This window comes from Callorhinchus milii, unplaced genomic scaffold, assembly GCF_018977255.1.
Source record: "Callorhinchus milii isolate IMCB2004 unplaced genomic scaffold, IMCB_Cmil_1.0 Scaffold18, whole genome shotgun sequence".
In the NCBI taxonomy this organism is placed as follows: Eukaryota; Metazoa; Chordata; class Chondrichthyes; order Chimaeriformes; family Callorhinchidae; genus Callorhinchus; species Callorhinchus milii.
This window is the reverse complement of record NW_024704759.1, coordinates 14,617,903-14,762,081: the sequence shown is the minus strand read 5'-3', so window position 1 is coordinate 14,762,081 and position 144,179 is coordinate 14,617,903. Positions and strand designations below refer to the sequence as shown.

The 144,179-nt window shown below is 41.8% G+C and overlaps 1 protein-coding gene across 3 annotated transcripts; it reads left to right on the top strand.

Annotated features, from left to right (window-relative positions):
• Positions 1 to 45,899: 45,899 nt before the first annotated feature.
• On the top strand, positions 45,900 to 137,970 carry LOC103186265 (eyes absent homolog 1). Of its 3 annotated transcripts, none has more exons than XM_007905173.2 (17): positions 45,900 to 45,951; positions 85,239 to 85,363; positions 91,342 to 91,407; positions 93,828 to 93,894; positions 95,005 to 95,147; positions 95,914 to 96,036; positions 106,113 to 106,195; positions 106,664 to 106,844; positions 108,783 to 108,925; positions 109,269 to 109,352; positions 124,330 to 124,419; positions 134,608 to 134,666; positions 134,792 to 134,952; positions 135,124 to 135,238; positions 135,622 to 135,743; positions 136,575 to 136,675; positions 137,815 to 137,970. In XM_007905173.2, exons 2-17 carry the CDS (start codon positions 85,243 to 85,245, stop codon positions 137,893 to 137,895), a joined length of 1,740 nt encoding a protein of 579 aa, XP_007903364.1. In that variant the 5' UTR covers positions 45,900 to 45,951; positions 85,239 to 85,242; the 3' UTR covers positions 137,896 to 137,970. The 3 variants fall into 3 exon arrangements, with proteins under 3 accessions (XP_007903364.1, XP_007903363.1, XP_007903362.1); XM_007905172.2 differs by lacking the exon at positions 45,900 to 45,951 and adding an exon at positions 49,570 to 49,730; XM_007905171.2 differs by lacking the exon at positions 45,900 to 45,951 and adding an exon at positions 53,949 to 54,408.
• The last annotated feature ends 6,209 nt before the right edge of the window (positions 137,971 to 144,179 follow it).

The following is a 144,179-nucleotide window of genomic DNA, read 5'->3' as shown; positions in this document are numbered from 1 at the left end:
CGCACTGGACTCGTGTGGGAGCCAGCTTAATAATAATACTTACATTTGATGTAGCACCTTATCACGTTGTTGAGACGTCTCAAAGCGTTTCACAGAACATACTGTAAAGTGGACTGACTATTTTGTGGGCGAAACGTGGCAGCCAATTGTGCACAGCGATGTCCCAAAAATAGTCTTAGATTGAGTGTCCCAATTTTTTTTTGAGGGATTACCCCCGGAAAGCGATCTGCCAGTTGGAGCTGTGATGGGAGGATAGTAGGGTGGGTATTCTGGAGGGATGAGATCAAATGGGTCGAAGGGCCTTCTTCATCCAAACCTATGATTTTATTGTACCTCTGGTGTTGTCATACGATTAACGTCATTCTTCAGTGCAGTTAATTGGAGCCTCAGTTTATTATTCATATGGAAGCTGGCGACACAAACCTGAATGTTGAGCGTGAGTGTGGCAATGCACTATATCATGCACTTGTTCAGAGAGAGTCTCGGACAAGATCCTTCTGTTGCCCTCGCTGTGGTGAAATCCTCGCCTTTTGTTCGACTCTCAGATTCCATCTCTGACCTGAAGTTAAGTAACCACTTGTCAATGTCCCTTTTCAGATGAGCAATGCTGCCAGAGTTCCTTTCCAATGGACTTCAACAAGCTCAATTGACCTCTTACTCCCTTTTTGCTAATGAATTTTAACTTCTGCTTTGTGAGATGAGGAATGCTGAGGGTAGCATTAAACTCTGATGGTGCAAACTGTCTGACATTCCGTCGCTGTTTAAGCACGGCTACATTTTCACTAAAATTAGCACACAGGAACATCAGGATCAGAGACACTGGAAAAGTCAACAAAAATAAGTATTTTTCCATTTTTTAAAACAGATTGTGATGAGTCCAGGTTTCCCTTTAGTAAGCCGAGATCCTGCAGTTTAACACCATTTATGATTATTAATTAGTAATGTGAAACATTTTTAAATGAAATCAAAGTTTGTGGCTCCAAAATGTACGGAGTGCATATTGATCTGTTTATCTTGCTGGCTCCAAAGTCAACACACGTATCTTTTCCAAAAAAACAGAGCGTGTTTATTTTACTTATAGAAAAATTCTGTTTTTCCAAGAGTAAATGTAAGACATTTTTTCCATTAAAAAATGAAAAGATAATTTAATGGAATGTTCCTCCCAGCACATGACCTTGCTGGAATATACACAGAACAAGTAGAAAAATACTGGCAGAACCTAGCGCGCTCGCCTTTGTTGAAACCCCTCGTATAAAAAAAGAAAATATTTTTTAAATTTCCATTTACCGAAATGATATTAAAATTTTACATTGCAGAGGGAGGGAAAAGTGTGCTGGCTGCAGTAAGACAGTTTAGTTCCAATTTACAGCCCATATCAAAGCGGAGCACAAATGAAGAGCATGATGTGCGACAGGGGTGGTTTAATAGACTTTGGTCTCAATGTTGCTTGAGGTTTTCCTACAAGAGAACATGAATAAGAAAGGTCTGGCTCGCAGCCTGTGCAAACACCACCTGCCACGTGACCTAAATTGGTTACATGGGGTGAAAATGCTATTGGAGAGGCAACTTTATTAAGAAAAAATTCTCCTTGAAACAGTGGAGATGTATGCACTGACTTATCACATCAAATTGGTTATGAAATGCCATGTTTCTCACCCCACTATGTGAACTTATTCTGTATCCAGGGAATCCAAGGTATTTTGGATATTTTTCCTAATGCAACAATGCAAATTTGAGATGGCATTACCTTTGGTTCCAGTAAAATACTATATAATAAAGTGAACCTCATAATGTTTCTGTTGTACGTATATGTTGACGTTCAGCGCCAGGAACAACTTTTTGTTCTTTGTAGATAAAAAGACTTCTGATATTTAACATATAGATTTTTATATTGTTATTATGTCCTAACCTCCTAACTCAGATAGACTTGAGCTAAAACACTTATGTCAGATAATATCTGAAATCCTGAATAAATTACCCTCAACATCATTGTTCTATTACAAGGAATTACTTAGACTGTACGACACCGAAATATGCCAGTATTTATACTCCCCATGAGCTTCCACCCTCAATATTTCCCTACTTTTACACACAATGCCTCGAGACATAAAGCCACTTTCCTCATTAAGTAGAATTCTCCTTCCAAAGGGCCATTGCCAAGTTTGTCATTACAACCATTAAGTCCTCCCTTCACATAACATCAAGACCCATTTACATTCTTCTAACTAATCTATTTCCTCTTTTTAGGATCCATAGGAAATGGAGTGAAAATACTTCTACGATGCAATTCATCACATCTTCTCCAGAAATTGACACATTCCATACAGCATCTCCTTTGCTGCCCTTTATATGTTTAAAGGTGAACAGACACAATGATGTATTTAGTCAATGTCGAATACACAGGTTTTCCTATTCTATCAACATCATGTCTCAAGATGAAGGTTTAGCTTTAAAATACACAGTCACCACACTTTACATTTTATCCTGTGAAGCGCTTTGAGACGTCTCAACAACGTGATAAGGCACTATATCAAATGCAAGGATTATTATTGTTAAAACTCCAGATTTCATGAGATAAAACTGTTTATTGTAGTTACTGCTTCCTTTCCTTAATCCTCCTGTGCTTTGAGAACTAATTCAGTTACTGAAGAGGAAGTACCATTGACTCTGTCTCAATGAAGGGGACGTGAAATAAAGAATAACGAAAAAAAGTCTTAAAAGCCATGCAAAGAGATTTGTTTCCTTAAACAATCTAAATTTAAATCATATGTTTGAAAGTGCTCAGAAAGATCATTCTAATCGAATGATGGGGGACATCTGCCACCATTTCAACTCTCAACGGTAATTCTGGGAAACACCCTTTACTTTGAGCCACAAAGATAACAGAGAAGGCCATTTATTCTCAATATGGAAACTTGACTCAACTGTTGAAATGGAGACAAAGAGGAGAGAACTGCAATCATCTGGCAGTGGATCCGTTTCCGTAATTATGTCTGAATATTCAGCAAAAGCACCAATTCCTCGTGACGTGTTGTGGTAAAACATGAGTTGATGCCCATGGGTTCTCATCATTGTGAGTTGCCAATCTTTGTTAAGTGGGAAGAAAAGTGGTGGCCCATTAGTTTTTTCCTTCATCCTTAAAGAGAGGCATCTTGCCAAGATATATATACACATATTTTTCCCCTGGAGTCCTGTAGCTCAGTGGGTAGAGCACTCGCTTTGCAAGCGAGAGACCTGAGTTCAATTCCAGGCAGAGGGCGAAACCTTGGGCACGTTTCCTTACTCCACACAGAGCCTAATAATAATCCCTCCAAAACCAAAAACAATAATAAATTGGTCATTTTCAATCTACGATTGTTTGTGGACATTGCTGTGCGCAATTGGCTGCCGCGTTCGCCCACAAATATACAGTCAATTCACTTTACAGTGTGTTCTGTGAAGCGCTTTGGGACGTCCTCCCGACGTGAAAAGCACTATATCAAATGCAAGGATTATTATTATTGGATGATGTGGAGACTATACTGCTCCGAAAAAATATCTGCACATCAGAATAAGTTAATTCCCTTAGTCCAGTACTCACACTTATAATAGCACCTTTAACATGTGACAGCTCCAACACAACACTGTGTAGAGCACTCTGGTGAGCTACAGCACTCAGCTTTGGCAAGCACCTGAATGGCCAACTCAACACATAATAACTCCACACTAACTTCTTGTGTGTTTACCCACTTTCTACACATAGCGTTAGGACAATAAGGTAAAGAGAGAGAGATCCCACCTCGGTCTAGATTTATTCAATTCCCTTAATAGTTCACACAGAGTAACTAGAATTTGGTTAATTTCATAAACGCAGTCTTAATTCTGAAGCCGATTTTGAGAAGTGCGGAAAGCCAAGTGCAAAATACAGAATGAATTCGATAAATTTGCCCAATTCCACACACTCTGAAATGCTAAGAAAGTAGAGCAAATCCAGACCCGAGTGGAATTTCTCTCCCAAGAGGGAAACTTAAGGGTGGCCAGTCATCACATAAGAGAACAAGAACATAAGAATTGCTAGACGAAAGAAGACCAAGGTCCATCCAGTTTGCCTTCCGCCATTCTGGCAGTCGCTTACACATGTCATGTCCCAAACCACAAACTGTACAGTGATGCAGCACACTGCAATAGGCTTGAATATCCACCTAACGTTAGCTATCCTGCAAGGCGATTTTGGTTTCAAATGTCTAAGGTTGTTGTGTACGTTGTGAAAATTTTTCAAATCCACTCTTAATTTGGGACCCAGTTTTCTTCAGTTCTTACTAAAGAAACAGCTTCCAGATCAAGATCGAGTTGAAGACATTTCTTACATTTTAAGCTAAAAGTGTTTTGGGGCCTCGTAGTCGTGGACGGTTCTGTTTACCTGCGCTCGCAGGTACCTTTTCTAGCCTCCGCTCCTTCCTCTGCGGTGTCTGTGTGCAAAATGTCACTGTGTAACCGGAGACCTGTGGGAGTGCCAACCTCGACAGTAGCTCAGCACTGTGTGCAGGGGATGCTGTGTTGCCATTGGTTTTTAATGATAGAATCTATTGCTGCTACTACTGTATCAAGTAAAAGACAATATATATATATATGTATATACACATACACATCAAAAGGTTACAATTCACTTATTCCTGTAGGCCAGTCAGTGGTGGCCAACCTATTTGGTTGGACAATAAAATAGATTTTCTTGGGTTGAAGATTTCTTGATTTACACCATGAGTCACCACCTGCTGTGGCCATTTGTTACTGTCCACGGCCAGACATACACATAAGAACATAAGAATTAGGAGCAGGAGTAGGCCATTCGGCCCCTCGAGCCTGCTCCGCCATTCAATAAGATCATGGCTGATCTTCTGACCTAACTCTAATTACCTGCCCTATCCCCATATCCCCTAATCCCTCTGTGTTTTAAAAATCTATCAGTCTCAGCCTTGAAGATGTTCAACATGGGGGAAGGGGGGACGACGACGACAACAGAATTATCCATCGTTTAGCTTTGTTCCTCTGGCCGAGCGGGGTGTGCGAGGGGAAAAGAGGGGGAAAAGAGGGTCAAGTTTTCGGTGTCACTGCAATGCCAATGGCCCACCTCGTGTGTTGGAGCAATACCCCACCTAGTGGTGAGGCTGGGAAATGACATGGCTGCTCATATAAATGGTCATTCGGACGAGCTCCACCACTTGCTAATTAATAAGCAATATTAACATAAATACACACGCGTGTACGTGTGTGCGCGTGTGTGTATGTGCGCGTACGTATGCGCGTGTACTGAGATAAGCGCTCTGAGACGCCGTCTGGCGTGGAGGGCGCTATATAAATCCAAATTGTTGTTGTTGTGGTACGTGTGCGTGTATGTGTCCGTACGTGTGGGTATGGGTGTATGTACGTGTATGTATACGTGTGTGTGTTTGTGTGTTTGTAAAAAAAACAAAAAAAATCCATTTCTGCTTCAATTCCTCAAAGACCGTCTATGAAGCGCTGAGCAAGTCCGTGGAGTGTTTAATGCAGTGCGTTCAGCTGTTGATGGGTTAGCAGTCAGAAGGTCAGCCGCTCAGACCTGTATTACAAGGTATCGGTTACAGCCCAAGCTTTTCAGCTCCACAATGGCCTCTGCACCAGCTCCCATTTCCACAGACAATGTTGAGTTCTAGCTGCTAAGCAACACCCTCCACCCCGCCTCCGCCTCCCCCCACACCCACCGCCTCTGTGCCCCCCCACCCCTTTGTTTCTGCTGTAGCCAGGGGGACAGACGGCTTAATAATAATCAGTTTTGGTATTGGAGGGAGTACTGCAGCTCTTCAACGTAAATGGAATGCAACCCAACTTTTAATTGACATCATGCTACTATTCTACGCTCATCCTGGGTTTATTTTTTTAACCACCTTAAACAGACACTGGCTCCTCAACAATAGCACCAGAATCTCTGGACTCGTGCAAAGATCATGGCTTTTTTTTTTGTATTGAGGCTGAAACAAATTTTAAATCGATTTTACCCAGAAAAAAACCCACATGGGCTTTCTTTAGAAAAATCTCCCATGTTGACTTTTTCTTCTCAAAGGAATGACTCGTCTGTGACTGATTCATGTCTGTTCTGTGGATTAGACCATTTTGGACCTTTTTGAAATCGAGCCTAACGTTCACACTAGTTGGTATGTTTAGGTCCCAGGTGGCAGGAAAGTGCCCAGAAGGCAGGCACTGATTGGCATGAGGAATGATGATGGGTAGCGGAGTGACTGGCATCGGGACGGTAGCTGCGGACAACACGCAATGAATATGGAAGCCGGCTGCCAGAGAGAGACTGGCATTAATGCTGGCAAATACTCACTGAGCTCAGGAGGAAAATCGTTGCTTTCAGAAAGGCTGGAAAAAGAAATCGTCTGGCATAACAAGGGCTTTGTCATTACAACTATAAATATCAGCAAACTCAAGCACTTAAATTACAAAATACTTCAACACGATTCATACAGGGCAATCAACTAACATGCATATATAATTAATAGTTATTAAAAGGTCTTTAGCATAAATTTACAGAGGAATTAGCGAGACATCATGACTTATTTCAATTCAGATGAATTGGCTTCTCATCTCCGTTGTTTATGGGTAAGGCTGGTTTGCCTATGCAATACTATTCACTCCCCACTTCTAGAGATATAAGATCTGACATTAAATGAAAGGATTATCAATTACATTGTGTAAAGCGCTTCAGGCTGTTTATGTGAGTGTGACTGAGAGTGTGTGAGTGTGAATGTGTGAGTGAGAGTGCGTGAGTGAGAGTGCGTGAGTGAGAGTGCGTGAGTGAGAGTGCGTGAGTGACACAATTCAATTGCAATGTTATTTTTGCTTAAACTCTAAGAAAAATCACTGTGTTTTGTTCCCCAAATTCTTTTCCTGTAAAACACATCTAGGGACAAATAATGAATCCCGCAGTGATAGTGGCATGAAAAAGAGTTACTGAACCAAAGCCTCGTAATTGTAACGAACAATAACATTGTACAGTAAAATTCACGTAAGTCTGAGGTGTATAAATCGTATAATCGCCTAAGTTGTACATCTGCCCCGAGTCCCGCTGAATTTCCTATTATATATAAGTTTGACGTAACTCGTACATTGCATACATCATATATAATGTATGGTCCCAACTGATACAACTTATGTGAGATTGACTGTAATAATGCTGTGCAGGATCTATAGAAAACATAAGTCCTTGAAAAACATACAAAAGCCACTTGCACACAGACATGATGTATCTAGTGGGTTCTCTCTCTCTCACAAGCTGAGCGTCCTGTGGTCTTGGAGAGAAGGTCAGTTTTTTTTAATGCAACACATTTGGGCGGTCGTGCTAATTACGTGCTGACAGTGTGGTGGGGGGGGGGTTGTTGGTGGAGGGGTTGCTGCAGTGTTTCGAGTCCTCGTACAGATGAAAGCACTTTCTACCTATCATTAGCAGCTCCAAGAATGCAGGGCTGAGATAACACTGATGATGGACCCGAAGGCTATGCTATGCTTTGGGCAGGTTCACAAACCTCTTCCGTTGACAGTGCGTCAGGTCTCAAGCTTTTGTTATGGAAACATAGCCCTGCCTATAGCGAGGGGCAAGCAGAGTGTAGGGTGAAGTAGAAATCGTTTAAGACAAAAAAAAATGCCTGGGTCCATTTCTTTCCTTCCAGTACGGACACAGTCAGTGCCTGCTATAAGCTAAGCTTTGGAGGTGAATCATTTAATTTCAAAGTTATTGATAATAAAATGCACAGAAGTAGGACTACATTATTGAGGCTTCCATTTTAATGCACCAACAACTCCGTATTACTCATGAAATATTAAGTGTTTTACGTAGCACTGAGATAGTAACATCAATGGTTCATGTGAAACGAGTCTGATTAGGTGGAAGCTTTGGGAAAACCATGTGAATTTTCAGATTGCTGAACCAAAATCCTGGCAATACACCACCCAGCTCCCATACCTGCCCCGGGCTCTTACCATGGCTTTCAGGGGGTTATAATCCACCCCAAGAAAGTGTGGTCACTTAATCCACAATTGTTTGTGGGACACTCACTGCTGTGTGCAATTGGCTGCCACATTTCACCCACAAAATACACAGAGAATCCACTTTACAGTATGTTCTGTGAAGTGCTCTGAGACACTGCTCCGTGTGAAGGGAGCTATATAAATGCAAGTTGTTGTTGTTTAAGGGCATGTTTATATTATGCTTACGCTTCAAAAATAACCCCCACACTCCCCCTCCGACAAAATGAATGCACATTTTTCGTGTACATTCCCTTCCCTTTCCTCCACTGCACCCCACTTTTGGGGGCTAGATTAGATTAGATGAAATTTCATATCCTGTAAATGAACAGAACAAGAAACAGATTTCGTTCAACAATTACAGAAGCGTCATTCAAACAACAAGTGAGATGCAAAGGAAACTGGCTAAGCAGCCAGGAGGAAGATCATTTACCCAAACTCCGAAGGAGCTAATAAAGGGGTTAATCTCTCACGGAGAGTATCCATCAACTGGCTTTTAACACGGGAGAGTAGCTTTATAAACAAAAGTTCACGTTCGGAAAAGTACAAAGAATATACGGCATAACTGCTCTGCGGAAAGCGTAGAGGCGTTTTATTCGCGAAGCTTTGCATGCAAGAGTGTTTATTTAACTACTTTCAGAGGTTTGTGTATTTTTCCGGCTGTCCTCCCCTCCCACTCCCTCACCCAACCCCCTTTCTTTTACTATTGCAGGTAGAGTTAATTATTCTGCTGGGGATAAGCCCATATGGTGAACACAGCCCTGGAATTGAAGGTTTGTAATGATGAAGTGGCTAAAGAGATCAGGAACTGCAGCTGTCCTCCAGACAGACATGACCATCGTGATAAATGCTACTGCAAAAAAGACTTTGAAATTGGCAGCGGTGAGTGCGGGGTGATCAGTGAATGTCTCTATCGGGGCTCTCTTTCTCTCTTATCTACAGACTTTTGTTTTGTGGGTGGGGGTGGTTCAACCTGCTCCAACTTCAAATCATATACCTCTGGCGATAACAGAGCACACACCCTGAGCATGTCAGAAGTGTTCTCTGTCAACCCAGCATTCACAAGGCACTCACATAAAGACCATCTCAAAGCTTGACCATCCAATGTGATGGCTACAAGGGCATTGCCTTAAAGAATAGTCCAACACATTGACAATAAGCGTGGCCCCTACAAATAGGATTCCCTCCCACCATTCAATTCCCCCTTCCTCTCCCCATTCTCCTCCCCATTCCCTCCCTCCCAATTCCCCCCACCCCCCACCGATGGGGCTGACTCACATGGGACAGTTCCACAGGCGCTAAACAACAACAACAACAAATTACATCTGTTTAGTGCCTTTTACGTCAGGAGGACGTCCCAAAGACAATATCTGACGCCTCGGTCAAGTGACCATATCCTCACAGATATCGAGTGTCGATGGACATTTCACCCACAGGAATGGTACCCAAGGTTGATTCCGTCAGCACCTAATATTCACGCGTAGCCACTTCCAGCAGAGGTCACTGGATAGCACTGAGGATTGGAAACCTGGCAGATATTCTCTCTGTTGCCCCCATAAAGACTAAGGTCAATTGTAGGGAGCCTACTCTAACCAAGACTTGAAATCAGAATTATTATTGTTATTATTATGATCGTTTTGCGAGGGTAATAATACCTCCTCCAAAAAATGTCGTCACTCAATCCATGACTGTTTGTGGGACACATCTTAAAATGATAGCACGAGCTTCTGTCAATCATTGAAAAAAAATAAGCTGCAAAATATAGTTGGCTGAGGTATTTGGGTTAGTCTGAGTTGAGAATGTAATATTGCAATTATCCTTCGCAAACATCTTTTGATAGCCTCCATAATGCAAATAAACAGAAGGTAGAGAGAGAGATTCACCACACACAGAAACACAGTGAACTTGAAATCCTCACGTACATAAGAGATAGAAACAAAATGGTTTATCCCCTTGTGAATCCGAAAATATTGACTGTAATCAAATAGCTTGTATGTGCTTTGCTTCACAAAATCAGCTTAACATTGACTTCCTCGAAAAAATATTTCCATTTCCTGCAGCTGGATTGCCTCGATGTGGGCTTTACTTTATACAATGGCTGAAACCTTATCTGAAATCTTTTTATTTCAAATGACTGCTCCTGTTGAGGTGGGCAAGTGGGGGAGGGGAGGAAAGAGAAGAGAGAAGATTTTTCATCCATTTGCAAGTGTGTGTGTGTTTAAAATGCTTTTAGTCTAACCCAGAATAATCACATTTCTATTTTCCATCGTCTTGTTTCATGTTACCAGTAATTGATAAATGGCTCATTTGTTCTGAGGTTACATATTGACAATTTGAATTAAATTAGCAGCCTCCTTTGTCTTTAATTTTGGCTCATTAGGGTACATTAAGGTGGATCGCTTGCCTCAGATGGGCCAACCAGGAACGTTAGACTTCACCTGTTTTGTGGTGGTGTGAGTGAGTTAGCAGTTTGGAAAGCACTTTACCTGCTCTCATTTATCTGGAGGCTCGTTGCACTGGTCAACAATCCTCCAGATAAACCAGTCATTCACTTCACAGGTTGCTGTGCGTAAAACGTGCCCCCTGCATATACACAGTCACTACAGCAGCTTACGGCATTCCCCTGTGAGGCTCTTTGAGACATTCACATTCTAAGTGCTAGATCAAACGCAAGGAGTATTATTTATATCTACAGTCATAGTATTTTAATACTAAAGTACGTTTCCTGTGGAGGTAGGTACATACACCTGGACAATGATACCCATTGTGTGTTTTACACAGTTATTCACTTTAAATCTTTCCACGGCCTTGCCTCACCCTGAGCTCCGTGACCTCCAGTGACCCTACTTCCCTGGTTGCTCAGCAATCACCAGTTGGCTTCATGTTCCCCACACAAGTTCCCTACCTCACCATTAGAAGGTGAGATTTCAGCTACAATGTCCCTGCTTTCTCAAAGCCCATCCTGGAGTCCCTTTGCCTTTGCCACTCCCTTCCCACCTTCAAAATCCACCTTAAGACTTATCTTTTCTCCTCTGTGACTGCGCTGTGGACCATCTTTACCCTCCCTCCTTCACTGACCCCTCCCCTTGGCTGTGAGGGGTGGGGGGGTGAAAGTAAAGTAGTGAAGTCCTATGAGATCTCCTGATGGATATAGGGTGCTTTACAAATGTAAATTGTTGTTGTGATCTGCACATGCTCAGAAAGTGTACTGATAATTAATTAAATGCTTTTCTGATACTAAGGGCCTTGAGCAAATGATTCAGATGTAGACCACAACACGTTGTCCTGTGCAGGAACACGTTCAAATCCTTCAACCAGATGTGCAGTGGATTGAACCCTTGGCCAGGTGTAATCTGATGTGAAACAGCACCCAATATAGAGAGGGACCAATATACACATCTCGAGTCCGGCTGCAATGTGGTTTGATGCCCAAGTGATCTGGCAACTTAATGGAAAATGCCCAAACTCTGAACTCAGTGCCCTTCAGACTAACAGCTGCCAAAATAAAAGGGGATATTCCATCCATCCTCATCCGAGCTGGATTCAGGGCCAGGTGGCAAGAGGTGAAAAGGTGAATCAGTTCAGGCCATTGGTCAGCGAGCGAGTCAGTCAATCAACCCTTTGCTGACTTTATGTTTTGTTGTCGAAGGCGATTTAAATCACAGAAGATCAAACACCAGATAACATCTGGCTGCAGGTATGAATTTTTCTCACTTGCAAGTCTCTCTTAAGGGTAACTTCAGGGTGCCAAGCTTTTGTTGGCCCTGTTGGGTAAAGATACCGTCCGAACTGAGAACAAGCCAAACCGACCAGGTTCAATTCCACGTCTGTACTGAATTGGTTGGCCCCTGTCATGGACGCACTAGGGGAGGCTGCTATTAGTCTCAGCGTCCCTGATGATTAACTCCTAATCCTTTATCCTGGATCAAAGCTGTACTGGCTGTGAGAGTAAGAGTGTTTAAATCCCAGCACCACAGGCTGGTAATTCCACCTTGTTTTCACCCGCAAGACCCATTTTGTCTGAGAAGCTATGGCTGCTCAGAATTGTGGGGAAAATAAAAACTTCAAACCTGTCTTCATTTAGAAGCTGGTTTTCTGCAGTTTGTTTTTAAAATAAGAGCCACCTTTCAAATGAAGAATTTAGCACAATTCTATGTGATCTTGCTTTTTAAAGACAAAATTTATTTTGGACTTGGAAGGATTCTGATCTGTGGAACTGGTCAAAAATAATCCTTATTGTAAAACTTGACTACTACTTTAGACTAACTACTAGACTAAAAACATTTGGTCATTCACTCCATGACTGTTTGTGGGACACTGGTGTGTGCAATTGGCTGCTGCGTTTTGCCCAGAAACTATACAATCTATTTCACTTTACAATATATTCCGTGAAGCGCTTTGTGACGTCTCAATGACATGGTAAGATACTATATCAAATGCAAAGATTATTTATTATTATTTATTACTGTAAGATTGATTGTTACTTTTTAATGCCTAAAATGGCTCTGTTGATAAAGAGCCTATTTAGGTGTAAATTCTTAATGATGAATAGAAGAGATAATATCCTCAACAATAAAACCAAACCAACACCATTTGTAGGTGAATGTAAAAAGGAACTTGCTACGGACAGCACAAGTGGGGTGCCAACGAAACACAGTCTTTCTGTCTGTCAACGTGGGATTATATTGCTATTTGACCTGAGCTGAGAAAATAAATTACAGGAAACAGCCAACGTCAGACGAGGGATTAATATCATCACAGATAGAAATGTCCTGATTGTTGGGGTGAAATCTGTTAGTGCACAGCAACTAATTACACAACCTCTTGTCTTCAGACCTCTGAGACCTTGCAGTACTGACAATGTAAACAAAACAAAGCAGAATAGCATTTATTTTGGACAGATTTAACATTGGCAGCTCAGCCCACCTTATTGCCAAAGGGAATAACTTATCCTAACTGAGATGGAACGCTTGTTCACAATACGTGAAATAAATTTATTTTACAAACAGAAAAGAGGTAAGAGGTGACCTGATAGAGGTCTTCAAAATGATGAAAGCTTTTGATGGGGTCAACATAGAGAAGATGTTTCCACTTGTGGGAGAGACCAAAACCAGGGTCCATCACTATAAAATACTCACAAATAGATCAAATAGGGAAGTTAGAAGAAATTTCTTCACACAGAGAGTAGTGGGAATGTGGAACTTGCTACCACAAGGGGTAGTTGAGGCAAATAAGATAGAAGTATTTAAGGGGAAGCTAGAGAGGTACATGAGGGAGAAATCAATAGAAGGTTAGGCTTGAAGGCTTAGTTGAGGAGGCTCATAAACACCGGCATAGACCAGTTGGGCCGAATGGCCTGTTTCTGTGCTGTATATTCTAATGTATTCTAAAACTTTTGGTCCTTAGTGATTTTTTTCTTTCTTTCTGGATTTTACTGGCTTCATATCTGTTTGTGGGATGTAGCTGTGGGTAAATCCGCTATCTTGGTTGCCTACAGAATACACAGTCGCTAACTTTACAATATTTCCTGTGAAGCAAAGGAGTGAATGGTCAAAAAGGAAGGTCTTCAGATAGACCTTTAAGGAGGCAAGGCAAAGGTACTCTGGAATTTTTCTCGGTTTTCTCATCAAGTAAAAAAAATCGCCCCTTCTTGCAGGAAAGACTAACGTTCCTCATAACTCGAGTCATCTCCAACCCAGCATCAAATTATCATCACCGTCTACTATAATAAGCAACAATGTCCTCACTCACCGGAAGGCTGGAAGCCCAAGTGATGGCTTGGGAGATACCAAACCACAGGAACTGAACATCTCACTGATCAGGCAAGACATCTGGCTGACAGGTTCCTGGGATACACCAAGACTCTAGGTATTGAAACAAGCACTAAACCAATTTGACAAAATGCCTTATTGAACTTAAACAGGAGGATATCTGTCAGAGAATTCCTTCTCTCTCCCTCCCCCCACATCACCAGCTCTAAGTAAGTGTGGGACAATCTCTCCTACATGCTGGACTGGTGATCTGTTCCATGTCTACATGATATCTAACAAGACAGGTCTGGCCGCCGTGCTGTGACCTGGGTGTCCTCACAGCTGACAGGAAGCCCAAGACATGTCCAACGGAGGGAGACACGGCTGATTGTTGCTTTGGGCACTTTTGACATTTGAGGTCCTCCCCACCATCCTCTCCGATCAGGAGCCCGAGTATGAAGATCACTTTGTCTGAATCCTTTTTTTAAAAAAAAAGCTTATAATAAACCATTGTAACAGTTTAGGGTGTTCTGCTCTGTTTATGTAATTGTTCTACACCTTTCCACACCAAGAACTTCCCTCCCAGGACAACAATGCTCTTTCACCAAGCACAAATCAAAGCTTACTTTTATCCCACATTATTACTGAGGGTCAAAAGGAACCAGTTTCTTCGATGTTTTCTATCTATTTTTAAAGTAGGTGTCTTCACCAGTGCATGCTGTTCATTGCCACAATTTGATTATTTTAGGATTAACATGCACTGAAAATCCTAATATTCCTTTGATGGCGATTTATGGAGATATTGATTGAAATCACCACAGTTAAGAAACTCAATGTAGAAAGTTTAGTACTTTGTGTAAATCAAAACAGGAAACCAGTGTTGATTGAGGGCATGTAAGTGATGACAGGAATGGATTGATAGTTTGCACATGCTCTTAGTTAGTGAGCATCTGTTTTACAATTTTAGTGACAAATCAAATAAGGCGCAACATCAAAGTGCAAGTTACGTTTCAGACGGGGTGTTTTACAATCAAGAGGATTTGCATTCTGTAAGCGGTGTGGTAAGAATAGTAATCCTTGCATTGATATAGCGCCTTATCACGTCTCAAAGCTGCCGTGTTTCGCCCACAAACTATACAGTCAATGCACTTTAGAGTATATTCTTGAAGAGCTTTGAGACGAATCAAAGATGTGATAAGGCTCTGTATCAAATGCGAGGATTATTATTATATATAATACTTGAGAGAAACGTTATAAGCTCAAACAGTTGGAGGCATTCCATCAGCACTGTTCTCCCTGCTCAGCTTGCCCAGCCCAGGGCAGGGTAGGAAGGTGCCCTGTGGGGGAAGCCTGATTGGCAAGTACCACCATCATCACATCGTTTTAATTTCATTCTCCAATCGCATTACCCAGTTTTAGAAAATTTCATACGATCTTCATCACTGGGCCTGATTGTATTTGTAAGAGCTTCACAACACAATCAAGTCAGCTCACTGCAGATGTTTGGGCGAAATCCAATTAGTGCATTACAAATTTCGTTTTCACCGAACACAATCAATTTTAATTCGCTTTTACAGTAGGCTGCTTGCTCTAATTGTGTGCGTCCTCTCTACTGAGTATAGATTTAAGCAAATTACTCCACTGAGTGGAAGAAAATTGTGCTATTTAGGTTGACAGGCTGCAAAATTAAAGACCGAGAAAGTGCATCTCATTAAATAAAGAGGTACAGAACAGATTTATGGTACAAAGAAAATCACAGCTTGCCAAAAATTAGAGATTGAGAAAATACATTGTCTCATTATGTGGAGAGAAATCCTGTGGAACCAATTTATTGTCACGATTTAGCTCTTCTCCATTAAAGAGTAAATTGTATCTGCTTAAAATCTCAACACATCATAAAATGCTAGTTTGCTTCCCACCCTCTTTATAAAATTCATTGAATTTATAGGAGGATTAACCCTTGCACCACTGTTAGTTTTTTGGCCTTTTTAAAAATATGTCTCATTCATTGTCTTGCCACACAGCAAGATAATCTTCTTGGGAGCTTTATTCACATTTTCATCAAAGGGACATGGGCACAGATTTCACAGAGGTTGTGAATTCCTCCAGACACAGGTTAACAAAGTCTGCTTTTGGATTTCACAAGTAAAAGAGGATCTGTGGTGAATAGAGCATGGTTGATTTCCTACAACATTAACAAACCCATTCCAAATTCCACCAGTTTTGCTGAAACTCCTCAAGCAATTTGTATCTAGAACTTGAGTTGAGACTTGCATTCCAAACAACAAGGAAATATTTGAAAGCTACATAATTCCAATCATGGAATATCCTTGAAATAAGACAGTTACTGCTTACTTACTGAACTCTCCTTTATAAACTCCTAGAACCATTTCTATTCACAGCTGACGTAACTCGATCTCACAAAGCTCCATGACATTCACTTTATAAAAGTTTGGCACAAAAAAAACCTTAACAGTCAGAACCTTGTTCATGATTATAACTTATTAACGTTGCCTATTGGTACTTAGCCAACCAAACGGGGCTCCACCTGCCAGGATTGACCTGAACATGAGCAATTGTATCCCAAGTCACTTGTTGAGCTGTGTTGTAACTGTGTCAGGTTCTGGGCACAACAGAAGATGACCTTGTGGGCGCTGGATTCCAGACCCCAAATGATGGTCACCTTGAGGACAGATTACTTCATCCCCTCGGCATCTGAACCATTTCCCCGCCCACATCAGTCACTCTGCTGATTGAAACGTGTCAACTCACTGCAAAGTTTCAAAACCTTCCTGAAACAGCAACGGCGGTAGCCTCCCAAACTACTCGGCTGTACTACAGCTTTGTGTTGTGTGTGTGTGTTGGGCTGTGGGGGTGGATGTCCAGGCTAAGGATATCTGGTTTGATTGGCAAAGAAAAAAAAATGTTTGCGAGTTTAAAAGGCCAATTGTGCTTTGTTTGTGGGACGGTTGGACACTGCTGAATGCAATTAGCTGCCGCGTTTCTCCCACAAAACACACAGTCTCTGCACTTTACAGTGTAACCTGTGAAGTGCTTTGAGACGTCTCGACGACGAGATAAGGCGCTGAATCAATTGCAAGGATTATTATTATTTACTATTATTGTGTGGTTTGCTACTGAAATAAAATGCACACAAATAAATAAAGGTCACAGATCCATTCATCCTGCACAGGACAAGATTTCAGGTTACAATTTTTTACTATCATTTTATCATTCGCAGATCACGGGGCATTGCATAAACAAGGATGAGTAAGCCTGAAATTATACCCAACGACAGCTCGGCTTGCAATAACCTTTCACTGGTCTGAAAACTATTTTACAAGTAAACTAATCTCATTGTTTCATGTTAATGGACCCTCTCAAGCTCAAGTGTATTGGCTGCAACTGTCTTGAGATGTTTCCCAGATTTCCAAACTCAATCTTTATAGCTGTACAAAGATCCCGTTCTATAGCTGTGACCCAGATACTTTGCAGTTGGCTCCTCTCACTCTGGTACATATTGTCGTGTTTAAAGTGCCGCCTGCAAGAGATATAAAAAAATCCACATAATGCACACTTCAGTATTTGAGATTTTAAGACAATATAATTGGCCTCCCTCCAAACAGAAACAGAAGGCTTAGTCAATAATACTTGGATATGTTGTCAAGGGTTTGGGAATTATTGCTCCATCTGCTACATGTTATGTTTCAGAATAAGTTTTCATTTGGAAAAAGTCTTTATAAAAATCCAGCCAAAACCTGTAAAGGTGAGATGCCTTTACAGTTTTTACGTACCTCGGACAATTTATCTCCCCACAAAAAAATTAGTTGAAACTATAAATCTATTGGGTTTCCTTCTCAGTGAAATTTATGCGTTAATAACGACACGAGGAATTGGTGCTTCGGTGGTGTGGAGATTTGGTTTGAAAAATGAAAGTTGCTTTTTAATGTCCGTTTCCAAACACATTGCACAATGCAATTTCTATATTTAGATGATCCTGGAAGCCACTTTCGACATCAAATCTATGATTTTCTGCCGCTCCTTGGGCTCATTATAAACAGGCAAGAATTTAATCAGGGCCTGAGTAGGCGTAAAGTCCACAAACAATGTGCAGAGAGCTGTAGCTTTTGCAGAGTGTCTGTGAATTTTATACGAGGCAATGGTATGTTCTTCACTTGTAGCTGCTATTGTATTAGCTCAACACGGGAGGGATGAAAGACAGGCTCGGGCACAAATGCAAGGCTCTCATCGCAAGACTACACAGTGGGGGTGGAGGGTGGAAAGACAACAGGACATCTCAGAGCTACATTGTCTAAAGTCATCTTCACTCAGTCTTGGCAGCTCTCATCCTGGCAGTGATCTTGTGATTAATTTTGGATCTGTTGATGTAAGAATCCTACAGCACAGCATTTACAAGGGCCACTGCCAAAATGCAGACTTAATGGTAACATAAAAATATTATGAATAAGCCCCGAAGATTGAAAGAACCTTTTCAGAATATTCCACATGTACATCTCAGGAAATGTTTATTTTTGTAAGTTTCTTCACTAAACAGGGAAAGAAAAGTCCAAAGCCACAAACCTGGCTTTGATGTCTCGCATGTCTATAGTTTTTGTTTTGTTTAATGGAATTATGCAAGATAATTGACATAGCAGACGGTTAAAAGAATGAAAGAAAAATAAGTTATTTTCTGACTTTTTGTTTTAAACTTGATATTCATTTTTTGATGTTAATTTTTGTGTTTGTTTCAATTTGTCCACAAAGTACAAAGTCAATTCACTTTACATCATATTCTGTCGAGACGTCTCAAAGCGCTTCCCAGAATATACTGTAATATAAGCGTCAGTATTTAAGCTGGAATTTTTTTTAAAAATTTAATCCTTGCATTTGATATAGCGCTTTTCACGTCAGGAGGACGTGAAAGCGCTTCACAGAACACACTGTAAAGTGAATTGACTGTATATTTGTGGGCGAACGCGGCAGCCAATTGCGCACAGCAATGTCCCACAAACAGTCGTAGATTGAAAATGACCAATTTAATTATTGTTTTTTTTGGTTTTTTGGAGGGATTATTATTAGGCTCTGTGTGGAGTAAGGAAACTTGCCCAAGGTTTCGCCCTCTGCCTGGAATTGAACTCAGGTCTCTCACTTGCAAAGCGAGTATTTAAGCTGGAAATTTTAAGGCAAAAATGGCACTGCCGGCTGAGACTAGCACACAAACAGTTAAAAGCAAAAAGTTTCTTCAGTAAGAATTCCATCGCGCACAGCTTCCATGCGCACATCTGTTTTGGGATCAGGCAGGATTGTCACACTGCTGACAACCTGCATTTCAGTCAAACCAAATCCGAGGGTTTGAGCCAAAACCTTGGTTATGGCCCGACATGTCAACATCAGCCAACTTTACATCGAGTTCTTCATTCCACTTTACATCGTATTTATATTTGTGCACCAGGGTTTGGGCTTTTGGCAATAGAAAACAGAAACCAATGTTCCTCCCCACTAAACTGCTGAGCTTTTCTCATGGCTATCTTGTAGTTGATGCAAACACAATAGAAACGTCTCTTTAAGTGATCGCATTTCTTTTACTTGAATCCTTTTCCTTCTGGTATTAATGCTGGGTCGTGGAGATACTCTCTGTATCCCGCCATTTCCCTTCCCTGAGCTCCGAGACACTCCCCCGTGCGAAGGGTGCTATATAAATGCAAGTCGTTGTTGGAGTAGACAGTAAGGTGAAGGGAAGGATTTTGGAATGTACTGTAATTTGAAAACAAAAATGACACTAAACAGACAGATCGGTTTTCACACTTTTTTTCCATCAAATGGCGGCTTTGCCAAAACATTGCAGGAAACATGGAGTTGTGAATATTATAACATTATAAAATATGTGTCACGTCATCGCTGGATCACACTGTGCTTGCTCAATCTGGCTGAATGAACCCGGGTTGAGATGAAACTCTGCAAAATCATTGGCCAACACGATGTCTTGACCCACCGTGTCTTGTGTTGCTATAATAATGGAAAGTACCTCCAGTGGCAAGTCTAAAATAAATGTTTTGCCACAACGATTGCGCAGGAGCAAATTAAAAATAAAATAAAACTAGTTGGGAAGATAAGTTCCTAGGAGAAGGGAATCGGATCATAAACACGCATTACGGCTGAGAGATTCCAAGCGTTGGTTATAGTGTTTCTGGCTTCCCTGTTGTCTTGCCACAAGGACGCGCTATTTACAGAGACAACGCGCATGTCTTAGCTGAGGCCTGTGTGGAGCGAGGCCTGCATTGCCTCCTGAGGTGCCGGAACTTTATAAACAAAGCAAATGCTAAATGCTTCTCCATGATGCCATCATTCCCTATGAGAATACAAGTTGAAGGTCCTGCAAGTTCTGTTTCTGCAGACGTTTCAGCCTCGAGAGGAGAGGAAACGCCACTCAGACGGGAGGATGACTGATATCAGCGCAGCTTTCTCCCCAAGTGCACGCCTACAGCTTTCAGAGGATACAGACTTCTCTAGCCGTCTCTCCTGCAAAGTCAGAAGAGCACAGTGCAGCTAGTACTTATACAAGCACGAGTCTGTAATCCAATGTACTTAGCGAAATATGCATGGGATCATATTGTAAAGTCTGCATATTGCAGCAAACCTACTTTGGTCAATACATTGTACCTGAACAGCCTGAAATGATCACTGTTTATGTTCACACACACACACACCACACACACACACACGTAATGAACAAACACTGTATCAAAGGAATGCTCACCATCAACAACTTGGAGCACGATGTGAGAGCCAGGGAGGGAGAGGGAGGTGACTGTAGGCACTGGTCGAAAAGGAAGGTCTTCAGGCACGACCTGAAGATGGGGAAGGAAGGGGCAAGGCGGAGGGTCAGAGGAAGAGAGTACCATCAATGTGAACCATTCCCAGCATCCGGAAGTTACATCTTCAGGACGTGAGGTGCAATGGGAGAAATTCGAACAAAAGTTTTAGACTTATTATAGATATCAATCTGTCTGCAGGTTCCAAAAGAGATGCACAGACCAGCAAGGATTGTACTTACAGTGGTGGCATGAGATCTCAGTGGAGTTTAGCAGCAATTAAACTGGAAGATTATTAAACTAGAGGAAGGCAGTGCGTGGGTTGAAAGCGGCGCACAGGATGAATGAAGGGATTTTGGTACATCTGCAAATTCACTGAAAACTTATTGATGGCCAGAAAACTGCGATAAAATTGCTTAAACACTCATTTTCAAATCAAAATTATTCTCCATTCAGTTTCTCCTGCTTTAAACTAGCCTCCGCCAGCAACCTCCAGATAAATTGGTCATTCCATCTCCAGGCCATTTGTGGGACCTCTCTGGATAAGAAAATGACTGTGGTGTTTGTCTAGGCTTGATAATAATTGCTGGGTACATTTCATAGAGATAAGAAGTGATAAATACTAGAGTTAATATGCATCTCTTCACAGCATAGCACAAGAATGCGCCACTGCCCAATACTATAATCAAACTATTTCCTGCAAGAGAGTCCATGTACTGAACATCTGTGTCCATTATCAGAATTAATAACGGTTGATCATCAATTCCAGAATCTTTTTCCAGCTTGTTTCTAACAGATGCGAACTCCAGGATCAGCGCCAGTCTGTGACGAGCACCAAATGCATCATTACCAGCATATGCTCTAGTCCACAACCAACACCAGAGCACAAGTCTGTGCTATTTGCTCAAACCACTCCGTGGTGGCCAATGTAATACCAATACGGAATCTAGTGCTAGTGATACAGTGATCTCATGATGTTAATGTCTTTATCAGCAGCACCACCCCCACTACCTTCACAATGTGGGGGCGAAGTTGGAATACTTGATTTAAATCTCATTTGTTATTCAACAACCGGCTACTATAAAGTACAAAAAGTCCCCAAGAATAGTCAGTCAAAACATCGTAGACTGGACCTCAAATGAAAACCAGATGTTATTTGTTAAGTTTGGTTTAACCGTTCCCCTGCAGAGCTTGCTGCGTAACTGCTCGCCTGAGACTAAATCTCCAGAACCGAGCGAGATATCTGGATCACTTGCGATGGACGTGAAGAAGTCGGGGTAACATCTGAACATTTCAAAGAAGTCAACTTATCTTTGTTTGTTATGTGTGTGTGCGCAGCAAAGCATAACCATTTGTGAAGAGGTGAAAGGTCCCAGGTTCATTGCGACTCAGCACATTAAAAATGGCAAAGTTAAACAGAAGGGTTAATTGAAGTAAATGACATAATCCTTCTCTATCCTGACATAATCCTTAAAACAGAAAGAAGCTGTCAATCAAGGGGCTCGGGTCTTTTCCTCATTTACTCCAATGTGCATTTCATTTGGGCCACTCTGGACAAGCTGACTTCTTAAGGTAACGTTAATTCAGCTTGCTGATGTGCCAAAATAATCAAATTCAAACTTAAAAATTAACTGTACTCAGCACATACTGAGCAACTGTTCTCAACAGCCGTCAACTCTTCTAAATATGAAAACCAAATGTTTAAGTGATGTATTAACACTCCAATTCATAGAAATTATTGCAAGAAATCCACTGATTAATGGTTCCGAGCTTGTATGGTCCTCCTCGCGTACAGACTGTCAGTCCATAGCACAATGCCTCCACTTGTCCTCATGTCCATACACAGATTATTTCATCCATACCTGTCTGCAGCTCATTTTCACTCCAAATCACAGACTGTTCAATCCATCGTCTCACCCTACCTGTATACCTACTGAGTGTTCATTCAGTTTCCATCTGTAGCTGGTTTAAGATCTTTCTCTCTCTCGCTATGATCTTGCTTTCAACAATAATAAACAAACAAAAACAACAACTTGTATTTGTCTAGCACCTTTCACAAGGGGTAGTGTCTCGGAGCCATGAAAGCCACCTTTCCCCTCCCCACCTCAGTCTGGGCTTTCAATCAGTTGTGAAGACCTTTGAGACATCCTCTTGACGTGTAAGGAGTTATATTAATATAAATTGTTATTGAATAGCCCCAATTCCAATACCTGCATTATAATCAGTCAGAAACAGTTTGGAACACATGCAGGCTTTATTTGCGAACACAGTTTAGTGCATTTCTGAACAGGTCCTATTCCCAACTCTTATTATCCTATGTGATCATCCATCCTCCAGAGCAGTAAGCTGAACAGAGAAAGCCACAATTAATTACTGCATAGAAATTAACCAATCACTATCACCAAGTGCTTTACGGCACAAGGCAAATTAAGAAGAGGATAATGCAAACAATATAAACTGTATACAAATGAAACAAGTAGAGCCTCAGCATCATTAAGGACATAACATTCCCAAACCTTAGCATGTGGCAGGTGGTGTCAGTGAGGTGCGAGGATGAAACCTGTCCTACCTGAGCTGCTTGTTGTACTGTGAGACTTATCCTTCTCTTCTCCTTCAGGATTGATTGTGGCTTGGCCTCACACCTCGCTCCGGCCTGGACTCCCCTTCCGCCACCACCATGTTTCAGAGCATAATGAAAGCTACGTTTACAATTATCCTCCACTTTCTGTTGCAGGTTGTCAATCACGCTCACCCAGGATCATTTCCTATCTTGGGTTACTCAGCCACATGTTCCTCACTGTAAGAATGGCACTGGGGGACAACCATCACTCCAATTAGTTACTTAGTCCCTAACTATGGATTCCAGGCCCCTTTGCTTTAACCGTGTATCCATCCAATTTGCTAGCCAATTTACCATCTCATTCCTGCCAATCCTCTATTGGTGAATGAACTAATTGGTACCTACTTATTCCAGAGAGTAAGTTAGAAGTGCTTCTCCTGTCATTGAGACATTAAAGGTCTATTTTCTTAGCCTCAGCATTTTCTTCTACACCATTTTTTGCAATATTGTCTTTCTTGGTTCCATTGATAGTCCAGTTTAATCTGAACAGCCTGTTTGGGGGCATGTGTGGATAGCACCTGCTGAGGCTTTCTGCTGTAAAACACACTGCCAAATCTGACCCAGTCTTGGAGGTAGTATTGCATTCAGAAACATGCAGGGAATTGTTTTACAAGTCTCCATAGTCAACCAGGTAATAATAATAATCCTTGCATTTGATATAGTGCCTTATCACGTCATCGAGATGTCTCAAAGCGCTTCACAGAATATACTGTAAAATGAATTGACTGTATGTTTTGTGGGTGAAATGCAGCAGCCAATTGTGCACAGCAGCGTCCCAGCCGTGGACTAAAGTAACCAATTTATTATTATTGTTTTCTTGAAGGAATTATTACCCTAGAAACTCCTGAAGAACAACATGATGACTCAGCATGTCCCACATAGGACTTGGGTTAGCAATGCCCAAGTGTGCGTGTTCTTGATCACAATCTAAATTCTTCCCATGTGGTAGATTCAATGCCCCTAAGATATTATAGTCTTAGACACCATCAATGATGGGACATAGACCAAAACCGGTGGATGTCAGGAAGCAGAGTCACATTCATGGATAGAGACATTCTGTGGCATGGAGAAAGACAAAGAGAGAACAATGAACTTAACAAAATAAATTATTTTAAGAAAAGTAGGACACTTAAGAGATATTTATTTTATGAATAAATATACTTCACTATGATCTGAATCTGCTGTTCTTTCTCTTTCATAATCTTGAAGCCAAACATACTTTTATTGGAAAACCCCAAATATGTGTTGGCAGGTCCGTTCAATTAAATATTACCCTGTCAGAATGTCTGGAGGCACATCTGTGGAAATACTGCCGAGAAGTATTGTAGGTTCAAGGTTTAAAAAGTATATCAATGTATACTCTCATCTATCGTATTTGCTTTTCTCTATTGTAAAATGTTTGCTCTATCCTGTTCTCCATCTTGAATTATGTTTTTCTCTCTATCTCTCATCCTTCACTGAGTCTCTCCCTTCATCTCCAATTGTTCAGTGTGTTTTTCCCCTCAAAATGTGAGTCTTCATTGCTTACTTCTGCTTCTAGCAACAACAACCTGCATTTATACAAAGTCCTTCACAAAGGAGCACATTTTGCAGCACTTAAAACAATGACAGGAACAGATGCTGAACATCCGTTTGAGGGGAGGGGTGGGTGGGGGAGGGATAGGAGTTAAGTGGGAAATAGCTGTAGGTGCGGTTGAAGAGGTAGGTTTTAAGTAGTGATTTTAAGATGGTAGAGAGGAAGAGGGGTTGAGATGGAGAGGTAGAGAGGAGTTACGCGTACAGGGACGTAGAAGTTTAGGTTCGATCACCGAGTGGGATAGGAGAAGATCACAGAGATAGGGAGGCACTAGTAGTGCTGGAATCTCTTATCATTCTCTTGTCCAATTTTAGAGCTGTGCTCTTCTCCCTGTGCGTACATTTCTTTTCAGGATTACTTTTACTCTGGAGTAAAGTTCAGGTCAAGCTATTACAGTATTTTGTTCTTCATCTTCATCCTCGACATTGAACGTTAAACCCAAAATAATATCAAGCAGTGTTGAAGATGTTCTTTCAAAGACATCTTAAAAAAGGTGTACTTTGAAAATGGTGTATTTCTCTTACAGTGAAACACACAACAAAAGAGTTACTATGCACCAAGTAGGAGTTAACTTCAGAAAAAATTCATAAGCGACTGTCATACAGGTGACAAGTTCAGCCATTTGTCTTTGCTTTGGTGAGCCTAAGTTACGAGTGTATTAGTTACAAATCAAAGAGGTGGCTGCTGTAGAAATTCCTATTGAAAGTCTAATTTTTCATGGTCAGCTTGAACTGGTTACAAATTCCTTTAAAAAATCCAGAAGTTTTAATCACTTTAACTGCCTTGATCTGTCTTCTTAATATCAAACGAGTGTCTCAAAGGATTTAATTTCTAACAGTGTTGAGTAAAAGTCTTGTTGTTAATTTAAAAAAAATTAAATTCAAGCAATTTTACTCAATACAAAATCCCCTCAATCAGCTTCGAAGCACCAGAGCTAAAACACCCCCCCTTCTCCCTCTCCCCCTCTCCCAGTATCTAGAATGTCCCCCAGGAAATACTCTAAACATGGTCTCAGTATCCTCAGGCAAGTACCAATGGGTAGAGACTTCTTGCTCAACTGTGAACCAAATAAATACAATGTAATCACACAGGTAATTCTGCATTAATCGCACAACAGTGCTTACTTTTATTTTAATTAGTTGCAAATGTGGAAGGATAGAATGATCAGCCTTGGGAAGTGCAACGAGGAAAACACACTAAACCACTAAGCCCTGGAAGGACGTACAATATTTAAATATGTTTGTTTCCACATCTGCTTGCTTACCATACAGACAGAGGCAGGACGGGCATGATTCGTTCTTCACAATGTTGCATTCACCAGATAGAAGCTAATGCCAGGTTAATGGGTTTTAAGTGTAAGCGGCCAAAAGTACTGTAAATATTTTAGTGGCAGATTGACAGACTCGAGGTTAATGCATTAATCCTGCCTGCAGGCTCAGTTACTACCAAGTGGCTTTGCTAAAACACTGGATAATGTTAATTTATTTTAAAATGTTATAGTTAGAAACTCAAAGAACAGAAGGAACCAGTAACTGATTGAAAAATTACACTCAGTTTTAGCTTCTCTCTAAACCACCATTTGTACCATTTATTACTACCCGAAACATGCAAAAACTATGATAGAAACAGTCACAGTGCTTATTCACTTCTGTTTTGTGTTTGACTGTAGGCAGGAGCAGAATGCAAGTATAAATAATAGCGTACGTTTAAGATGCTGAATAGAGAAACAAATACAAATGCTGAAAGCTGGAGCTGCACAAATATGGAATTTATTTAACAACTTAAACCTAACCCTAACCCTAACCCTTTCAAAGAGTATAATTTTAACAAAAGTTGCATTAAAATGTTATTGCACAAAATGTAAGAATGCAACTCATCGGAGCAGTGATACATGGTGAACACTGAGTGTTGAGTATTGGATTTGTGCCTGAGTTCTCCCAATACCCAACTGCTGAGTGCAAACCAGGCTTGTTACTGAAGGGAGAGTCAACCCAACTCTTCACTCAGCGCATCTCAAAGCAATCGGCAGAGACTGACACAGCACCTGAGAGCAGCTCACCTGCTCACCTTGACTAGAGAAGGTGTGGAGGCCCAGGACAACTGAAACAGGGATAAAATAATATACAGTAAGACGGAGATGGACATTCCTGGAAGAAAATATCTCAGAGGGGAACTTGTAGAGATTTTTTTAAAAATCAGATTGAAAAAGCAAGCCCAGAACAATAGTTTTGGATGTACTGAGGCAGGACAACGAGAGGACAAGGGTTTAGAGTTGCAAAGGACAATTTCAGGAAGCACTCCAGAAAATAATTAACAGATCACCAGGAAGGATGGTTGAGGCCACGACACTGGACTCATTTTTTTTTAAAAAAAGCTAGATGCTGTGATGGGTTAATGGTATGGTTGATATTCTGGAATGTGTAGAGTATAATAACATATAATCAGCAATAATTGTATAATACAGTCCCTATATTAAAGTGCTTAGTTATCAGCGATCTGATTAAGTACATAGTTATTAGCAATCTAATTAAGTTTTATTCCTGGAACATTTTCTGCAAGAATGTCACAGCCACACTGGGTTTGGAGGGGATAAGATCAAATGGGCTGAAGGGCCTTCTTCGTCCGAACCAAACTTGTGATCTTGTGACTCTTACACAAAACTGTTGATTTGATTTGGATATTTACCTTAAAGACAGCTGTGAGCGGAATTATCTAAATGCTAGAATGGATTTTTTGTAGGGAATCGATGAGGAACGTTCCACAAGGCTGATGTGGAGTTAGGGCAGATATCTTCCTTGTGCTAATCTCTTGATGTGATACTGGCATCAGACTGCTTCCTGATACAGAACAGACTGGTATTGGGGTGAGCTGCCACCTAATTCTGGCCACTGAAGCTGTGTGGAGGCAAATCCCCAAATACAGAGCACAACACGGTCTTTAAGGATAGATTGCAACAGATGTTATCCTTTCACTGACCCGCCCTTCCCAACCCAACCAGGCTGTGAAATTCTTGCAGAAAATGTTCCAGGAGTAAAACTTAATTGGATCGCTAATATCTATGCACTTTAACAAACGGATAGTCTGTATTATACAACTATCAACTGCTTGCATATTAGAAGGACAAACTGCAGTGTGTCTGCATTGGTATCAATGCTAACAAATTAAATATCAAAGTCTGAAGCTCTGTTGTCTGCAGAAGTCCGGTAAAGACTGTATTAATGTCCGTCTGCCTTTATGGGTCATGCTTGTGTCAAGTCCAAGACTTCCATTGCTGCTGTCTATAAAAAGGCGCATTGGAACCTGATCTCCTCACACTAAATGACTAATTTAGAGTAAAAATAGAGCTTACAATAAACAAAACCGCTAGATAGATATTGTTGGTTTAAAAAAAATCGTCAACATTACATTTTCATCTGTGTTGTAAAATATCGCTTGTTTTTGCGGCAACTTTGACTTAAATGCTCAGAATATCCAATTAATAAGCAGCCACTTAAACGAAAATAAGCAAGCCGGTGTCATTTGTGTGGGAATGTGATCTAAAAGGAGAATGCCATCAGACACAACATGTCTTTCCTCAACTTGATCCTCTAAGGATTTACTCACTCATTCTTTCCCTGAATTGATTGTGGTGTGGTTACTGCTCGCTGGGCTGTAGGGAAGACGTTTTTGACAATAATGGAAAGAAAGAAAATTGTGGTCACAGCACATAATTGCTTAATAGCCTTGTCCTGAGAGAGAGCAAATAGGAACTCTATCATAAACATGTGTACCAAGTAACCAGGCAAATGTACAGCCCTCCTATATAGATAATGCAAGGAATATATATGTATATATATCACCTCAGCACATTTTTATTTTATTCCAATCGTGATATGTGAGGTTCCAAACCTGTACTAGTTCCTATGAAATATATTCTGTTCTCCAGCAGAGTCTTTTATGTTGCCTGTTCAATTTGCTGCTGTACATCCGACATGTTTAAACCGGTATTCGATGGCACTATTTAATTTAATTTCCGGGACATGAGTGACAGAGCATCCGAAGAGTAGCTTAGTCAAAAAATATTTCACTGATCAAGTTCTAATTATAAATATTCACAGAGAGAGGGGAATGGGCAGGTCACTGATTGCCTTATCATTATGGCTTGAGGGGATTTCAACACATTTTTCATCATTGGCCCGTTCTCTGTTTCCAAAATGAATCATCAATTGTCATACGAATTGATCAATGTGCTCATTTCTTCGGGACTCAGCTACCGGCAGTAACTGGTCAATAGGAGGCGCACAAGAGCAGAATCATCTCCATATCCAGCCCATAAACCCACCCTGACCCTCACTCATTCCCCACCCTCACCCCCAACTCCACCCCCACCCCTCACCCATCCTTACAGCCCAGTTCAGATTATCAGACAACTTTTAATTAAACCAGATGTAGTAGTTGCAATGGCTGCAAAGTCTGTGGGCTACTTGCATGTACTGGAGTGTACGTTTTAACCGAATACTGTGCCTGTGGGGGTCTTGTTCACGGCACAAAGGAAAGGAGTGGAATAATCTTGTGCCATATTCTGCCACAGCTGCAGAGCATTCCTGAACGCTGCACGGAATTCATTGCGAATTAAACAATTGTTTTTTTTTCCACCCTGAAAAAAACTTTTCCTATTGCATTGTGCCACAGTCAGCAATGTTTCACACATTCTTTCACTCGTGAAGTATACGATTGAGGGGTTTGCTGGTCCCTGAAATCCACTGGATCACCCTCAAAATCCTTAAATAGTTAACACTGTGTATGGTCACACAGCACTGAGCTAGTGTAACACACTCACCTCCACAAGAGTGCACTTTTAACGTTTTATGTCATACTCAGTGCCAGCCACGTTATATGCACTTATTATAAAAGCTTTATAAGATACATATGCAATAAAATTTGTGAGGCTCAATAAAAATAGCTTGCCATGAAACTGCTAATATAGTCTTACGGCATTAAGCCAGCAGAGTTATTATGACCTAATTAAGTGCCCTCACTGCAGAAGAGGATGAAGGAGTTTTGCTAGCTTTGAGGGTTTGCCTAATGGATCCTGCATGACAGTACAATCAATTTCTGGGTGTCCAATTTCCAGGCCACAAACCAGTATAAATCATAATGCCAAGAGGTTGCCTGAGTGAGCGATATAGCCACCGAGGCTTTGACTGAAGTAGCAGAGCGAAGGCTAATAGATTAATCCTCAGCACGCAGAAACCCTGGAAACGTGTTTAACTTACTGTTACACTCATATTGTGTTGAGGAGGAGGGAGGGGAAGGAATTAAGACGGTGGAGATTTACATGAGCGTAAATTATATCACTATAAATCCTGGGCAGAGAGTTAGTTCTCTGCGAGCATTTCTGCAGTGTAGCTGCTAACCTATGACACACATTAAACATGAAACATTATGCAGCTAAATAGTGGTTGAAATACCTGTAAACATGCTTCTTTGTGTTAAGATTGCGCTACAACAATAATAATCCTTGCATTTGATATAGCGCCTTATCATGTCTTCGAGATGTCTCAAAGCGCTTTACAGAATATACTGTAAAGTGGATTGACTGTATGTATATTTGTGGGCGAAACATGGCAGCCAATTGTGCAAGGTAGCGAGTGTCCCACAAACATTCGTGGATTGAAGTGATCAATTTATTATTTTTTTTTGAAGGCATTATTACCCCTAGAAAAGCGATCTGCCAATCAATAAACAACCGGGATCCTACTTACTGCTGGGTAAACAGAGGCGTGTGGAGTAAAGAAACTTGGCCAGCGTTGTGCCCTACCCGGGAATCGAACCCGGGTCCCCTCACTTGCGAGACGAGTGCTCTAAGCACTGAGCTACAGCTGTCCATTGTGGGTTTGTTTTCAAAGTAGTCAGTTGTCCAGTTCACTTGCCATACGTGGCCCAGAGATTGCATGTGTTCTATTGGATTCTGAAACTCCCTTCGTCGTATGTAATGATAACATGCATTGAGCAAAGATTTACATTCACTGCCCAAGAGGAAAGGTATCTGTACTTACTCCAAGCCACCCTGGCTCGGATCTGCATTTTGTCAATAATGTCAACGCCAAACGAAACCTGCGTATTTCAACAAATCTTACAATGATGCCGCAGTTATAGCTCTCAACCCACAAAAACACAATTACTCTAGGTTCAAAGAATCAAGACTTTATAAAAAGTAAATATTGGGATGGATTTCTGCGCTGTGCCGAGCCTGTCTGAATGCAGAAATGCACCAATTTATGTGGACACATATCTAAGCGCTCCAGGACACCAACCTGTGTGAAGGATGCTATATAAATACAATTTATTGTTGTTATTGTTATGTGGACAGAAGTAATGCCGAGGTTGAAAATAATATGATCTGTGATGTGATAACTATCACTGACAAAGTGTTAATTAGCACTAGGAAGATAATGAGCACATCACAAGCACAAGTTGCATTTTTCATCTTTATAAAACTGTGGATTAAACTCCAGAATATAACCCTTCGGGGCACATTCACGTGCTCAATAACCTTACTTTTAAAACAAGATTGAAGTCAAAATTGAGAAGCATTTACGTTGAAGAGATTTATGGAGTTTTTGTATTAAAACAAGTAAATATTTAAGACACAGCTGGCAGTGACTAACTTGATGGGATGCCTTAAGAACCACAACAAATTACATTTTGTACAGGGCCTTTTAAGTTAGCAGGATGTTTCTCTAAGACATTTTTTCTGCAAGATCTGCTAACACCAATACTGGAAAAAAAAGGAAAGGCGACATGAAAAGAAAGGGCTACATCTGACAGAGCCATTGAACGAGGAGAAACAGAGACTTGGACAGGGAATGATGGGAAGGTACAGATCATTTCTGGAGCATTCCCTTGTAAGAACCAGGCGAGGGAAAGCTGAGGAGGTTCATATTTCTGAGAACTAAACTCCTACTCTTTCCGATTATTCTAGTAAACCACAAAAGAGTTTTAGATCACAGGTAAATCCAAGCACTGTTGAAGGAAGTAGAGAGAGAGTTTAGAGCGGGATCATTATCTAAGAGAGCCTTTATCGGGTGAATGAGAGAGAATCTGTATCCCGCTGCATCAGTCCGGAGTTGTCACAGTAAGAGAAGTAAGAGAGTGACGCTTAAACAAGTGTGGACAGCCGTCACAGGGAAGGAAGCCATAGAGATAAGAGATGACCACCATGGTAGTCACAAGCTACAGTACTGCTCTGCAATCAAAGCTTGCACTCACAGAGGGCACTCGGCTATCTTACAATAACACGTAAGGACGGGAATTCAAACGGCATTTTCACATAAGAAGTGAGAGTGGGCCCTGCCGGTCTTGGGGGGGAAGTTCTAAAAGCAACGGTAAAAAAACAAACCCTGCTCAGCTTCCAGCGCAGTCATAAAGCTGCCTCCTCCCTGAACAAACTAGGGCTGATAGCTGCATTGTTGGCCAATTCTATGTCACCCGGCAGTTCAGGGGTCCTATTAAAAGAAACTCAGAATGATCTTGGACTGGACGGTACACTTGCCAGACCATGCGAGTCCTCGCTGGGGAGTTCCATAGCACAGACATTCGGTTGTAGATGACCGTTTGTACTTGTTCAGTTCACTTACTTGAGAGTGCTTAAAACATCTGGGATATTTAAGCAGAATAAATATTGACAAAGCATCTAGCAGCTCAATTGGCAGCAATTCTTTATCACAGCAGCTCCTTGTAACTATGTGCTTATTGTCCCTTCAGAAGCCTAGAAACTGGTGACAGATACTTTCTAACTTGTTACTTTGTCAGTAACATTAGACATGCTATGAAAGAATGGTGAGCTTAGGGTGAGGGTACCAGTGAGGGTGGGGACAGGGCTGGATGGCTATTAATGTGCCAAAAAGCACAAGAGTCCAGGGCTGATTTGGATCAGCTGTTTCTTTAGTTTCTGGTAACTTTCGCAAGATCATCGGAAAAAAACCCGCAAATTATCCATTGCTATCGTCATATTTAACATTTTTCATAAAAAAACGTTGGATATCCATTTGTAAATATTGTTGGTTTGCTGAACCCCATACATAGTAAAGTTATATTAATTGTTTTTGTGATCTGATTCACAAAGAATGTGTAGGACATACTCTCCGCCTGTGTAAGGCCTTTCAGTTGAGGGAAGTGTCTGCACTCTCAAATTCCATTAATAATTTATAGATTTTTAGTCCATTAACATTCTGTCTGATCCCCAAACCCATCAATAGATAGCGAGGCCAAAAGAGGTCCCAGCCCCTAAAATCCTTTTACCTGTCATTTAATTAAATTATCCCATAATGAAATCTTCCCTAATGAGCTTGATTTTAATAATTTATTAGCTACTAAAGCTTCGCTCAGGATTTCATCAATTATGCATGTGCCAGGCGGACTTTTAGATTTTTCAATCCATCTTCTTTTCATCTGTGGTACAATTCATTACGAGCACCATCACTGATACTCAGGGCTCTCTGGTGATTGACATGAAGCTAGAGGTCAGGTTATCGATATACACTGCCTCGAGCTTCTCAACAGAAATGTGTAAAACTGAAACATATTAAGCCTGCCCTGAAAATGTTTTCTCTCTTCTTCTTCTTCCTCCGCTTTTGTGCTCCACAGAACAATAGAAAGAGCTTCAGGGAACCGAGGAAAGAAACATTTTTTTAATTAATATATAATTAAAATATATATATATATATATATTTTAATAATTATTCATATTGTTGACACACCTTGTGTAAATTATTTAACTTTAAACGACTGGGATGAAGCGAGTTCCACAGCTGAATGATACCATGTACAGTATGCTGTGTATATATATATATAAATAAATATAAAGTGAAGATAATTATGCAAATATTAGTCCAATTTCTTACTGTTGACCTCCTCCTCCAACCTACATAGTGTGAGGTGTGGAGTTGAGCATGATTGCAGGGGATTTCAAGCCAAACATATGTAGTTGACCTGCGGGGATGTGACTCACGTGACACAGTTGGACATAGTACGTGAGGTAAACATGCGGCTTGTAAAGTTGATGGCGGGTAAACATGAATCATGGACTCAAAGGCAAATATGTGAACTGCAGAACTGAAGGGAGGTACATGAGATGTGTCGTCAATCTCTGACTGTAAGTGAGACACGTCAGGTGGGAACTGAGGGCAGATATTATGCAATGTGTTGCGCAATGAGTACGCTATCGATGGCATGCACATGAGGTGCAGAACAGTGCGTGCATGTTTGATCTCTTTTGCGGAGTGTGCCAATTGACTGCGTGTTCGCCTGCAAAACACACAGTCACTTCACTTTGAAATATATCCTGTGAATCGCTTTGAGACGTCCTCCTGACGTGAAAGGCGCCCTATCAGATGTAAGGATTATTCTTATTATTACAGAGGCAGGTACGTACATATTGGAAATATGGAGAAAGAACTCATCTACCCATCTGATTCCTTCATGTTCTCTGCTTCAAATCTCTCTGTACCCTCCCTACTGTATCTACTCCAATCCCCTCCTCCCACCACCCTTAAGATGAAACTTACCACAACCCATCTTGCTTGTCTGAGGCTTTGATTCCCTGGAGTATTCCATTTCCCAAGGAGGTAAATTGGTCTTGCCTGCCTTCTCCTGACTCCTGCTCACTGACCTGCAAGGAGGCACTTATGTGCTGCCTCTTACAAACACAAGAAAAGACAATAAAATAATTAAAACATTAGAATATTCACTGATGGCCATGGCTACTTAGCCCTCATCAGTCACTGATGTGGCATCACTTATAATTTATCGTTTGTTATCAGTCATGAAATAATTTAACGAACAGCTACTATGACTGGTAATATCCTGTGTTTTCCCATGTGTGGTGTAAATGTCTCCTCATGACATCCACTTGTATTTAGCTGTGGGGGAAGAAAAAGAAGGAAAGTAGTGTATGACCAATGGATTTCTTCTCAAAAGCTCCAATTCTGGGAATATGTGCACCTTTCTCCTAAATATTGAATCGCAGCTGCATTTTACTTACTGCGTTAGAAATCAATCTCACTAAAGAGAGGGCAGACCTTTATAGAACTCTCTCCATATCCCTGATATTGGAGTAGTATGCAATCCATCAATATATACTCTCCATCAATATGTTATTAATTATTAACTTCAGCTCCGTGCAGCTGAGGACAGTATTTCAACAAGCTTGTTATTTTACAGATTGCATAGTCATCATTTTATTGATTCACTTACACTTACACATTACTACAGTATATGGAAACAGCGAAGAGTTGAGGGGAGAGCTGCATTCTGTAGGCAAAAGACCTTCAAGACCTTGAAAAGACTGCAGTAGAAAAACACCACTACAGAATGAAGGTCGAAACAAATAAAAGTGAATACATTTACAGCCAGAGTCTTAATTGCTTCAAATATACCAGAATGTGTCAGATGCAAGGATCATTATTATTAACGTACAGACGAGTCTCTCTTTGTTTAACTCTGTGCTTTTTGTGACTTGTTCACATCCATATGTAATTGACAATCATTGTGGACAGGGTTTCGAATGAAACATTTTTTAAAAATTGAATAGGATTGAATAAGTTAATTCCCCCACTCTTTTGAAGTCCGGCGATATTATCGACCATAGCATGACTCTGAGATGAAACAGGTCATATAAAGGTTATATTTTAGCAGAAGGCTTTGGCAGGGAGTAAACTAAATAGCTTATCTGTCTTTTCCCCACATTTTCCTTCATATTGGCCTCCTGCTACTTGCCATTGCTAATGCCACCAGAGCCTTGGGGAGTAAGGGAGCGTGTTACAGTTTGTACAACAGCAAACAGTAAAACACATCATTTTAATAAAGCTTCAAGGACTGGGTGGCCGAGTGGGTTGGAACTTTGTCTCTTCACCTCTGGGCCATGGGTTCAAATTGAGTCCAGATGCAAATCTCCTCTCTTTCTAATGAGGGATCTTTGTGACATTGTGTTGGAACACTAACTTTTCACCTCTGCCACTTGGACTTGAATCCAGCTGGTGCAGGAGAAATGATGGCCACCACTTTTAGATAAGCATTGAGATCCTCCAACCAGACTTCCATCCTGTGCTCAATGGCATTTCTTTTCAGAATTGGTGTCATTGCTAAAATATGGTAGCTTGGTGCAAACTGTGACTATGGCTCACGAGAATCAGAGAGAGAGAGGTACACATGACAGTCAGTCCGCAGTGTGAGTGAGGGCTGCTGCTGAATTAACCACAACAATCAGGTCTCGTCTGAGATGGAACATCATTTCAATAGTATAGCGAGGTCTCAGAGAAGGAAATCAAAGAGAAATATAAATGCTTATGTTTATAAAGTCAGAATAGCGGCTGGGACCAAATGCCGTTATGGATGCTGGAAAAAAAATGAAATAAAAAAGAAATGTTCAGGGCAAGGTAAGAGAATATAAAGTCTGAAATGTTCAGAGGTGGGACTAATGGGCCTATTTTCATGTCTGAGTAATCATCGGGGCCTGATATTAGATAGCAATTCCTCACCATCATCTAGGATAACATTTAATGATGGGTTCCCACAAGAGTGCTAATGGCCTGTTTACTTCTGTGGGCATTTTATGTTACACCAGGGAGTTTGTACTTTACACACACTAGTCTCAGTATGTGCATCACACATCAGGTGCGCCTGTTACAGTTATCTAAGAGGGAGAAAGGTTGGTCAGTACTTTTCATACTTTGTGTGTCAGCCTGGCTTAACTGAGAGCAGGCGAGCTGAATGGTTAAACACCAGCAGTTAGCCCCATGCACATTCTGGCATTTCCCAAGCCTTGGCACTTGCCAATCTGCACATTATACTCTCTGGAATTAGATAAGCAGGAGATGATCCTCTGAGGAGAGAGTGTGTATTCTATTCCAAACATGGGAATACCTATGTGTAGGTGGCCTCCATGGTTTGGTTTGGAGACTCATAAGCACGGTGATGGGTTTCCGCATGTGTCAGACACCTGGCAGCCAAAACAAAAATATCAATGGATAGCATTCTCACCTTTGAGTCAGAAAATTGTGGGTTCAAGATCTATGTTGGGATTTGGAACTTAGCCCTGGACACTATTTGGGTTGAAAAATCTAAATTGCTCAATGAAACTTTTTCAAATTGTAATTTAAAACGTCTTTAATTTTGGAGAAATCATGCTATTTGGTAGAAATGGTTTCTTTACACGGCATAAAGTTCAAGTGGAAACTAATCCCAATGGACGTACCATTCACACTCTTACATGAAGCCTCATTTCAAACATGAAAATGGTTATTTTATGGAAAATGGTATATGGATAGCAAATTTGCGACTTGTGTGTATGAAACCTTGTGAAATAGTAAAAGGCCTTAACCCGAACTGAAATAAATTCCAATGCGATTTAGGCCTGAGAAAATCGACACTGTTATTTCCGAGGAGTTTACATATATTTTTGTTAAAATGGGCATTTTGATGACAAAATGAAAGGCAGTATTCTCATCAAAAATACATCAGTTTTTCAACAGTCATTTATTTCCATTTATTGACGATGATGGCTTTATTGATTTTGCACTTGGCAGTTGAGGTTGGATAAATCATTGAAAATGATGCAAACATATCCACAGTTATGTAACCCAATTAGTTATTCTTTGGAAGAAGATAATCTCCAGGTCTATCCAGGTCTAACTAATTGTGTTACATAATCTTGGGATGCCTTTGTTTCATTTTCAATGTCACATTAACCGTGAAAACCCAAGACCCCAAGACAGGAGCCCTCCCTCCCTCCACACCTGCATTTACTTTATCAAAACCTCAGCTACGATGGGAGACATCACCAGGTTTTTCACATGCAATTTTTCTCAGTGTTTTCAGTTGAACGCAAGCATCGCATGGACGCATTCCGACTATTCAATACAGAAGTAGTTGAGGAGCACAATTGCACCTCTTCTTCCCTAAGGAATGGCAAGTGACCTTGCCGATCAAAGCCTTGCCGCAGAAAAGTAGTTCGTAAGATGGTACCCAGAGAGCTCACTTAATCAAGTCGTTGGAGACACGAGTGCAAACTCAGTCAGGGTATTGGCACTGAGCTTTCTCTATCATCATCAGATCTGTTGAAGATTCCCAATTGAATCCAAATAACAAAAAACCTCAAGTCCCTCCTCTTCTACTACGCCTTCTATCACTCTCCTACCCCCACCTTCCCTGTCCTCCACATCCTCCTTGACTGTCCAGTGCTGTGTAAATATCATTTAGTGTTGTTGTTGGAGCGCAAAAGGCACAGCTGATGTTGGGTAAGTTTTGTTCAGAATTTCATTGTGTACGATGACTTAATTTATTAAACTATTTGGGGGCAAGTTAAGGTCATGTGAATAGGCAGCTATGTATCCCTGGTGGCCTTTGGCAGGTGTACTTCATTTCCACCGCTAATGGCTCCTCAAGGCTGTCCTGTTGTATTGGCTTTTTGTGGTCATTACACAGCGACTGCTCTTTTGATTTCCTGGTCACAGCAGGTAGCCGCTCGGTGAAAGACGATACTAACCACTGTGGCCACATTTGCACTGGACTTTCTTAATATAGTTGGGTTGAATGGCAAGCCGACCACAGCCTGTGTTTTACTGTTGTTGTCTGTGCGGCTCTGGATGAACGGCGGAGCCTGTGAGCAGCTGTGCAGTGAATTAGCAGTGAGCAGGTAGAACAATAGGTGCAGTGTGTGTGGTGAAGCTTTCCAGCTGAGCAAAACCTCAGAACAGTGCATTACACTTGTGCTGTACAGATGGTGAATGCTTGCCTCTACACACTGAGCCCAGCAGCTTTTATCTCTCGTGTACACTGGCCATTTACAGACGAATAATACTTGATGGCGAATGACACACAGACAAAGGGAGGAATACCAATGATGGGAAAAGAACAGATTAAAGAAAAGGATATTTCTCGTTGCAGAACTCCTTGCATTTTACTCTTCGTGACTTTGTGGGACTTTGCACCCACTGTTGAAAGATGATGTTAAGAGTTGCCTCACAAAAGCTGCATGGCTATATGTAGAGTGAGCTGTGTCAGCTCAACACCTCTTCCCATCAGAGACATGATGCTCTGCAGTTACAATTCAGTGAAAGGAAAATCAAATCGCGAATCATTGGCTTCAGTTGAATGCTCATGGTATAGAAGAGTTCTGCAGGGCATGTTGAGTTGTATTAATGGCATCATCTGACTCAAGCAACGATACATTTCATCTGAGATATCTAATACATCGATGATAAAAGGATGGGAAAGTAGAAATTTAGTCCATTTCCTGAATCCAACCTGACTAATACCTGACGCTTCTCTTCTAAGATTTTCCAGGATTCCAGGTTCCCTCTCCATGTTTCTCTTCTGGCCAGTTCTATTGACAAGGTAATTATTCACATGACTAAAAGCATAACAAAATTTCCAGCACAGAAGAAGGCCATTCGACCCATTGTATCTGGGCTGGCTTTTTGAAGAGCAATGCTTTCATTTTCATTGACTTGTCCTTTCCCGAAACGCCTGTAGTTTACTCATTTTTAGGTGTTTATCCAGTTCTCCTTTGAAGACTAGAGGAAGATCATTGCAGATGAGATTCAGTGCTCGCACAGCTTTTGTGCTCTCAATCCTATAATCTTTCAGCTACTACATCATCACATGCTTCTGTGAGTCGGATGACATCTTTAACCTAACTCAGTGTACGTTTGTTGAAGAACTCTTTTATCCCACATGTGATTTTGTTGTTGTTGTGTTGATGACTGGGGAATGAATGACAATGGGTATCAATCATCAATAGCATTTATTACTGGCTCAACACCAACGAAGCCTGCCCAAAGCAATAGGATTATGGGAGGCACCAATACATATGGGCTACAAAACAGTTCCAGGAACTAGTTTACTTGCCACATAGTTTATGTGTTCAATGGTAGGATAGTAAATCGGCCACGGGGCTACCTTATAGCAGAGGAATTCAACACAAGCCAAGTGAAGAATTCACACTGTAATTTGGCCTTTTACATTGAGCTGAGGCAGTGAGTGTCCTGGAAACAGCAGCGTCCAGCAGCCACTTACAACCTGAGCTGGAGGTTTGGGATCAGGTGATGCTGTATAAACCACAAAAGTGGCTCTTTCACTTTGTGATGCTTCTTGGATCCAGTGATTAGGTTACAGCCTCGATGCCAGAACAATCCCTGGTGTGTGAACATTCACAATAAACGTAAGCGGCTCGCTCATCAGTGCGGAATTAATAAAGCTGAAAAGAACAGCTAGTAATTGGACCAGTCTGTTGGGTATCTTCTGACAAATTCCTTCCCATTGAGTCCTTGGCTTAGAGGTTCTGCCTAACAACCCAGCTCTCTCTCTCTCTTGCCCTCTCTCTCTCCCTCTTTCATTACTATTTTATAGGACTTCTTTAACTGGACTCATTTTGCTTACCAGGATTTAGTGATTGGTTTAATTTCCCATCATCTCTTGCTCTCCCTTTCTGCCTTCATCACTTATGCTTCATGTTCTGTTTTTTTTCCTCTGTCCCTCCCTCCCTCCCCTTTGCATCATTTCTGCTATAATTTTGCATCTCATGCATCACCATCTTTTTTTAAACATAAGTATAAAAACGTGAATGTTCCGAAGAGTAAGCAAGGAGAGAAGTCTTGTGATGTGATGACAATAGGTTCTGATCATCGGTAGCGTTTAAAACCGCCTCAACACAATCAAAACCTGCCCAAAGCAATAGGGTTATTTGGGAGGTCCAAATACTTGTGGTGTATAAAACATTTCCAGGAACCAGTTTGCTGGTTGACTTGTTCCATTGTAGGATAGTAGACTGGCAACAACGCTACCTTATAGCAGAGGAGAACGAGTGTTGGCATCAGATTCTCTCTCAATATCAGCCGTGCGTCACCTCTACAGACCACTCCAGAGACCATGGAGCTTACTAATGCAGGCTCATTGTACCACAGTGGAGTGGCATTAAAGTACCACTTCACTGGCAATTGGAGCAAATATTTACTTAAACCTTTTTAAATACCATACAGATCCCATACTCAGAGAGTGCTGTTTCCCTTTATTGTGAGTGTGAGTGTGTGTGTGAAACCCACTCGACAAAAAAAAGGAAGGAAATGTTCCTCTTAACCTCCAGCCTTGGTAACTGACATCATTCCAATGCCCCAATGCAGAGGAATGCCCGGAAACACATTAAAACACGCTTATTAATTTCCAATTACTCCACTGTCGTTCAAATACTGTCAGCAGCCTGTTGCAATCTCTGTCTAATCCCGGCCTAACATTCAGTGTTTCTATCTACACTTTAAGACGGCTGCAGCTGTTCTCAGTCTCCTGTTGCCCCTCCCCCGTGTTTGATTATTTTAGAAGTCTGTGTCATGCCTTAAGTCACAGTACGTGACAGCTCTGAGGAAGGAGCCCAGTAAAACCGTTCTAGGACAGCGCAGAGAGAAGCCATGCAGGGAGCCCTCATCTATCAAGACGCAGGAACCCAGAGAGATCAGCATTGCGGAGCAGATTTTGGATGTCTTTGTGCATTCACTAAATTCCTTGTAAACACGAGGCACACATAGGGATGCAAATGGACTTTTTGAAAGTGTTGAACTTTACAGAAGGAAGTCATTAACGTGAAAACATACTGCACAGAGAGAGAGAGAGAGAGAGTAAATCAGAGGGGTGGACCTTCCCAATCTAGTTTGTTTTCTTTCTGTTAAAGAGCTGAACTGAATGTCTCGGCTGCAGTAAAAAAATTTACTGTTTCAATATTATGACTGCATCAGTGAAATTCACTGATTTACTAATGCCACAATTTATAATCCAGCACATGTCCCTCTGCGCGCGCTTTTGCAAGTTTAGCAGGAAAGGAGCTGCTATAAACTCCCCACCAAAGCAGCCCAGACAGGATATAGTGCTGGTGAAGGCGCTCCAGAAAGAGTATAGTATAACCAAAGGCGTCTCAATGGGTTATAACTAAACTAAAGGAGCCTCAGACGGAGTCTGTACAGTAGTACAGTGACTCCCAATAAATATTTTCTAATATAATCGCAAATCTCTAAAATGTAATTTTCTGTCAAGAGCTGATGAGCGCTGGCCAAAAGGCAACTCAATGCCTGTCGAGGGGACAGAATATCCTCTGATCCTCTACCTGTTGCTCAAATAATAATAATAATAATCATAAACAATAATAACCCTTGCATTTGATATAGCGCCTTAGCACGTCATGCACTCTTTGATCGACAGCGATTGGAAGCAGCCTATTTACTGACGAGGTAACCAAAGCCTCACAACCACCATTCCCCACACAGGCTGGCTGCTCATTAGGCCTTTGCCAGTTTCACATTGACACCGCATATTGGCAAAGACAGTGACTTAGTCTCCAAAACCACTTTAACTGATCACTTGCTAACAATCTTGCTGAGAATGGAATCAACTGATAGGTTTCCTAAGTAAAGCTTTTGTAATGCAGGGTTACCATAGGATTATATAGAGAGTTCCATGGAGTGGTATGGCAAGGAAACTGGCCAATCGGTTCAACTAGTCCATGCCAGTGTTTATACTCCACAGCAGCCTTCGCCATCCTATATCCCTCTGTCCTCAACTCCCTCATGTATTACAAGAAGTTTATGTTAAATACATTGATGCTTAAGTACATTATTATTATATTATTTTATATTCTTGCTTCAACCAGAACAAAAAATATGAATAAAGCTTATACAAATAGATTGATTTTTTCTGAACCTGCTGTGTCAGAAACATAATGTTAACCTGGAGGTTTTTAGCAATTCTCCATTCTGTTAAGCGACGTACAGAGAGGGCAGGTAGCTGGGATGGAAAACTATCAAAAGAGTGGCTTTATTGGGCAAGATAGATTTTCTGGTACTTTATATACAAATATATGTTTAGCGTCTGCCTGTTCAGTAGAACCTAAAGATTGCATGGCGCTATTTGAAAAAAAGAAGAGAGTTTCTCCGTGTGTCCTGGCCAACAATATCCTGGGCAAGATTGGCCATTTACTTCCTGGCTGTTTGTGAAACATTGCTAACGACAAAAGTGGCTGCCTCGTTGACCCTAAAAAAAGTCACTACACTTTACAGTATATCTGGCGAAGCGCTTTGAGATGTCTTCCTAACGTGAATGGCACAAGATCAAATGCAAGTTATTATATTTATGATTCCCCACTTAGTCTGTTACCAGCTTGGTAATAGAGTACCATATTAATGAGTAGGTAAATAAACATTAAGGCACCTGTGAATGTGTGTTACCGCGGTTCATTGCGCACCTATGAGAGAATTCAAAGATGCATTAGCACATCTGTAGGTGACAAGGTTCACCATTATATCTGCGTGTATCATGTCTGAAGATCTCCACAGTGCTGAGTAATTCAGTGTTGTATTGTTACGTTGGGCAGTGGTTTGGCAGTGCAGTGACACATTGGTAAGTGGTTCTATAGTGCGGCAAACCACACGCCTGTGAATTCACAGACAAAGAGTCCCTAGAAATGGTGCTGTTGTCTGTAGGCATTATGACCAAGATTGGCAGTGATCAGCAAAGGGAGGCTTGTCACTCCTGCCTGACCAGGAACAAATAACAGCTCAGCAGAGATGCTCTGCTTTGTAATTTACAATGCTGCAAATATCAGGAGTAGTGTTGCATTTAAGTGGTAGTCTTCATGGAGGCAGCGGTGCTCAAGCGAGTGTGACTGTGTGTCAGGAGCTTGTGGCTTTGGGAGAAGTATAGAGACTAGCTGGTGTGCAGCTTATGTCACTGGGCTCTGAGGGAGGTTAAACCAGGGACTACAGAAACAAAAAGTCCTTTGAGGCTGTGCAATGCCACTGCTAAAATATCAGAAAGACTTTTTTTTCTATAGAGACTTTCCATCAGGGAGTCAAGCTGTGATTTTGAAAGTACCGAGAGAAAAAAAGGTTAATGGATAAGCACACACCATGATCTAGTGAGGATAAGCTATCAGAGCCCAATGTACTCACCAAACGCAGCTTAAGCTTTTCCAAAGATCTCACTCGCTGGAACACCCATGCAACACTCAGCAATGTTTCCATTAGAAGTCTAAATTTGGAGCTCACCAGAGGATGGTAATACACAGTGCTCATTGCTGATAGCCAGTTACAGGCACTTCTGACAGTGTTGGTGTAACTCTGCTGGGCCAAAGGCCATGGTACAAATGGCCCCAATTTGTGGCCCAAATCTCCTGTGCATCCCAACAGCTGCACGGACATTGGAAAGCGGCCAAACTAATATTCCTTAGTCACTGAACACTTAAACATTTGGGGAATGTGAAGTGACGTTTTTCATATAAAATGTGAAGGTTTCTAATTTTATTAATATTTCAAACAAAGCTGGTCTGGAATTGCCATCATTCTCTTTTATGATGCAGCCTCCAGTGCAGGGAAATATACAGATGTTCTTGCACTGAGAACTCCTCTGGGTTCTGCTCCAGGGCTGGATATGACAAGAGAGGCCCTGTGTAGCGTCCCAGAGCTCTTGACAGTGGCAGAGCATGTCGCCGAGCCACGGGGAAGTGGAGGTGACCGTAAGCATGGTTAATTCTGTTCCCCTCCCCCCTTATGGGTCAGGGCAAATATTGACTGGTATGAAACTCAGGCAATGCCAGTTTAGGTCTTGTGATTTGCATGCCAGACCCCTGATTGCCCAAACAGCTGCCAGCTGCCTCTTAGCTGGGCGCAGGAGCTAAGCGTCCTTGACATGGCCTGGGAACAGGTGGGTGGATGTGGCTCGGGAGTGGGGCTGACTGTTGACTGGTTACAGAACTGTCAGGACCAACAGCTCCAGAGGCAGCTGGTGGACATTTGCCAGCTGCTGTGCTCCCCAAACAGCAGGAGACGGAAGAGATGGACTTTGGACGGCATGAAGGACAGGCCCGATATGACAAACAGAAATGTAATTGTATGTGTAGGGTTGTCTGTGTGTACATATGTAGGAATACGTGTAAGCATGTGTTATGCAGATAAGTACAATAAACTTGTGCACACGCTCAATACATGTCGATATTAGTACAAATTTGGGATATGAAGAAACTCTTCTCATGTTATTACAGATACGGACTGGATCTTATCCAACCATTTCTACTGATGTGCACTATCTCAAGCGCTCCGGGACACTACCCCGTGTGAAGGACGATATATAAATGCAAGTTGTTGTTGATGTGTTCTAAAAACGTTACATAGATTGCCACTTTAGTAAGAAAGACAATTTGCAACACTGAAAACTCATTCTGGAAATACAATGACAAGATCAAACTCCAATCTTAACATTTGTCACAAGAACAAATCAAATACTTTTCTGTGCCGTACAGTTTCTGTTTGTCCTAAGTGTTTGTGCACTTGGGGAAAATATATGGACAGAATCCCAATGTGAAAGCTAATAGAAAATAGGAATTTGACGGTATTGGTGGACGTGGAGCAAAGAAATGCCAAGTAGCATTCAAAGGCTTGATCAACTCACTCACATTATACACCTATGTGTATGTTTGCACACGCATTTGCATTTGTGGATGTGTGGGTGCGCATGTATGTGTGTGAGAGTGTGTGTATTTGTGTGTGCGACCACCCATGTCTGTCCACCATTGGTAGCTCAGCTTTCCAATTATAATGCCCCTAAACTCTCGAACTCCCTCCCTTGATGCCTCTTTCTCGTCCCCTCTCTATCTGACTTCATATCCCGCCTGTATGACCGAATATATAGTGACCTCCCCTCTTCCTCCCACTCCTTGCCGTCTGCCTCTGCCACTGTGAAGTGTTCTGAGATGTCATTCTACCTGAAGGGTGCTGTATAAATGCAAGTTGTTGTTTGTTTGTGTGTGTGTGTGTACACGTATATATGTGAGTGCTTGTATGCACCAATATATGTTTGCGTGAGAGGGAGGGAAAGCGAAAAAGGGATGGAATAGATAGGTCAATCCATGGAAAAGCAATTTACAGGTTCAGCTGTTGCCACTTGACAGTGGCTGCGTACAGGGGCTATCTGCCATCTAAGTACCAGACCCAATCAGATCATTATAGATCATGACGTCCTAATGACAAGAATTTCACACCATAGAAATGTTTTGTACAGGAGTTTTTCTTTAAGCCAGCAGCTCCAATTGCCTCGGGCCCCACAATATTGCCGTCTCCCATCACCATAGAGATGCGGGTGAGTAATTAACTGCAGTCACACACAACGTAAGGTAACTCCTGTCACAAGAGCTCGGGCAGAGGTTGCCTGAGTAATGAATGCTCAGCCCAGAGGATTCTGAGCAGCAACAACAAGAAGCAAGATATTACTCGCTGGATCAATCACGTCAAGTGCTCGTTTCTAATGCTGTACTCGGAATATTACTGGCTAATCTGATCGAGCTAGTTTTGCGTAGAGTATGTCAGTGTAGCTTTATCCAGTGCTGTGTACACTGCGAGTATTCGGGGCTACAACATGGTATATCAGAGGTGCTGCATACACTCCTCTCCCCACCCACGGGAACTCCCACAAAGGTGGTGGCGGTAATGTTTAGTGACGTCGCAACCGCCAACCTGACACGTCACATTGTAAGCAAATGGCTATCATTACTCTGATTGACTTGCTGCACATTACCACCTGTAACCGGGTCACATTCATTCACCTATAAAACACACAGTCACTGCACTTTACAGTAAATCCTGTGGGGCACTTTGAGACCTCCTGCCCAACGTGAAAGGTAGCATATCAATGGCGAGGATTATTCTTGTAGGATATCGCCAAACCAACCTGACAATGCTACACCCTGTTCACTAACCTGCATTAGTGCTTGTCCCAGTGCTGAAACTCAGTGTGTGACTTGCCAACCTGTCTGACTGTTCTGCTATCAGGTTACACATCCTCCTGTGTGTGAGTGCCTGGTGTCCTCAGCACATCACATGGCTCACAAATCTGCTTGTTGTTCAGTACTCGGTTTTATTACTCTCTAACCCATCTGTGAGCTGCTGGGCCCAACAACAACAACAAATTGCATTTACACAGCGCCTTTCACATCAGGAGGACGTCCCGAGGAGCAGGACAGTCCAGGGTTTACACCCGAGCTAGGGTCTGGAGTCTTTATTTTCTAACCATTTGACTTGCCCTGTTATTCCCTCGCTTCCGATTGGAGATTCCCCATGTAACAGACCTGACAGTTTCCCCATTTGCTAAAATATTTGGCCAAATTCTCTTGGGGTGCTCTCACTCTCGAGTCCCCAATAAGTGGTCACACAGCAATGTTACTGGCAGGGTTAGGGCCAGTCTCACTGCATTAACATGGGAATGTCACTGCTGATTCTGTTTCTTGTGTGAAGATCCCACATACCCTTAGCTGTAAGAACTGCAGCCCTGCACAGCTCAGGTTACAGCTCCTTTAAATAGTAAACACTTTGACCTTCAGTCAGAAGAAGCCTGAAGGATGGCTGAGCTCCTTTCCTTTCCCCTTCCTTACCCAACACTTCTAGGTATTGTTTAATTGCAAGTTCCCCGTCAGCTGAAAGGCAGTAGTTATTGCGTGGGCCAAACATCATTCAGTTGGAATCATTACTGTGGGAGACTTTCAATTGAAATTCTTACTGTTGGCACTGTAGGGATTATCATTCAATTGCATTTGTTACTGTAGGGACCATCATTCAATTGAAATTGTCACATGAGGAGCTGTCACTGACTTGAAATAGTTACTATCATGGTCATCGTTTAACTGAAACGATTACTGTCGGGATTGCCTCACATCCAACATCATTGTTTATGGACAAAGTTTGGTTGATACAATGATCCTTGTGATTAATCATTCTTAGTGTGTAACTGCAAACCTTTTCTGAACTCTCATCTCTATCGTGCTTTTTTTGGGTGAAACAGTCAATCGTGATCCGGTAGTTTTCTACAAGACACCCAAGAAAAGGCTGTGGAGTCCTGTAGCTCAGTGGTTAGAGCACTCGCTTTGCAACTGAGAGACCTGAGTTCAATTCCAGGCAGGGCGAAAACCTTGGGCAAGTTTCCTTACTCCACACGCCTAATAATAATCCCTCCAAAACCAAAAACAATAATTAAATTGGTCATTTTCAATCTACGACTGTTTGTGGGACATTGCTGTGCGCAATTGGCTGCCGCGTTCGCCCACAAATATACAGTCAATTCACTTTACAGTGTGTTCTGTGAAGCGCTTTGGGACGTCCTCCTGACGTGAAAAGCGCTATATCAAATGCAAGGATTATTATTATTATTATTATTATTATAGTTTTTGACCCTAGAGGCTGAAGATTTTATTCCATTAGTCAGATCTCAATTGCTGAGCAGGACGTACATGTATTCATGTTGCAATTCTAAAGCCACAGGATTCACTCAGTGGGGAAACGTTCCAAATAATAATAATCGTTGCATTTGAAACAGCGCCTTTCACATGAAGAGGACGACTCAAAGCGCTTCACAGGATTTGCTGTGAAGTAAAGTGACTTTGTATTTTGTAGGCAAACCTTGAGGTCTTACACATCTTACCCAGACATGAAAGGAGGATGTGTCCAGACTAAACTCCAGCCTCAAGCAACAGCTGTGGGATGTCAATGGCACTGTTAGATTCAGCTACAAATGCACAGTCACTACACTTCACAGTGAACCCTGTGAAACTCTTTGAGCCATTCTCTTGAAGATAGTGTCTTGACCACATGATAAATGCAAGTATTTGTGACATTATTATTGTTGTTATAGATTGACCTACAATTATGATTCACTGAGAAATCATGAGTAATTTCACGAAATGCTACAACATATTGCAGAGTATTATATCTGGGAAAATAAAGTCATTTAGGATCATGCAATCTGCCTGTGTAGGTCAGTGATGCAGTGCTTCTGCACTCAAACGTACTTGGAAGCAGGGAAAGCTAGCGGGAAATAGATGCTGACATTAAAATGTTGCTTGAAAAGAATAATATCAGGGCGAAAATAATGACCGAACAGGGTGTGATCTTATTTTATTGGTTAATACGCACTCTTCATCTTCGGATTGCTCCTGAAAACCTTGCTCGACGATAGTGCGTGTGGTCACTTCCCCTTGCGATCCAGCTCGGAGTTGCTCTAGGCCTTTGTTAAGTGTTCCGAGACGCAAAGGGGTCTACAAAATGCAAAGCTGTTGTTGTTTAGTTGTCGTGTTGATAGATTCCGCTTTAGGACTTCCAGAAGACCGAGATCAGGTAGAATTTGTTTAGAAATCACATTTCCACCGAATTTACAATGAAGGATTAGTGTGCAATAAGTGCTGTTGCTTTTCTCAGACAAAAGTTTACCCACGATTTTGAAAACAATCTTCTCTCCTCTGTTTCCCTATGTACGTTTTTGCCCTTTGCTCTCTGTGCTGCCCACCAGCTATCTAATCCATCTCTACCTTTATGTTAAAATGCCAACAGATGTTTTTAACCTGCTCCACGGTGTTCTGTTGGAAACAATATTAATCAGAACAAAAACAACAATAAAACCCCAATTGAGTTTGAAAAAAAATCAACTTAACCTCGGAAGAACAACAGCAGTAGTAAATAGACAGAGGAGACGTTAAAAAAATGTTTTCCTAATCTAGAGGTACTAACATTAAACTTATGGGGTTATTGCATATTAAATATTCAGTGTGATTTAGTTGTAATCTTATCTATATCATTTTCGGTAATGCTTGGTTTATTTGAAAACAGAGGATTATTTCCTCTTGTGTTGTTCAGAGAAGAAGCCCTGAAGGGCTGATCATTTTACCCTGATTTCCCTTATATGGGAGGTAACTGCTTCAGTGCTCGTAGCCTGTCTGCGAGTCAAGTTAAAATCTAGGTGTGTGCAGTTTGTGTCTGAGCTGGTTTCTGGCTGTTCTCTGCCTGGTTTGGATCATACTGAGCGTTCGTTCATCATGGAGCTATTTCTGATGATCAACAGCCCATTTTCAGTTGTACTTTTGAACTCCGAGCAAGGTGAGTGGAGAGAGGTTTAATGGACAGTTGTTGGATTAAATACTTGGGCTGGTCGGTGGATGTGGAGTTGCCTGGTTGAACTTGACCCAGCAGCAACACAGAGTGTTGAAAGCATTCGGAGTTTCATTGCCGGGTTTGGGAAGAATCGAGTTTCATAACGGGCAGCAAATTGCTACAAGGTTTTCAAGTGTGCCGTGTCTCTCGTCTGTACTCGCTTTGTCAATTACAGTCCACTTACTAAAAAGACTTGTTTTTCAAGATTACTTAAATCTGGTCAGTCGCTAATGCAATTAGCGGAATAACATGTCAATACGGGGCGAAACCACGGTGCTCTTCCTCTTCGTTCAATATATTTGATGTTTGTTTTATTCAAAAGTTCGCTCGAGTAACAAGTAACATTGAACTGATTATCACAGTCAGTAATTTGCTTTTCCTAACAATGGTGCGATTGTGAATCACAATTCTTATTGAGAGAGGAACACAGAGATCCTCAAGTTCCTATTATAATAATAATAGTAATCCTTGCATTTGATATAGCGCTTTTCACCGTCTTTGAGAAGTCTCAAAGCGCTTCACAGAATATACTGTAAAGTGAATTGATTGCATATTTGTGGGCGAAACATGGCAGCCAATTGCGCACAGCAGCGTCCCACAAACAGTCGTGGATTGAGTGACCAAATTATTATTGTTTTTTTTTGAAGGATTATTATCCCCGGAAAAGTGACTCGTCAATTGACTAACAACCAAGTTCCTACTTATTGCTAAGTAAACAGAGGCGCGTGGAGTGAGGAAACTTGCCCAACATTTTGCCGTGCCCGGGAATAAAATCCAGGTCACTCGCTTGCGAGGCGAGTGCTCTAACCACTGAGCTACAGGACTCCTCATGTTATTCGCTAGAAGGTGAATTAGTGTTGAACTAGGAAAGATCTTCAGATTTGGGAACGGCCAGTGTGGCAAGCGTCTGTTACACAAGATGACTATAAACACAGGCAGAGGACGTTCACTGTAAGAGACACATACTTTGCTGGTAGATTTGGTCCTCATCCCCTGGCTAATGATCTCAAACGCCGCACACTATCTGCAGCACAGAGTGTGGGTGGGTGACCTGCTCTCTGGCCTCTGCAGTTCTGCTGTGAAACCAGACACTGAGAGGTACGGGGGGACTCTACCTCCGAGATTCTCCTCTCCTCTCCTCCTGGGGGTTTGGTCTGTACTCAGCACGCCCAAAGGAGTTGAGCCCCCCTCCCACCAACTCTACCACCCAACCCTAGCTCCCCCATCCCCCTCTGGCCCCCCCCTTCCCTCTCCCCACACACCCCCTGAGATTGGGAGCTCAATGTGCTGGAGGATCACAGGCATTCACACATAAAATACAGTGTCTTGGCCAACTGTCCCCCGAATAAAATAAAATTGCTCATTAGCTCTGTGGGGGACATGGCTGTGTGTGTGTGGGGGACATGGCTGTGTGTGGGGGGGGAACATGGCTGTGTGTGGGGGGGACATGGCTGTGTGGGGGGGGACATGGCTGTGTGTGGGGGGGACGTGGCTGTGTGTGGGGGGGACGTGGCTGTGTGTGGGGGGACATGGCTGTGTGTGGGGGGGACATGGCTGTGTGGGGGGGGACATGGCTGTGTGTGGGGGGGGACATGGCTGTGTGGGGGGGGACATGGCTGTGTGTGGGGGGGACGTGGCTGTGTGTGTGGGGACATGGCTGTCTGGGGGGGGACAAGGCTGTGTGGGGGGGGAACATGGCTGTGTGCAAACCCACTGCCGCCTTTTACCAACAGAATATACAGTCACTGCACTTTACAGTGTATCCTGTTCCAGACATATTACGTGTGAGGGTTCTTATTATTGTAGCTTGCACCAGCACAGCGCCCAGCAATGGGCACAATTACCCCAACCCCTTTATGTGTGAAAGTGTTTAAAGTGGCTATTTTGTTTGCCCTCCCCTCTCTGTCTGTGTAGCTGGCAGGGGTGACTGAAGCCCCCATGAAGTGGCTCTATCTGCCCTCAGTGCTTCCTGTGGCTTCCTTCTGCATTGTTTCTTTCCCCTCCGCCACAGAGCAGTGATGAGCTTTCCATGTTGTATTAATAATAATAATTCTTGCATTTGATACAGCGCCTTTCATATCTGAAGGATATCTCAAAGCGCTTCACAGTATTTACTGTGAAGTGTGTGACTGTGTGTGCTCACAATATGTGCCATGTTTAGAGAGGTAACAGTAACACGCTGAAAGAGATATTACTCTACGCAAAAACTCATTCATACTGGTGGAAGAACCTCATTACAATCTAATGGAAATCTACTTGTTACCAAATTACTGCTTAAGAGCAAACAAAACCTCTCAAGCAGGACTATCTGATGGGAGATTTCACATCTGAGCAGCACCTGATCAGTAAACTGCACAAAGCCTTTCATTTCGGTTATTTGCAAAGGCTCGTGGCTCGATGGTCTTCTCTTCCCGATACTAAACATTGTAGCTCAGTAGCTCGAGCCGGGGCTCGGACATTATGCTCCACTTAATGTTCAATAGGTGTGCAGTTGTTTGTTAGTTTACAGCTTACAAAGGGTAGGTCGCATTGAAATGGAGCTCACACACCGATTATTTAAGAGAGGGAAAAAAATCTTCAACAATTGATAGGTGATCAATAAGAATCGCCGTTCATGTGCAAGTAGGAGGCACTTTGTCCCTTTATGTGACCGGTGATTTTTAAGAAGTTTGCAATTATCCTGAAGTGTGCGACTTGGGCCGTCGTGAACCTAGTTTAAAAACTCAGAAGCGTCTCTGTGGACGAGCTCACAGCTCTGTATGTTCGAGGCTACTCTTTTCACTCCGCTTTAAACAACCGGAGGGACACTAAAGGTTAAAGATACTGCAAAAGCAGTAGGCTCCACTGAACAGCATTCATTTTTAAATCTGCTTCTGCTTTGTTAGTCAGATCTTTTGCTCATTAGCTTTAAAACATTTTTCAGGACTGTCACCTTCCCAAACACGCAGCAAAATCAAAATCATCAAGGGGAGATTGGCAAATTGATCAGTGTTACGAACATGTCTGTGGACAGGAGACATCATGAAATAGCAGCAAGTGCACTCCTTTGCAACAATGGTGGATCCAATTTAGAAAAAAGACTTTTAATACATGTGCCAAAAAATGCATTAAATATAAAATATTACGTTTTTTTAAAAAAACAAAAATCATTCACGTTATTTTTGTGTTGGACGATCTAATGGACACTAAGATTGTGACATTTATGCAGCAAAACACCATCCTCTTTCAGACACTGACAACAATGTACCTACTCCATTCTATCAATCACGCACAATATAGTCACTCGGCTTTATAGTATATCCTGTGAAGCACTTTGAAATGTCTCAACAATGTGACAAGGTGCTATATCAAATGCAAGGATTATTATTATTATTATTACTATTCATCCAACTCAAGTTTTTGGCGTCTTGGTAATTGTAAAGTAATTATTATAAACTGTTTTCTAGAATAATAAATCTATTGACATAAAATCACTGGCAATGCTTCAGGATGCGGTGGTGGGTGTGTGTTTGCTTTTTGCAAATCACAGGCTTTAGCTGGCTGGTAAAATGTCTCTTTTCAAAGTCAGCCCTCTCCTCACTTTGCTGATAATAACCAACGTTTCTTCCCTAAACAATTCAGCTGGGTTTATGCTGCAGATTTAAAATTCACTGCGCTTTACCCTGCTTAGTCTCACCGTCTGCGTTTGGCTCCCGATAAGCGCAGAGAGCCGAGAAATCAGAAGTGAAAAAACCCCACAGACCGTCAGGCGACAGTAAAATAAGATTCAGATCTTAAGAAACAGGACTACGGGGGTGGGGAGGGGGTCGTGGCGGGTGGTGGAGTTGGGGGGGGGGGTGGAAAGGGGAAGAAAAGGTCGCTGTAAAGAAAATATTTCAACGGAGTGCGGAAAAAAATAAGACATTCGATTGGAGAAAATGAAAACTTAAAAACCTAATGACACTTGGGACAGACCCAGAGGCGCAGATTAGACAAAGAAAACAGAAGGTGAGGTTTTGCCTCTTGGCTCTCGCCTGTGCCTTTGTCTAAAGGCTACAGATAATATCTAATTGTTGTGCTATATCCAAAGTCTGACCAGGGGATTGATCAAGAGGAAGGGGGGGGGGGGTTGGGGTGGGATTGCAGTGGAATTTATCAGTGCCTTCTGTTCCTAGTCACTTCAAGCTTTGCTGAGATTCAGGTTGGATCCCTTGGGTAGAGAGAGTTGTGCTGGTCTCGTTTGGGACTGTTCCTTGTAGACTGGAGTAACATTTAACAACAGGAGCAGTCAGTCAGTCAGTCAGTCAGTGTGTGAACACTTCGCTACCAGGGAAGCTTCTAAATGCACTTTGGATAGCCTGCAGCATAAATGAGATGTCATGGAAATATAGACCTTCATCTTCATTAAGAGAATAGGCCAGTAGGCACGGTGCTGCCAAGCCCATTAGAAGTCAGGGGAAACCCAAAAGGATCCATCAACACAAGAAGCGTTGCTCGAATCGTATGAGTGTGTTCCTGCTGCTGTTAAATTGTGTGGAACAGCAAAGCTCCACTCAGACTGTCGACAGTTCTGCAGAATACCAACAGCTGCAGGGTTAGCCTTTCTGCATCGGAGCCACACAGAGAAGCACTGGTCTGGACAGCGGTGAGTAAGCTGGCTCGCTATCTCTCGCCGCAAGCCGTGTCTTGTTTATTGGCCGAAATGAAGTGGTTTTAACCCTCAGAAAATCTTTGTGAAATGGCTGTGGTGATTTTTATGTTTAAGATGAGGTGCTTTACTGCAGCTTTTGTGAAAAATGTGTGCGTTTCCTCGGACGTGTGACTGTTCTTAAGGTTTATTAAGTACTATTGTTTTGAAATACTTTTGGAATCAGAGGACTTAAAATGTGCATGCTCATGAAAAGGGAAGCCAGCGACTTGGCTCCTCAGGAACAAAAATAAGAAAACCTTTGAGTTGTTATTCATGGAACAGTTAATGACGGAAGGAAAGTACAAAGGGGGCAAATTGGCAAATCTAAATATCTAGAAAACAGAGCAAAGAGCCTTCTGTATTTGTCCAATTATTCCAAAAGGCACCAAATTATATTAAAATAAATGCTATTTGGAGAAAGGCCGTGAGCTGCTAGTAGGTTTTGGTAACCTTATTTTACTGTTGCAAATCATCCACAAAGAGGTTTTTGTTTGAGAAAAAAAATACAGAAGAAAGCGCAGCGTAACAAAGGTGTGACACCGGCAGATTATTAATTCTGGGAGGATACAATCCACATATAAGCAGGAGCATTTATGTCAGCATTTATGTGCTGGGAAAGAGAAGGGTATAGATAAAGTCCAAGGATATGTGCTATGTACGAGGAGAGCATACATGCAGGGTGTGAGGGATTGCGCACTAGACATTAAAGGAGTGTAGCGTGTCTTACTGCATATAAGTAAATATTGGAATTTTTCAAAAAAGGGTCAGAGTAAAAAGATTAGAAATTAGAGTGTAACAGACATCTGTGTGTGAGGTTAAAAGATCTTATGTTGCTTCTATATGCTCCTGTAAAATGTCTTATGTTACTCCTATAGCATTAATACTAATGTTCTTCAGGTCTTTTGTCAAAGCTGGAATAAACTAAATAACTCAGTTCATTGCCTCCTAATAAGTTATCCATGGCCGGCGCATGTTCTTCAAGAACATTTAAATGCTGCAAAAAAAATCTACCCGACCACTTAAAAAGTGATCACTTGAACAATCACGAAGATGTGAAACACTTCTTAGACATGAATAATTGCAAGGCGTCTGCTGCCCTGTGTGTTAAGGTTGCCCCCGGCTTTACTTTACAATTAAATCTTTCTTAATTTCAGGGTGAAAATAATTTTGCAAATTAGGATTGGGATCGTGTTTCGTTGCTCAAATTGAATGAACGTAGGTTTTTGTAGCACACGCACAGGTTGTTCAGTGATAGGAATGTATTGGGAAAAAACTCTATTTGATTGTCAATAATAATGATCCAGGAGGCAAGGTTTACTCATGCGCTCAAGCAATATCCAAATCTATGAAAAGCCTTGTTTTTTTAATATTAAATAAGGAATCAATTTATATTCTTAACTAAACTGTCTGCAAAATTTAAATAGCTTCTATGCCGAAATGAATAATAATAGTAGTCCTTGCATTTTATATAGTGCCTTATCTCGTCTTCTAGATGTCTCAAAGCACTTCACAGAATATACTGTAAAGTGAATTGACTGTATATTTTGTGGGCAAAACGCGCAGCCAATTGCACACAGCAGCGTCTCACAAACAGTTATGGATTGAAGTGACCAATTTATTATTATTATTTAATTATTTTTTGAAGTGATTATTATCTCCTTATGAACTCTTATTATTTCAAAAGCGAGAAACATTATCAGTGTTAAACTTGAATTTAAAACTACTTATGATTTTGGAACAGAGACGCCTCATGTTTAAACCACCAGAAATGCTACGGCAAAATCGTCACCATATCTGACTGATACATTTTAATTTCGAGTAAGAACTGAGATTTTTTTTCTTGTACAGCACAAATGTTAAATAGGGGGTTGGGAAATTATTGATTACATTTTTTTTCCCCCCCCTCCAGTGTGAAAACAAAACTTCATAGTTAGATTTAAATTTATTAGGAAGCTATGTCTGAGATATCCTGAGTTTCTGAGGCAAAGGTGAACGGACCTATATTTTAGACACTGTGTGACTGATTGTTTGAATTTCCTGTAGAACGACTGATGATGATAATGATTGTTTAATGTGGTCCTTTAGTGCCAAGAGCCCGTGGAAGTGACTGGACTATTTATTACTCATAGTTGGGTGCAAGTGCTTATTGGGAAAGTAATAAATGGTCTTTTTTTCTTAACAAGAAGAAGAAATGAAATCCAAAGTGTAATCTACGCCCAGATGTTAGGAAAATACATTGTGAATTATTCAAAGAACTGTTTACCGGTGGATACTCCTTATGCTAAAAGAGGTTTGTGTTTGAAATGTGAGTACGCAGAGGGTAGAAAAAAAATCACATAAACATTTACATTTCAGAAAGAAAAGCTACTGAAAATAATTCAATCATTTCACTGGGTTTTAAATAAACAAAAACCCAATTTCTACAGATTTTTATATTAATCCAGCCTGTTACAGGGCACTGTGCAAGCCTATCTGTGCTGTGTAAGAGAAAGCTAGAGATAAAGTAAGAGCACAAAGTTGCACGTATAATAATATAATAGTAATCCTTGCATTTGATATGGCGCTTTATCATGTCGTCGAGACGTCTCAAAGCGCTTCACAGAATAGACCGTATAGTGGATTGACTGTGTATTTTGTGAGTAAAACAGTGATGTGCAACAACAATTTTTTTGGGGGTGGAGGGCAGGGGAACCGATTGAGGGGCTTTACAGAATTCAGTGACCAGTCTAACGTCATGGTCATTGCACACCATTTAATGAGTCTCATTTTAAAGCACAAACATGTCATTCAACAGGACATCAGGTTTTTTAAAACTGGAATTTGAAGCAGCAAATCCCCCCACTCACCTCTCCCTACACACACACATACACACACAGACACAAGAAAAAGTCCGAGGGAACTTAACTTAATTTAAATACAAATTAAAACAGCAAACCACAAAGCAAAAGATGGAAAATGTGTTTAATGTGTTTAAAATAATAGACGCTGCCGCTTCTCCCAGGCTGATGTACACGCAGGAGACGGGCGTGAGAAATTGGGGTCTTTTCTTTAAAAAACACAAGGAACAAGGGGTTAAGCTGCGTGAGGCGATCAGTGTGTGGGAGATGCAGGAGGTTTATAAGAAAAGGCTTTAAATGATCAGCAAACACAGAGCTGCTGACAGAGGAGGAAGCGGAGAAACAAGGGCTTGAGCCTCTCGGCTTCTCCTCGGTTTGTTTGCTGCTCTCCTGAGCTGAAAGATTCAGTTAGAAAACAATCAAAGTTACAGATAATTCGGCAAAGACAAAAAGGCTCTTATTTCTTTCTTTCTTTCCTTCCTGCCTGACTGCCTGACTGACTGATCAACACAGGTACTAATGGGTTCTCAGCAACACCCTGTTCTAATCAGGTGAAATGCAGATAAACCGGGTCCAAAGAGACAAATAATGACAAATGAAAAGCCTCTCGAACAGGCGGTGAGTTGCCTGGGAGAGAGAAAGAGAGAGGGGGAATGAGAGAGAGGGGGGGAGTGAGAGAGAGAGTGAGGAGTGAGAGAGAGGGGGGTAGTGAGTGAGAGAGAGAGAGAGAGAGAGAGGGAGGGAGTGAGTGCCAGTGTAAACCCTCTTGGCTCCTGGTCCCAGCCTGTGCTGGATGTCAGTGTTTTGGCTGCTCAGGGCTCGGAGTCAAGGAGGAGAAATTAGAAACAGAACCTTACCCTCACTGGGGTCGCGATGCTCATTTGCTTGTCAAAAAAGGCAACACACACACACACTCTCTCTCTCTGGCTGTTACAGACCTGATACCCTCTCATTACACCCAACCTAAATGATGGTCCTGAATTGATTCTGAATCTGAATGACACCAGGACCTTCTCTTGTGTCCGCAATAGCTGTGGAATATTAAAGTGTTTTTTTTTACGAGAGTTGGTGGAATAGCTTTGTGACTGGTTCAGCTTCCCACCCCCACCCCCCCTCAGTATTCTGGCCAGCAAGTTGGAAATCCCCGAAGCCGGGAATGAGATGAAAAATGTGCTCAGTGGCAGCCCAGGTTTACGAGTTTTTAGGTCTGGTTACGGAGATAGGGTAAACCTCTCGGTTTTGGGACTCACAAGCCACTGACATGGAATAAAACCCACCGCTTAAGAGTCTTTCATCTCAAGATGCTGTAATATTGATGACGTCTCTGTTTTAAACCATCTGCCTTTTTTTTGAGTCAAACATTGGAACTTGTGTTTGAAGCAGCGCCGGGCTCAGCAGATGGATTTTGTTAATTCATCTGTTGTGGGATTAAAAAAAAGTCTTCCGATACAACTGGTTTAATTCACTAGCTATGCAGTACGTACATAGCGTTTGGCTCACAAAACACACAGTTACCACATTTTACAGTATATCCTGTGGAGCGCTTTGAGACGTCTCGAAGACGTGATAAGGCACTGTATCAAATGGAAGGATTGTTATTGTTAATTATCATTATTTTGCAGACCCTTTTGATTTCATCGTTGCAAAAACACAAGAGTTAGCCCACCTGCTTCCCATTGCAGCATCAAACTCTTCCTTAAATGATTCCAGTGGCTTTTTACCACCTTTCCTGGTTTCCATTTCCAGGATTGGGATAAGGTTGGACTGGCTTGTTGGGGGGGCAAGCAGTGACATCAATAGAACGGCCTTCGGTCATGGATTTCTAGGGTTTTATGGTGCTTTGCTGACTCGGCAAAACTGGGCCAAATAACATAGTGAAGTGAAGCCTCAAGCACCTTGTGGTGTCAGGTCCAATTGTTTGGTACAAATCATATCTGACTTCAGTGTTTTTCTGGTTATATTGCGCTGAAGAAAAGAGCAGAAATTCATAACAGCAGCAACAACAACTTTCATTTATATAGTGCCCTTCACGTCGCCCTTCGTACATTAGAAAGTTACAAAATGTGAATTAAACTGAAGACGGATTTACTGTTATGTAACGTAATGTCAAAGAAGATGGGGTTACCTGAGAATCATTCACGCTAGTTGTCCTTCTGACGAGAAAGGCATTTTGTCAAATGCAAGGAATATTATTTTTATGATTTCCTCCTCATTGTAAAATCTGGTGAGGCAGGAATAGTCACAGGTGACAGAGCTCTGCTATGTATTGGGATTGTTTTTGATCATTACTCTTCCCGTGGCTATAAAGGCCACTGGAATCATGGACTTCCTTGCAACTGGCTTCTTTCAAGCTTTCACTGGGGATTCAATGGGCATCCACCAATGGTCCATGTCAACATCAATCCAGCAGGTGACGGAAACATGACTCAAGTGAGCGAGGAATGTCATTCACCTCTATAGAGAGAGAGGGAGGAATAGGTGGAAAATCAGCAACAGTGTCATGCCAATGGAGGCTACCCAATGTTTGGCACTACAGATTACACAGCTACAGAATTGAGAGTTCTCCCGGAATAAAGGACATGGCCTGTGACTTTGCTTACTGACCGGCAGTGATGCTCAGTCAAAAGCAGAAAAGAGATCAAAGATGGGCGTCATGTAGCATCCTAGGGTTTGGTTGTGGCAACATTGAAAGCCTGGGCCTCCACCAACTGAGCCATACCCAGGGTCCAAGATTGTGCTGGAGCCTGCTGCAACCTGCACAGGGTCCTCATGAGCAGAGCGAGGCGTCCGCCAGTGACAATGGTGGAACATGATGCTCTTGCCATCCAGATGGATGACAAAGGCCTAGAGCAAGGACGGACCGAGCTGATGCCAGGAATATCAGGCCCCAACTGATTGCATTTCACTTTCAATAACATTCTTTCACCATCTGGATCTTGACATGTCTCATGGTAACATGGCTTGTTTAATCTCCAGAGCGCAGTAATGTATAAATCACTCGCAGCGCAACAATCGCGGGTGAGGCTTGCTGTCTCTCCTGTGTGGAGAGCAGGTGCGGCTATGTTTCTTCTCTGTCGATCTTCGATGGGAAATAAAAAAGGAGTGATGTCTATGTTATTGATACCCATCCTGTGCCGTGGTCTTTTCATGTGTTAAGATGGAGACACTGTAATGCACGTTAGAAAATCCACAGCATCAGAGTGGACAACACTTAGGAGTAACTGTTTAGCGAGGTGTCTCTCCACTTTACAGCAAATCCTGTGAAGCGCTTTCAGACGTGATAATGTGTTTCAGTATTTAAAGCTTCTTTCTTTCTCATTTTGTGGACAAGGGATAGACACAGAATTCCTGTTCCTGGATTTCTCCTTTCAGACTTGGATGGATTGCGGTGTGCGGTGGTTGGGGGGACGACACGAGAGAAAGGACACTTGCATGAAGCATAATTATTTGGATACATCTATAACTGTTCATTTTCGTTAGCACCAACAATTTTCAAAGTTTTTGCTACATGTAAATAACCAGTTGCCATGAACATAAACACAAAAGGTACTTTGTGAGTAGTTGCAAATACACACAGAGCACCAAATATGCTTTAAATACATATGTAGATGTAACTAATAAAGTTATATTGTTCATAGAAGTATACAAATAATTTAGTTGCTATTCAGTAACCGATTTACTAAAACATCAAGGACATTATTATCTGTGTTGCCCTTGGTGTCTTGCACGGTAAACAGAGAAATTACTCTTGAACGGTCAGTTGTTGACAGGAAATGTGTTTTTTTTGCAAAGTGTAAAAAGTGACTGCTGACAGACATCAGGAAGTCGAGGTCCTGGCGACTGTGAATAAGGGCTGCAAGAGCAAACATGTTGGATCGTATCAAAAATGGCTGCATGATGGTCATAATGGTCCACCATTGCATTTTTGTGAAAGCTTCAACACTGAAACACTCCAGCTCCTGAAGCCTCATTCACTAAATGTGTAAGAATGTGTGATAGGCTGTTGCTACAACCATTGCATTTAAACATGCCCTTCATGTGGGCTGGTGGGTCTCGGAGTGCTTAAACAACAGACAGGTAATAATAATAATAATAATAGAGAAGTAAGTGGTCCCCTTTGACGGAGAACACACAACTGAGCAGTGAGTGTGTATAGACATGTATATGATCAGCAAGTAGAAGTGGATGGAGAGTGGATGCTGGTCATTGCTGAGTGTTGGTGAGTGGGTGACAGGTATCTGACATTTACTATCTGTACAGGAATGAGTGATGACACATCGAGTTAGTACATGTAGAAAAGCAGGTGGAATATTGTACCTATTGTTCAGAACTTGGGCTCCTATTTCTTTTCTGCTCACGAAATAGTTGCACGTTTGACATTATTTTAAGAAGACCCAGCAATTGGGTTGATTATCAATTGCATAATCAATTGCAATTGATTATCTGCACCGTTTGGCCAAAGTGTAATTTCTAGCCATCTATCAGGCTATCTGCGCTATACATAATAAATAGATCTTTGAGTGAGCGCGTGTATGTGCTTGCATGTGTGAGTGCTTTTGTTTGCTTGTGTGTGAGCGTGTGCATGTTTGTACTTGTGTGTGAGTGAATCTCTAAATGATTTCTTTGGCTATCACAATGAGCATTGATTTAGTTACAGAGGCAAAGATATTACTAAATAAAAGTTTTTGCTGAAATGATAAGACATTTTGTACACCTTGTTCTGGTGCTGGATAAAGTGCAATGAGAGACGATCCCTGTATATTGTGTACAAATTTAAACTCTCAAACAGTGATCACGGATTGAATTACATCAAGGGAATGTTTTCTACAGTAAGGAGTTTTGCTAAGTTAAACCTGGCCTCACTCTTACTCCATTTACCAGATGTACAGATGCAGAAGTCAAAATGGAAACAGAACTATTAACCCATTGAAGATAATTAGACTTTTTAAACTGAAAAAAAATTTGCATTGGCTGACAGAATATTCCCATTGCTATTGTAGATGCTGAGGACAGCCTCCTTCTTAAAACAAAGTTGTAAAAGTCCCATCGTTAAGAAACTGGCAGGAATTATTCCATTCGAAACTTATTTGGCAGAAAATAAATGGGGATCGGAAGGTTGGGAACATAAGGCAGGGCACGGCTGAAGCAGGGGTAGCCAGATTGGGATGTACTCATCAATTTGGATTACGAATTGAATGATATATTTAGACAGATGACAGCTGAACCATTAGGCTGGCCTCTGGCTCAGTCACCAGAGCAGGACTGGGCTCCGTGCACTGTCGGGACTTGAATGAGAGCCACTAGCAATCATACACACCTCGTTGTTGTGAAAATATCAGGCCCAAAATAACAACCCTCGCTGCGTCTGTAAGGCCATTTTGATTTAGGATTTGAGGACCTGGGATTTAACCACGTTTTGGCCATTCTTCACTTCTCACCCTCCAACTCCAGTTTCAGGTGCGAACCTTAGACTGTCCAGCACATTGGGATGCCCTCCTGATGTGAAAGGCGCTGTGTAAATGCCAATCTGTATTGTATTGAAGTGTAAGATCTCGCAGAATTGCGGGAAACTCTTACGTTCAGTCTTCATTTCGAAGCTGATTCCTGTTAAGTCCAGAGGAAACCTGTTTACTCAATCAAGAGTGAAATTTGTTGCAATTCTGAGCAACTCTTCATTTTTAAGACTGGGTGGTGGGGAGAAAGTCTGCCTGGGTTCTGTTACTCTGGATTAATTTACTCTTGTTTTCTTAGCTTTTCATAGTGTCCAGAGTTTGGCAAATTATTGAATTTAGTACTAGCTTTTTGTAGTTATTAACATAATGGCGTGTTTTGTTCAGAAGGGAAAACAGTCAAGATTTCCATGTTATTCTTATCGTGACAATGCACCCCCACACACCCTCTCACCCACCATTCTAGACATCACTGGATAGAAATTTTACAATATTACTAAAAAGGGAATTCCATGCAAAATGGCTGCTCCCAAGCTATTCACTGACAAGGAGTTTTAAAGCATAAAACATAGAATCAGAGGATGATAGAAAGACCCACGTATGTGCATGCTTATTTCCTTTTATAATGTTTAAGATTTCATAAATGCAATTCTGGGTGTAAAAATCCATCATTAAAAACAACAAATATCAAAAACAATACTACCAATACATTGGAGGGAGTTACATTTCTATTCACAGTCCCTTAACTCATTGCAATCCCACTGTAAATCACTGCACACACAACTAATCGACTACAAGAAAAATAATAGCCAAATAGTTATGATATGAATCCCCATGAAAAGCCACAGTGAGACCAAAACCCAGACTAAACATCCATTTACACAAAAACCTGCTACTAACTAAATGCTATCAATCGCTTTGGACATCCTTCTCTGTAACGCTGTCTGAGATCTCCAGAGGAAGCGGTGTGTGTTTCATAGCAACAGTAAATCACAAAGGAAATGGATTTCAAAAAGGGAGAAAGCTTTAGATGTGAGTAGATGCATACATACCACAGGTAATTCAACTCAGAATGTCATTTTTAGCAAAAGACTGGGCTCCTGGAGGTCAATATCCACAAGTTTCTTCTGAACCTTTAGGGCAAAAAGAATTAGAGGAGAATTAAGAATATTTCCTCCGTGGATGAGTTTAGAAGAATGAACAGGAATAATCCTTACATTTGAATATGGCACCTTTCACTCCAGGAGGACGCCTCAAAGCGCTTCACATGATATACTGTGAAGTGTAGTGACTGCCTTTTGTAGCTGAATGTCTAGCTGCTAACCAGCGGCAATTAGGGATCCAGCTCAAACAAGGAAGTCGGGAACAAGTGAATGAATTGGAATCAGATGGCTTTCCTTTTGTAAGTAAAAGGTCTTCCTCAGGAGCTATCTGTTACCCTGACATGTCAAATCTTTCTCCCGAGACTCAGAACTAAAGGAGAGTATGGCTGCTTCAGTGTTCCTTCTGACTACCAGGTGCATAGGATTTATATTGGACATGATGAACATCTGAAGCAACGAATGAGGAACTCATTGGGCTTTTAGGCACTGCCAACAGATGTAGATATACTTGGTTCAGTCATAGTTAAACAGATGCTCATTACAATCATTTACTTTCTAATTGACCAGTAGCCCCCTTTGGACTGATGAAGATGGTATGGGGAGAGAAATAAAAGGTATGGGGCGAAAACACAGAATTCAAAATACTTCCAATGGAAGAGTGAACACCCAGAGAAAGCTCCATGGATTGAATAGCTTCCTAATGTCCTGTCATTTCACGGACTGATTCTCACAGTATGCCTTCTGCCAGTAACGTGATCAGTCTGTTTGATCTTAGTATTGCTTATTTCTCCGCCGTGTTGATTACCAATGATGAGAGGTAATTACCATCTAAAGGCAACACAACTCATTTACACAGACAAAGTACAGGGAATTGGGAGCAATTTAATTCTAATTATCTTCAGTCTCATCTGTTTCAATTTCAGTTTGCTGCCATTTTCATACAAGTGATCTTAAAATTACCCACTTATGGTATGTTATATAACCTTACCTTGTGCATGAAAATCACAGCCAGCAGGAATCTATTACACAAACTATTATTGACACAGACTCACAGGACAGAGAGAATTACTGGCCACTTTGTTGGTCTGATGATCTGGGTTAGAGACAACAATGACAAATAAACTGGTTCCTGGATCCTAGATCGGCAGGCCAACAGCCATAGACTTCTCATACATTGCTTGGTATTGACTCCAACACAGAATATTACTGTGGAGTCCTGTAGCTCAGTGGTTAGAGCACTCGCTTTGCAAGCGAGAGACCTGAGTTCAATTCCAGGCAGGGCGAAACCTTGGGCAAGTTTCCTTACTCCACACGCCTAATAATAATCCCTCCAAAAAAACAAAAACAATAATAAATTGGTCATTTTCAATCTACGACTGTTTGTGGGACATTGCTGTGCGCAATTGGCTGCCGCGTTCGCCCACAAATATACAGTCAATTCACTTTACAGTGTGTTCTGTGAAGCGCTTTGGGACGTCCTCCCGACGTGAAAAGCGCTATATCAAATGCAAGGATTATTATTTATTATTACTGATTGGGTGAGTCCTATGTATTAATGTATTAATAATGTATTAATGGGTATAGTCCCATCCACTGTCACATGTTGGTTTCCACCATTCTGTATACCAAAAGGTACATTCCCTTAACACGTGAAAAGCGCTATATCAAATGCAAGGATTATTATTATTATTATTATTCCTGTACTGTATATTGTCCAGGCTAATCAGCATGAGCAGCAAAATGGAGCCACTAACCAACAACGTCCCACGATGCTTTTCAAATGTCACTACAGTATCACTCCCACATTCCCTCCCATTATACAATCCTGAGAACTTTGAATCCTGCCCAGGGTGTTGGAATGAAAGCTGCTTCTCGCTGCCAGCTGAGTGACTCCTACACAAAATGGGCTTCGTGTGCGATCCCTTCAGTCGTCCCAGTTTCCAGTGGGCATCAACACACAACAGAAAGCTGCTCATAATTTGGCACAAATTGGTAATCTCATTCTGAGACATAGAATGCTGATTAGGAAATGGAAAAAAAAACTTGCATTGGTACAGAAGAGGATTTGAGTAGAGGGGGAAAGAGAGATTTAACTTGCATCGGTTTCATAAGAAAATGCAAAATAAACAAACAGGAGAAGGCCATTCAGCCCATCATGCCTGTTCCAGAAGATTATTAGATTGTGGCAGAACCATGTTCCCCACACTCCTAAATACTACTCCCAGGTATGTGTCTATTTCTTTTTGAAACATCCCGACTGATCCCACCACCGCAGTGTGATGGGGCAGAACATTCCACTCTCCATTCCACCAAGTGACTTGCTCTTGCTATGCAAGCCTCCAGATGATAAGAGTGGATGAAAGAAGCAGTAAAGTCTTCTGTTCTCTGGCACTGAGATCTCTCGCATTCATGAACACAATGGTATTCTCGGAAGAAGATCAACTTCTTAAAAAAAACAAAAAACTTAGGTTTTGTCCGGTGTGACGGCCACTATATAAATGGTGTTGCAGTTGTCCTGTGGTGCTTCTCCAGGCAGACTCTGGGAATCGCTATATTTGGTGGTCTGTCTCGGGCACTTTGTTTCTAAACAGGAGTTTTGACATCAATTCTGACACAGTCTTCAATCTGTTTCCATTTCTTCCTGCTTTTAGCCGTTTCCTGTTACTGTCTTCTTATACTCTTCAATTGTTTCAAAACTCACAATAGGGCTTGTGGGATTTCTGTTTGAATCAAAATATTATCCAAAGAATTAAGCAAGTGCAAAAGTATTGATCATCTACGCTTATCAATAAATAATTCTGAATACCATATATCAAGAATTCCTTGTGGGGAAATCATCTGTTAGCTCAAAGATTGGGATCCTTTTCTCTAAAATCACACAGTATTTAAGCAGTCACTATCTTTTGGTGAGGGAATGGTTTGATCAGTTGCCATACTTTTTTTTTTGCCTATGCTGCACAATTTATTTTGAGTTGGCAAATAGCTACAAAGTCAATGTGAACAAAAGCAAGAGTGTGGTAAATGCAAAGACTTTTACAGGCAGGAAGATTGCACATTATATGTTAGTGTGGGTTGGTACATGGTGTTGCTGGGTGTATGAAAATTATAGTCTTTGAGGTTGAGCCTTGTCTTTTGTGCTGCTGAAGTTACTCAAACACAACTCCTTTGGGGGAATCTCCAAACACATCCCTGTTCCCAAGCTGTTAACTCCTAAAATAGCGAACTTCTTTAACACGGCAGTTGCAAACATTTTGCTTTTGTTAGCAAAATGGCTAACCTTTTTTTAGATTTTTTTAAAAAAAAGATCAATTATATATTAGAATAGTAATAATAATCCTTGCTGCCACATTTTGCTCACAAAATATACAGTCAATTCACTTGCCAGTATATTCTGTGATGCGCTCTGAGATGTGTTGAAAATGGGATACGGTGCTATATCAAATGCAAGGATTATTATTATTATTATTCAAGTCAAGAGGACACCTCATTGGGATTGTAGCCCATCTCACTGTATGGAGGAGCTGAGGAGGGGATGAGGAAAGGGGAAAGCTAAGATGATACCCAGGCTCTGAACGCCTACTGACACTTACTGTCTAAGGGGAGATCTGAAGAATAGCCACTTGGATGAAGAGCTGAAGGGCAGCCAGTATTCCTGGAGTATCACCACATGAGTCATTGCCTTCAGATTATGACAATAATAATAATAATAATAATCCTTGCATTTGATATAGCGCTTTTCACGTCGGGAGGACGTCCCAAAGCGCTTCACAGAACACACTGTAAAGTGAATTGACTGTATATTTGTGGGCGAACGCGGCAGCCAATTGCGCACAGCAATGTCCCACAGACAGTCGTAGATTGAAAATGACCAATTTATTATTGTTTTTGGTTTTGGAGGGATTATTATTAGGCTCTGTGTGGAGTAAGGAAACTTGCCCAAGGTTTCGCCCTCTGCCTGGAATTGAACTCAGGTCTCTCGCTTGCAAAGTGAGTGCTCTAACCACTGAGCTACAGGACTCCACAATGAAGCAGAAGGAAAATTAGATGAGGAAAATGAAGAATATTAAAACGGCCTGACATTTAAAGTGTATGCAAGAGGCCATCAGTTAATGGTCAAATAGCCAAAGTTACAGAATAGCTTCAATTAGTTCCACTTCCATTGCATTTCAAATAAACTGCCAACTCAACGGATGGAAACAGAGATTCTTTGCTGATTTAAGTTAAGCTGTAAAATGACTTGCTCTTAGCTTTTAGTTGCAGATGGCATCACGTTGCTCCAATGAATTGTTCCATTGCCACATGTTGGCCCTAATTTGTGATATTCAACATTATAATTAATTGGTGCTTTGGCTTTGCGTCTCTGGCTCACAAAATTTGCTGCCAGTGAACTATGAAGCCCAAGTCGCTAAACCTGATAAAGCCACTTGTGTAAGACAGTTTGCGTGATTGGCAATTCCTAAATCTTCCTAAAGCTGTTAATATCACTACAACTCTCACAGCATGAAATTCACAAAGTGCAATTAACCCAATGAATTGTGCTTGTGAATGCGCCTATAATAACAACTCAAAGTGTATCTCGCTTTTAAACTCAAATCTCATACTCTCATACCTTTAAGCTGTTTTGAGTAAGACGACATGGTCTAATTCTACGACTAGATGTTTGTGTCAGTAAAAATTTTTTTGGTGGGAGGAGGTGGGGGGTGGAGTTAGCTGGGTACTTGACACATGCAGAAACCCATCCACTGTCTGGCAAGATTCCCGCCTTCCTTAAAAGTATCCAAACCAGATTGGAGTTCCACATGGGCACGTCACTTATGTGTGGAAAGTCCCCTGTGTCTGGAATAGAATGTGCACTTTTTAGGGCGAGGGATGCACCCTGTTTACCTAATCCTGCATAATATTCAGCTCAGGTTGGCAAGAGGCAAAGTTTGGGGACCTCAGTGTGTTCCGCTGGGTACTGCTGAGGTTTAACCAGCTAAAACCACATAGCTTACTGCTGTGAGCACTGTCTGGCAAGCTTCCCGCTGCTTGTTCAGCTAGGACCACCCTACTCATTAAGGCTGTGCCTTGTAGGTTAACAGGAGCTGAGTGAGAAGACACAGTGTAATTAGTAAATGGGCAGATAGAAGCAGAGCTAATGGGAAAAAATCAGCAATGACGAATCCATCCTATAAAGCATTCTCCCCACCCCCCGGCATACACAGTGACCAGGGTCACCCACAGACCACCCATAATTGTACGCAGATTGTCAGAAGCCTGCTTGCATTCTCGGAACATCGAAGGGATAATATAATGGTTTGCGTTATCTGCATCTTTGTCAGGCAAATTTTTTTTAATTTAAAAAAGGCCTGGAATAGCGAGAAAATTACTTAATTGTTGAATTACTGACTTATTGACCCTGTGGTTATTGCTCGAAGGAAGTTTTGTTAGTTTTCAAGTCAGACTCTCTGAATTCTCCAGGGTCTCAAACAAAAGGCATTGCGAAGAGGAGATAAAAGAAAGTTGTGTATTTTTTCATACTTTTGTTGTTTAAGCAGAGTTTATGCTTACTAGCTAGCGCCAGCACAAGGAATTTCCAGTCCAAAAACCACCTCGGAAAGATGCAAAGGCTCAGTTTCCATTAGTCAAATTCAAAACAACTTCTTATGCATGTATCATTTTGGCCTTTGAGCTCACATCATTCCAGATTAAATCCATCAAAAGGCAAATTTAGGTTTTATGGACGGCATTCAATCAAGGGTCCGCATTTGCATTCATGCGGCTGAAAAATGTTAACAGAATATTCAAATCCCATTTTTATGGAAATTAATTTTCTGATGTGCTGGCTAAGTTGATCAAAGCTTTCCTTCATCTAAAATGGCAGAGATCTAAAATGATTAAAAGCATCAGTTATAAAATTTAAGCAAACTGAATGATCGGAAATTCACATAGTCATTTTCTTTACTAAGATTCTCTCCCCAACACCCCCCTCCAGTGATAGACAAGTCAGTATTTGTCTTTGCTGTTCAGTTTCTTGGTTTTTTTCATCATCTAAAAAACAGCTTTTGTGCAGTATCTATTTCAGAGATCATTAAATGATAGACTTTTGTGCCTTAAATCTACAGTCTCGCGAAGCGAAACACGGGGTAATATTTCTTTAAAACTTGGAGCGAGACAGCTAGATTATTGTGTCTTCAAACCTAACCAATGGGGCGTTGTCTGTGTACATTTATGGGCATTACCTTAACCTCCGAGACCCACTGCTGGGGATTAAAGTGATTTGTAATTTTACTCTGACAGAAAGGCTCTCAGACCAACAACGTTCAGGAAACAATAATAGCTGAGTAAAGGGCAGAGGGTAGGAGGGTCAAAGAGAAAAGTAATTAAAAATGGTTTAGCGACATACATGCCCTAAACCTATGCAAAAGCCAGCATCAGTAATAGCACTAATTTACTTTATATTGTATGATAAATCCCCAATGTTTGGCAAAACAGTACCCACCGTGCCTCAGGTTTTTCTTGGCTTAGAATCAATAGCTAAGTCTAGCAGAACCCGATTTAAAAAAAGTAACCTACACAAGAGTGTGGCAATGTCATAAAACTCTACTCTGATTCTTACTGCTTGACTTAATCTTCACCTTATTGCTAGCTGTATCTTGGAATCCCTTACATTCTACTTCACTTCAATTCTTCAGGCAATGTTAGATTTAATATAAATACTGTACAGTCTAAAAAAAGGATGGAATAACAGAACATTGGACTATTGTAAACAAATGGAGAGATGTGGATTGGATGTCATTTTAGCTGAATTCCTAAAAAACACTGCACATAAGCACTCAATGGGATCCTAGTCTCACCACAAAAGAGGATGGAAATCTACATGAACATCTGCACAAGTCCACATCTGAGCAGCTCTGTGCAAGACTCACCTGGTTGATAAATAGCACTATTTGAAGAGAAAGGAGTTTCTCTCTCCCAATGTCCTGGATAACAATCCCCCAAATAAAAATTGGTCAACTCACTCCATGGTATTTTGTGGGACATTACTGTCTGCAAATTGTCGGTTATGTTCATCTCCAAAAAGTCGCTGCATTTTACAATAAAATCCTGTGAAGCGATTTGTGAAGCCCAATGACGTGAAAGGAGCTATATCAGATGTAAGGATTATTTTATTATTGAGGGTGATATAGATGGTGGTTTGTGACCAGTTTATAGCTTTGTGACAGCACAAAACTCAAGTAGAATGCTTTGGAAGTGGAAACTGGAGTAAATTAGAAAATGGGTACCCTCAAATAAAGATTTAAAGATAGTACGGAATGAGGAGAGGCCACTGGGCCCATGGAATGAAGTCTAGGTAATGTACCTGTGTTGGTCTTTGGAAGATTTGCCTCTGCATCATTCTCTCACTGAGCACAGTTGAAGCCGAGAAGAGTGACAGGATATTTTTCTGTGTTCCACTTCACCAGTGTCAGCCGTTAGCTTGCTCCCTGTCACTTGCTGTGTCTAGGAGTCTGTTTTACACAACCACGATCCTGTGGGAAAACACATTTTGTCTGATCTCTAATCTTGCTGGAGGCTTGCGAATGTTGTACCTGTGTCTAGTCCCATACTCAAAAATCACGTCAAGCAGCCGGCTCAGGTCTACCTCATGTACATCTCTCGGCAGCAACTTAAAGACTTGCTTTCCACGTTTCAGGTTGCAATCAATCTGCCATTCCTTAGCCCAAAAGGCCTAGATCCCTCTGAATCCTATCAATCAATTATGTGTATGTCAGTGCACACATGCAGGGCAACCACTGAGTTCTCTACCATGAATATTATATGCAATATGTTTCTATTTGCTTTGTTCTCAATGAGATGAGTGAGTCTGGCATATGAAAATGCAAACCTTTTTCACTCTAGGGTCAATATCAACCATATTTAGGTTACATGTACCACAGCCGGTTGGTTTTGTGGCTAATCAATTCTGCCCTAACAAACCTCTCAAGATCACTACACTCTTCTTCAGTCTCCCCCTTTCTCCCACGGGACCACTGTGGCATGTTACACCCTCAAAATTTAATGTTGGATCTGGGATAGATTTGTGCTCACTGGCCTTGTAACAGGAACTCGGACGAGTTTGTTCAAAAATATTTCATATGAGCTCCCTTATTGCCAATAGAATCTTTCACCCCACTGGCCTGGGCTAGATTTGAATCAGGAACTTTGAGTCGAAAGGATAGGCCATCCAATGCCTGCTGCACTGTGTGTAATTATAGATGTAAACAGGGTGTAATTGTAGAAGCTTCACAGCATTGTGCATTTGTTATTTTCTCACCTAGAACTATGTCTGTTCCCTTCAGCCAAGCAATTGGATCATTTTTGTGAAGCAGATGGGAAATGATCTTGTGGTTTTTTTGGAGCAAGTTGCCTGATCCAGAACAGGGAGTCTTAGCAGAATGCAAATGTCTTGTTGCGTGATCTTAATGACTCTACGAGTTCTCTGTGAACCTCTAGACGTACTCATTTAATTCCTTGAACCAAGGGTTACCCAATTCACCTGGCTGAATATAACCAATGGTGATACATCCTTGTAATGCTAATTAAAGTTGAGTTTGTGTGAGGCTGTGAGCTTTACATCTGCACAGAGAGGTTCTGATCTTCAATTGAGCTCAGTGAGAGAATGCTGTTAAAGCAGTTGTTATCAGACTAGACTGTGGGATGGCATTGCTCAGCCACAGCAGCTACAACTTGCACTTATATAGCGTCCTCCTCGCAGGGTAGCGTCTCATAGCGCCACACACCCTTTGTCACAACTGATTCAAACGTTTAAATCCATATCATCATAACTTATGTTCTCGAGCCACGAGTTGAACCTACAGCTTTGTTAATCAGGTCTATGGTGGATCACTCCGTCAATTGAGGTGACAAAGCACTCTGGAAAACACTCGTTCCTCCTTGTGGGGCAGTAAAAAGTCATGACGAAACCAGGTCGAATTCATCACAGAATATTACAGGGAACACTTCCCTGGGAGTCCACATGGGCCCTAATAATGCACGTCGCAAACATCTGATGTTTTTTTCCTCGCTGTTTTGATTTACAGCCGAGCTGGGCCTGGGGGAAAAGGTAACGGTTTTACATGCAATAAAACAAACCAAAATTTTGGTTCAAAGTGAAGTCACACCAGATGGAGAAAGTGCAAAGGTTTTATTTGACCATAAAGATCTCAGGGCTTGTTTCAATTTTTTTCGGGAGGAGTTTGGGAGGGGGAAGGAAGGGAGGGGAGAGGGCGTTAAAGAGGGAGTGTAGGGGGAGGGGGGCGGAGAAAAAGACCAGAGAACTGTTTTTACAAAATGGTCCATTTTACTGCTGATTGTGCAATGTATGCAATGTGTGCTTATTTTTTACCGCAGAATTTGACAAATCATGCCATGAAAGTTGAACCAGATGTTTAATTAATGCGCTCCTTCTGNTTTTTTTTGTAATGGCTTTCTAATAGTTAATAGGATTTAATGTCATTTTAATTCAATAGTTTTACTTTTTTTTCTCTCCCCCTCAAACATTTGGAACAAAATATACTCCAAGCCATTTTTTAAAAAATAATCTGAAGCAAAAGATGAGAGAAGAATTGAAATAATGAAATCAGGAGAGCGAATGTTCTTTCACTTTCCAATGAACCGCGAGGCTCCTACTTTAGATAAGTTTCACCCGCAAAATACACAGTCAATTCACTTTACAGTCTATTCAGTGAAGTGCTTTGAGACATCTAGAAGACGCGATAAGGTTCTATATCAAGTGCAAGGATTGTTATTATTTTTTATAATTAAGTTTAGCTTCATCTTAACCCAGTTCTTTGTGGTAGGTGTGCATGGCACGCAACTACCTATAATTCAGAAAACGTTGAGCATGAAGGTGACAGACAATCACACTCAAAAAAGCAAAGGATTGCTGGTTTGGGCAGTGTATTTGGGAATGTTTGATGCAGAGTTTAAAAAGTGTGTAAAAAAAAATTCCTTCACTGCTCCTACCCTTACCTTGGTTGTACAAAAATACATTTTTTTAAAAAAATATTATTTTATGCTCAGCCCGGTCATAGCATTTACTTCCTGGCCTGACTCCAGTTTGGTGTCTCCATTTCCCATCTGGCACAACAGGGCGTTAGGGACAGAGAGCTGGGACTGGCTTCCAAATTCAATCTGCAGTCAATCTGGATTCAGTTTGGAAGTCGATTTCCCGAATGATTACTTGAGCCATTTTGTTCTCCAGCAGAGAACCTCTTCAGAATAAAAACAGTTTTTATGCACAATGGGAGTGGAGGGTAGTTTGTGAAATAAAAAAAAAATTATTTCCTGTCTCCTGTCCCCTTTTCCATACATGCAATCTCACGTCTTCAGGTTCACTCTCACCCCCACCCCCCATCCCTGTCCTTCCGCAGGCGAGACATTGGACAGTAGGGAACCTTCTTCCCGAACCTCGTAAGAATCCCAAGAAACTTTATGCTTTTATGTGCTTTGGTTCCGAGATTTTTTGGAAGCGAAAATGCGAGATGTGCAAAATAGCCTTTTCTGAAAGATGAGGTCATCTCACATCTGTGTTTAATTGACATGGAAGTTTTACTTTCATTTTTGTGCAGGGCTGTGGTGTGGTATTAAATTACTATCAGTTGTTGATTCAGGATTAACTAGATTTAACTAATTTTTACTGGAATTTTGGAATTTATGAAATCTTTCCCTGTGTTTGTTGTGTGCGGCAAGCTCTGGTTGAAATCCATGTTACTTTCTCTGTAATACAAGCGTGTGGGTATTTACACCGATAATCCCCCTAAAATCATATCAAGGCTCAACCCATTCTCCAGCACACTATGTGCACTAAAAACATCTTCAAACCACAACAGTATGAGGCTGGGCTCATTGGAAATCTCTCTTGTAGCTCAGTAAAACCACATAGTGTTGCATAGTTACTACACTTTCTGGATCCTTTAAAACGACTTGAGACGTTTCAACAAGTGTAATCATGGCGCTATTTTAAATGCAGGGAGTATTATTGTCATTATGATCGTTTTGTGACAACCCTGACTAGTAAAAACATCACTCTGGAGATGGGAGCCATAACACCATAGAAAACGTGAAGCCAATGTTCAATTGTAAAGATGAGGTGACACATGCTCTGCAATTGAGAAGAAGATTCATCCATTTACCCAAACCTTGAGGGGTACTATTTGCCACTCAGTGATATTTTTATGGTTTTATTGGATTCCTAGAGTGGTAGACGCTTTTGGTCACCTCCTGCACCTTACATGGGGTCCACCTCGCCCATGGCTGAGCACACTGAGATAATCGTGCATGTGAAAAGTGTTAGGTGGATTGAAGTTGCTAATGCCGTCATTCTAATAGCCACGATCTATCAGCCAGTAAAGGATTCCATTCCCTAGATGCCCAGATCATCTCAAATGCCAAAAATGAAATGTTGCAGGTGTTGCCAAACTCCAATGGCTTGATTTATGATTTATGATGCCTCTATTTGTAATCAGATGATATTGCCTTGGGTGTTTGAAAAAAGCAACCAAATTAATGGGCTGCTTGGGATCCAAGATTATGGCTTCACACCATAGCTGTGAACTGGAGATGACAGATGGGACAGTGCTTTAGGGACACCAATCTCACTGTTGCATCATCTGACTGGAAAACAGAGATGTTTAAGGAAATTGCTGGATTTCAAAGTATTTTCACTAATAGATATTGAAGATATCCATGCATTAGACTGTTATGTTTCAGCGGCTAACAGACTGATCCACTGTAGATGTACTTCATGTTTCCTGAACCTTTGTAAATTACTTTCGAACCACAAAAAAGTTTGCCATCCCCAACTAATCTATAATAATAACACTTGCATTTGACACAGTGCCCATAACATTGAAATGTCTTGAAGCTCTTCACATGTAATTGCTGTCGAGTTAAATAATTGTGCATTTGAAAGCAAAACTGGCAGGCAATTTGTGAACAGCAATGTTAGAACAAATGGTTACAAAGTCAATGGCCAATTAATCTGGAGGACCGTTGGCCAGGATAGGACACGGGGAGAAATCCCATCCCTATTCTTATCGCGTCATTGAATCTTTAAAGTCCAGATGGAACCTCGGCTTTCACATCTTCAGAGCTCCCCCAGCACTGAACCGGAGTCTCAGCTTAGTCTGTGAGCTAACTTTGTCCTTTCAGTGCTATCAGCATCCTGGGCCCATGTTACCTGTCTAGCGTTCCACACCATATTGTATATGCTCTTACAAGTCACTCCAAAAGGCTCCACTGCATGAAGGGCACAGTATGTATAATAATAATAATCCTTGCATTTGATATGAGCCTTATCATGTCATCGAAACGTCTCAAAGCGCTTCACAGGATAAACTGTCAAGTGTAGTGTCTGTGTGTTTGGTGTATATATGCAAGCTGTTGCAGACATAGCCTCTAGATCAAAGATTACGAGGGTAATTGCAAATGATCAGAGACACTGTGGATTCCCATGGTTCTGTAGGAAGGACATCTGTGGCACCTAATTGATAAAGACTGTGTCATGTCAATTGTGATACTCCACTGGGCTGGCTTAGGTGCTGCCATTTTCACTTGATTACCTCCACAGAAATTTATCGACTTAAATGTTTTACAATAAGGAGGTTTCTGGAGATTCCAACGGAGCCATCTTCATCTAATATGTGGGCAAGTATGATCGGGGATCTTCCAAAAAATAATAATCAACATGTGAAAGAAAAGTGGGGAAGATTTACAGTTTTCATGAGGTTTGGTTTTGTGACTCCTCCCATTTTGTTCAGCTCTAAAAACTGTGGCATTTTGTTCTTCTGTCCGGTCTCTCCTTAAAATAATAAATAAAATGCTCTTGTAATATCATTGAAACAAAAGTGGGAAATGCATTTAAAACAAACATATAACTGACAGGGATAGACTCTGAATAAAAGCATGCAAAGGGGATTGGCTGAATTTGCATCTGAAGAATGCTCCTAATAATAAAAAAGTTTTTATTTTTCTTTTAATGTTGTTGTGCGTACAAATTCCCTTAGCATAAGGCGTCTTTTCAACGCCTCGGAATGCCCCAACGGTTTCCTCCAATACCCTGACATAAATCAGATTTAAACGCAATGTCTGGCTTGTTGTTGATGTGACTTACGACTGAAAATGTCATAACATGGCGCTTTTGTGGAGAAGGACACATTAATAGGAACAGCAAATGTGACAATGACATTTCTGCACTGTGCTCCTGTACTAATCTCCTCAAAGCTGCAGTCTATCTGAGTTTAGTTTATTAGATTAGTGCATTGGAAATCTGATGCTGGTGTCTCGCAGTTATGGTTCCACAACAGAAGAATAAGTCGTTTAAAAAATAAAAACTAGACTTGTGAATAAAAACTCTGAACATCGCTTCAGATCTGTCTGCCTCGCGCACAACTGTTGTGCAAACTGCTGTATCCCCAAATCGTCACATGTTTCGTCATGTCTTGTATTTCAGTTTCCTCGATGGCCAGAAGGTACTTTATTAAGCTGATAATTCAGTCAGGCATTCGCAAAATAAATGGATAAGAACCAGATCTTTTACGTGTACACTATCAATGATAAGGCACTATACCAAATGCAGGGATTATTATTATTAAATAGATTTCCCCCAAAAAATACTGTAGGATTTTAGGAAGATCACAGTGCAGGGGAAAACCTGAGTCCAAGGTTTTTTTTCTGGGTGATTTTTTAACATGACATGAGTGTTTCGCAGTTCTCTGAAGCCAACAAGAGTGTTCAGCAATGGCATTAACCGCTCCTTGCGAGTTGGCTTCAGAAATCTAAATGAGCGAGATGAGTTTGTGAGTGAAAATGGAGGGACACTGGCCCAGACCCCGGTAAGGCATGTAACATGTCTAAGCCACTGGTCCGATAGCAAGCGCTGCTCATTGTATAAGATGAATTTCCAGCTGAGACACACAGGTGGGTGGTCAGTCTGCCCTCGGACCCTGGTCACTGAATTAGCCCACTGACTGGGGGGAGGGTCTGTAGATAAACTCTCACAGCAGAAGTCACATCTGATCCACATTAATCAATAAAGTATGAACATGCATTCACAATGGGGCAGACTGTGAACACGCTGAGATAAGGCTGTGAAGCTCTTAGCGCATTTGAGAAAGGAGAGGGAAGAGAAGGTGGGGGGGGGAGAGTAAGGAGGTGAAGGGGAGGAGGGGCTAAGGGGGGTAGGGCAAGGGGGTAAGGGGGGGGAGGAGGGGGTAGGTGGGGAAGGGGAGAGGATAGGTGCGGTAGGTGGGGAAAAGGGGGAGGTTAGATGGGCAAGGGGGGAGCGTGGGGGGCAAGGGGGGAGCGTGGGGGGCAAGGGGGGAGTGTGGGGGGCAAGGGGGGGGGGGCAAGGGGGTGAAGTCACTGCTGAGTGCAGAGCCTTTGGAGTCACTGGGGACTGAATGCATGGCTTGTCTCCTGTGAGCAGTTTGCTGGCAGTTACCTTCTGCTTACCTTGACTAAGCTGTTTTGCCTGATGAGTGGAGGAGTTTCGGGGAGGTCTGTTTCCCAGCTGTTGCTTCCAATAATGAATGACCTTCAGTCATTCTGCTGCCTTCTGTGGGTGGGGGAGGAGCAGGAATCCTCTGAGGCAGAAGAAAAGACCAAAGTAAATACTAACCTGAGCACAATCACAATCTCTGAAAGAGAGAAGGCAATTGCTCCCAATCTGGGCGGATGGAGGAAATTTGTGCCCGTCATGTATGGCTCCCTCTTCACCATCATAAAGTGGGCTGAGTGACAGATGGACCAGTAATAATGAGAAGTTTTGTTTCCCTTTTTAATCAGATTTTAGCTCAGTGTGTGATGTGCTTTTAAATTCTGTTCACCATCAGGTGAGTGCAGCTCATTGCGAGTTGCCTTGGGAGTTTGTGAGGAAATAACCCAAACAAGTTTTTTTTATATATCAATAAAGGAATAAAGGATAGTAAAGGAACTAGGAAAAAAATATGGTTTTAGGCATGAAAGCGTTATGAGGAAGATGATCGTGTGGTTAGTAAATATCTTTCAGCAAACACCAGGTCCTGTTAGATGGACAGGGGCTGGCCTTTAGGTGGACCTGCCTGTGGGAAGGAGGACAATTGTTCAAAGCCCAGTTGATCTACAGATGACCTGTTAATTATATTCAAGCACAGACATGGATTTGGGATGTGTAACAGACGGTGTCACTTTACTGAAAAGTGTACGTACAGGTTTTTTGTTTGTATTACATTTGTCCTGTAAGGAACTGAGTGTTTACCCATAGCGATTTGGGCACAGCATTGGCTTGTGCAAAACTGTACCCAGTCTCTGAATCTTCCACAGAGTAATGGTGTCTCTATGCAACTGCACGCAATTCCTGTTTGGTCTCTTCATCAGGGGTAAGTGCTGCTTGCTCTGGTCCTACAGAGCTCCTGTTTATTCGGCAATGTCTTATTAATAATAATAATAATCCTTGCATTTGATTTAGCCCCTTATCACGTCATTGAAACGACTCAAAGTGCTTCACAGGACACACTGTAAAGTGAATTGACTGTATATTTCGTGGGTGAAATACCTTCTGTACAGAATTCAGCAGAGTAAAAATTATTAATTGTGTAGGATCCTATTTATTCAGAAGCAGGAGGAGTGAAAGGTTACTTTTCCGTCCTCAAGTTAATTATTTTAGAGACTGCAATGAGGAAAAACAAATGCTGCCCCTTTTCTCAGCCACGCACTGCAGAGCGGGAATCCAAAGCTTTGTTTTTTTTCCAAGAAATAATAATAATCTTTGCACTTGATAGAGCGCCTTATCACATTGTTAAGACATCTCAAAGCGCTTCACGGGGTATACTGTAAAGTGTATTTTGTGGGCAAAATATATTTATGGTACTCTCGAGTATCTCCTTAAGGGGGTTGCTGTGATGGTGAGGTACATTAACGCAAATTCAGATTGCCCATAATATGTTTCACAAAATAATTAGGAGTGTATTTTTGTTGTGGACTTTGAAAATGAGGAGTTTGTGCAGCTTTTATCAATGAGTCCTTTAGACGTTGTGTTACTTCATTCTGGGAAGCGCACAATATCTAGGGGGAACGGTTGAACCGTGGACCTCTTTAAGTGAGATTGTGGAAATGTAATAAAATGTCATCCGTCAGAAGATCACTCGACTCAAGCCAGGGAGAATGTTTTTCTTGCTCGAGCAAGATAGACTGTGGGATGTTTTCCTTTATGCTTTATGATTATAAATTTAACAAAAAGGATTGACAGTTTTCATGGATAAACATGACGAGACTTTTCCAAATAGCCTATCTCTTTGGGCATGTCTTTATTGACAGCATGTGTTTTAACAGAGATGTGGGGGGGAACTGTTCTGTCATATCTTTTGAGTGTAGGTGAACAATAAATAGCTATTAATAGTCTCATCATTATTAATATTAATTTAAGTAGCTGCTGATGAATCATCACTGGATGTATAAGATATAAAAATACCTTTAAATAATAATAACATTATTAATAATGTTCTGACGAAGGGAAGGGTCGTGGACCCGAAACGTTGACTCACTTTCCTTTCTCCATAGATGCTGCCTGACTTGTTGAGTGTTCCCAGCCACCTCTGCTTTTGTTTCAGATTTCCAACATCTGTAGTATTTTGTGTTTTGTTTAAATAATAATAATTCATTTTCCTCACAGTTATAGGAGTTGCTCCTTCAAGATAATAATCAGAGTGAAGCTATAGGTCACTCAATCATATTAAACATTGACTGAAATGGATGACACAAAACAATTATGAACATGAACTATAACCTTTGCATCTCTTTGATTTTGTTCTTGATAAAGAGAGTCCCTCTTTGATTTACACCATATTCCATCCTTGCTTTTCCCAACACAGCTTCCCGTTACTGAGCCTTTGCCTTTGTGGAAAAGATCTTCCACAAAAGATTATGTTCTTTTAATGATCCTATTAATAATGTGATTAACTATCCTATTAATAATGCCATGCTTTGTGTGTTCTTTAAATTGACCACCTCATAAGTGTGTTAGACCCTCAGTGAAACACTTTCTTTGGGAGTGTTTATGTGTGACCATCAAAAAGAAAACAATAACCATAATTGATATAATCAGGAGAAAATACCTGAAAGTACAGTAACACAATAAGTTAACGTGTGAAGTGAATTTACTGAATAACTTGTTATTTGGGCAAACGTAGCAACTAATCTGAGACAACAATAAATAGCCCACCACCAACTGAGACCAATCACTGACTGGTCTGTTTTTTGGTGAATGAAAAGAACTGGACATCAATTACATAATTTAACATGTTATTGCTTGTCAGTTGCAATAAATCAGGGCGTCTGTAATTCCCTCTGTACATCTGTGTTTCTATATGACTTACGCATGGTGCATAATCACCCCTAAATCGTGTGTTAACAGGTAAAATGGGAATGTTTTTGCAGGGTCTGAGAAGGGACGTAGAAAGTGCATTAGAGAAGGGTGTAGGATATGTCAGACAGTTCTATAGAGAGTGGTACTGTGGTGTAGGATATAAGAGGAGATTGTGCATTTCATTTGCATCCTAGTACAGAGATTTAGTCGATGGCAGAGCAGAGGGTAAGACATCTCCACAAGCCAATAGCTGGCGGCTTGAATACTCTGTGCTCAGACATATGTTACATGAAGAATTAATAATCAGCAGAAGATTGGCAGCTGAATGTGTTAAGATAATAATTTCTACGAATGTGTGTTTACTTAAGAGTGTCAGTTTGTTGAAACTCCCCTTGTATAGTTTATTTACTTAATGAGGAAAGCAGAAATATAGANTTTTTTTACCAGTTTTCATGCTCTTAACTTCTTTATACATTCAGATTGTACTTCAGTTGTGTTGTCGAGGACTCTGTAGCCCTGTCTCTCCCTTCCTCGCACGCTGCAGAATTCTGAGGTGTTAATGTTCTTAGTGTGCAAAGAAATTGAGAGCCTAAAAACTCACACAATAGATATTCCCAAATTGGTTCCAATCCTTTTCCTTCCAAAGGAGCTTTGACTGCCTGTCCAGCAATTCTTTTTTACAATCTCCCTTTGCCACTGCCAGCTCCGTCCAGTTAGAAAGGTGCAAAAAAACCCCACAGGAATTATTATTAATCCAATAATAATAATAATAATCCTTGCATTTGATATAGCGCTTTTCATGTCTTTGAGACGTCTCAAAGCGCTTCACAGAATATAATGCAAAGTGAACTTATCTGCATTTGCTAACATTGCCAAGGGCTGTGCAATGCAAGGCTTGTGACCTCGAGCCAGCTTCAGCAAAAAAATACCCTGAAGATTGGTCATTGTTCTATTCCAGACAATCATTAAGAACTTAGTGCAGAGATGTAGGTGTTAGAACCCGATGTGCAACACAATGTCCTGACTGCAGTTCCCCACATGGTGAGTTAGGATTGTGGCTTTGTTATCAGGAGGCATCGTGTGAAGACTGACCACACAAGGAACGAGAGAAATCAGGGGGAGAAGTAACCACAGTCACAACTCTTTCCTGATAGTTTGTTTCGAGGTTGGCAAAAGGTCGCATTATCACCCACATGTCCTTGCAACCAGGGTTTAACCCAGTGTTGAGGAGCCCGACTTAAGATCAAGGGAACGGAGAAGATACTTTATAAAGAGGGAGACTTGCTCTACAACTCTCCTGTCCAAGGTCCTTGAACGAGTTGTCGCCTCCCAGCTGCGCTCTTTCCTCTCCACCCACTCATTATTCGAATCCCTTCAGTCGGGTTTCCGTGCTGCCCATAGCACAGAAACTGCCCTGGTCAAGGTCACCAATGACATCCTGACCATCTGTGACCAGGGCTCCCTCTGCCTCCTCGTCCTCCTCGACCTATCGGCAGCATTCGATACGGTCGACCACTCTATCCTCCTCCACCGCTTGTCCTCCCACCTCAACCTTCAAGGCCCTGTCCTTGAGTGGTTTAGGTCGTACCTCTCCCACCGTCTTCACTTTATTTCCACGAACGGCTTTTCCTCCACCCCCGCACTGTCTCGTGCGGTGTCCCTCAGGGCTCTGTCCTCGGTCCCCTCCTCTTCACCCTCTATATGCTCCCCTTGGTGACATCATCCGCAGAAACTGAGGCCCTCCTGATTGGCTCACGTCAGCGCCTCCGCACCTCAGGCGCTGACAGCATCAGCATCCAAGGCTGCACTCTCCACCTCTCAAAGCCATCAGGAACCTCGGGGTTCTGTTCGACCCTGAGCTGTCGCTGGGGAACTCCATCCCCCAGTGCCTTCGCCGCTTCCTCCCTTTCCTCCTTCAAGGCCGGTCTCAAGACCTTTCTCTTTGACCGTGCCTTCAGCTCCCCTCTCGCCTCTCTACCCTCTCCTCGCCCCCTCCCTTCCCTCCCCCTGACCATTTCCCCCCAATGCTCGGGTCCTGACCCAACTGTACAGCGCCTTGGGACGTCCTCCCGACGTGAAAGGCGCTCTGTAAATGTAATCTTGTTGTTGTTGTACAACAAAACATTACCGTATCCACCAGTGATCAGGACCAAACAGAACCAAAGCTCCTGATTTGTTGGAGCCTTCTTCTACCTACGCTGTATTATTACATATTTGCTATCTTTCACCTGAAATGCAATAGAAATAACAATCCTTGCATTTGATATGATAGTAATAATAATAATAGCACCTTAATCACATCTCAAAGCTTTTCACAGAATGTGAACTTCAGAGGATGCTATCTTATTCTTGTTACTGTGAATTTTTGCGTTTGTGGCTTTCAAACACTCTGGAGTTTGCGGCATAGATCACATCAGGGGCTTTCTGCTTCGCCACTCTTTTCAATAGAGTTTCCGTCATTACGAGAGAAAAAAAAGATTGAATAGATTTTGCAAATTTAAAGGCTACATTAAGCAAATTAGACAACACACCACACACAGGAAATACTTGTTAATAATGTACTGAAGGTCTATAGAGTCCTGTAGATCAGTGATTAGAGCACTCGCCTTGCAAGCGAGACACCTGGGTTCAATTCCAGGCAGGGCGAAACCTTGGGCAAGTTTCCTTACTCCACATGCCTAATAATAATCCCTCCAAAACAAAATAATAATAAATTGGTTATTTTCAATCTGTTTGTGGGACATTGCTGTGCGCAATTGGCTGCCCACAAATATACAGTCAATTCACTTTACAGCATATTCTGTGAGACGTCTAGAAGACGTGAAAAGCGCTACATCAAATGGAAGGATTATTATTATTTAAATTGCATTTTATGAGACTAAAATGGAAAAGTCAGATTTTTAAAAATTGCTGGTTGTATCTATTGTGGATGGTCAGTAAAGTACCACCTGCTGCCCATGACAAGTTGATGGCTCTGCTTGCCTTACACAGAGTAAATGGAACAACAAAATAGAAAGGTGAGCTCTTCCAAGAGTTACTCAGAGACATCCATATGCTCTGGGTCCAGTCAAAGCAATGAGGAACTTTGAAGTCTCGCACACAGCTGTCATTTCTTGTGTTCTGCTCTTTGACTAGAGTCAGGAACTCTGAGAATCGCACTGTTCAATTATTTCATCGTATGTCATTGCCTCAGGGAGCCAAAAATGCTAATTAAACCCAACAAATAGCTGAGTCACCACAAGAGCGCATTGTCAATTTTAAAACAGATCGCGGCTTTTATCTTAAGCCTTGGAGGGCTTGGCTACTATTTTTGCATCAAATTAAATGCTGTACATTCCTGGTTTATTTAGTGTCCATTACAAAAGGAGCTATAGTCTGTCAAATTACATAGCTTTCTTTTAGGAAATAACATTATGGGATATAGTACATAGGTAGTTCAGGACATATGTCCATGCGACCGCCTGGAAGGTGCAAGGAGAACTAGATGGACCTTGGAACAAAAACAGAAGTGGCTGGGAACACTCAGCAGATCAGGCAGCATCTATGGAGAAATTTCTGATGAAAGGTTGTGGACTCGAAACATTGACTCACTTTCCTTTCTCCATAGATGCTGCCTGACCTGCTGAGGGTTCCCAGCGCCTTCTGTTTTTGTTTCAGATTTCCAGCATCTGCAGTGTTTTGTGTTTAGATGGACCTTGGTCTTTCACAAACAGGAACTCCACAGAGCTCCACCACCATAGACATTACATTTCATACTAAACAACCAAGGAACTATGTGCAGTTACACAGCAAGAAACCTTCACACAGATGAACAAATAGATTTTCGCACAGTTGTACTAATTGGCTCTTTAATGTTAAATGAATATTATTCCTGCAATGGCCTCCAAGGAATTTCAGTGCGATATTTTGAGAGAAATCAAAGTGATTCTGCAGGGATTAATTAAGAATCATAAAATGCAAGTGTTTCAGCGTGCTGAAGAATGTTAGTCTTGTATTCATTTGTTTATTTTCTCTCTCTTATTTCTCTCAGGTGCATGGAAATGTTAGATCTGGTGATCCCACACAATCTGACTGGAAGCTTTGACTGCGCCAACAATCCAGAATACCACACCGCTCATATTACTAACCGCTCAGAAACATCAAATGGCAAAGAGGGTAAGGAAGCATTCATTGTTTTATCAGTGAGGAAACAAATAGACTTATCCAGGGCTAATGAGCCAAAGGTCGGCAAAAGATATATCATCAGCACTGAACATAGCAGAAAGTGTGACTCTCTGAGTTTTAACGTCAATAGTTCTAAAATAATTCAACCACAAATCACACAGTCACTCCACTTTACAGTCTTTCCTGGGAAGCGCTTTGAGACCTCCTCCTGACGTGAATGGCGATATACCCAATGTAAGGATTATTGTTATTATAACATATATGTTATGTGTGAGATATTGACGATAAACTACCAAAAGTATCTGCACAGCATGGCAACTGGTTCAGCCTGCACCGCCCTACCTGTTAGGGCTTTGGATTGCCTGTCTGAGTGACTGTCTGATATTACTGTACGTATCTCTAGAGCCAATGCAGCCCCAGTACAATACCGAGTGAATGCCAAAAATAAGTCAACCAGTAAATTACTAAGTGAACATGCTTATCTTTGTTCTAAAAAAAAATCCTCTCCCACTCCCCCACCCACTCCGCCTCAGGGATCAGCACCAATTCATCAAAAGACAAGAGAGGAGATATTTAGAAGAAAGTGAAGGGAAAAAGATATTTAGCTCAGGATTTGCTTTGGTTTCTGTCCATTCCTGCCTTGGCAATAAGTCATATCCCTTTTACTCCCTGTTGACTCAGGAAACTGTCTACTTCCTTTCTGAATGCTTGAAAGAATTCTGTATTCACACTGCTAAGTGTCAGTTCCCTTCTCTTAAGTTTAACAAAATCAAAATACGAGGCTGTTAATCCTTAAATTATATTGACCTCAAGGTTTCTTCAGATTATAATCATGTTGCTTGTTCCAGCACAAAGAATCTCTCAGTTTCTAACTCATTTATTGCGGGGAAAACGAGAGTAGATTGGTGTAAAAGTTCATCTGTGTCAATCTGCATGTTTGAGTCCTTACCGTGGTAACACAATCTGCACAACATCACGGTGGAAAGACAAAGGGAATATTCAATGTATTTGAAGGTTATCAAAGAGGCATCGTTTGTTCAACACCTCTGTATTCAACATGAGTTGATGAGAAAGGATTTTGTGGCCAACTCCAACAAAAGTCAAATCTTTAGTTAAAAGCCAAATTCCTCCATGGTGAGGTGTGAAGTGTTGCAACTTGCAATCCTCAGTGTACTTACCTGGAAGAGTTGTCTATTCAGAGAACTGAATGATTCACCGTCAGAAGCTATCATTCCTGCAACATTAGCTCCAGTACAGACTAGTCCAGAATCTTCAGCATGTGTCACATTGCCATTAGCACAACAGCTGATCACAGTATCATTCACACCAGTGTAAGTGTAGCTCCACAATCTGAGTTTTGTGGGTCCTCTGGGTGGCTGGCACACCTGGAATTCAATCCCGAGAACTCAAACCAGACAGAGTTCCACATGCGCATGGAAATGTCCTTTATCTGCAATGGAGAACACACTGTCTCCCCAGGGGGTTCCACCCTGTTTACCTAATTCCAGAGTATTGGGCGCAAGTGAGTAAGAACCAAGGCTTGGGTACCCAGAGTATGTATAGGGCTACATCTGGAGTTTACTTAGTTTAAACAACACCTTCTACTAAGCTTCCGGCTACTTGTCCAGCAAGCACTACACTACCTGTTAGGGCTTTGGTTTGAAGGGTTAACGGGAGCCGAGTGTGTAAGAATCCTAGCCCCTAGAGATTCAATCAGAAATACGGAAAGAGGCATTCAAATCTACTGGAATAAATAGCTAGTCTAGTGCTGATTTTAACCTTTCCACCTCACAGACAAAAATACCTCATTAAAGGTCTGGATTCCGATGGAAGACCGTAATCAAATAGAGGCAACACAGCGGGAAACTGTATTTAAACCAAAATAATAACTCAATCATAAAGACGCTGGATGTAATAGGTTTGCAGGACTGGAGAATGATAACATTTTATCTGATGAGAATTTCTTAAAGCTTCAGACGACATTAAAAAGAAAGGTAGCTGTGAGAAAAGGCCAATGATCCCTATCTAGCTCGGCCCTTCATGACGTAAAAACTAAAGCAAATTGAGCCAGTGAATTCCTTGTAACAAAAAGAAAAGAACAAGTTGGAAGAAAATAGTATATCAGTGCAATAGGTTTTAAAACAATCAACCCCTGTGCGACTGTAATAAATTATTCCATTTATATTGTGCCTTTCATGCATGAGAACGTCCGAAAACAACAAAGACGCCGCTGCTTGGCAGGTCAAAGAGAAACCACTGTCATACTTCCCTATCTGTTCCTGCCTAACTGTAGCCATCAAAGGAAAGCTCAGGTCAAAAACTTTCCATATACAGTGTTTCCCATTTCTTCAGCTGGTGACAGATATTGTGAATTAAAACACTTTTACTTCCGGCATTTCGGGTCTTTAGTTGAACTCAGGAGCCCCAATATTGTAACCTATCAGCTGTGGATCATGGCTGAGACGTGCAGAACTTGATAACTTTCTCACTGCATGCAAGAATTATTATTATATTATTATTAGATGCAGAAACAGGAAATCAATAGATAGATAGTTAGATGCTTGGGGAGGAAGGGTGTTGATAGATAGAGGGAAAAGGCTAGTAAGTGGGACTAAAAGGTCTGCCAAGATGTATTAAATAACCAAGTGATTCGTATCAGGTGAATGGTCTAATTCTTCTCCAATGTTTCTTGCACTTATCAGCTATATGTCATTTTCCGTGGCTGGCCTCAAGCGAAAAGGACAATGGTTGTGAAACTCATCTCTTTCCTCATGAAGAGAGTAAAACACTATTTGTGCCTGAAATGCATTTGTTTAAAAGTGATTGGTATCGTCGCTGTTCCTTTTGTTTTACACGCAAATAAAATGGTGTGAAATGTGCCCATTTGAGGGTTAATGAGGACCCGCGTGGGTTATGTCTGCTTCTCAGTTCGGCCGATTGGAAGACATTTTTCTCTGCACAAATTGACATGGTGCTATAAGTACATTCGCTGTGTTATTTTACAGAGAAAAAGGAAGTAGAAGAATGTAACAATCTGTTCAAAGAATTACTGGCAGCCGAGCTTGTTGAACAAGTTCCTGCAGGTACAATCCTCGCCATTGTTAGCGGAGGTTAACCAGAGGCCTTTTGGCACTTGGCAAAAACAACGCATTGTTATTCATGCAAGTTCATAAAAAAAATGAATTTTAATCGCCAGAAATGTGGCATGAAATCCAAACGTACCCTGCAACAGGCAGCAATTATGTTCAAATAAATTTAATCTGAGTGACCCAGCCCAAATCGCAGCTGAGGAAAGAGTGGATTTATTTGTGTGACCCAGCACAAATCCCAGTTGGGACAGAAACCGACTAATCCCAGTTACCCGGGCCAAATATAATTTTAAGAGAGAGAAAAAGAAAAGTTTGATCTTTGCAACGCATACACACACACCACACACACGCACACACCACACACACACAGTGCACACACCACACACACACAAAACGCACACACCACACACACACAACGCACACGCACACACACCACACACACACCACACACGAGAAAAGAATTCACACCAATTCCTTTTTAAAGGATTGGCACTCGTGGTCTTTTGCAGACACATGCATTTCATTTTAGGCACAAAAAAAAACATGTTGATCTATTTACGAGGTAAGAGATTTTGGTTTGTGCTCAATGTCTGAGCCCCGCCGTGGAATGGACTATGGGAGAGCAGGAAGAGACGTATCCAGGTGACCAAGGCCCTGAACTCCATCAACATCCTGTAATCAGCAAACCCAGACTGTTCTCTCTGTTCCCCAGTTTGGGTGCCCAGTCAGGACTGTGAAATGCTCTGGGATGTCCTCCCGACGTGAAAGGAGCTATCGATATAGATGTATTGTGTAGCACATCCTTTAGGCCTGTATCTGATCCTGAATGGAATCCCAATCTGAGCTGTTCCTAACCTGTTGATGTCTCTTCAAACAGACGCCCCACTTGTGGACCACAGCTACCAAGTGGCCACTGAGTGATTTTAAAAAACAAATGTCCCTTAACCTCCTTTTACTGATAATGATGTACTGTCTCCTGTACCTTCAGATCTCGCCATTCCCTTGCATTCCCTTATCTCTCAACTCTTCTCTTGTCTCACTGCTCTGCTCGCCACCGCCACTCAGCTAACCTGGACTTGCTGCACGACCCCACCCTCTATTTGGCCTTCATATCCTACGCCACTAAGTCTGGAATTCACTCCCTCTACCCCTCTGTCACAGCCCCTCTCTCTGTCTGTCGTTAAATTCTCCTCCTTTCAACGCTCCTTTGACCACCTCCTTATTACCCCCCCCTCCCCCTTTTATGCCTTGATCCAAAATCAGAGATACAATCCTGGGTATGTGAGACAGTGCCATCTAGGACATTGGAAGAACGAAGAGTTCTCCAGCGAGGAACTTGATTTCTTGTAGAACTATAAATCACATTGACGCACTTTTTTTTGTGATTGTGCTAAATCTGTAACCTTTTCAACATACCAAAGTATACGATTACATGTTGCAAGCCCAGTTCAGGTAAACTGACTCCCTATCTCACTCAACTCCCTGCTCCAGCTCATCCTCTCACCTGCCCCGAGTGTTGGTTGCTGCGTTCTTCAAAGGCTGCCAAAGTCAATCAGACATTTGTGGCCCCTTCAGGCAGGAGGGGACACCCTGAGATCAGTCATGGACCTGGAGCAGAAACATTATTATTGTAAACTTTTGCAAATGGGTGCATGTTCGTACAATTAAACAATTATGTGAAGATTATGGAATGACATTCAACATTGGCAGCAAGTGTAAACCCTCGCTGTCCAGCCTCTTCGTTACTGGGGCAGATGTCATAACAGTGAGGCGGGTGTGAATAAACAAGTGGCAGCCAATTGGGTTTTGTCAGGTCCTGGCGCCATGACAGAAAAAAACGTTTCAACACACGACTTGATTTATGGTTCTATTTTGCTTACAAGACAGCAAGCCACATTTGTGAGGAAGAACATAGCTGTGGTTTTTTTTGTTTGACTGTGTATTGTATTGTTAAGCAGGTGCCTGCAACACAACAATGGGACCAGTGTCAGTCTGAATCACTCTCGGCTCCACGTAAGAAGGTTTGTGGGTTCAAGCCTCATATCAGGACTTTGAACTCACATTCTAGGCTGAGGTTCCAATGCAACACTAGAGGTGTGCTGCATTGTCGGTTGTGTATGTCTTTCAGATGAGGTCAAACCGAGGTCCTGTTCAGATGGACTTTAAATATCCTCCCACACGATATGGAAAGTGGTGTCCTGGCCAACAAACCCCCAGATAAAATTTGTTATTCATTTCATGGCTGTTTGTGGGACATGGCTGTGCACAAATTGGCTGCTACATTTGCCTACAAATACACAGTCATATCACTTCACAGTAAAATCCTGCGAAGCGTTTTGAGAGGTCTCGACGACGTGATACATCAAATGCTAGCTTTATTATAATGACGGAATGAATGAAAAATAAAGTACAGCTTCCAAATCCTACGTCGGTTAATAATAATAATAAATAATAATAATAATGATTCACATCGTGAGGACATCTCAAAGTGCTTCGCAGGATTCACTGCAAAGTGTAGAGACCATATTTTTGAGCAAAGTACACCTCATTCAAAGAAAATAAAGACTTAGCTAGGTATCTGTTGGGCCCAGAACTGAAGGCTACAGGAGGAAGATTAGGCTGAGACGGTAACAAGTACAACACCAGGATAATGAGACATGTGTTGTCAGATCGAGGTGGGGTATAATGCATGGAGGGCATCTGGTTAGGGTTGATGAATGGCGATGTAGCAATGTTGTGTAGCCTTATCTGTTGACCTTTGGGGATGAGGAAGTACATGTGTAGACCCTTCTGTCTGGAGATTAAATGCAAGAGGTGGAATCAATGATCGAGCAGATTGAACTTGATGTCATTGATATAATCTCCCATTTTGTTTCACAGACAAATCAGAGTCAATGAGTAGCAGTGAGATTGCCTCCACAGCATTAGAACACTTCCCTGACACAGGTAAGATGACTGCACCACATCGGCCCTCCATTTTAGTTAATGTGTGTGCGCGTGTCGAAATAATAAAATCTATAATAATTTGGTGCAATAAGGTCTGTAACATGATACAGGGGTTGCGATAAAGTCACACACACTGCAGTCGGGTTTCCGCACTTACACTTCAGTTCGGCTCTCTCCAACGATACTGCAGTGCATTTCTCTCCACTATCACATGGCAGCCAGTTGTCTCTCCATCTCTCAAGTGACCAGAGGTCCTGAAATTGTACCTAGTCCTAGCCTCCCCTGCCAGTTTGCCTTGAAATTTCTGATCATGGAAATTGTGTGAGATTTTTAAATTCAGACTTTTCTTCAAGCCAGTTCTCTTTAAGATCTGCAGAAAACCCGACTTCCTGATTCGGATCGTCTTAATTCTTAAAATCTTCAGTCCAAATGGTCAGACGGGTTAAGTCAAGATCGTTTCTGATCAATGCACAGTGACACTGCAGTCACCAGCCAATACTCTGCAGTGATGCAGTTATTGAGCCTCGGAACAGTTACACAGCGGCTAAGCACGATATTAATCGGCAGGGAGTTTCTCGAAAAGATAAATCTCGGCTCGTCCAAAGAGCTGTCAAGACTGGAATTATGCCACGTCTAATTGAACAAATGAAGTTTAGCACAAGAACTAAACACGTTGCAGCTTTATGAATGATCTAGCCGTGACTGACAATCATAGCTCAGTCAGGTGCTTTATCTCACATGATTCAGTCCCCATTGACAGCCTCTGTTTATTGCAGTGTCCCACTCTGTCCATCATCCAGTAAAGGTGATACTGAAGCTCTCATTACAGGGGCTGCTAAGGTTACCGAACACACTGATCACCTCCATATTTTATTCAAAGGCACTCAGCATTATAGCCGGGTGCAGGAGTTGAAAGCAATTACTTTTCCAGTGGTCACCTTCTGAATGAGATCCATTCATTTGGACAACAAAAAAATGCTGATGTGAATTGAAACTGACAGTGAAAGCAAAATATTCTCTAGTGATTCACTGAATGTGGGGCACAGAAGGATTGTTAAACGGCGACACTCTAACATTATGGGGCTTGTAATATTATTTTCAGTCGGATTCCTTCTTACAAATGGCGATGTCTTCCGGTAAGCGGAAGTACATTAGCCTGACCTGCAGGAGCTCTTCCGTGCAATGACAACTTGCAGTTATAAAGCCACCTTTATGCAAGGAAACGTCTCAATGGGCTTCACACAGACAGTGCCAGAATTTACTTCCTGTGTGCATTTCCCAGGGTTCAATAGAATTGCTGAAGATTCCTTGTTCAGGAAAGCCATTAAGATACACTGCAATTTACACCACCTGGCATATGAGGAATTACATTATTGTAAATGTTCTGACATCAAAACATCCCCATTATTTCCCTGCAATTATGTTTCTAACATGATACAACAAACTGAACAAGAAAACACAGGGCTCCATTCATCCGTTACAATTCTCTCCCAATCACCTATCTCATGTAATTCTTCCTCAATTATCCACTGCTACCATTAACCAACTATCTATTCCCTGTAATTGACCCCAACTCTCTGTCATTAACTCGGTCTGTCCATCACTTGTATGTCTGTCTCCCCATTAGCCTCAGCATTCCGCTGACTGTATGTCACCTGTAATTGATCCCATTCTTGAATACAATAAATGACAATATAATTTCCACAAACAATTATGAAGTCACTTTAAAACTAGACTTGAAGAGAATGTATAGAGTGCATGCATTCAAAACACACACCACAGGAAAGACAACAGTTAGGATTCCCACTACTGTAGCTGAACCGGAAGCAGATCTCATAGCAACTTGGACTCTGTTTAAACTTACTGTTGTCCCTCTCCTTCTGTGATTCCTTCTTCACATGCGAGTTTACAGGGTGACTGTCAGCAGGTTATGGTTCCATTAGTGACATCAGAGCTGAGCTTAGTCCTGCCCTGCCTCAGTGTCCACACATGTGTCACTGAATAGAGATCACAGTCAGCAAATCTGGTTGATTTTCCCTGCTTCCTGTTCTGTGGTGTGGAAGCCAAACTGTCGTGCCTTGACTGCTCTTCCAGCTGGAATCAGTTAACACAGCACAGAGCAGGGACAGAATCCACCACCTTCTTGGTCTGTGACTCACGTCACACAGGGCAGCATTGGCCAAATGAACTTTATTTTTTACTCCAGTTTTCAGCCCAGTATGGATCTATAAAGAGCTCACTGCAAAGGTCTGTGGAGTATGATTTGCATTGCTGATCCCAATTCAGTGCAAGAAAAGAAAATGATATTCAAAGCTGTGAGTCGGAACCAATTGTGCTCCAACAGTCTTCATATTGTATTCGTCATCTGTGTTATTGTACATTTGATTTTGTTTGCTCATTGACTGTTTTAAATCCTGCAGCTAATAGCGGTGATATTTTCAGTAAAAGACAAGTACACCAGTATTCGCCCCAGATTTACACATCAAAGTAAGTGCTTTTCTCTTCTACTTGCATTGACCAATCAGATGAATGTACTTTATTGTGCGCAGGTTACGAAAAGGGTTTGAATGAATGGTGTTCAGGTTCGTATTTGCCTTTGGATTGTGTTTCCCACACCCACGACTGTGATCTATAATCCATTTTCTTTTCCAAAAAGGATTTCCTCTCTTTCGTTGCTTGAATATTTGGTTCAGAAGTTTGTGCTGGCCAGCTTATTGCCTAGTCTGCAATGGAGTCTTGCATACCTATCATCTTCGGGGCTGTGTGTGTTTGCTGATCTCACTTGAGGTGCTACAAAATAACTGAATGTCCCTGGACCTGGGGGGAGATATTCAATGTTCTTTGCTATCCGGTTCTTTCCCAACTGGATACCTTGAAGAATAGCTGGAATTCCCGGCTCCACAGTGCAGCACCAGGCAATGAGTTTAGGAGAGAGAAATGATGGAAATAGATGGGACGGCAAAACAAAAGATAAAAATATTTTCTGTCCTTGGTGTTTGTCTGAGGTCTGAAGGCGTCATCTTGGGCAGTTGTTCAAGAACTGACTTGTTGAGAGTGGGAGGCCACTTGTAAACACAGCAATGGGAGGCCTGCACTGTGTGTGAGGGAGTTAGGCCAGCAGCTGCCAATGGCAGGGGATTATTTAGCACCTTGACTGATGAAGTTATAATGGGGTTGTTACGCTCCCTCCTCCTCCTCTTTGAACCAGCCCATCATTTCTCAGCAACACGGTAAGACAATTAAGACACTTTTAAAGAACCCTCCCTCAGTCCAAGCCTGATCCTTGTACACACAGTCTCTCCTCTTCCCCCCCAAGCTGGTCATTTCTCATACTGATATTTACTACAGTCTGAGTCCATTGTTATAATGGTATTAATATCAAGTCACAATTAATACAATTTGCTATTGTCTCCTTTTGTCCCTGTTTTGCATCCAGTCCACCCTGAGCCTTGGCAAACGATGGGAGCTACATATTGAGCCTTGCATATTCAAGCTGCCAACAAATCTAATGCCTTTAACAGGCTTTTACAAGTGTAACACATGTACAGTGAGAGCACGGCTGGTTAATTTGGTGTGATTTTTATTTCTGTGAAATAGATCATACCCTCACATTGTTCCAACGCCAGCGTTCCACGCCATGGCGGCCTATGGACAAGCCCAGTACACAGCGGGGATACAGCAAGCTGCCGCCTATGCTACATATCCTCCACCAAGCCAACCCTATGGACTTCCCTCTTACAGTGAGTACTTACATTGTATCTCCAGTGAGTACACACACAGTGTATCTGTGGTGAGTACACATACAGTATATCTGTGGTGAGTACACATACAGTGTATCTGTGGTGAGTACACACACAGTGTATCTGTGGTGAGTACACACACAGTGTATCTGCAGGGAGTACACACACAGTGTATCTGTGGTGAGTACACACACAGTGTATCTGTGGTGAGTACACACACAGTGTATCTGTGGTGAGTACACACACAGTGTATCTGCAGGGAGTACACACACAGTGTATCTGTGGTGAGTACACACACAGTGTATCTGCAGGGAGTACACATTGTATTGGAAACCGCATTAGAACATTTGTTTGAAGCAATTTGCATTTCCACAAGACAAGCAAGGAAGGAATTCACAACAATAATAAGTGAGAAAGTTCCAATTTACCATCTGACCGTGGAAATCCTCACATAATGAATCTGGATGAGGTATTTCTGTCTGTGGTCTTTGAATTCAATGTTTCAAAGATGAATCAAAGATCTATAGAGATGATGGTAACTAAAGGGTAAAGTCGTTTTATGGTATTACTGGCCTTGAAATGTTAGTTTTATTTCCAGATATTTTCAGTGTTAAATTATGGAGATGAAATTAGGAAGTTGTAGTCACCGTGATATGAGAGCCCGAACCCAAGAAGCAGAGGACAGGTCCTGAACATTGCTGTCACTATAAAGAAGCAGAAATGCTGCTTATATTGATACTGACAATGTTGTGTGCTTTGTGATCAGGCATTAAAACAGAAGATGGGCTGAGCCAGGCTCACTCACCGGGTCAAACAGGATATCTAGGCTACGGTGCTAGTTTCAGCACACCTTCGCCAGGCCAAGCACCTTACAGCTACCAGATGCACGGTGAGTACAGCCTGGGGTTGGCCACTGGGTTGTTTAATAACTAGCGCTGAACTTTCAGTGACTGTATAATGGAATGGGCTCATTAAGTGCCACACAATTGAGCAATTCAGGCAGCGACATGGCTTCTTAATCATTATTTGTAGTCAAGTGGCCTTAGTTTGTGATCAGTCCGCCACTACCCTGCAGTACTAAAAGTTACATCATCACACACGCTGCCAAAACATTAGTATCAGCCTTTTGGGATGACAGCCATACATGCCTTGCCACCTGCTGGGTTATTACTGCAAGAGTTAACACAAAGCAATGAAACATTTCATGGCTAATTGCAAACAGATTAAAACAAACAAGAGTAAGGATGGTTTGGTTTTTCACCTCTAGTCACTCCACTAATACCCAATATAATTGATTTACGGCAATAGATGCCGGACTTTTTTTATAAAGTTTAAAATCTTGAAAGACACTTGTCTTATTTGATATCTGTATGAAAATGTCATTTATCAATCTATGTCACACATTGTCTGTGTCTATGTCTGTGTCTCTCTCTCTCTTTCTCCCTCCAAACATGTGCTCTGGAAATACTGACCCTGAAAGGAATTCACCCTCATTAATTTTCAAAAACGGCTTTCAAGATATGGTGTTAGGTTTTAAAATATTTAAAATCCTTCAACAACTGATAAGATCTAATGTACATGTTTTGCCCAGCTGTTGGTCCAAGGCACAGACACTTTGCCAGCAGTCAGTTTAGTGAAGTGCTAATTAGATATCTGTTTGGCTAATACTCTTTTCAAGCCTTTTAGCCAGGTTGCTTCGTGGATCAAAGTCATAGAGGATGAATAAAGAAATGTTAGTTAAATCCTGATAAATGAATAACTTACTCCACACGCCTAATAATAATCCCTCCAAAACAAAACAATAATAAATTGGTCATGTTCAATCCATGACTGTTTGTGGGACGCTGCTGTGCGCAATTGGCTGCCGCGTTTCACCCACAAATATACGGTCAATTCACTTTACAGTCTATTCTGTAAAGCACTTTGAGACGTCAAGAAGATGTGAAAAGCGCTATATCAAATGCAAGGATTATTATTATTATTATAACTGGCTTTCTGAGTCTTTCTACACTTCCAGTGGGATTATACTTGCACAATGGGATGGGGGAAAGAGATGGAAACAAACAACTTACAGCTCTATCAATACACCGATAGGTAAATGCACAGTGTGCTCTAATTCGTAAACCAGATAAGCGAGTTTAATCCTTGTCTGGGCTAAGTTAACAAATCTAACATTGATGCATACATACATGAGGGAGAAGAGAATAGTAATAATAATCCTTGCATTTGATACAGCGTCTTCGAGACGGCTCAAAGCGCTTCACAAAATATACTGGAAAGTGAATTGGCTGTATATTTTGTGGGTGAAATGAAGCAGCCAATTGCCGACAGCAGCGTCCCACAAACAGCGACCAAATCATCACTATTTAGAATAGAGGGGTGTAGGATAGGGGAATAGGAAAGGTGGGTGGGGATGGGTGAGGGGAGTATAAAAGGCTGGCACCGACTATTTGGCCAGAATGACCTGTTTCAATGCTGTAATGTGTCAGACATTTACTATTGAGTGGGCAGCTTTCCATATTTAATAATAATATTCCTTGCATTTGATATAGTGCTTTTCATGTCTTCTAGACATCTCAAAGCACTTCACAGAATATGCTGTAAAGTAAATTGACTGTATATTTGTGGGCGAACGCGGCAGCCAATTGCACACAGGAGTATCCCACAAATAGTCATGGATTGAAAATGACCAATTTATTATTGTTTTGTTTTGGAGGCATTATTATTAGTTGTGTGGAGTAAGAAAACTTGCCCAAGGTTTCGCCCTGCCTGGAATTAAAGCCAGGTGTCTCGCTTGCAAAGCGAGTGTCTAACCACTGAGCTACAGGACTCCACAAATTTTAGCCTTGATGAAACAGAAGTCAAAAAAGGCTGATGCCATCACAAATTCCATCTCTTCAAACAAAGAAACCTACTAAAACTGGTGTAAATTAATAAAACAGTGTTATAGTACAGTTTTATTTTAATTGGAATGAAATGTTAATAGATCAATGCTGCCCCATATAAAACCTCCAACCTCCCTAATAAATGTAACAAATCAAACATACTCAGTAAACATTTATATCCTAGCAAATCAAGGATCTCAAACAGCAGCTTAAACAGTCACCAGCCGGCTATTGTGGTACAGATCATAGGCTGTCTGGAAAATTCCTCATAAAAAGGCATTAATTCACAGCAATTGCGAAATGGTGGTGCAGAGTAAATTGAGAGAGAAAACCTTTTCTCTGAGTATGAAGCCTGGCTAGGAACCCAACAATCTGCAAGTAACGTTGGCCAAATTGTGAAATCCGTCTTTTTTTCCTCCCTCAGTATTTTGTTCAGAATTGACACCCACACCAACGCGAAAGTAATAATGGCCAACATGCCTCCACAATAGCCGGGTTAAATTAAACTCCCTTTGTGAGAGGCTGCCAAGGCACCAGGTGTGCAATGTCACAGTTAAGCACTTTCTGCTTTTCAATAATAACAGCTTCCAATTGTAAATGAAGGAGTGGAGACACTTTCCAAGGTGCTATTGTGGGTTCAAACCGTTGCGTTAGGGGAGAAAAACAAATTCTGATTTAATTTCACGGCGCCCATAAATAATGTATTTTCCAATAGATTGGCAATAAGGTGCTGGGAGATAAGGAGAATGAAGAACCCGGATTTCGCAATGTGGATCAATTAATATCAATAGACTCTCTGAGGGCTCTGAATAAGCTCTCTGAGACGCTACTCTGTGTAAAGGATGCTATATAAGTGCAAGTTGTTGTTGTAGAACTGGACTCATTTCTATTGGGGAAAACAAGCCAAAGATACAAAGGGAACATGATCCAGATCTTGAACTCAATGAAATGTCTGGGTGATGTGGACATAAGATGGCTGTAGGTACTTAGCTTAGAGAACTTGTCACTTTAGCCCTGCAAGTGCAGTCACATCTTGAATAAAAGGATCTATTGCTTTCTTCCATTTAATATGTTAGAACAGGGAGAACTTGATGCTTAATCTCTATCCATTCATTACCTTTTCTTATGCTTCTATTATACTCATCTGTGACAGAAATGTATCAAGTTCCTTTTATGAAACAAGTCATTAGGCTTAGTAATCATCGGTTGTTTTAATATCCTTGCATAGAATAATAATCACTCACTGCGTTCCATCCAAGGTGAGCAGAGTGGATCATTCCCCACTTATTAACCAGAACCGACAAGAAAAGGAAACTCCAATGTAATGGTTATCTACAAAACAATTTAGGTCCAAAACTTTGACTCATTGCCTCCAGGGATTTGACTCACAGAAGCTCTTACATGAACTCTCAGGCATTGTGTACAAATATGCATGACAGGATATACACCAACATGGCTAGAGTTGCACAATTTGCACACCTGAACAGTTTATTAACTAATCACTGGGTTACACTTTGGGGATTCTTAATGACCAGAGATCTGAGACTCACCGTCTTAACCTCGAGACCAACTGCCTTCGAAGTTTATATTGGAATTTTTAAAAATTCATACATTCGGTCAAAGTTTCCAGCGCCTTGGGATGTCCTCCCGACGTGAAAGGCGCTATATAAATGTAATCTTGTTGTTGTTTGGAAGCTGATTTTCCGCAGTTCTTAAAAAAGGATTGTATGAAACTGTTTCCGAACTCAAACTGAGTTTGAGAACTCCCTGAAACACTGCGCATTCTAAATCTGAAGACAACAGTCCTCGGGCCAAGACTAGGAGAATTCTAGCTGGAGGGTTTCTTCCTAATTTTGATATGGTCTCAAGCCATCGACAGCAGAATTCCCCCAAAAACTTTCAATTTCCTGAACAGTATTTGTAGGTACGATAATGAGCTCCTTCAAGAAACACATTTTTTCATAACTGGCAAAGTGCAGTTGATCTCATCTTGAAGACATTGGATCTTTCATTGATTGATTCTTCCGGCCTTGGTGGCCAAATATAAGGAAGCCGAACTTTTGATCAAGCACTCGGATAAAAGTGGACCCGCGGAGGGAAGTGTTTATGTCTCAGGTTCAAGGGTCATCCTTAATCGCTTCCTTCTTCTGTGTCGTTCTCTTACCCTTGACTCCAATGTTTCAAAAAAAATGTTATCTCGTTAAGTGTTGGCGCAACCAGTTAATCAGCAAAGCAAATGCAATAATTCTTTACTCTAAACATCTTCAGCAACAGGGTCCTCTTTGAGCTGGGAGAATGGGTCGTTCTGGGTTTGCAAAGCTCTGGTCAGCTGTTGTGGAGAGACTATTCCAGTCACAGGCCTCTATAGGGCACCATAAACACCTTTTCAGAACTAGGCAACAGGGCATAATCTCTCTAGATGGAGACGGTCCAAACTCATCCTAAATGCTTCCTTTCACCATTCACCCAGACAGACACACAGACAGACAGACACTCTGACACAGAGTCACAAACGTACATAACAGAGACACACATACACAGAACAACAGCTTACATTTGTATAGCGCCTTTCATGTCGGGAGGACATCTCAATGACAAATGTGTACATGCACTTATATGAGCACATGCAGGCCCACAAACAAGTTAACAAGGTCTCTCACCGAGACAAGTAAGTCAGGTCTGGGGGCTGGGGCTGTGGGGCTGGGGGGTGGTGTTTATACCCAGGCTCGGGCCGACATCTCCAGAGGTACCAGGTCACCTTGTAAAGAGACCTTTACAGCAAATTAACCTCTTGGAAGTCTGGCTGTGGGTCTACTAGGTTAGGGAGGAGAAGACAAGTCTTTCTCATGGGATCCATCAACCTCTCTCAGCAGGACTGTTTCAAACAGCTGAAACCTTCTTGTTTTTTTATGGGGAACCTTTAAGAACTCTACAATGTTGAACTCTGACCCTTGCAAAAAAAAAGTTTTTTTTTCCCCCCTACAAAGCAAAGTTCACATCGGAAAGCAGCTCGCTCCCCATGTGTCAGATCTGCAGATACTTCTGAACTCTCTCTTTTTTTATACATAACTTACAGCAACAGGTAAAGCTCAGCCATATATAATTTAAGAGCAAAGTCGCCATAAACTCCTGTGTCTTCTTGGCCTCTCACTCAACACATGGTTCTCGTTTGGGCCAGTCTGTGAGACTGTGACCGTGGTGCACACAGCACGAGAGCAGCCACTTCCTTCAGTAGAGGTCAACCCTCTCCTTTTTAACAGCGTGATAAAAAATCACTGCAGAAAATCACCCCCATCGGGTTCAGAAAATGTTCAAACAAGCGCAGGCCCATTTTAAATGTAGCAGAAATAATCACCTTTACTGTTCCATTTAGAAACGTGAAACTGTGTCTGTTCCTTTTGAAATGACTCGCCATGGTGCTAAGATACAAAATATGGGAAATGAGAAGCTGGCTGTTCCAGGGCTGAACAATAATAAATAGTAAAAACGTTCTGATGGGTTTTCTATAATGTTGCTTTGCAATGAAAGAGGCCATATCATCGGATGTCCCTCCAAAAGCGTTCCACGAGAATAAAAAACCATCAAACTTCAGTGAAGATTCATATTATTATTTAGCCGTCTGTTTGTTTCAGTCTTTCAATATGCAGAAAGCGGAAGAATCTCGACAGGATTATGAATGGCCTGTTTTTATTTGCCTCCTCAATAGTCCCAGTATCTTGCCTCTGTTTCCTTCATTGACTGATAGCTAGCTGTCTTTACAGTTAGAGATACCTTGATGTACTCCACTCACCCCCCACCACCCCCAGCAACACTTTCCTCTCAAGAGATAATGGGGACAACCTTAGAGATTGCCACAAGAGCAGTGTCGTTACCAACACTAATAGTCTGGAGTGAATGGTATTTGAGGAACTTGGTGATTCAGAATAATGGACATTGGTGAGTTGCTTGGAGGCTGCTCAATCCTTTAGATGGTGGATCCAGTTGTAGCACTGGATCTTAGATTCTCAAAGGAGTGTCCTCTGTGCATTTTTCCCCAGACTCCCATAAACACCCTCTTATTTGGGCTGCAAATTCACCCCACTTCTTGCTCTGGCCACCAAACATAAAAAAAACAGAGATCCTGCAGACCCAGTCATGCACTTTCCCAGATTAAGCTTGATTATTGGAGTTGAGGAACGCCCCCCCCCCCCCCCCTACCCAACCCACCTGTAATGGCCAGCCTCTCCCCCACCACCCCGGCTTCCCTCACCGCCTCACACAGGAAGCAGGAAGAAAATAACAAATTGTTTCCCTTCACAACCCTGTCCCTTGACAGTGCTGAGAGTGAGTGATGTGGGCAGGAGTGAGCCAGGATAACACTCCTTTTATGTGAATGGAGGGCACTGTCGATACCAGAATGTACCATATACTTGAAACATTTGATTTCTTTCCAATGTGGTCTGAAATGTGGACAAAGTTCATTCCATTGGGGGATAATATTTGGCAACTAGACATTTTACTTTTCCTGCAGTTAATTAATACTCAAATTCCTGGATCATGGAATTATCTGAAACTCCCACAGCATAAGGCAGGGTGTCATGTTGAGGTAGTCATATGAGTAAAGGAGAGTATCACGTTGCTTCTGTGCAGGTAATAAACTTTTAACATTCAGATTCCTGTTTAGTGCAGGTTGCCTTAAGCAGTATCCTCCCATTGACAGTCTTAATAAAGAGTGATGGATTCTATATGAGTGACATTGTTGAGAGTAAAAAATTCCTGCCTCCTTTGTTTCCAGGCTCAAAGATACAAGGGCTTTTTGTTTAGGTATTAGTTATGAAGATTTTGCCTTACAGCAACAACGCTACACACCTTTCCTGTGCCCTCCATTCAGAAGAAAAGGGATCAGTTATTTTTGCGTGCGATAGTTCGAGACAAAACAGGTCCTTTGGAACCTGTGGAGAAAGCATTATAATCCTCGTAATAATAATCCTTACATTTGATACAGTGCCTTATCACATCTTTTGTGGGCGAAAACACCAAAGACCCAATTGAGGCTTCTTATAGGGCTCGGTCTTACTGTCACCCCAAACACATGCTGCTGTATTCACAAGAACAGCCCAGTCAGTGAGGTTTTCACAGCTGTCCCTCATCCCTTTATTCAAGAAACTTTAAATAAAACAAGCAGGCAAACCGAGGGGGAAAAGCCACCAAATAAATGGCGCTGGAATGCGTCGGCTCCCTGCTGGATTCCCGCTCTGTGGAGAGGACAGGTACTGACCAGGGAATACAATTGCTTGTCATAAAGCCTTGGGCTGGACACAATGCCATCCATCTCTGCTCTTTGCTGCTCTCAGCCCCGCTGAGATTTTAATGGCGTTTTTTGTGTCTTGTCTACACACGGCGATGGAACACACAACACGCAATTTAGCACCTTCAGCTTGGCGTCTGCAGCTCTCACTAAATACAGAGAAATACCAGATCATTGCAAGCATTCGCTTACAAATACTGTCACTGCACTTTACAGAAAAGCCTGTGAAGCGCTTTGAGAATAATCTCCGACGTGATAAGGCGCTACATCAAATCGCTTAAAAGACATTTGTAGTGATGTGATATCAGGGAACAGGCATGAAGGTTTCTAGCCCAGTTCTAATTATGACATAAACGTAATAATAATAATTATCGAGAGAGAGAGAAGCTCTCATAATAACAGCACAATCTATTACTATCCATTATTACAAAAATAAGATTTTGAAGAAAAACTTTGATCCGAAATGCTGAATATACCAAGTGTCAGACACAGGAGACCACATATTGTCCATCATGTCCAGCCCTCGTCATAACAATGTAGCTTAAACAAGACCAAAGACAAGGACATTCTGTTTCTCCCCCTTCCCTTCACCTCCCAGAGTAGCTGAAGTGGTGAACTGGCTATTTTTAATGCAATAAAATATTTTGTTTAAATGATCCGTGCAGATGACTTCTCTGGGGGAATGTGGGCCTCGAGGAATTAGTGACACCAACAGCACGAGGGGAATAGGTCAACACCAATAAAAATGCACTCATTAACCGAGTTATGATTCAACCTTAAAACTGTGCGTTTTATCTCACATAACCCATCCCATGAGGCACAATAACTCCTTGATTCAGATTCCCCAATGGCACCATTAACATGGAATGATATTGAATGTTACACCATGGAAACAGGCCATTTGGCCCAACCAGTCCATGTCTGGTGTTTATTCTCCACATGAGCCAAACTATTCGAATTAATGAAATGATTGTTTTGTAAAGTGACGAGAGATCTGGATTGAAATACTGTTAAAATTCATCATCGCTGGGTTTATATCCGTTTCACTTTTATTTTGAAATAGTTAATGTATTGTCCTGATCTACCATTAAACTGCAGGGCCACACTTTTGGACAGCCAGGGCCTTAATGTATTTATAAATCTCTTATCTATAGATGACCCCAGGCATCCAGCCATCTGTAATGCTGTTCCATCTGTCATCTGCTCTTTGTAAATCCACCCCCATCTGTTAACTTTTTTTCAATCTTCCATTTTTACGTATTATTACATTGTCTATGTGAACGTAATCTCAGCCAATCGAATCCCAGAAAATGTATTCCCAGTCAATCCAATCCTAGCAGTAATCATGCAAATCATGCAAATCTGTCCCAACACTAAATATTTATCTGTCTGACATTCCTTCATCTGACATCTATATATCTCTGCTTCTGGCAATCTATGAATGTCACTGTTTGTACCAAATATAGCTATTATTTTATCTGACTCAAAACTGTACAAAAAATATATGTAAATCTATTAGTTAATCAGTAATCTGTTACATATGTACTTGTGCTGAACAAACCGTTTGTCAATCTATGAATTTGTCTGTTCATCTATTAGAGTAATCACGCCATCTGTCCCACCATAAATCTATATGCAGTACCTGTATATTTGTCAGGCTATAACCATGTGGCAACATCTATAATCTGTCTGTATACATTTCCATCTGTCTATCATCTCTGCATTTGACATCTGTCCTGTAAACCTGTGCCTGTGTTAATCAACATCTCGCCATCTGCCAATCTCAAACTATACATCTGTTCACTGTCCATCTGTCAATCTATCAATATAAAAATGAGTCCATCAGTAAAGCTACCAGTGTAAATTTATGAATCAAATTACAAATACATTCATCTGTAAACTTGACAACCTCTTCCTCAATACATTTCTCCAATAGACAATGTATGCAAATGCCTATAAATCTGTCTATAAATTGAGTGATCTATTAATCAATTAATTCCTCTATTTGTCAACATATCCACCTGTTTTACGATCAACCTCTAAAGAGCCCCACTCGTGAAGCCATAAATCTATTTGTGAATCTATCAACCTATTTATATGCGCTTAACATATCTTTACATCTCTCCATTTGTCAACCTGTCAATATATTAATGTATAAATCTCTCAGTCTATAAATCTGCCCATTTGTCCATGTGTAATCCTGTCCATCTGTAAATCTGTTAATTTATTCATCTGTACACTGTATCATTTCTCTGTGGATTTTTAAATGCAAACATCCATCTGCCCACTTGTCAATCACTTCTCTATTTGCCTTATGTCCTCATGTAAAACTGTCAATCTATCAATGTGTCTACCTTCTTGCTTCATAAATATGCATGTCTGTCCACCTGAAATCCAATCTGCAAATCTGTCCTCCTGGATTCATATTAATATTTTGCATTCATTTTATATGTCAACTGCTTTCTCCCTACTATACACGGGTCTCTCACTTTATAAGTCTACCCACCCTTCGTGGATCAGTGTATCAGTTAGTCAATCGATCAGTCAATCGATCAGTCAATTGATCAATCAATCAATCCACCTATAAATCTATCAATTTATCAATCTATTAATCTGCCAAAATCAAATGTAATTTGAAATTATTCAAAATAATAAGAGCAGCCGGTTTAATGACATGCACACCCAACGTGTGAGTATACAGAGCAGATTTGCAGCTGTTACATACAGAGGCTGGGTTTTTTTTTCTTAAAGTGTAAACCAACACTGTAACAGAAATGTGTTCTGCTTTCACAGGTACTGGGCTAACGGGGACATCAGGGATTTATCAGGGAAACAACACAATCAGCAGCTCCACAGGCTTCAACACTGCACAACAGGTACATTGCAGCCATTTCATTTTATTTGTATCTGTACAGTACCTTTGAGATCACACAGAGAATGATCCCTCCCAAAGAGAACTCTCCCTCTGACACAAGGAGAGCATTGGAGATCTGAGGGGGAAGTGATGGGGTGTGGGGCATGGGGGAAGAGGGGACAGAAAGATGGTTATACTCTTGTTCGACCATCTGTCTGGGTCAATTCGATCATTCAGGTTACCACAAAAATGACAAGTGTAGAGGTTTATTTAAGGGTGTGAGTCCTCCTGTGGTGAAAGGCGCTGTGTAAACATATTTTGTTATTGCTGCTGTTGTTATGTAGCTGAACACAGCAGCCTATTTGCGCACAGTAATATCCCACAAACAGCCGTGAAGTGAGTGACCAGTTTGATTCATGAATGAACGAATGAATACACTTGTAAAAGGTTTGAGATGCGATAGTGACTCTACTTCTCTCTGCTTTCTAAGGAATACACCGCATATCCAGGCTTTGCCCAAGGACAATACGCACAGTACTACAGCCCTCCATACACCAGCCCCTATGTGACAGCGAATAGCATTAGTCCATCAGCCATCACTGGCATGACCTACCAAATCCAGGAGCCCCCAGTCACACTCAATAATCAGACGAGCACAGAGACAATGCCAGGTAAGGGTGGGGCACACACCACACCACAAACTCTTCGGAAAACAATTGCTTCTGTGTTAATTGTCAGTCATTTCATTCTTCATATATCCCATATCCCGGAAGTAATAACAAATAAACGAATCATTGCATTTGATCTGGCGCCTTATCACATCATCGAGTATCACAAAGCGCTTCACAGACTAATATACTGTAAAGTAAACTGACTGTGTATTTTGTTGGCAAAACAGTAAAACAATTTCAAGGTAAAGTAAAAGGATTTCAAAGTGAAGTAAATCATTTCCAGGCACAACCAAAGCATCATAGCAGCTGTGTATCATTGAAGAGAAAAATTTAAAAAAAGCAAAAATAAATCCTAAATAAAATATCAAGCAATAATTCTCTACAATAGTGGCTTCTATAAAGAGAATAAAATAATTTATTCCTCCAAACGAAAGCTGAACTGAAGCCTGAGATGTGTGAAGTACTAACTGTTCATCTCTTTCTCATTGTGCGGGAAATGTTTCAAGTTCTTCTGAAACAATCAGCATTGACTCGATGTTTGATCTCCAGCAAAATTGAGAATGCTTTTTGGCGGCACGTTCTTTTGGAATTTTTCTATTCAAAAATGCAACAGCATATTTTCAAAAAAATGATGACAAACGTTAAACCTCGGAAAACAGCAACTTCACAAAGGATTATGATATGTGGCCGATTGTAAAATATTGAAATACTATAGGTCTGGGAAATAGCAATAGAACAGAATATCTCATTGTTTGTAGACGTAAGCAGTTACATTTGGGTGGCGAGTTTAACGTTGAAATCTGGTACACATCAGAGTCTCTCAATAGAATTCTTTATAATTCAGCTCTTAGCAAATGCTGTTGATGTAAAGCGCAGAAATGTGAGAAGAGAGCTGTGAGCGCAAAGGCACATTGAGCTTTGCTAACTGCAAAAATCCCTGTGGCACTTAAGGCATAATTTTGAACGACTGAAAGATTTCTGCAGAGAACTTGCACTGTATTTTATTCGGGGGCAAAACAATCTCAGCGAGTTTCTGTATCCGCAGGGTGTTGCAAACACCTGTTGAACCACTTAAAGAATATTGGGGTGTAAATTGTAGCTTTTTTTTAAAAAACAGGATTGGCTTATAAGGGTAGTACAACTGGGGTTTCCTTTTGGTAAGAATTTGCACGTCACCAAATGTGCTCCCTACTCAGTCAACTTCCAGAGTGGAGCCCCTGCTGCCTGGCATTATTGCTAACCGGTTCCTTCGGAAGAAATCCCATTGAGAAATGCTACAACATTAGATCCCATTTACTTTGTTTGATACTCGTACATCTTGCCACAATTTATTATTATTATTTGTTGGCCAGCCGGGTGTCTGACATGTGCGGAAACCCATCACCGTTACTTAAGAGTCTCCAAACCAAGCTGAGAATTCCATGCATCCATCTACACATGGAAATCCCAGAGGTAGATTGTTGGAATGGAATGCTCTCTCTCTCACTCTCCTCCTGGAGGGACTTACTTACCTATTTACCTTATTTTCCTACTTACCTATTTCTGGAAAGTATTCGACGCAGGTTGGCAAGAGCCAAGGCTTGGGGGGGAGTTGGGTTAACTGCCGGAGTCTAACCAGCTAAAACCACATAGCTTGCCATTGAGAGCTTGTCACAATCATTACTCAAATCCACACCAACAAAGCAACAAACTTTGGAAAGAGATGATAACCAGTGAAATAGGAGTAACACAGTCACTGGTACCAAAGTAGGGTTTGTGAGTCACTGTATTGTACACACGAGTGACAAACATTTGCCTGTACAGCGTAAACTGGGCTATTTAGATTCAATATTCTTGAAGCTCCTCGATTTAGACGTGCTTTTAAAAAAAACAGAGTACTCTGGCAATTTGGAAGCGTTGCTGTTGTTCTAACTAACCAGTTTGTGTCTGCTCTTCTAGGGGATTACAATCCCATCAATCGCCCCCCAACCCCGGTAAAAGATTCGGAATCAGATCGACAGCGGAGAAGTTCAGACGGAAAGTTACGTGGGAGGTCAAAAAGGAACAACGACCCTTCCCCTCCGCTAGATACTGACATCGAGGTAATCTCTCACCCACACGGTCGATCGCTAACTTTGCACAGTTAACAGTGCTGCCGGTGTCTATTCAATGTCTCCATGTGAAATGCTTCTTTAATTCGACCCAATATTATAATAATAATGATCCTTTCATTTGATAACATGCCTTATCAGCTCCTCGAGACGTCTCAAAGCGTTTGATTTCATTTGTAAGTGAACCGCACTGAGAACGAATCCAAGCACCAGCTCTCAGCGCCCAAATCCACTCCGGTTCAGGGACCGACCTGTGAGATACGGATTAACTCACATTGGGTAGTGAGCAGCGGGAGTTATGGCCGGGGCTCACTCTGTCTTCTTGTCTTCCCAGCGGGTGTTTGTGTGGGATCTGGATGAGACCATCATTGTGTTCCACTCGTTACTCACAGGGACATTCGCCACCCGATATGGAAAGGTAGGACCTTTATCTTAAACTCCTGACGATACAGAACGCTGTGGTGTGTATTTATTTACTGACAGATCAGTACATGTCCCATTTGACGTGGTGCTGAGGCTCCGATTAACCCTTTCAGGTCCAAGGTGAAAGGTACAATCAATCAACCAATTTGCACACAACAATGTCCCCCAGACCAGGCGTGGAGCGAATGACCAATTTTATTGCTAGTCCAGCAGCCAATGATGCCTTTTCTCTTTCAGTTTGCTGGCTGTGAAGTTTTTAACATGCCACTTGTGTCTCATGTAGAAGAGCAAGGGAATTGACTCGAGCTCAGCACAGGTGCAGGCAAGAGCAAGTGTGTGCCAGCTTCTGTTTCACATTGTGCACACTCACCCTTGCTCCAGTCTGGTTATTTCATTTCTAGGTAAACTTGCGTAGGGGGTGGAGGGGCGAGGCCGGGGTTGGGGGAGAAAGATCGAGATAGAGAAAGGGAGGGAGAAAGAGAGAGTAAAAGAAAGAGAAAGCCTGACAAAAGGAAAAAAGAAATCTGCACCAGTGTAACACAGCGATGGGGGAGGAGGAGGAGAGTACATTTAGTTTGTGAAAGAAAGACAAGTTTGAAAGGTTTTATGGACAGGCAGCAACTGGGCACTCGATAGTAATAATAATAATAATAATATTCCTTGCATTTGATATAAGGGTCTTGCACATTTTCGATGCTTCTCAAAGCGCTTCACAGGATACACTGTAAAGTGGAGTCACTGTGTATTTTGTGAGCGAAGTAACATTATCTTTTCACCTGTGGAAACTGCAAACTCGTTCTGCTCATTTGCACAGATGTCTTTCACTTAAATGAAAATAAAATGCAGTCCTGATATATATATATATATATATATATATAGTTGGACAAAATAAAAAGATAAAAAGCTTGAAGGAGGGAGGTTTTGATTTTGCTCTGTGTACAGTACAGATGGAGGAAGAGCAGTGGGCAATCATTAATCATACATTTTCAGCGTGAAAGCCCATTAAATGTAATAGTGCTCTGAAGGAAGTCAAAACTTCATAGCACACAAAAAAAACGCGGTCATTGGCTCAATAGGAACCTGCTGCCATGTATTTAGTAGAAAGGAAATGGTATCTGTGGGTTTATTTTCACATTGTTTGATGAAATGCGAGCAATTCTCCGTAGGAGATCGTAAAGTGGCTCCCGAACAAGGGAAAGGAAATGGAGGAATTACATTGTACATCAGTTGCAATGAGAATAGCTGTCTGCTGACATCATGCCTGCATCCGCACAGGGTTCCCAGCAATAGTTCCGCTGTTGATTGCCAGTGAATAGCCAGAGGAGGGAGAGGGGGGAACGGTTGTGATGGAATATTGTCCTGAGGTGAACAGCAGGGGCTGTGCTGGGCTCAGTTGGGCTGAGCAGAGTTGGGGAAGAATTCCCAGTGAGCACAATGTTATGTTCACCATTCTTTAATTCTCTCATCTAAAGCCCTCTGTACAGTTCTAGGGATTAGATTTCCTTCTTGGTTTTTGAGCAGTTTTTTTTAGGCACTTAGATCTTAAGTGAAATGGATTTCACTGAAGTCCAGGGATCACCACAGTTCATTACAAAAAAAACCCTCTCCCCTCGAGCTTTGCACAATTACAGTCCAAACCGCTGGCGGCCGAACATTTCACGTCAGAGCGGTCAGTGCAAACTCGCCGTGTCGGAACGTGATTCCGGTCAACTGTGTTTGTAGCCAAAGAAGCAATGGGGCTGTGAAAGGCAGAAGGAATAACAACAGAAGGAAACCAACAACTAAAACCGACTGTGAGACAGAGAGTGCTCAGCCCTGCACCCAGGGAGGAAACGATGGGAAGTGGAAAGTAGTAATGCTCACTGCCATTGTAAGAAAGCATCGCAGACAAGTTTGTGCAAACTGCAACCACGACGAGAGAAATAAAAGGCTTATTTTGCACTTCAGATAAGGAAATAACAGTATATAAGTGTACTTTATATATTATACACATATATACAACAATAACAACAAAATTACATTTATAGAGCGCCTTTCAAGTCGGGAGGACATCCCAAAGCGTTGATATAGAGTGGTTTGTGAAGATACTGAACTTTAAGTGTGCAATCACCAGTGATTTGAGAGGACACCGAGATTTGAGTGTGCAATGCAAGCGTTTGAGAAGACTGAAGTATTAGGAGTGTGTACTCACTACTGTACTTGTGGCAGTGTCTCACTAATCACGTTCAGTTAACATAACCACAACCGGTGCGTTACCTGCAGTGTCCCGACGAAGACCCTGTGATCTCTATCGTGTTGTAAATACAGTTCTATTTGAGCCAGTTTGGGCTACGTTAGGCATTAGCTTGGCCTGGCAACAAGCAGCAGTATAACAGCACCAACAGGCAGTTTCAATAAAAGTTTGCTTCTTGTGAAACACAAAACCACTGTCCTCAAGTTTGTTATTGAAGAACCCAAAGAAAAGCTGCCAAAATCCCACGACGCACCACTCCTTTAAGGTTAGAATGAGCAGCAATCCCCCAGGACCATTAGTTAAAAGGACCGTACAGATTCCATTCCTTTTACACGAGACTTGGCCCCATCACCTTTGTGCTCAAACTTCTGAGACTTCTCCATTCTTTGGACAAACACTTTAGACAGAGCGCTTAAACCGCATCTGTTTATTTTATTTTTCTAATGAGAAAACCTTCCAATTTCTGCCCGGTTCAGCTGTGTTTATTTACACTGTGTTAGTCATGCATGCTGTGCACTCAGGGACATTAAAGAGCAGCAGATGCCTTTACCCCAATGCTGGCTTGGCTTACAGGCAAAAAGACCTGAAACAGAACCCACTAAAACCCTTTAAACTCGTCTCAAAAACAAATAGAACATAATGTGCTCGCTAGACCATGGGTTTGTAAAGTGCGGAATTTAATAAGGCATTTCTAATACAAGTCACAGTCCTAATGAATAAAAGTGATACAAAAATGACCCGCAGTGATAACAGTGACAATAAAATCAGGGAAGAATCTAACATGGAGTTTGTTTAAATAGGCTACTTTGTGTTTCCCCCCCCCCCCCATAAAAAAAACAATCAGGGATTTTTATTGCTTTATATTGTAGTTATTGTTTAGACTGCTGGCAAAACGATACGGCGAATCACCATGGTTTTGAGTTTATGAATAATCTCTTGGCGTTTGTGAAAGACTGCACAAGCTTTCATGGCTGCTTTCCATCGCACAGACTTTATTAATTACATGTGCATTTTAGTAGGTTTTTGACAGGTGCTCTCTCTGGACGAGACTGTTAGCATTAGGAACTGCATGTTATATTGATTACCAGCACTACTGACATAATCCACTCTGTGCCAGTAGCATTTTCTGGTTATCAAATGAAGACTTGCATTTTCAATCCATGACTGTTTATGGGACGCTGCTGTGCGCAATTGGCTGCCGCGTTTCACCCACAAAATACACAGTCAATTCACTTTACAGCATATTCTGTGAAGCGCTTTGAGACGTCGAGAAGACGTGATAAGGCGCTGTAGCAAATGCCAGGATCATTATTATTAACAGAAGTTATGAAGCTTGGGGACATCACAATGTTGTGGTAGACGTGCTTGTTTTGTTTGACTGGAAAGCTGATTGCTATAAATAGCGTCAGCCTCTGGTTTCCTATCTGGCAGTAACTCTTCTCAAATTGGAGGATGTAACAAGTGGGAGCAGCTGTGTGGGGGCTGTTAATCTCAAGACCTGGGGAGGGAGAGAGACTATAACTTCCATCGTATGCTTTCTACAGTGCCCGCCAGATCGAGTCGGGTGTCTCGCGATCGCAGCCAGGGTTGGCGTGAGAGTATATTGCCACCGTCGGTCATTTCTGGGCACGAATCGCTTGGGAAGTAGGAAAGTGTGAGTGTCGATCGCTCTTCTGCGGTTTGTTTGTGAGAGGGCTGATGTTACCCGGGTGTCGGGCGCCACAAAAACCCAAGATGTTGTCGCTGTGCTTTTAGTTATCTCCATAGAATCCGCTTCACGCAGGGAAAGCCCCAAATCCTGTGTCCATCCACGGATCGTGTGGTTAAATGGCCGCGATCCATCACGTACTGTATGTGGTCCCGGCTAACACCTCAGCTAAGATGGCAGCCCAGCTCGCCTCGTGCTTTCACATGTCGGAAAAAGAGGAAAAGAGAGAAAAAAAATGTTTCGATGCATTTGCCGATCACCCCCCCACCTCTCTGCTGACACACACCCACCAGAGAGAATGATGCACAGCCTCAATGCAAACTCCAATCGTCACTCAGCCAGGTCAACAATGGACTAAACAGAAGTGAGTCAATATCCTGACACCCAGACCAGACCAGACCAGCCTGGCACATTGCACATATCCAAGCCCCAGTCCCTCAAGCGGAGATTGCTCGAGACCCGCTTTCAGGCCTGAAAGCCATACCCTCTTGGGTTGCCGACTCCATTTGTTTCAACGTCCTCTCCAGGACAGTAATGTATAGTGGTGTTCCACTCAGCTATTTCCTTCACTGGTGCAGCCAAGGCTCTCCTAGGTGCGTGGCCCCATAGGGACACACAACACATGCAGCAGATGCAACTTCCATAACTATATTAATAAACTACTCTGAATATTTCATCATAGCATAAACAAAAGTGAGTTCAGCTGTAAACGCAGCCAGCCAAAAAAAAGATCAGTGGCTTTACTGGTAGCGATGTTGAAAATGCTTCTAATCTTGACATGCAGGGAAATTAAAGGGAATAGCTGGTACTTAATCAGGGTCCGGAATGACGCGATTCCTCTTTTAAAGAAAGAAAGAAAAAGTAAAATAGAAAATAAAATAAAGCAGAAAGCATGATGAACAGAGAGATAGATTTTTAAATGTGTTATTTTCAATTTAAATTGTGCTTTTGGTGCTATATGTGCCTTTAGTGTTTGTTTTTGGGTGGATTAAGGTTAACTGTGGAGTCCCCAAGCCTTGGCTCCCTGGTTGCCTCCCTCCAGTAAGCGAAGACTCATTCCTTTTCAGCCACAGGAGAACTCCCCCATTTCAGGGTGGAGTGCGGATGTGGGACACTGTCTAGTTTGGATAGTGTTAAGCGTGGTGATGGGTTTCCTCATGCGTCAGCCACCCGGCTGATCAAAATGAAAAGGGTTAATAAAGATATTCCTGATAATAATAATAATCCTTGCATTTGATATAGTGCTTTTCACGTCGGGAGGACGTCCCAAAGCGCTACACAGAACACACTGTAAAGTGAATTGACTGTATATTTGTGGCGAACGCAGCAGCCAATTGCGCACAGCAATGTCCCACAAACAGTCGTAGATTGAAAATGACCAATTTATTATTGTTTTGGGTTTTGGAGGGATTATTATTAGGCTCTGTGTGGAGTAAGGAAACTTGCCCAAGGTTTCACCCTCTGCCTGGAATTGAACTCAGGTCTCTCGCTTGCAAAGCGAGTGCTCTAACCACTGAGCTACAGGACTCCACTTGGAGAAGTTGGAAAACAATAAATAAATAATCAATAATACTCAATCCACAATTGTCTGTGGGACACTGCTGTGTGCAATTGGCTGCCATGTTTCACCACAAAACATACAATTACTCCACTTTACGGTATATCCTGTGAAGCACTTTGAGATGTCTCGAAGACGTGATAAGGCGCTGTATCAAATGCAAGGATTATTATTATTATTATTATAATCCTCTTATATTAAAGTCACAGGATATGAGGTGAAAACACAAGGGTGGCAACTTGACACCCAGAGTTTTCCTAACCCTGCCGGACAGATGTTTATGATTGTACAATGTGTTGTACTTTATTTATTTACAAAAGCACAAGTTCCCAAAACAGTTAATATCGTAATTTGGTGTAGCACGTCACTGATGCACGTTCCAGTTGCCAAACCAAACACAGCAACACACAGAATGCATGTCCAAGGGCAATGGCACTATATAATCTGAGATCATGTGTAGATCACAGCACCCAGTGAGTTCTCTACTTATGAAAAGATAAAGGTGAAAAGAAGAGCAACTAGGGACAGTAGCAGATCTTAATTAAATTTACTATGAAGATAAAGTACAACTTTCCATTTCCCACATCACTGCCATCTTAATCTCCCCATTATATGTATCCCTCCTCCTCCTCTGCTGTAATCAGCATTGCCATCATGTAAAAAGTTTTAAAACATTATTAAACTATAGAGCGTATAACGAACACAAATGTCTGGCAATGAATTCACAGCAATAATCCAATCTCTCAGTTCTTCTGACATTTACAAACTGCTCAAGCGTTGCTCTCAGGAAGCAATATAGCCCAGTCACAGGAGGTAATACAGTCCAGCCATAGGAAATAATACATCATTAAATGAACTGCAGCAGGAAAAAAGATTCAGATGTGCTGGTGAAAACATTAAAAAATCTTAACATGTATGTCTCCTTTGCCAAACCAAATACACTGCTAGAGAATGTTAGTAAATACATGGGAAGGTGTGTCCAAGGAGCTGATCAATGACACTCCAGATTTGATCACTCTGCTCAGAAAAATTACAACCATGCCCTGGAAAGGGTGTAAATAAGAGAGACGGGGAATTGGTGCCAAACCTTAACTTGATTCATTTAATGTGAAGGTAACATAAGGGATTGAAACAGGATCCCAAACTCTTTTTTTCGATGGTGAAGGGGGTGGATTTGGAGAAGTCTTTCCGTGGGTGAAGAGTGAGACGTGTTACTGGGAAACAGGATCAGCGAAATCTTTTGCTAAACATACAAAAGTACTTTTATTGAGAAGGAAGTACTTTGCACTGAAAGTTTTTTTTTTGGCTTGTGATAATAATAGTAATAATAATAATAATCCTTTCATTTGATAAAGCACCTTATCACATCTTTGAGACATCTCAAAGCGCTTCATTAGAATAGACTGTAAAGTGAATTAAAGGCATATTTAATGGACAAAACGCTTAAATTTGTACCAGTAAAGGAATAGATGGTGGCTTCACACAGAGAGAGTATGGGATCACTTGACGCTTTCAATAATTGACTAGATTCCTATTTCAGCAGCGATTTTTTGACAGCTTTGACCTGCGCGGAGGGTGGGCTTAACACTTCCACGAAGGTCAGAAAAAGCCTCCGGGTCCTCTCCCAAGTGACTGCCGCACACATTAGCCACAGCAGTCACTCCAGCTGAACCAGGGTGAGAGCATCAGAAAGTGCCCCAGATGTTGGTCTCACCCCGACAAATGCCAGAAAGAGAATTGGATGGCGTGACTCTGCCCTATCCTCTCACGTGCCTCTCTTTTGTGGATGGGAAGGTTCCACCAGGCAGTCAATATGTTGTCATTCTGGAATCAACAACAACAACAACGTGCATTTCTATAGCGCTCTTCACTCGGGGCAGCGTCCCAGAGCGCTCCAGCTTCCTCTAAATACTGTGCGACGAGACAGCAAGAAGGGTGCACATTCCCTGACTGTCCAATGCTTTGGGACGTCCTCCCAATGTGAGGGCTCTGCACAGCAGTTGTGGTTGTTGTTATAGGCTATCGAGCATCCAACCAAGTGTAAACTGCTACCGAATCGAAAATGTGCTGTAACCCGTTATGTAATAATAATAATCCTTGCATTTGATATAGTGCCTTATCACGTCTTCTCAACGTCTCAAAGCACTTCACAGAATAGACTATAAAGTGAATTGACCGTATATTTGTGGGCTGTTCTGAGATTAGACCGATTAGTTTGGCCCTAAATATTTCCTTTCAATATATTAGCCACAGCGCAGGATTCTTACAAGTTAAGGTCGCAGGAGTAACAATGTTCAGCCCCACTCGGCTAATTGCAAGCCCGGTTAAACACAGGTCACCAGACCACAAAAATCCCTGTACACCTCAGCCTCTTCACCTTCCTCATTTTGCACCTTTTAATTAAAACAGAAAGCCTTTATGAGCTGAATAGCTTTGAAGCGGTTTGTGTTGCTGTGTGTGTGTGTGTGTGTGTGAGAGAGAGAGAGGGGCGGGGGGATGGTTAACCTACAGAATTTCTAGGCATGGGAACCTTTTATTTACCACGAACCTTGGAGGAACAAACAACCTCCTACATGGTCTTGTGATCAACATAATTTCATTCATTGCACATCAAATGACAGGGCTGGGGAGGTTTGGCACTTACACCACTTTTGTGATGGCCGCGACCTGAACAATGGGCTCATTGGTTGGGCCGGGGATGTTTTAAATTCCCAAAACCGGTTGTTGCCATGTCACTCGGGCCAAATCCACGGCAGCTGAACAGTCGATACATATTTCAATGTGATATTAGCTGATCCGCTGCCAAACCTCTAATTCCTCCGAGCATTTCTTCTGCAACTGCTGAGCGAGAGAACGAATGAGCGAGTGAGGACCAAGAGAAAATACCTTGATTTCTTTTTTTGCATAAAAAACATACAAAGGGTGGGTGGGGGCAGGGGGGCAAGTGATGGCGGGGGAAAGGGGGAATGAGTAATAGGCTGGTAGACGCAGATGACCTATCTGACTTTCAAGTGTGTGATCAGGTGAGAGCACAAGGTGCTTAGAATTTAAGCCTTGAAAACAGTAGCTGCTCACGAAAGCCATGGTGGAGGGATTGCTACAGAAACCGTCACAGACAACACAAATCAGATTTCAACAGATGATTAATATGCAGATCAGCAAAACTGCTAAATGGTATTCAGAACCCGATCTGCACAACAAGAATATTTTTTTTTAGAAACAGAGTCATAGCAAAGGACATGAGATGAGACGCAAACTGAGTTGATCTCCTGTTAACCTGATCCTGAATAATCCAAGCCGAGGAGACCTGATAGCTAGAGTGCCGGAATGCTGGTCACTCAATCCAGGGACCTGGGTTCCAACCAGACTCTCAGTGAGAATCGTCCCATCTACGTTCCCCTTCTTGTTAAGTCCTTCTCCGGCAGTTACCCCAACGCACACTCTGGGCTCCCCCAAGCCTCAGTTCTTGCCAACCTTGGTAAGTTTCCAAACTCCACGCGCCTGATAATAATCCCTCAAGAAAGAAAAAACAATAATAAATTGGTCCCTTCAATCCATGACTGTTTGTGGGGATGCTGCTCTGCGCAATTGGCTGCCGAGTTTCGCCCACAAAAATACTGTCAGTTCAGTTTAAGGTATATTGTGTGAAGCGCTTTGAGACGTCTAGAGGACGTGATAGGGCGCTGTATTCAAATGCAAGGATTATTATTATACATTATATTATTATATATATATTTTACTATATTGTATAACTTGCGCCTAACACTTTCCGGAATTAGATAATCAGGTAGTGTCCCTCCAGGGAGAGAGAGAGAGAGAAAGCAATTTTTACCCATCACCAAGTTCTCAGTCTGGCGTTTGAGTTCTCAATAGAGAGTTTTTATTTTTATTCCTTTTGCTCAGCACAGACCAGACAATTAGGAGAGAGTTAAGAAACACTTGTCTCATAACGATCCCCTTTCCTTTCCTTTCCTTTCCTTTGTAAACACTGAGATAAGCCACCTGACAGCACAGCTCAGGCCACACCGTCAGGACAGTGGCCCTGAACCGGTCTGTGAAAGGCCCTTCCACTTTCCCATGTCTCCAAAGCTTGGAAACCTTCAGAGCTGCTCAGCATCTCTCCCGATACCAGCAGCCACTTGGACGTTAATGCCTGTAACAGACATTCTTCACATACTTCTCGCCAGAGCTGCCTCTGCTGAAGAATTCACCAAAACATCATTAGTCATCTGTTGTCAGTGCGGCACGTTAGGCTTAAAGTCCTTTACTTTTTCTTCCCCCTTTGGTGAAATGTTGTGTAATAAGCCAAGGGTCACCCACAGCAAACCACGTTATGCCGACATCAAACAACGCAATAATGTTTTCAGGCTGTGATGTGATGTCCACACTTTCCCCGAGAGTAATTAGAGTCACTGTTTCACACCAGCTTCCACTGAAAATAGATGTAAGCAGTAACTCCGGTGGTGAGTGTGAAACAGTCATCCTGATCCTCAAAATAGGCTGGTTACGTTTGCCTATCGCAGTGAGGTCAATGTACAATTAGCCTCCATGTTATAACACAGGATCCACCCGATTCTAGTCCACTCAGCTGGGTTCAAAATCTCAGCAGTAGCAGCAGCAGCCTGTCTGTCTGTCTGTCTGTCTGTCTGTCTGCCCGTCTGTCTGATAAACAAAATGCCCCAAAACAGACCAACATTGGTATCATCAGATCAGTTCCTTTGTGCTGAGGTAATGTAACAAGGAGCCACACTGACACTGTCAATTCTTTCAACAACGTGACAGCAACTGTGCTTCCTGAGCGCAGCGTTTGAGCACAAGAAGTGACGTCAGATTATCATTATTATTATATTTTTTGAAGGGATTATTACCCCCGAAAAAGCCAACCCCATTGGTTGGGGCCTTGACCTGTGGTCATGTCAAATGCTCGTTGTGTTTCAGCCCATAAATATGCTAATCCCTCTGTGAGGCCGCACAGCAGGAAACTAAAATAAACAAGACATTTGCCGGGGTGGCCATTTTGTGAGTAAAGATTAACGGTCGTAGAGAGAGATGGCAGGAACGGTGGTTAAAACTTTCTACTGCAAAATTTTATTTTTGTGGGTTTTTAAAAAAAATACTACTGTGAATTGTCCTGTGACTGGCTTCGTTACAGCCTGAAATTTCTATATACCCAAATGCCAGAGGAAAGAAAGACCCACAGAATGCACTGGTTCAGATACCAGGCTAAAGATATACCCGTAGAATAGCCTGCGCATCTCACTGACACACGGCTAAAAATATATCTGCAGAATGTATCGTAGTAGTCTTTCTCACAGTCAACAATCCAAACATATCCAAAATGCCACAAGACTAAAGATATACACACAGAACACACGGACTTGCAATGCTGGGTATCACCTGCTAGACAGTCGTTCTATGAAATCTTTTGTATCTTAATAATAATAAAAAATAATAATGCCTGCATTCGATATTGCGCCTTTCACATCAGGAGGACGTGCCAAAGTGCTTCACAAGATTCTCTGCAAAGTGTAGTCACTGTGTTTTGTCGGTGAACACGACGGCGAATTTACAAGTTATTTATTATTATTATTATTATTATTTTACCTAACTCAGCACAAACCAGGAATCAAACAGTGAGTGCAATCTTTCCAGTTTGTACGGCTCTGTAGAATGCAACATGCTGAGCCGATTCACCAAGTGACTCAGAGATATCGGCCAAATTATACACACACATTTTTCCTTAAGTAACAGAAGTAGAAACAAAGCAGAAATCAGGTTACGTGCTCGGTTGAACAGTATTGAGACGCAGAACTTCAGCCCCGGTTTCCAGAGTTTCCTGATGACTTTGATATAAAAACCTGACTTGATTTGGTCAGTAAAGTTCAATGATCTGCATCAGGAGGACATTTGTGGGGCAAAATTTAAGAATAAAACGCCGAGTGATAAACTGTTCCCCTGATTCCAGTTCATTCACAAAATAAACAGCGGAATCGGAAAAAACAAAAGAATGTAACATTTGAAATGTATTAGTTCCTCAAAATCTTCATGTAAAAAGCTCAACGAGAGCCTTCTGTTCCATCCAATGTATGGTGTGCTGCAGCTTAAAGTCTGCCATTGTGTGTGTGGGTAGTAAGTGCAGGGGTGTGGACTTTATTAAAATTAGACCTGTATTGAATGGGGTTTAATTGTATGCATGTCAGCCAGAGGTTAGGCAGGGATTAGTGCATTGCTGAAGGCCTTTGAGATAATCGAGATGCTGTCATTTGCAGTTTGAACACAAAGCATGTTCTTCGCAAGGTGAAAACTGACTGACAGCAATAGTTTAATTACTTGGAAACGCTTGTCATCGAGATGTGCCAGACTGTGTGTAGGTACAGTACAAGCGCACAAACTCACCAAAACTTAACACTGCCCGTTTAATCCCGCAATTATGTTTTTAATTACAAACTCCAGCTGATTTCCGGAAAAGAAAGGCTTGCACAATTGTATAGTGGAAAAAAACAACAGGCAGAAGCATAAAATGTTCTAGCGTTCTCCTAACTAGACTGGAGACTGAGTGCCACCTATCCTATCCTGTGATTATGCTGCTTGTTTATAGATATACATTACAAGCAAACAAACTTGAAATCCCAATTTAGTATCAGATTTTAGCCCCGTGAACAATAACATCCTTACACTTGATATAGCACCTTTCACTTCGGGAGAACAACACAAACTGCTTCACAGGATTTACTGTAAAAGGCAGAGATTGTAATATGTTGTGGGCAAAACACGGCAACCAATTTGCACAAAGCAATGTCCCACAAACAGCCATAAAGTGAATGACCATTTGTTCCTAGGTGATTGTTGGCCAGGACACTGGGAGAAATGCTCTTCTCTTTTCAAATTATACCATGGGATCTTTAATATCCACCTGAACAGGCGATCAGAATTTTTCTTTAATGTCTCATTTGAAGGACGGCACTTAAAACAGTGCAGTGCTCCCCCCTCAGGCACTGCATTGGAGTCTCAACCTGGCCTGTGAGCTGAAATTCACAATGTGGGGCTTAAACCCTAAATGTTCTGCTGTCACTCTCAGAGGTCAGAGTGAGTATCCGGCTGACATTCACAGTTCGAGGCTCAACCAGCAATAATGGACAATAAAGTAACCAGTGCCCAAGGAACCATCCCACACCCCCCAGGAGGAAAGCAAGTAACAAATGTCAGGAGAAGAAGGGAGGGAACAAAATTGGTGTGGAGGGAAAATCAAAGCAATTGATGTATGCAACTCAACTAAGATGCAAATCCCAAAGCTTATGTTACTAAAAGCAGGAACCTACAAAGCACACAATCGAACAGGGGTTTTCAATTATGTTAGATGTGAGGTTGACCATTAAGGGAATGAGAGACAAAGGAATGGAAGAGGAGCCATGAACTGCTCCCTTTCCAAAGGAGCGGAAAGCTGTGAAACTCCTTATATGTTTCTCAGCCTTGCTTTCTTCCGACAATTAAATCAATCCTTCACGATCCAAGCTCGGAACTTTGTGATCTATCTCATGCTCTACTCCATGCGCTGTCATCCACAAAATACCCTTCATACAGACTGAGCAATTATTATTTAATAAAATAAAAAGTGTTGCAATTATATCGTTCGTCACAAAGAGAAGAAAAGCACACAGTGGGCAGATTTACTACTGGATCAGATTAAACCCCAGGCTGTGTCACTTACATATAGAAATAGTTACAGAAAGGACAGAAACATTAATCATGGAGTCAGAAGGATTCAGGAAGGGTGTGTAATTTAATTTGGAGTATTTCTATTCACGTGGTGGGGTGGGGATTACTGCCACTAAAATAGCGTATTATTTTCAAATTCTTTCGATTTGGAAAAAAAATTACCAAAACAAACAAAATTAAACTGAAACATATTTTGACCGGTTATTAAACATTTCATTGGGTTGTAAATCTGAGCAGAGCCTTGAAATGCCCGGAAAGTCAGGTTGAACTTGAAATGGGTTCCGGTGTCCCCAAGCAACACAGGTCTAGAATATCTGAGCTCTTTGAATTGTGAAATGAATTTACACCCTGCAGAACTTCAACATGTTTTCTATCACCTGGTATCTACGAGGAGGCTTGTCTGCAATGCAATACATAATAAAGGTCTCGTGTGGGTCACGTTTAATGTCAGTTCTCTACACTACATCTTGAGAGTCTTACCCTCAAATCCAAGACATCAATCTCTTCAAACCGCGTCTGCCTGACCTTGTATTTTTTTAAAAAAAAACCTGATTCCAAATGTTGGGAAACCGAGGTCAAAATAACATTCAAATTAAAATTCCTGGGTTAACACCTTATAAATGCTAATTATACGAGGCTACGAAAATAAACCGGAGTACAGAAAAATATCCTATGGAAAAAATTACAACTTTCTTATAGAAACAGGAGGAGGCCATTCAGCCCTTCGAGCCTGTTTCGCCATTCTGTAAGATCATGGCTGATCTGTACCTCAACTCCAATTACCCACCCTTGCCCCACATCCCTTGATACCCTGACCTAATAAATATCTATCCACCTCAGTCTGGACAATGCGAATGGATCCAGCGACCACAATCGTCTTACGTACTCCGCTAGTCTGACGGAGTGAACACAGACAATGCTACTTCAGAACAAGGTCCCCACAGCTGACAGGAGCCTGAAAACATATCAATTATACGAGGCTACGTTTGCTCCCCACTGAACTTATCCCAATGCTTTAAGTAGAAATTTGAACATATCTTTACACTTCATTTAAAGACAGATTTACTCAATCCCCATCGCCCCCCACAAAAGCAAATTTTAGCAAATGGTCATCAGTTGGAATGAATACAGAAGCAGGTAAACCTTGACTGTTACATGGTCCCATTTACAGTGTTCAGGCTTTGGTGGAGGGTGGTTTCCTCACGAAAGTGAAGGCGAGCTCCTCACTGTCTCCGATGTGAGGGCGGGGGCTTAAGTGGTTGTCGGGTACATTGACATATAAAGAGCGGGTGAAGCCTATCTGGTGGTTCCAGTGACGAGTTAAGCAGCAGTCACACGGATTTCTTGGTTAGGAAATGGTTTCAATGTGTGGGTTGGGGGGCAGGAAAGAGAGAGGAAGGTACAGCCTGTGAGCCTATCTAAATATTACTCTATGTAAGTGTAACTTTATAATCGTAAGTGTATACCCATTACACACCAGTGTAAGTACAAGCGTACCCTATGTTAGCATTACTCAGTGTGCATTACAATTGTGTGAATGGCAGTTATACATTAGTGCGACGTGGAGCGTTACCTGTCAATGTGAGGTGTGAGTTGGTTTGTTGTATTGCATAAACATCACCCAGTGTGTTATTGCTCACATTGGGTGTTTGGGGTAACCTTATCGAAAAAAAGTGATGAAAGGGGCTTTGAAAAGGGCCGGTCGTGCCAGGAACCCCTAGAACTAGAATTAAAATGAACTTTTCTCTTTTCAACAGGACACCCCCACAGCAGTATCACTGGGATTGCGGATGGAGGAGATGATTTTTAATTTGGCTGATGCACATCTGTTCTTTAACGACTTAGAGGTAAGAACTTTATTTGGAATGAGCAATATTTCATGCGGTTGAGTCTTTTTTTTGGGGTGGGGAAGAGTTTCCACCCGGGTCTGTCCGTAAGTGTTTGGGACCATCCAGAATTTCACAAATTGTTGAATTCATTCTTAACCTCCAAAAACGTTTTTCTGTCGTTCTTTAAAAAAAAGAAACTGACGGACAAACCAGTTTCAAAATTGTATTGAAGAAGTTGCCAAACTCAAGCTCCAAAAGTGCAGCATAAGTAGAGTAAATCAACATCCAAAATGGAATATCCCCCCTTTGGCATTTGTTATTGAGACGATGTGGATGTGACTTCATTTGTGTGTTTATATGTAAATTGTGTGTGTGAGAGAGAGCGCGTGTGTATACATCTGTGACTGTATCTGCATCACAGGTAACCCGTGCGTAGTTGTTTGGGAAACATGGGTGAGTTTGTGCGTGTGACAATGCACTTTTTTAATACACGTTTAACTGCGAGTAAAGGAAGTACATTCTGAGTACATTGGGCGTGCCAGGGAAGGGTCCCATAGTTACCAGCAGCCTCCAACGCTGATTCACCCAGGAGATCATTCTATGACCCGAGTCACTGAGTATCAGTGAGGCTCAGAACCAAATCCAATCTGTTCCTTGCCCGATATTTAAAACCATGTATAATGACCATCATGGAGGAGTGGCAACACTGGCTTTGTGTCCCTTCCCTAATCTCGATACAACGAGCTAATTGTTAGCCAATTGAGATCAGCTAATAATGCAGACCGGTGACTTTCTTTGTCAGTGTCGTTCCTACATGGTACCACGTTGGTGCATTTGTCCCCTGATCTGAACTCACTTTCAAGCAACCATCACTGGAAGTTTACAACAGTGGTTTTGGAGGATTCCATTATTCGTACCTTCATTACAGCACGAGTTTAATAACACAGGCAGGTTTATTACAGACATTCTTCATAGATGTGTTGGGTGGAGCTATCTGCTCGTGGACATATTTTGCTGTTCACATACCATTGAGGCATGTACGTGCAAAAAGACCTGGGTAATCTGAGCTCATTTCCTGTTTGCAATCTTTTTAGAAAAGAATTTCCTCACAAAGTAACATGATAAACCTTGCATTTAGAATACAAAGTACCTTTGATTAAACTCAACCCTCGAATAGGACCTCAGAATTTTTTTTTTGGGGTGGAGTGGGAAGGGGTTGCATTGTCACATGGGCATCGTTGTTCACAAACAACACACATAAGCTGCAATGATCTAGTGCTTCATAAAAGAATCATCCTTTGGGTCATAATAGACAGTGCAACAACAACTTGGATTTATATAGCGCCCTCCACACCAGACGGCATCTCAAAGTGCTTCACAGTAACAGATCCTGGGCCGAGTCAGGGGGAGGGGGAGGAAGGTGACCAAAGGCGCAGTAGCTACAACTGGAAGCAAGAATAACAATAACAACTATTATTACTTGTATTTATATAGCGCCCTTCACGCAGGGAAGTGTCTTGGAGAGTCTGTACAATATTCCTTAACGCCAATAACTCCCATTACACCAGATTGTTGTTGTTTGTATTTCCCTCAACAACCATCTTTAGAGCTTCTCTGAATGACTCGGCAGTGCTGTGCTTATACATCGCTGGGTTAATATGGGCAGTTTTGTGCTGGGTGCTTGCATGAGTTGGGTTAAAGCTGCCCTCGAGTTTTTTTTTTACGTGAAACACAGCATCAATCCCATCAGATTACACTTGATTAAAACTCCAATCCCAAAAACTAAGGGGACGCTGATCATCCCATTCCCAATTCTCGCGTTTTTGTTGTATTACAATGAGAGTCGAGAGAATATGGAAATATACATGCGACTTTCATTCTGACAGTCCATGAATAAAGAGGAACTCTGGTCTCCGCCCAGACGGAGATATTAAAATATGGTTAAATTCCAACCTGGGTTGGACAACAGCCACACCAAAAGTCAAGAGATTGTAAGGTAACTGTATCCAAAGAGAAGTGTCAATTTCCTTTGGGGTTTGGAGAGGTTTAGCTGAGGTTTAACACTGGGGTATGTACACACATGCTCAAGGCACAGGAGCAGAGGAGAGTTCATGACAGTGTCAATTAAACAGGTTCTGTGGAAGGAGCAACCTTGATTGGCCCAAATAATAATAATAATAATCCTTGAATTTGATATAGCATCGAGACGTCTCAAAGCGCTTCACAAAATATACTGTAAAGTGTAGTGACTGTATCTTTTGTGGACGTAACGCGGCAGCCAATTGCGCCCAGCAGCGTCCCCACAAACAGCCGTGGATTGAAGTGACCAAATGATTACAAAGAGAGATCAAATGACCGCATTGAAACCAGACCCAACGGCCTTTGAAGCATAGCAGTGAGTGAGGAACTGTCACTTTGGCTGAACAATAATTATCGAGTACGACCTCTGGCACCGTGTCGTTTCAAACGAAAGGAGAAAATATTAATAGAATGGAAAGGATTGATTTGTAAGTGGTAAAGCAGTTCACATCATCTCATACTCGTAGCGCTCCTCATCCGGGGTAGTGCCTGAGAGCACTAAACCATGGCAGAGTCTGGGTGGGGGGTGGTGGGGGGTGGGGGAGGTCTGTAAGCTCGGTCAAAGAGAAAGGTCTTCAGGTGCGATCTGAAAATGGGGAAGGAGGGGTGGGTCAAGGCAAAGGCATTGAAGGAAAGAGTGCCTAAGATGTGGGGAGTAGTGGCTGAAAGTGGAGCCGGTGGAGCGGAGGGAACAAGGGACAAGCAGGAAGCTGGAGCCAGCCGAGCGGAGGTGGAGTGGGGGTAAGCAGGTCGGAGAGGTAAGGAAGAATTTGTAGAGGAGTGTGAGGATCTGGCCCAGCACCTACTGTTCTGTTCATTGTAATACATGGTGAGGATACAGCCACTGAATATTAAAATGGTTTGAGGTCCGTCCACCACCTCAGTATTCTCCGAAGGAAGTTGCTGATACAGTAACGTCGAGAAGGCACCAAAGGCGAGGAATGAATTGTGGTTCAAACTGGTTTGTATCCGATTACACTGTCAGTCCCGCTGATGTACTTAATGATACACCAGAGGCTCAGCCCTATATAAATATATATATATGTAGACAACCAGTGAAACACAGAATAATCCTATCGGATTTACAGTACGCCCCACATTATAGTGAATGGTGTGTAACACTAAACGTACACGATTGCTGTAAAAGTGAATGACATTTTTGGAACACCATGTCCTACTCATGAATTGTCAAGCCTTTGCCTTACTCTCTAATCTTAAGTTGTGAAACCTGTTGTGAAATTCTTCTTACATATATATCACTGAACCTGAATTATTTCTGCTTTGTGGTGTTAGTACATGTAGATCTGCTAGTCCTTTCGATGCATCTTAAGAGAAAGTACAGCACAATTCAATAGTAAAAGTAGATCTGCACTTGGGAGAGTGTGTGTCTGAGAATTCAGATAATAAGGACTGCAAACAAGATATCTGTACAACCTTGGTGCTGTCAAATATGTATTTGAGCTTTGATCCGAAGGGATAATGAGAGAGTCTAGGCAAATCTGATTACATGGGAGAGAAAGCAGAGAATGAGGAAATCAAATGTTGGATTTTAATTGCCTTCCCAAGCTCTGTACAAGCCTCCTTTGCTAAGTGGGTCTCTATGTGCTTTTGTAAATGAGCTTAATGCTTTACATGAAGGAATTCACTCTGATTGAAAGGCGACCTTTCTTTTTGCTGTGGAGCTGAAAGTCTCATTCACTCAGCATTTAGCTCAAGACGTTTGTGAGCGATGAGGTCTAACTTCAAAGCCACTGGCTAAGTTGGCTGGTGATGCTCTCACCAAACGGGAGCACGAGCAGAACAGTGAGAGTCTGGCGCTCGGCCTACCAACAGGAGAACTTAATGTCATAGCTGGAAAGATCTCGCAAGGGCACAATTCACAACGACCGTTGTACGATAATAGACTCGTGTTAAAATTTTTTCGCTCGTCAGTGAATCAACATTCACAGCGCACAGTACACAGAGGAGACCAGGAATTGGAGAGGAAAAACAAAGCTGATTGAACTCTCAAACTTGCTGCTGTTTGAAAGGTGTACCTGGGTTTGTGCCCTATCATCTGATCCTTCATATCTAAGGTGGTTCATCTCGACATTCCACTGCCTTAATCAGCAGCGCAAATAGCTTACGATTTAAAGAATCTACAGAATATGAACCTCTGATCTTACAGTAGCACAAGGATCACAGCCGTTTAGTCCTGGACTTGGATGTTATTAAGCTCACATTTTCGTTCATGTTAATGTAATAGAAACGGAGACTGTTCTGCTTTTGGGTTCCAGTCCGTCACTTTTCAGAAGCTTCGAACTAGCACAGATACAACAGGAGGGTGAGAGTTAGTCAAGAACAGAGTTAGGTCAATATTCCGGGTACTGGGTGTTGAGATGTACAGATGGCAGTTTGCAAGGCAATGATCTATATATCGTCATTAAATAATAATCATAATAATTGTGGCTACATGATTTGATATTTAATAACATGATTTATATGTAACATGATCAAGCATGCTGATTATCCTGAAGGGGAGTTTACAATTCGTTTTAGATGTAGGGCAAAATATAAATAAATGTTGACGTTTATAAGAATAAGAATGAAGAAAACAAATAGTTCCATCTGGCAGATTGAAAAAAATATAAAGAGTAACAGACATCTTAGTTTAGATTTATTGCAGTAGGAATACTGTTCATGTGCAATTACAAAGTAGATTGAGCGATTTTGGGTGTAACACAAAAAATACTTCTTCTGTGATGCGATGAGCAAGATCCTCATTCATTTATATTAATTCAGGTTTATTGTCCCTCTCGGGACGATTTCACAAATGGCCTGCAGCACTGCCTCTAACTCACAGCATTCCAATCATATAGGGTTGGGTCTTAAGATATCCTTCCTTGCGAGAGATCTTATTGAGCTGCACTGTGCTGGTTTGCACTATACTGAAGGAGCTCCCTTTAAAAGCTGTTTCTTGAGGGATTTTTACAGTATATTCTGTGAAGCGCTTTGAGACATCTCGACGACGTGATAACGCACTATATCAAATGCAAGGATTATTATTATTATTAACCAAAAGAGAGAATTCACTGAGATCCAAGATAATGGATGGAATAAAAAATATATAACAACAAAAATCACTTCTGCTCTTTGCAGTTTGGAAAGAGTCCTCATAAACCTCCTTCTCTTGTGCCCAGTTTCATTTTTTTTGAATAAAATTGTTTGAAGTCAACATTGATGACAAAACCATTAGGAAAAGCTGCTGTAATAGTTATTGTCCCTGCCAGAGTACTGTCGTTACTGTTGTTGCCAGAGTAAAGGTTTGAAATTAATAGAGAGCGGTGATACAGTCTTTAGCTCTAGTTACTTTAATTCTTACGGACAAATAAGCCCAATATCACGGTCATAAAATCCTAAAGTAGGTGTTAGTTAAGGTATTAGTCATAATAATGACATTTGATATAATCATGTGTCGAAATGTCTCAAAGCGCTTCACAAGTCTTTACTGTGAAGTCTAGTAATGACTGTGTGTTTTGCACTCAAACGTAGCAGCCAATTTGCACACAACAATTTGGCAACTGACCGACTGCACCAAGCAAGGCATCCCTTTATACCCTCTCTTTATTCCCACTGGTCCACATGAACCTAAACACGAGGCAGAACCACGGGTAGAGCCAAGTGCAGTTAAGGACCACCCTCCCCCATCCCTCCGAAATCCCCCCCAAGTTCATTTTCTTCTCCTTTCTATTCTGGTCCCAAATGTGCTCCAGCCAAAGCCATCACGAAATTGGAAACTAATGTAAATTTAGTTGCTAAACTCGGTGATTGCACGAGTCCGACTCTAAGCCTGAAATATGCAGTCCTGTAACTGTAACGCATCCCCTCAGAAAGGTTCAGGTTCCTGGTGCCAAGCCGTCAGGACCTTCTGAGACAGCAGCCATCAAACCCAGCTCTCATTATGTGTTTACTGCGATGTCGAGGGCCTGTCTTTTTATCACATCAAAAACTTTGGTTTCTTTTGCACTTCTCTTGTAATAAAGCTGTGTAAGATTTAAGGCTGAAAAACAAACAAACCTCAAAGAGTAGCAATAAAGTCCTTCTACTTGCCGGACTGAACTAGTGTCTCGGACAATTTCTGTACGAGTCAATTAGTCAGTAACCTGATCGCAGCTGCTGATGGTTTCTGTGTCCCAGTTAATTTCATGGTATTTCATTAAGTCAGTAATGCGATAGCTACTGGTGTGGCACGTTCCTATACTGAACAATCAGCAAGAGAAGAAAATGGAAAACACAGATCCCAAGCAAATACCAAACTGCTTAGACAGTTTGAACCGTGCCTCAAATAGGAATGGGGCGGGAAGCTCAGTGCCCCCGATTGCGTTGAGTTAAGTCATGGTTCCGATGCAATGAACTGCACACAACGCCAACAAAACACGATCTGATCAAATGGAATAAAAGAGAATTTCACCCACGTTCAGTCAGCACCAATCTGTGAGACGCAGTTGGAGTCAACAACAATAACAACGTTCATTTATATACCACTCTTCACGTGGGGTAGCGTCCTAGAGCATTTGACAGTAGCAGAGTCTGACAACGAGCCGGGAGGGGAGGAGGGAGAGGGGAGGTGACTGTGAGCGCGATCAAAAAGGAAGGTCTTGAGGAGAGAGTTTGAATCGTGCCTTAATGGGTCTAGTCAAGGCTAACCATTGTTGATAGACCACCTCTCTATCCATAAAGACAGGATCCAGTCTTCTTCCACTTGGCTCAATATCTGCCATTTTAGGAAACAAGGACAGTATTTTTGCTCAAAGGATTACGTACACTTTTGCAGTTTTAAAATAACATGTTGGGGTGACCACATTCCCCAGCAGTTGAGTGCAGTTGACGTGGTGACTTTTTTATTATTATTATTTGCTGGTTCTCACTGAAGGAACAGTGTTGACTTGTCACTGTTGGACTTCTATTGAGAGGATGTTAACATGATAGACAAAGGCCCAAGTGAAACACGCCTCAAATAGAATGGGTGGGCACTGCTCGGCACAACAATACAATGCTCGAGCCCCCGAGACCATTGAAGGGCAAGATGTGGTTTGCTCTCACTGTGATGGTGACATCAGAAATAGCCAGAGATTAAAGAGAGAGAAAGAAAGAGTTAAAAGTAATGCTCAATACGTGAGTGACATACTTCAGAGCACTGGAAAAGCCTGGAGGATTCTCCCGTCTGGCTTCGTGTTCAGGGGATGCTGTAGAGTTTGGGTAAGGAAGGGGGCGGAGGAAGCCGTGAAGGGAAACAAATTCAAACACTGTCCAGAATCTTTCTTAACCACAATATTTGCACCAAAAGCGCCCTCTTCAACTATTTTATTGGGCCGATACATTTCAAACGGTAGATTATTCGAATCGACGCAAACCAAACTTTGACTGGAAAATAGTTTCCTCGGAAACATTTATGAGATTAGCAGAGCATTGAGCAGCAGAGCAACGGGAATAACAGCCTGGTGTACAGCAGTGATCCTACAGCAATAACAAGGCAATCGGCAGCGTTCAAATGGGAATATAAAAGCCACAGAAACACAGATATCTTCACACTGATGCTGCAGGGAACAAGGAGTAGCACTTTGAGGGGGGCACAGGACCTGAGGTGCTGTTACAGCAAGTGCCCACCTTGCATTCTTGTGGTTTCAGATTCCAGGCCAATGTGAACGTCAATCCAATGTTCCTTCCAAAAAAGGTTGCAGAATAAGAGCTAGCCATCTGCTCTTGGCAGGCTCTCCGCCCACGCACTGCGAGCCAAGTTTGAAGCAGTTAAGTTGCCTGAGGAAGAAAAGTTTTTCGCTCTGCAACAGGCAGACTGTCAGAATCACATTTCGAGTGGAAATCAAATTAGGCAAATTAAAGGGGACACTGGCGTTCTGCAAGACGCTTTTTCAGCTGTGCAAACATCGCAATGTAAAACAGCAGATGTGACACAGCAACAGCACCATGTCACTCGGTGTGTCTGCTCCAAACAACAACAACAAATAAATTTCGTGAATTTACTGAAGGGGAAAAAAGCCGCCTTCAAACATTTGTGGCGTAGGGGATTCGAGTGTTTCTGCAGCACAGTTATTTAAGCAACAAATTGATGTTGGAATAGGAATAGAGAAATGGTTTGGATTCTGGAGAAACAAACATAGACCTAAGGGCAACATCATCATAAAATACCAATAACACTTTCAATTTATATAGTACCTTTTGTCGAACCAGTCTCCTTAGTGTATGCATACAGCACCTTGGGACATCCTCCCGACATGAAAGGCACTACACAAATGTCATTTGTGTTGTTGTTTCTCCCTCACAAAAATACTGCTCGATACCATTAAGTGGTTGTGTATTGTATAATCTTACAACTCATTCCAAATCCTTAACTTCCTTCGTTACACTAATGCCACGTTTGACCCGGTATTAAATACTCCTGATTGAAGTGACTTTCAAACTGTATGTACTTTGCACATATTCTACCTTGATGTCCTTTATCAATCTGCATAGGTAATAAGTTATCAAACCCGAAGGGCAGGAATGGTAAGTGTATGGCAAAATCATTATTATTAGGCAAACAATAGTCCCAATATTTCATATCTTTTTGCGTGGCTAATACTTCCAATCCGGGGAATATTGTATCCTCTGGCTAGAAATAAAGTTTCCCACAAAAAGGGCTTTCGAAACATACAAATAATTATATTTATTATTTTAAAGTCTGTCCAGAATGATTCACGTTTCACAATAGGCCAGTCTCAGCCCACAGCTGAAAGGCTGATGTTTGTACATTGGAGTGTGAGTCCAACACAAACCTCAATCCAAACACAAGGAGTCCAGTCGACAGTGCAGTGTTTCAGTGCTGGACTTGGCTCCAGGCAAAAAATCTAAAACTCATGTCTCCTAGTCAAGAGGTCAGTGTCTCAATGTTATGGCTACTCTGTCTCATCGATACTCCTATAATAGTATAAAACTCTTAATCCGCTGGAACAAACCATTTTTGAGGACAAAAAAAAACGTTTTGCCCACAAATATACGACCAATTCACTTTACAGTATATTCTGTGAAGCACTTTGAGACGTCGAGAAGACATAAAAAGCGCTATATCAAATGCAAGGCTTATTATTTTTATTTAAAACTCCTAGGAACATAAAAGTATTCCCCTCCTCCTCACACACACACACAGGTTTGGGTACAATTTTAAATCAGAAAAGAATAACACTGACCATTATGGAAAGCAATTGACTGACACATTTCGCCCACAAAATACAGTCAATTCATTTTACAGTATATTCTGTGAAGCGCTTTGAGACGTCTCAACAATGCAATGAGGCTCTGTATCAAATGTAAGGATTATTATTTATTGTTAAAGCGGCGAATACATAGTATTCCTGCTGCACACATGTCTCTCCTATTATACAGCCCCTTTGCCTTGTTTTGATGGAGGAGGTTTGGAGATGCTGCTTTTGTTTTCAGATAGTAACACAACGTAAATCTAGCTTTTTTGAACAGACAACTAACTCCTCACTATTCCAAGTGGGCATGCAATCAATTTTGGCCAAGGTTCAAGTACGTTTATACTGAGAACAAATAAGAATCGTTGCATTTGGTATAGAGTCTTATCACGTTGTCGAGATGTCTCAAAGCGCTTCACAAGATATTCTGTAAAGTGCATTGAGTATGCTTTTTGTTAGGTGAAAAGCATGTGTAATGTTTTTTGCACAATAAATCTTTTTTTGGCTTTCACTATGTAACAGAGAAACTATGCAGCACTGACACAAGGTAAAAGCCCCAAAAAGATTTATTTGGCAATTATGTAAGTTAAGTAAGATAGAACAGTATTGGTAGGAAGCTAAAAGTTAACGTAATTGTTCTGATGCTTGAAACATTGCCTGATGTCTCAATCCCATCCCTGACTGCTGCAGGTAATAATAATCCTTGCATTTGATATAGCGCTTTTCACGTCTTCTCGACGTCTCAAAGCGCTTCACAGAATAGACGATAAAGTGAATTGACCGTGTATTTGTGGGCGAAGTCATCCATGTGATAGGAATCGAATTGACTCGAGTCAGAAAATCTTCTAGGTGCTGCATATTCCTTGAACTCAGGAATCTTTACGTCTCTTTGCAGGATTGCGACCAGGTTCACATCGATGACGTGTCTTCGGATGACAATGGGCAGGACTTGAGGTGAGCAGTTTGCTGAAGCTAAACCCATTTGTGCGGACGGTTTGATTCTCTGTTGCCGGCTGTGTGTTGTGGCTAAGGAATTGAACAGATGGCACTAACGTATCTTCCTCTCTCCTCCCACTCAGCACATATAACTTTGCCACAGACGGCTTCCAAGCCGCAGCAGTCAGTGGGAACCTGTGTATAGGGTCTGGGGTGCATGGAGGTGTGGACTGGATGAGGAAATTAGCATTTCGCTACCGTCGAGTAAAAGAAATGTACAACACTTACAAAAACAACGTTGGGGGCAAGTATACAACAACAAATTACATTTGTATAATCGTGGGCGGCCAGACATTTTGTTTGATTCTGGGCTAAATATCTTGAATGGACTGCTGTACAGTGACAAGCGATGGGCCTCTGCATTCTGAGTTAAACCTGCTCTCATTCTAGCCTCTTCGTCTCGTGTTCATTCCAGGTTTGATAGGAACGCCCAAGAGAGAGGTGTGGTTGCAGCTGAGAGCAGACATGGAAGCGCTAACTGACTTGTGGCTGACACATGCACTGAAAGCACTCAGTCTAATTAACTCCAGGTAAGAGACTGCCAAGCGATTTCATCACTGGACATGGCCGGGTGTGGTCTGGTCTGGTCAAGATAGAGACATGGAGCAGGTGCAGGGCTTGATGGAACCTGTGAAAATCCCAAATGCAATCACAGAAGATTGTATTGAGGATACGAGAGATTCCCTCAAAGCTGTAGATATATCACAATGGATAAACCTCATTTTGATAGGGTTGCCCTCAACCATTGAATTAATTAGTGTCTCAACAAAGTCAATAGGAGGTATTGCCTCTTGTAATATATCTGACTCATATGGACAGCGCTATGTTTTATTAGGGACACCCTGGTCACTGCTGATGGACATTTCACAAAAATTGTCTTTCTAAAGATTTTGTATCTGTTGTTTTTTTACAGATCAAATTGTGTGAATGTTCTGGTAACAACAACACAGCTTATACCCGCCCTCTCCAAGGTATTGTTATATGGACTTGGTACCGTTTTCCCAATAGAGAATATTTACAGCGCCACTAAAACAGGTAAGCCAATCGGAATTTGAAAGATTCCATATTGAATATCATTTTGACTTCTACGTAATTTGCACCTCGTGTAAGTTGAGGTACAACCCAAGTTGAAGCAAAACTGAAGGTAAATTGATGACAGGCTGGATGCTGACTGTCTGACATTGGTCTGTATTGAGTTCCAAACTTGTGGTGAGCGAAGCTGGTGGATAATTGGGTGCGAAAGTGACCAGTGTTAAGACAAAGTACAGGGGGGCCAAATAGTCCTGATAACTACCCTATTATCTACATTTAAAAAATCATCTTTTTTTTAAGATTTACTAGACATTGTAATGGTACCACAACTTTTTGGTCACCCTGAATATTAAACTGAAAGTACGCAACTGATTAGAATGAACCAGATATAATTAATTGGATCAAGGCAGAGAAAGATACACTTCAGCCCAGCAAATTGATCGATCTGAACCCAGCTGTTCTGTGGTTGACAATTGATTGAAAGCAGTTAATGGGAATCATGGACAGTGATACCTTGTGCAGATATCACTGTCCATGATGAGTGTGTTTGCACGTTTAAGAACATAATAACGTTTAGCATTCTAAATACAGTATTGAGCTGTCCCAGTCTTATTCAACAGCAGAACTCATTTTTAAAAAATCAAATACAAAGTTGAATATTTTTCAGGAAAAAAAAACACTTTGATGTTAGAGGAAGATGGGAGGAAGCAGGGTTGGGAGGAGAGGAGATGAGATGGGCTGAATGGCCTTCTTCATCCGGATCAATCTTGCAAATTGGTCAAGTTTTTGCAGCTTTCTAGGAATGGAGAGATACCTTTTTTGCTCTGTTTTTAGGGAAGGACAGCTGCTTTGAGAGAATAGTTCAAAGATTCGGAAGGAAAGCAGTTTACATCGTGGTGGGAGATGGTGTTGAAGAGGAACAAGCAGCAAAAAAGGTAAGTTCAGATGTGGATATTCTCATTGCCCACATCTCCTGGTGAATGGTAGTGTATTCGACTCGTGCGGACTCAAATTTGACTGACCAATCATCACATCTTGTAAAATGCTCTTGAGGATTTCCCCCCCGCTACATGCGACATACATGGATGATCATATTGAGGGTAATAGTGTTGCACGTCTCATGTGGATCAGGCAGGGACATGGAGCAGGACTGTGCTCGCTGAGGGAGAGTCCAAGAAACATGAAAGAGAAAAAAAATCCTTTCTCCTAGAGTCAGCACCCGAACCAACTGAGCAAACACAGGAGACTCAACTCTAACAGGCTTCAGTGACTGTTTAAAGAAGGATCTGAAGTGGCCTCTTACCGGTGTCTCCTGGTGTGAATGCCGTGTTTGTATAGTGAAGGCATCGCATGAAGAGCAGGCTGTGGACCTGTCTGTCGCTGATTGATGGCAATGACGGACCCAGTTACACACACCTGAGCCACAGGATAAAGAAGGGAGATTTTCACTGTATAAAACTAACTGTTGCTGTGAGCAGTGACGATATCTCACACTAAGTCAATATTCTCATTGCCCACATCTGATGAATCGGTGGCTGTATCAAATGCCGTTATCATTAATGATAACAATTGATGATTAGAAAATGAGTCGGAAGCAGAGAAATAGATGCTTAGAAGATGAAAGGCTGCAAACAGTTCAAGTGTGAAAGTGATTCATTCACATTGGAAACCTGTTTGAACATGCAAAATAAAACACCTTTTCTTTATCAGATGCTTTTGGCTTCTGATCAAGCAAACCCAGAGCTGGTCATGTTTGGAAACAACACAGCGATAGAAAAGTGGTGTTGAAAAGAATACAAGTGACCTATTAAGATTAGGAAATGCTTCCCCGCGCCCCCGGCTCTAACAGGGATCGATCGTTCCATTTGTGTTCCCATGGCTCATTTGTTGTCATTATTTGTACAATTGGCTGCCGCGTTTCACCTACAGAAAATACAGTCACTCCACTATACAGTATATTCTGCAAAGTGCTTTGAGACGTCGACGACATGACAAGGCGCTGTGTAGAAATGCAAGAATTATTATTGTTGATGATTTCACCAAACGCTGTGTGTGTGTGTGCGTTCCTTTGCAGAACAACATGCCATTCTGGAGGATCTCCTGCCACGCAGATCTGGAGGCTCTTCGGCATGCCCTCGAGCTCGAGTACTTGTAGCGAGAACACCCCCAGCCTCACCCTCACTCACTGACTGTGGCTCTGATGCGTGGATGATACAGTGACATGTGCTTTTGTCTTAATCTTCCCGGGAAAAAAAAATGAAACTGGTTTCGGAGTATGTATAATAAGGCCTGTTGCTCAACGGAAAAAAATTCAATTGATTTAATGCCACTGCACCAGGTGTTCGTCATGGAAATTTGCCTTTATTGGAAAGACTAAACCTGACCTGATGTTAACTACAAAGTCAAACAAACCCTTCTCCTTCTTCTCCTTCTGCTGGTCAAGACTTCACTTTCGACCCCGAGACACAACAGAGACTTTTAGTTACCGGCAGCGTGGTACAATCACTGTTTTTTATAGTTCTTTCTATTTATGAGCTGTTGCGTTCCCCCAACTTGATTGTGCTGCACGCGTGTAAAGCACACTCACCTCAAAAGGAAGATAAAGTTCTTATTTAAAAAAAACTGCTATTGCTAAGACAATCAACAAAAGACAAATAATCTTTTTTGTGTAAATTTGTAATCTTGTGGTATTTCTCTCTCTCTCTCTCTCGCTCGCTCTCCTCTCTCTGATACTGTTAAAAGTTGTTTTCAATAGTAACTGCAAATAGCAATCTGTGAGTGTTTTTATTAATAGGTGCTGTGTGGACTGTGCATGTGTCTACACTCTGCCTCACACCACCGACTTGTCGATCAATATGTGCGGATATAGTACTTTTGTGACAGCAAAATCTTGTGGTTAAATGGCATTGAATAAACAAAAGATTTGAAATTTTTAGAGGTCTTTTGAACATAGTCACAGGCGGGCAAACTGGTAAGTCAAATGGTTGGTTGGAACTGAAAGGGAGACATGATATGTGCAGTAGTAAGTGAATTCACTGTCAACGTTTGACCCCAATAACTGAGTATTGAGAGGGGAGGCATCAAGGTGATTTAAATTGGTTTAGAATTGATAATAGTATAGTGAGCCATAAGGATGCCTCGATGTACATATTCTAAGACAGGGTAACAGAGAAAAAAACAAGCCAAGGGTTAACTTACAGACACCAAAGGTGGTATTGGGTGTGTGGTCGTATGGTGATGCTTCACCCAAGTTACGGTAGGACTGGATCTTGAATCCTCTCAGTCCTGAGGCTCAATTGGACACATGTAACCTCGTCCACTCTGCGGCAATAACAGAAGCTGAACCAGCTCGGGCCCCACTGCCCTCAACTGCATTCAGCAATGAGGAGCAGTCACTCACTCACCCACAATCCCCCGTGTCCTCAGCAGCCTCGTCTCCTCAACATGAGGCAGCTCAGCTGGGCCTGTTCCTGCCATCAAACCATCTTCAGCTGCTCTGTAGCCAACAATTCTTTTAATCAGTGGAATCTTCAGGCAATTGAGAAAATAAAACAACAGTAGCTGCTCCTGATCTGTGGCCCACATTGAACTGAAGACCAGAATTCCACCCCCACCCACTTGTGCCAAGCGCCAAGATTTCACAGGCACACTTCCCTCCCCACAGACTCACTGATGTTTGATGTGCGAGCAGGAAATTATTGCCGAGTGCAGTGGGAGTGCTCTTCCGTGTGCAGTACCTGGGCTTCATCGATAACAGTGGGATTGATTGACTTTGCCCGTTAGACTTTCACCACAGTCACTACACTTTACAGTATATCTTGTTAAACGCTGTGAGATGTCCTCCCAGTGTGAAAGGCTCTGTATCAAATGCAAGGGTTATTATTATTATTGCAACGCCTCCAGCAATGTTCAAATCAGTCATTACAAGTTTTACCACAATAACAAATTGCATTTATATAGCGCCCTAACAAAAGTGACGAGACGAGGACATAGTGACAAATGGGGGATATATCTACAGGATAGGATACACTATTATCCACCCAACTGTTACTCACCACCCTCATATAGTGTGAAAACATATAGATATTCTCTATGTCGAATATCGACTAACTCCTCCACATAATAAATTGCTCTGATTTCATTTTATTTTTCTAGTATAATCCCAGATTTGTGGGCTTTCGAGTGTGTAATAGCTGCACCTTGTTAGTAGTCACCGCTATCAGTTGCTGTTCATTAAATGAGTCCAGTGTTCAGTCCTTAACCTCCTAAACTGGTAATCTGTACCAGTTGTTGATTACTCCATGTCTAAAGCAATACCTCCTGGTGTTTGTCTTATTAAACTTGAAACAAAAACACTTTGAGATGTCCTCCTGATAGACACTACTGTATATCAATGTGAGTTGTAATGTAATTGTCTTGTAAACTTGCCCTTTATACAACCCCAAACCTGTGCCCTTTAATCCTTCTGCCTCGGTGTAAGTGAATGACTGAACCCCAAGGAAAGGAAGGTCTTAAAATCATTTCACTCTCAGCAGAACAAAAGACGCTCAGTGACGAGTATTAGACGACACTTTACCCAGCTGACACTTGGCCTTTCAGCCGGTGAATAAAGTACAAGGATAGACTGCAGAACTGTAACAGATTTGCCCTGAAAGGTAATGTACATTACACGGTCTGAATCCTCAGAATGTTCCACACATTGAATCCATGACCGTAATTAAGAGACAGCAAAGAAAAGCCCAAACGCTGAACCCAACAGATGGTAAAGTTGTGACAAGTCGTGAGGGTTACCCTGAGGGTGTCTTATGAATGGAGGTTATGAAACCGTTTAGGTGAAGCACTGAGACTCGGCCCTACAGCTGGCCTGAAAACCTACACACACACACACACACACACAACAAAAATCAATCTGGGAGTTTAACCCTTTTCAGAGAGGTCAACGTAACCTCTTAAAATCTAAACCTAAATGTGTTGGAACAGCTTCCCAAACCCTGTGAAGAATACAGTGACTGAAGTCCACACCTTTATGAACAGACCAGAATTCTGTACGTGGTTTTAAGCTTGGCGATGGGTTTCCGCATGCGTCAGACACCCGGTTGACCTCCCAAAGATATACATACACAAGGATATATACGGTTTAATTGCTGACTGACTAATTGGTTGTGAATCTGGCTTTTGTTTTAACACTTTCTCAGCGCCATTGATTGAAAACTCCCTGATTCATTGTATGGCTCTTTTTGATTAATATCAGCTCTTGTGATAATAATAATAATAATAATCCTTGCATTTGATAAATAGTGCTTTAACACGTCTTCGAGACGTCTCAAAGTGTTTCACAGAATATACTGTAAAATCTAGTGGTTGTATATTTTGTGGGAGAGACTCAGCAGCCAATTGCGCACAACAGTGTCCCACAAACAGTCGTGGATTGAGTGACCAAATTCTTCTTATGTTTTTATGAGTCCATCATTTTCAGCACAGGATCGAGTGTGACAGCCTTGGGTTGGCTTAAGACAGTATTATTTATTTCTAAGGCTTTGGTAGAGAATGACAACCGCTCAGAATTTAAGCCTTTTCTATTTAAGCCGCTCCAAACAGTCTGTGTTGTCCCTGCAGAATCACTGTGTATTTTTAAAACAGTGCAAATAATGTTAATAGCAGGCATTTCTCAACACGTAAATTCTTACTGCCCTCTCCAGGAGAAACTTAATTCATGTGACTATCCAGGTCCACAATCTGGGATTAGTCGGTCTGAACAATAGATTTGCAGCCACAATTGAGAACAGACATGTACACGAATAGATAAATCTACGAGACACTAATGTCCCTATGTGGACATCATTTATCATCTCAGGAACAAAAGAGCAGTCACTCTCTCCTGCTTCTCATTGTGCCAAAGGTATCCGGCTGCCCTCCAGTTCACAGTAATGTATGTCGATGGCTGCTGCTGTGATGGTCGTCTGGTATCAGGTATAGACACACCAGTCAAACTGTCACATTACTGCATGCTACCTGGGGCTACAGACCCAGCAGGTCGGAGGAGACCTGCCTGAGCAGACTGTTCACATGATCCCTGCTGCTTCTGTGCTCATTCACACAGACTTACTTTTAATGGGGGTGGGTGGGGGTGGGGGTGGGGAGAGTTCTGACATCGTTTGTTAAGAGTCTCTAAGGATGGCTGGCCACAAAGAACACAATCTACTGTCAAAGAAGCCATCAACTGCAACGACAAGAGAGAGAGAAAAAAAACTATTTCAACCCATCACCACTTGTTGATTTTTTTTCCCATGCCATCAAAAGGAAGAAGAAACAAAGGGCCAAGGAGAGCACAATGAGGAGCATATCTTCATGTCAGATTGGCAGAGCTTTGCCTTCATGTGTTCTGGAAGATGTTGATGAGTTGCATTGGGTGGAGGTGGATAATGAAGTGAGTAAACTTGTCAGTGGTGATAAAAGCTCGACAATCTTGCTCAAGGCCAGATTTGGCTTCATCTCCAAATCTGCCAGTTCACATGAGGATGGATCACCGGGTCCAGTTCAAACACGAAGTGGGGAGAGGGGAAATAAATCACAGCCAGTAACCGTATAGCGAGCTTCCTGCTCTTTAGAAGTAAGGGAGGTGCAACAGTAGCAGAATTCTAACCGTGATAAATCATCAACGTGAATGTGGATTCATCTGAATAATATTTCAGATTAATCTTGGTCAGCGTTTGGGGGGAAAAAAATTGTCAGTTCGGGGTTGTAAGAGTTCACGAACTGCTTCTCCTCTATTCACAGAAAGAGAACTCAAGGGGATTGGGGAGGTAATGGAATTCTATTTGCCTTTTGCTCCTCAAAGCGATGAGATGAATTTAGGAAAGGGAAACGGGAATGGGAGACACTGGAATGTTGGACTCTCAACGCTTACTTTAAGGTGTTCAAGCACTTTATCTTCCAAAGGGGCTGGAGCGAATTCTCAGCAAAAGGTTCACATGGGAACACTGTGTCCAGTCCTTATGTATATATGTATGTATGTATGGTGCACACGCACACTGTATAAGTGCATTCCTCATGTACATTGTGCACGACATACATGTATTGCTCATTGTAGACACACAGTGTGCACTCCCCACACTGACTTTACCAGACTTTACTCTTTGTGCAAAGTTCTCACCTGTTTTTGCCCATTGTTGTTCCAATCCTATTTATCGGGGGGAAAAAGTAGAGGAGTCATACCTAATTATTAAGCGTATAGAACGCAGGGTGGGCCCCAGGGTACAGTGGTGAGATACTCATTTGTGACCCTCACACTGAGACCCTGATGTCAACAACTCTATGGAGTGGTTGAGGGGTTGAGTCCCCATGGCCCACTCGCAGACCTCCTTACGCGGCAACAGGGCAGCTTTATTGGAGACCCTCGGAGCAGTTACACCACCAACAACAACAACAACATGCATTCATACAGTGCCCTTTACGCGGGGCAGCGTCTCGAAGCAGTTACACACACTCCCCTCTGTGTCGGGAGCCCACAAGAGGAGACGAGGAGCAAAGAAGCTTAAACAAGGAGGCCCGGAGATATACCGTCAGCGCTTGGATCACTCCTTCAGATCCAGAAAAAAATAATCCTTTTTGAAATGCGTTTAAGTCATTGTGACTAATGACTAAAATAACTAATTTACTTGAGATAATTTGTCTGCCTGATGAGGTTTAAAGCTGCTTTGAGAGATGGTCTGATGGCAAAGACGACGTTTTTTAACCCTCAGTTCACGAAAGCAGCACAATGGGTGCAATTTTTCCTCGTTCACATCTGAGATGGGGGGTGGGGGGGGGTGCAGTAGGTGAGGGGGGGGGGGTTACTGGTCAGAATATCTGCAGAACCTGCAGGTTTCTCTAATGACTTGGAGAGTTGTGGGTCAAGTCGTGAAGTGCAGAAGGTTTTTTTTTCAAGATCGCCTTTAACACTTTTTTCGGTTTATAATTTCTGCCTAATTTCATGAGGTTTCATATTTAACGTCCACAGCTGGTCAGTGTTACAGACAATAGTCATACCTAACCACTTCCTCTCAACAGCCGTATAACGACATTCAATAAACCTCTAGGACAGAATTTCTTTGTTATTAGTTTATATAAAGTCTGGATTTTGTATTCTGCGTTCCTGGCATAGTTGACGAGGCAGGGAGTCAGACTTGCTTTGCCTTCGTTTCACTTTAGCATTGTGAGAAAGCACAATATTGTTCCTTGTTTTCCGCCACTGTTGAAAGACTCTTATTCTTGTCTAAAAAATTTTTTTTTTTTTTTTACAAAGATTGCCAAATTGTCTGCTCTACTGGATTATGAACCTAACATGTGAATGAGAGCCCTGGACCCCTTTGATGAAAGTGATATATCTCAGAGGCAGCAGCGACATATGGAACAGCTTTGGAACGACAAACACCGACTGTGTTCTGCTGTTGGAAGCGC

Excerpts from the sequence above, each read along its gene's own strand:
- LOC103186265 (XM_007905173.2), top strand. The coding sequence starts at position 85,243 with ATGGAAATGTTAGATCTGGTGATCCCACACAATCTGACTGGAAGCTTT. Across the intron at positions 93,895-95,004 it reads CCCCAGATTTACACATCAAA|ATCATACCCTCACATTGTTC; the intron begins GTAAGTGCTTTT and ends TCTGTGAAATAG. Across the intron at positions 124,420-134,607 it reads TGTTCTTTAACGACTTAGAG|GATTGCGACCAGGTTCACAT; the intron begins GTAAGAACTTTA and ends GTCTCTTTGCAG.